General features: G+C 45.2%; 2 protein-coding genes across 2 annotated transcripts; both read right to left on the bottom strand.

The window, feature by feature from the left end:
• Positions 1 to 1,144: 1,144 nt before the first annotated feature.
• Positions 1,145 to 4,334, bottom strand: LOC143935660 (uncharacterized). Its single transcript, XM_077459691.1, has 4 exons — positions 4,058 to 4,334; positions 3,789 to 3,951; positions 3,561 to 3,702; positions 1,145 to 3,269 (listed from the first exon to the last, which is right to left on the bottom strand). The coding sequence occupies exons 1-4, from the start codon at positions 4,281 to 4,283 to the stop codon at positions 2,685 to 2,687; spliced, it is 1,116 nt and encodes a 371-aa protein (XP_077315817.1). The 5' UTR covers positions 4,284 to 4,334; the 3' UTR covers positions 1,145 to 2,684.
• Positions 4,335 to 25,680: 21,346 nt separating this feature from the next.
• On the bottom strand, positions 25,681 to 107,709 carry LOC143934801 (proton channel OTOP2-like). The gene is made up of 6 exons (XM_077458425.1): positions 107,517 to 107,709; positions 96,431 to 96,567; positions 74,517 to 74,575; positions 60,250 to 60,398; positions 32,412 to 33,271; positions 25,681 to 26,732 (listed from the first exon to the last, which is right to left on the bottom strand). The coding sequence occupies exons 1-6, from the start codon at positions 107,707 to 107,709 to the stop codon at positions 26,562 to 26,564; spliced, it is 1,569 nt and encodes a 522-aa protein (XP_077314551.1). The 3' UTR covers positions 25,681 to 26,561.
• Positions 107,710 to 144,179: the final 36,470 nt, after the last annotated feature.

The following is a 144,179-nucleotide window of genomic DNA, read 5'->3' as shown; positions in this document are numbered from 1 at the left end:
TATAGATGCTGATGTTTATTTGTTACCATGTAGAACTCCATATGTATATTGATTTTTTTTTAAATTTTATTTATTTTACTATATTTTATATTTTCTGAATTGTTATCAATTTTGTATTGCAGATACCTTGCCACTGGTGCCAGTTTCACCTCCCTCCATCATCAATTTCTGATGGGAATTTCCACCGTATCCACCATTGTGCATGATACCTGTTACGTCATCTGGGAAGAACTGAGAACATCAGTCATGCCGGAGCCAACATCCAGTCTGTGGGAGGAAATAGCGGAGGAATTTTCGGAGAAGACCAACTTCCCAAACTGCATTGGGGCATTAGATGGGAAACACATCCGGCTCATCAAGCCTCCAAAATCCGGTTCCCGCTTTTTCAATTATAAGAAATACTTTTCTATTGTGCTTCTGGGACTCAGCGATGCAAATATGAAGTTCATCGCTGTGGATGTTGGAGCGTATGGGAGTTCTGGAGATTCGAGAATTTTCAGAAATTCCATAATGGGGCGGCGTTTTCAACATGGCGAATTTCAGGTGCCACAGTCAAGGCCTCTCCCTGGTACTACTGGACCAGATCTTCCACTTGTAGTGCTGGGAGATGAGGCATTTGCCTTATCCACGCGCCTGCTAAGGCCCTATACCAGGCATGGTCTCACTGCCAGGAGGCGAATTTTTAACTATAGACTCAGCAGAGCTCGAAGAATGGTGGAGTGCGCATTTGGCATTTGCGCTGCCAAATGGCGTGTTTTGATGACAGCCATGCATCTGGAAGTTGAGCATGCCGTCAATGTGGTTCTAGCGAGTTGTGTTCTCCACAATTTTTTGAGGGGTAAGGAGATCGTGGCCACCGAAACCCCTGTTTATGAGGAACCCATAGGTCCTGTTACTGGCACTCGTCCAAGTAATCAGGCCCTACAAGTCCGTGAACATTTCACTGATTATTTTTTGAGTGAAGATGGACAGCTGCCATGGCAATTGGACTATGTATAAATTTTTAACCATTGTTGCATGTTTTTTTCATCACATATTTCAGGTTTTTGTGTCAGTTTTCACGTTTGCCTTAAATAAAGTAGTCGACAATTTTCAACAATTTAAATTGTTTTTATTTCTATCTTTTGCAATGCACAGGGCGTATTTAAAAAATTGAAAAACATTACAAAAACATTGAATGCTTGCAAGTATAGAAAAATGTTTTTTAATTACTTTGGAATATATATATATAAAATCTCCTTTTAGTTTCAAGTATTGAATTTCAAGTGCAACAGATAACGAGTACACAAAATATCCCCCACTACCCCCCAAAAAAAAAAAAAGGTTACAGTATTCCTGCACTGCACAGGGTGTATAAAAAAAATAGAACAACCTTACAAAAACATTGAATGCTTGCAAGTATAGAAAAATGTTTTTTAATTCCTTTGGAATATATATATATAAAATCTCCTTTTAGTTTCAAGTATTGAATTTCAAGTGCAACAGATAACGAGTCCACAAAATATCCCCCACTACCCCACAAAAAAAAAAAGGTTACAGTATTCCTGCACTGCACAGGGTGTATAAAAAAAATAGAACAACCTTACAAAAACATTGAATGCTTGCAAGTATAGAAAAATGTTTTTTAATTCCTTTGGAATATATATATATAAAATCTCCTTTTAGTTTAAAGTATTGAATTTCAAGTGCAACAGATAACGAGTCCACAAAATATCCCCCACTACCCCCCGTAAAAAAAAAAAAAAGGTTACAGTATTCCTGAAGTGCTGTCAGGCCCCTTTCACACAGGGCAGATCAGTAATGATCCGTCCCGTGAAGATCCGCTTGGTCGGCAGGGATTGTTCCATTGTCCCCACTGAGCCGGTGGCAGACAGGGCTGTCCCGGCACACTGTGCCCTGTGAGCTCTCTGTTCTCTTCTATGGGGATCGGAAGAGCACGTACCATCTGTCCGTGTAGATCCAATCCGCTCTGCAGATGGCTAGAAAAATTGGATTTCCCTCCGTCTACAGAATCGGACAATTGCGGTGGCACCCGATATCGTCCGCCTCCGCAACAGTCCGATTCTGCAGACGGAGTAAAAACCTATTCTATCCGTCTGCAGAGCCGATCGGATGGACACAGACAGACAGTCCGTGCTCGTCCGATCACCATAGAGGAGAGTGGAGAGCTGACAGGGCGGTCCCTGCACAGTGTGCGGAGACCGCCCTGTCCGCAGCCGGCTCAGCGGGGACAACGGAGCAATCCCGCTGAGCGAGCGGATCATCACGGGGCAGATCATTACTGATCCGCCCCGTGTGAAAGGGGCCAAAGATGGGCACTGAGTGCGGTAAACAGTTCTGAAATATTTGGCTAGATGGAGAAAGTGCAAAAGATGTCGCCATGTACACTCCACTGTGTAGATGGGGTAATCTCCCACTGGGCCAAGTCTCTCAACCTAAACAATGCTAGCACCCAATCAGAAAGTTCAGGTATTGTGAGAGCAAGTGGGGCCAAGTAGCAACATGTATAAGCTTGGGACAGTGGGAGATTCTTCTGTGCGTACAGTTCAGTGTACATGGAGGAATCTGGGGTTTGTTGTAAACATTAGTTCGTGTAGGTAAAACATTAAAGTAGTGTAGGTAAAACATTAAGTAACATTACACAACAAGAAAAATACAACTGTCATATCACTGCCATAGGAATACTATAAGTTTTCATATATTGAATAATTAGGGTTACGCAGGGAAGAATGGCTTGGTTCACTGCCAACATCTATGGGTGATCCTGAATGGGAAGATGAGGGTGAAGACACTGGGTGTGGCTGCACATGCATCCTTTGGTAACCAGGATTAGACGGGTAAGATGTATACAGTGGTGGGGGTCCTACATAAGGGTTAATGGCAGATGTTGTGTCATGGCACTGCTGACTGGGCATTGGTCTACTGAAAGACCCACTAGGTGAATTAAAACCCATAGCCCATGGCTGAAATTTAGGATATGGGCGTTGCTCTTTGCAAGCGGACACAATATACGTTAAATAGGCATGTATATCACCCCTGACCTCAGTGCGCTTATCTGCAGGAATCTCCCTGATTACACAAAGCAACATTCTTAAAAACATAACATCGGGGTCTGAGATGTTGAGGAATTCATCATCTTTTGCCTGGTTTTGTGATTGGTTTCTCATTTCTTCAATGATACGGTTGAAATATTCCTCAAAAGGTGTCTCTTGTTGAGTACGTGTTCGACGGGTGGTAGTAGTAGACCGGACTCTCCTATCTGGATTTGCCTGCAATATTATAATATATAGATTATGCATCTGATACTGAGGTCACACTGAACAGCATATGATGGCTTGCACAAATATTGCAGCACCTGTTTAGAATAGATCACACACAGGTACTTGTTTTGTTGCAAAAACCTGATCTCACTGAAGACCTCCAAAGCCAGAAGAACAAGTCACACCTTGCCCAAAAAACAAGTCGTTGTTGTTTCTACAACATTTGTGCCAACACCAGCTGCCTTTTCAAAATGTAACGTCTTTTGTGGACAGAAATTGTGACATTTTTAAAATACATACCGCAGGTTCTTGAGTGGATGGATGATATTCTTGGGATGACACTGTTTCTGTGGTTTCTTGACTGGTGTCAGCGTCTCCTGATGGTGATGGCGACGAACTTTCGCGCCTTGCGCTTGCTCTCACAGGGACACTTGACACAGTTCTAGGTAACAATAAAGATTACACGTTTAAAAAAAAAGTGAACATGAATATGCCAAATCGCTAAGTAAAATAAATGGATATACTTACGTGCGCATCTCAGTGGTGCGCCTCAAAAAAGACAAAGCCTCTGCATGGGGGTTAGGCCTGCGACGAGTTGAGGGTGCTCCGCTTCTCTCCGCAGCCTTCTCTTCGTTGACTTCTTTTTTGTAACGGTCGCGCAGGGACCTCCAACGTGTATAAACCTCCTTTCCTGCAATATATAAAAAAACATACAATGGCCTGGTCATTAGGGGGTAAAATCTTTACTAGGATGCATGTGTACCCTGCTGCATAGACACAACAAACCTTGCACTCACCTCGGTTATCCTGTTCAGTTGCAGACATCTCGTCCCAGTTCGGTGTGACATATTTGTAGACTTCTTCCCACTTTGCTCTCTTCAGCACTCGGTCTGCATATCCTGGGCATTCTGAGTCCCATAACTCTGGTCGGGCTTGCACCAGTGCGATGATGGCCTCGTGTGAGATGTCTCTTGCCGCCATGCTGTCTTCTCCCCTTTCATCCCTCTCAACTTCCTGTGTCATTTCCCAGGTACACCTGCTGTATAGGATGTGCTTCCGGGTTTTTTTTTTCTTCTTTCACGCTGCTGGCCGCAATTGACACAAAAGACTGCGATTACCTGCGGTTATGTGCTTATAGCTGCGCTACATCGCACCTGGACGCATACAATTCTATTTTTTCTATTCGCACCGAACCGCATGTAACGAAATCGCCGCTAAACGCTGTGTGTGAATGGGGCCATAGGAAAGCATTGTGTGCTTTTAGCTGCGGTAGAAATGAAGAAAATCCGCAGCTAAAAGCACCATTCTATCCGCCCGTGTGAAAGGGGCCTTAGGCAGAATTTATATGGCATTTTCATGCCTCATGCCCTAAAACGTTACCTTGTATTTTTTGGCAGTTGTGTTTTTGCACACACAGTGATGAGCAGCAGTTCAGACTCAGAGCAGCAGTGCTTTTGTGGATATGGCTCCACCTCCTTCTTGAAAACTATGTTACCTCCTCAGATATGTTTTACATTACAATTAAAGTAACACACCACATCAATACTGCTCAATCAGCACTCTCTACAGTAACACTATGTATTCAATCAATGATGATTACAATTACATAGTGTTATTGTATGTTGACCAGCATTTTTGTGGTGTTAAACAACAACACTTTAGGTCAAGAGGCATAATGCCATATAAATTCTGCCTAACACTGCAAAAGATGCATTCTGAAGGCATTATGTGTGGTTGAGTAGTAAGGTTAACATACAATGCCTTCAGAATGCATCTTTTGCAAAGTGTTAGGCAGAATATATTTAATTTATATGCCATTTTTTAATGCTTCTGGCTCTGAATTAATGGCAATGCCATTATTCATGCATGATGCTAAACTGTTGTTTACATTTTATTTTTGGCACTTTTTTATAGTGTAAAAACTTTACCACATTGAAGTACTTTTTGGAAAAAATTTAATAAAAGTTGAAATATTATATTTAGAAGTTGTACGTATCATTTTTTTTGTAATGTTATCCAAAGGATTATTATCTAATCACAAAAGGAACACACTAGATTCATTAAAAAAAAAAAAAAAAAAATAATCGGATAGTCGTTGACTAATCGAAAAAATAATCAATAGATTAGTCGACAGACAAATTAATCTTTAGTTGCAGCTCTAGTTAACACACACTATTTTACTGCTTAGCGATCACCCTGCGCCCATGTACTGCAGCAGGGCTTGATCTAACACTTCCAGGTTTAGCACTCACCGCCGGTGACCCAATCCGGCAGTCATTGGACACAGCGGTCATTCAATCATTCTGGAGAAAGGAAAAACAGTGGTCTACCTATGTAAACAAGGCAGACCGCCGTTCTGTGAGAGGGGAATGTACCGATCCTGTGTTCCTGCCATGCAGGAACACAGATTTTTACATTCCCCCACAGTTAGTAATCACTCCCAGGGAACACATTTAACCCTTTGATCGCCCCCGATGTTAACTCCTTCCCTGCCAGTGTCATTACAACAGTGACAGTGCATTTTTTTTTAGCACTGATCACTGTATTGGTGTCACTGGTCCCCAAATTTGTCCACCGTAATATTGCAGTCCCGCTATAAGTCACTGATCACCGCCATTACTAGTAAAAAAATAAATAAATGAATACAAAATTAAATTTAAATATACTATAGTTTGTAAACGCTATAACTTTTGCGCAAACCAATCAATATATCCTTATTGGGATTTTTTTTTTACCAAAAATATGTAACAGAATACATATTGGCCTAAATTGATGAAGAAATCCGTTTTTATTTTTTATATTGGGTATGTAGAAGAAGCAAAAAGTAAAAAATAGTTTGTTTGTTTTTTTGTTTTGTTTTTTAATTGGCACGCTTTTTTTTTTATAGCGAAAAAAATAAATACTGCAGAGGTAATCAAATCCCACCAAATAAAAGCTCTATTTATGGGGAAAAAAAAGAGCATCAATTTTATTTGGGTACAGCGTTGCACAACCGCGCAAATGTCATGTAAAGTAACGCAGTGCCGTTTATTGTTTATTTGACGTTTATTTGTTTAGTATGGCTATTTAAAGAGGAAGTAAACCCTGATGGGTTTACTTCCTCTTTTTTTCCCTGCAAAGGTAAAGCATAATGGACTACTATGCATCGCATAGTAGCTCATTATGTGTCACTTACCTGACACAGGAGCCAGCGAAGTCGCCGCTGTCCCCTGTAGTCCGCCGCATCCATCTTGCTGGTGGCGTCTCGCAGCTCCGACGAATGACAGCGGCGAAGCCGCGATGACGTCACTCCCGCGCATGCGCACGGGAGTCGCGTCTCGCAGCTCCGCCGCTGCCATTCGGCGAAGCCGCGATGACGTCACTCCCGCGCATGCGCACGGGAGTCGACAAATTAGGCAAATCCATTCTTGGACTTGCCGCATTTAGTGCGCCTGCGTGCCGCTGTCTACGGCGAATGCGCCGTAGACAGCGGTGCCCATTTTCGGGCAAATATCTCCTAAACCATATAGGTTTAGGAGATATTGCTTGGACCTACAGGTAAGCCTTAATCTAGGCTTACCTGTAGGTCAAAGTGGTTTGAAAGGGTTAACTTCCTCTTTAAATCAATCAATCTTTGGTTTACTAAGGTGTTATATGATTAAGCACAACATATGTTATAGCACTTTTTTGTATAAGCACTTTATTCCTCTAGCGCAGTTTTCTTCACTTTGTTATTCATTTATAAGGTTTATCACCTTTGCAAACAGCAGCTGCGGTCTTATATATTTTTACTCTTGTGAATATTTTTTCCTCAGCATGAGTTCTAATTTGTTTTTTAGTTTTGGGCTCCAGTTCACAAAAAGAATATCTGAGAACTGGGGGAAGTGCAGAGAAGAGGGCAACCAAACTGATAAGAGGCATGGAGGAGCTCAGCTATGAGGAAGATGGTCTGAACTGAATTTTATTCTCTTTTGTGATAAGGAGATTAAGGGGGGATATGATCAACATGTATAAATACATAAGCTGTCCATATAGTGAACTTGGTGTTGAGCTTTTCACTTTCAGGGCATCACAGACGAAAAAGGGGCACTCTTTATATCTGGAGGAAAAGAGATACTTCGAAAAAGTATTCGTACGTAAATGTATTTCATTGGGATTTTATGTTAAATCTAGTGGAACCAATTGCCTTCAGAAGTCACCTAATTAGTAAATAGAGTCCACCTTTGTGTAATTTATTCTTAGCATAAATACAGCTGTTCTGTAAAGCCCTCAGAGGTTTGTTAGAGAACAGGCCAAGGAACACACCGGAAATGTCAAAGTAGGGGATAAAGTTGTGGAGAAGTTGCAAGCAGGGTTAGGTTATATATAAAAATATCTTAAGCTTTGAACATCTCACGGAGCACTGTTCAATTCATCATCCGAAAATGGAAAGAGTATGGCACAACTGCAAACCTACCAAGACATGGCCTTCCACCTAAACTGACAGGCTGGACAAGGAGAGCATTAATCAGAGAAGCAGCCAAGAGGCCCATGGTAACTCTGGAGGAGCTGCAGAGATCCACAGCTCAGGTGGGAGAATCTGTCCACAGGACAACTATTAGTCGTGGACTCTACAAACCTGGCCTTTATGGAAGAGTTGCAAGAAGAAAGTCATTGTTGAAAGAAAACCATAAGAAGTCTAGTTTACAGTTTGCGAGAAGCCATGTGAGGGACACAGCAAACATGTCGAAGAAGGTTTGATAAGACCAAAATTGTACTTGTTGGTTTAAAAGCAATACTGCACAACACCCTGAACACACCATCCCCACTGTGAAACATGGTGGTGGCAGCATCATTTGTGAGGATGCTTTTCTTAAGCAGGGACAGGGAAGCTGGTCAGAGTTGATGGGAAGATGGATGGAGCCAAATACAGGGCAATCTTACAAGAAAGCCTGTTAGAGTCTGCAAAAGACTTGACTGGGGAGGAGGTTCACCTTCCAGCAGGACAACAACCCTAAACATAAAGCCAGAGCTATACTTGCATGGTTTAGATCAGGGATATGCAATTAGCGGACCTCCAGCTGTTGCAAAACTACAAGTCCCATCAGGCCTATGCCTCTGGGTGTCATGCTTGTGGCTGTCAGAGTCTTGCTATGCCTCATGGGACTTATAGTTCTGCAACAGCTGGAGGTCTGCTAATTGCATATTGCCCTGGTTTAGATCAAAGCATATTCAAGTGTTAGAATGGCCCAGTCACAGTCCAGACCTAAATCCAATTGGGAATCCGTGGCAAGTCCTGAAAATTGCTGTTCAAAGATGCTCTCCATCCAATCTGACAGAGCTTGAGCTATTTTAACAGAATAATGAACAAAAATGTAACTCTCTAGATGTGCAAAGCTGGTAGAGACATCCCCAAAAAGAAATAGGGGGTTATTTATTAAAGGAAAATCCACTTTGCACTGAAAGTGCACTTGAAAGTAAAGTCGCTGTAGATCCGAGGGGGACATTTAGGTTGCCTATGATTGGATAATAAAATCAGCAGAGCTTCCACTCATTTCAGATCCACCCCTCAGATTTAGAGCGACTGCACTTCCAAGTGCACTTGCAGTGCAAAGTGGGTTTTCCTTTCGTAAATAACCCCCATAGTGTATTAATAGTACTTGGAACAGATAAAGCATAAAGTCAGTATAGGCCAGGAACCGTAGTGAAGCGTAGGTGGAGGGCTTACATGATGGGGTCTGGACAGATAAGGCTGGAAAGAAGGGGTTAATTAAGACAGTAAGAGCAGGGGGAGGTCAGAAAGGTGGTGTGTTCTAAGGAAAAGGGTATTGGTGGAGGATAGGGTGTGGCAGGGTGGGGCAGGGTGGTCCCTAGTGGGTTGCTAGGTGGGGTGTGGGGAGCCCTGGAGCAGTTCAGTCAGGACAGCTATCCATTGACATTCTCAGCAATCAGGTAGTTATTTTCCTATGGAGGATTTGGAGGCTATGCTGTCCACTTTTAGGGCGGCTGCGGTCGCCAACGGGCCGCAGTGGCTGCGTACCCAATTAGCGGGTATTTTGCCGGGGTCAGGACAGGTGGCTACTACGTCTGCCCCTGTCAGACAACGTGCTAGGAGGTCACGGCCTTCTGAGCGTCTGAGCCCACAATTGACCACCAAGGGGTTGTCGCCGCGCTGGGAGCCCTGTACAGGACCCTTCAGCCTCCGCGCCTAAGAGAACGCCCTCGCAGGATGGGGGGCTGGGAGGAATCCCCATCTGAGGCGTACCCCTGGGGGGCGCTGTGGGTCTTTGGCCTGCTTGTGCCCCCCCTCTTCTGATACTCAGGACCATACGGCCTCTGCTGAATCAGTGCCCATCAGCAGAGGTGCCTAGCGGAGGAGAAGGAGGTCACCCAGCGCCGGCCTGCTGCCTGGGGCGGCCGGGACTGGCCTGCGGAGAAGCGGAGGTGTGGAGGGGACGAGAGCCAGCGAATCTACTGCTGCCCGGGACGTGCCTGCAGCTTCTGGCAGAGCGGAGATGCAGAGAGCGCAGCGGGGGGGGAGAGGAAGTGCCGTGGAGCGAGTGACGGCGGGGAGTGACGTCATCGGCCGGAGACGGTCACCGCGCGTGCGCCGTGTGCAGGGCACACTAGCTGACCCGGAGAGCCGGTCGGAGGGGGAGCTTTCATCCGATGAAGATGCCCAGCCCAGCAGTGAAGCGTGTCAGCCTGGCTCGGGATCTGCAGCTGCGGAGGAGGGGCAGCCTGGTGAGTGTTATGTGTCGTCTGTGTCTCTGTCTAATGTGCTGCCTGTTATGTCTGTGCAGGGGATGGGGGATCAGGTTGTGCAGGGCGGCTCTCCAGGCTGGATGTCAGCCGGGGGTCACCAGGGTGCGTGGGGTCCGAGGCCGGTTTACGGGGGGTTCCACAGCAGGCAATGCCGGTGGTGGCTGCTGCTGGTGGGGGAGTGACTGGTTTTTTGCAGGCTTTTTTGGCCGGTTTCAGCGAGGCGCTGGCCCGCTGTGAAGCGAATGCGGGTCCCGCAGGCGGGGTTTGCGCCGCGGGGGCCTGGGGGGTGGCGCCCACGGTAGCTACAAGTGGCAGGGGGGCTGCGAGTTTCGGCGCCCAGCCTGCTGCGGCTCTCGGGGAAGAGGAGTGTGTGTCCCCGCTTTCCCCGGGGGGATGGTACAGCAAGTGGTAGGTTGCGGGGTGCCTGGGGGTGCAGGTCAAGCCGCGGAAAAGGGTCAGGAGCCGGTTGCGAGAGGGAGCTGCGATGTGGAGGGGATGCGTTTGGCGGATGCGGCCAAATGCGAAGTATATGTATGCTTCGAGGGCCCGCTGGGAGCTCACCTGAAGCAGCACGTGAAGGAATGCATTTGGAGGGGTGAGTATGTGGAGATATTCTCCCTCTTGCCTTTGGAAAAGTTTAATCTGGATAAGATTAGACCGGATGAAAGCAAGAGGGACGAAGAGGAAAAGCGGCGGTACAGGCTTATTCCCCGGACGTTTGGGAATTGGCTACAAGCGTTTAATATATTGGCGAGTGTGATCGGCGAAAAGGCGCCGGAACAATGCTCGGCCCTTTTTTGCTACGCCGATGCGATTGGGAAGGCGCAGCGTGTTTATGGTGGGTTGTCGTGGTTGCGCTACGATGAGCAATTTTGGCAACGGAAGTCTGTGAGGCCTTCCATTCGGTGGGACCACAAGGATATTAGCTTGTGGATGCGTTTGATGACTCAGGCGCGGCCGTCCGGCCCACCCTTTTCAGGGGGGGCTGGTGGCGGTGCAGGAACCTCGTCGTCATCGGCTGGGAAGCAAAAAGGTTTCTGCTGGCTGTTCAATGAAGGGAACTGCAAATTCGGAGGAACCTGCCGTTTCCGGCATGAGTGCTCCGGCTGCGGGGGATCACATCTGTTCTCCAAGTGCTTTAGCAAACAGAAAGGAAAATCTGGTGAGCCTGGAAAGAGGGAGGACGCCAGTGAAAGTGGAAAGACTGGCTCCCTTCCTAAGTAGATATCCAGATAGGGTGGCGGCAAATCTTTTGTTGCGCGGTTTTTCTTTTGGTTTTGTCATTCCGAGTGCGTTGGCAACGGTCCCGTCTGTTCCTAGGAACTTGATTTCTGCGCGACAACACCCGGAGGTGGTGTCGACGAAGCTGGCTAAAGAAGTGGCTTTGGGTAGGATGGCTGGTCTGTTTGGGGAGCCCCCCCTGGTGGACCTGGTTGTTTCTCCGCTGGGGGTGGTTCCGAAGAAGGAACCTAATTCCTTCCGGTTGATTCACCATCTTTCCCATCCAAAAGGCTCGTCGGTCAATGATGGCATTGACCGGGAGTTCTGTGCGGTTTCGTACGCCTCTTTTGACAAGGCGGTGTCATGGGTCCGCAGGTTTGGAAAAGGGGCACTTCTGGTGAAAACCGACATTGAGTCGGCTTTCCGCCTTCTTCCGGTGCATCCCAGCAGCTGGAGGCTGCTGGGATGCAGGTGAAATGGCCAGTATTTTGTGGATTTATGTTTGCCAATGGGCTGTTCCGTTTCGTGCTCTTTCTTTGAGTCTTTTAGCTCATTCCTGGAATGGGTGGTGAAGGACGTGTCCGGGTTGCACTCCATAATTCATTATCTTGATGATTTTTTGGTGATCGGCCCTGCGGGGAGCAGGGTTTGTCAGACTCTATTGGCTTCCTTGCAGTGCATTTTTCGTTCTTTCGGAGTGCCGCTCGCACACGACAAAACGGAGGGCCCGGTAACGACGATCAAATTCCTGGGAATTGTTATTGACACGCTCCAGATGGAGTGCAGGTTGCCCCCGGATAAGGTGGATGATTTGCGGGCCTCTGTGGAGTCGGCTCTGAGGGGTCCCAAGATTCAATTGCGCGCCCTTCAGTCTCTGTTGGAAAAATTGAATTTCGCCTGCCGCATTATGCCCATGGGCAGGGTTTTTTGTAGGCGTCTGGCAGCGGCCACGTCCGGGGTTAAGGCGCCACATCATTTCGTGCGACTATCCAGGGAGCTCAGGGCCGACCTTCGGGTTTGGTTGTTGTTCCTGGAACAGTTTAATGGGCGGTCGGTGTGGATGGAGAAATGGGTCTCGGCTTGGGATTTGGAGCTTTTCACAGACGCTGCGGGGGCGGTGGGTTACGGGGCCATTATGGGTAGGCACTGGAGTGCTGCCAGTTGGCCTGATTCGTGGAGAGAAGCAGAACTGTTGGGTAACCTTGTGCTTTTAGAACTGTTCCCGATTGTTTTGGCGGTGGAGATTTGGCAACATGAATTCAGGAACAATCGGGTGCGTTTTCATTGCGACAATTTGGGGGTGGTTCAGGCGGTCAACAAAGTGTCGGCCTCGTCACCTCCGGTAGTCCGGTTGCTTAGGCATTTGGTGTTCCAGTGTTTGTGTTTTAATTGTTATGTTTGTGCTGTGCATGTGTCAGGTGTCCATAATACTGTGGCTGATGCGTTGTCTCGTCAACAGTGGGACAGATTTCGCGTGTTGGCACCGGAAGCGGAGCGGCACGGAATTCCTTGCCCGGCATTCTTGTGGGACATCGTTTTCGAACAGTAGCAGGTTTGCTGAAGAAGTCGGTATGCGCAGCCACTTTATCTGCATATGAGAAGGTTTGGGCGGAATGGAACGCTTTGGACTTAGAAAAAGGGGGTTGTTCTTCGGACGCTGAACGATTGTGCTGGTTGTTGGAGTTCATCGGCAAAAATGTGGAAGATGGGATTTCCCTAGCCAAATTGGGAAAGAAAATAGCGGGTTTGGCCTTTTTCTTTCAGGTGTCTGGGGTGGAGGACGTTACCAAGCGTGCCTTGGTGAAGAAGGTGTTGCGGGGATATCGCAGGGGCAGGGTGGTGCAGCACCGGCGCCGCCCTGTGTCCTTCCAGTTGTTGGGTACTGTTGCTAATGCCCTGGTAAGGGTTTGCTCTTCAGTTTACGAGACTGCTCTTTTTTGGACGGCATTTGTTTTGGCATTTTTCGGTGCGTTTCGCATCGGGGAATTGGTGTGTGCATCCAAAAAGTATTCCACGTTCCAAGACTGATCAGGCCGGGAAAGGTAAGTGGGTGGTTTTGGCTTCAGTCCCGGGCTCACCTTTGTGTCCGGTTCAAGTTCTGCGCCATTGGTTAGGCGTTAGAGGGTCGGGGCCAGGGCCGTTGCTGGTTTATCGGGATGGGTCGGCATTGTCTCGTTTCCAGTTCGGGGCGGTGTTTCATAAGTGCTTGCGATCTGCCGGTATGGATGTGCAGGACTACTCTTCACATTCATTCAGGATTGGCGCGGCCACGGAGGCGGTTCGCTGGGGGGCGGAGGAGGAGCTGGTTAAACGCAGAGGGCGTTGGGAGTCGCATCGTTTTCGGTCGTACGTACGGCCGCAGTTATTGTGAAGAGGGTGGTCATCATTGTCTCTGGTTGTTTCTAGATGGGTTTTTCTTGTGGTTTGTTCTTGTTTTTGTGTGTGTTTTAGCGTCTTGTGTTAGTGATGTTGTGGTCTGTTCGTGTCAGGGCCTTTCGGGGTTCTGGAATATCATTTTCTTTTGCAGGTGCTGAATGTTTGGTGTGGATCCTGGGCCACTCGTACGTGTTCTGGGGAGCCAAGAGGGCAGATGTTAGGCCGGAAGGGCGCCAGTTGGGTTTCCGGAGGGACCAGGTGAAGGTTCGCTGGATTGGGGTTCCTGGGATGCTATGGTCGCGGGTGCTCCCTGAGGTTCACCGCTATGCCAGGTTGGATAGGCCCCCTGATGTCCTGGTTCTGCATGTGGGGGGTAATGACCTTGGGCTGCAAGCATCCCGGGAGTTATGCAGGGACATTAAATTCGACTTCCTACGGTTGAGGACCATGTTCCCTGACACAGTCGTGGTGTGGTCTGACATGATGGCAAGAGCGACTTGGCGGCTGGCGGTGTCGGTGCAAGGGGTGAATAGGGCTCGCATAAAGGTCAACAAAGCAGTCGCCAAATTCTTTGTTCGCAATGGAGGTCTGGCCGTTAGGCACCGGGACTTGGAGAAGGAGCCTTGGCTGTTCTTGCGGGGAGATGGGGTACATTTGAATGCAGTGGGTATCGACATGTGGTTTTTGGGTTTGCAGGAAGGCATTCAGAGGGCCATAGCAGTGTGGCGGGCCGGCCGGGCGTAAGGTGTCACGCCAGCCGGCTTTGGCTGGAGTCGTAGGGTTTTTGAAGGCGGGGGATGGTAAAAAGGTATTTGGAGGAAGATGGGCTGGGCCCATCACAGAAACAAGTGGATCTGCCCTAAGGAGGGCAGAAGTAAGAGGTGGCTGTACCGGCTGGGTGAATTTTGCCAAATTATTGTCCCTGTGCTGGCGTAAGTCACGGCTAGGGGCCGGATACAGGGAATTAATGTCATTGGTGCCTTCAAAAACCCTTGGCAATATATGATTTCTGGTAATTGTGAGTTTTAATGTTTTAAAGTGTTTTCATGTTATGTTTGGTTAATAAAAGGCTGCTATGGCCATTTAAAACCCAAGTACAGGTGTCTGGTAGTATTATTTCAGAGGGGTCATGGGTAACGGGTTTTGGTTTAGGCCTAAAAATTGGACAATACCCCATACAAGTCAGCGCAAAATAATATATGTTCAAATAAAAATAGCACAGCTGCTGAACACTCAAGGTAAATATAACAAACTCTTCAGATACACATTATAAAAAAAAAATGGTGCAGCGCTGAAAAATCCTCATAAGATTAACTCAACGTATGAGAAAACAGAATAAAAGTCTTATAGGAAAGGTGAAACTTGGATAGCAGTGTTCAACAGTGATGGATTCCTCTGCGGTGATGAAAGCACACATAAATATCTTTAAGGTGTCAACAGATTCAGTGATTCCACCACCAGACAGCCCAACTGCTCACCTCAAATATTAGACCCCTGATTCAACAGATAGGTCATACACACATTCGCCACTTAAGTGGACCCACATCAAGATTCCAATGTTCCCGAACAAATGAAACTTGGCCTCCTGGGTGTCGTTATGATGTCATCTATGGTGATTCTTATTCCAAAGTGCAGTATTATAAAAATCAAAAAAATATATATAGTGCAGACCGTATGGATAAAAAACACTATATTTATAAAAAAAGACAGGTACTCACATACGGAGCACTAGAACCTAGTGCTGGTTTGTAAACACTGACAAAAGCATTCCATGAAGTAAAGTGCAATAAGGTGGGACTTCATCAGCGGATATAGAGGCCCACGCAACCTTTCACCAATTTATAGCCACCTACTATTTAGTAACACCTGCTAGACTGACCAATTAGCCAATCAAAAAACAAGCTCACACAGATCATATATCTCCTTCCTATCTAGCCAACCAACCAATCAGTAAGCAGGCTCGCACTAAAAATGTAACTTTTTCCTAACATACATTTAAATTCAAATATCGCCCCACATTGCTATATGTTAACTATCTCCCCAAAAGACAATAAAGCAGAAAAAACTGTGGGGATTAGGTATCAGATAATACTCTCATTTGCTGTGCTGTCATTTGATGTAATTAATAACGTCACTTACATTAATAGTAGTAATAGTAGTAAAATCACATGACCAGAATGGGGTCACCTGACGCGCCATCACCACGTGGCCGCGCTGTTCAGCTAATGGCAATTTCCCATGATGCATCGCCAGCATGTTAATGATGCTGGCGATGCATCATGGGAAATTGCCATTGGCTGAACAGCGTGGCCACGTGATGATGGCGGGTCAGGTGACCCCGTTCTGGTCATGTGATTTTTGTCACATGACATTGGGGAGTCTGCTATGTGAAGAATACAAGGATCTTTAATGGCATACTATTAATGTAAGTGACGTTATTAATTACATCAAATGACAGCACAGCAAATGAGAGTATTATCTGATACCTAATCGGTATCAGCAGTTGGGCTGTCTGGTGGTGGAATCACTGAATCTGTTGACACCTTAAAGATATTTATGTGTGCTTTCATCACCGCAGAGGAATCCATCACTGTTGAACGCTGCTATCCAAGTTTCACCTTTCCTATAAGACTTTTATTTTGTTTTCTCATATGTGGAGTTAATCTTATGAGGATTTTTCAGCGCTGCACCATTTTCTTTTATATTAATAGTACTTATTGTAGAAATATTGACTCAGGGGGCCTGAATACAAATGCAGGCCACACTTTTCAGATATTCATAAAAAAATTGGAAAACCTTCTTCCACTTGACAATTATGTGCCACTTTGTGTTGATCTATCACAAAATCCCAATAAAATAAATGTATTCTTTTGGTTGTAACATGACAAAATGTAAAAAATGTCTATACTTTTTCGAGGCACTGTATAAGCTCCACATACGGAAAGGCTTCTTCACAGTAAGTTGGGGGTTGCTATGAATAGATCTGGCGCTATACCTATATATGGAAGTATGTCTCCAGGGACTTAGTGGTGTAATAATTAGAAGTGTTACTTTAACCTAATTTGTAAGTGACAATGTGCAATGTGCTGTTCTAGTATGAAATATATATAAGTAAAAATTGGAAATTGTATAAATAAGAATATTTGCCACAATAGATATTTGCCAGCGTGCTGGCTATAAAATAGAAATATGTGCAATGTAAGACATAAATTAGTGATCACTTCTTAATATCTAAAAACATATAAGTACCCAAAACATGTACGGTGCTAGTGCTAGTTCTACTTAGTATTTTAGTGACAAATATGAAATGTAAACACAAAATTAACCAAACTTTAAAGTTTCAAGTGCACAAATGTGACGGTAAAATATATGCATGCAGTAATAAAATACACAGTAAATATGTGATAGATGTCAGTACATCTAGTGGAACGTGCCAAAAATTGGGGGTGAAAAAAGGGTAAGAATAAAAATATTGAATTTATCCAAAAATATATAAAAAAGTAAAAGAGATAAAAATATAAAAAAGAGCAAGAAGTCTTTGGTGCAGTGCAATTAATGGGGTTTTTCCGTGGATAAGAGGAGGGGATGTGATGGATCCAAATCTAATCTTCATGCATTGTGGACACTTCTAGGTTGTACTCTCACCAGAAAAATAACCCCATCCGGGGAGGATCAGCCTTCACAGTATAAGCTACTGTGTCGCTCTCTGGCTTGCTTCTGATGGACTGCTGGAGATCCCTCGTTATTTCCAGGTGGAGTGTGCCACAGTGTGTATATGTTAAAAGAGAGGACCATCCATAGTGTGATACCGTATAAATCAATTTATTAAACAAATACTTAAAACTACTCACAATTGTAGATATAGGTAATGGCATAAAAGGTTGCTGTATAAGAAGTAAGGAAGCTGCTGCGAGCGTTCCGTTCGGCTTCCACGCCATCTGTGTTGAAAGTGTGTGTTCGATAAGCCACGCCCTACGCGTTTCGTCACTGGGACGTCATCTGGAGCAGTAAGAGCTGTGAAAATGTGAAATAGACTCCCTCAAGAACAAGTTGTGGGCAGCTCAGTAAGAGCTGAATGCATTCCTAAAAGCACAATATATAATTGGATACTAACATTTACCGGTAATAACACCAGGGTTAGTTGATCCAGGCAATATTCAGTTGCCTTCTGGGGATCAGGAAGAAATTACAATTTTCCCTCACTGAAGCAAACTGGACCATGCTTAATGTTTTTTTTTCTTCCTCTGGATCAACTGTGGGTAACCATGGGTAAAGGATTCTGTATATGAAAGTCTTCTATGTATTCCATTTATGTTTTTTTTGTTCGGATGAAAAAAAAAAAACACAAGTCCACTAATGCTGTGTACACATGATCAAACAATTGGGTGGAAAAGTCCAGCAATGCTGGGACTGTGACATCATAATAGGCGGGGACATCATCCGGTGATGTCCCTATATAAGTCGCTGCGCCCCTAGTCCCCGTCATTGTGAGCAGAGAGAGCGTCGAGGCAACATCAGAAGAGAAGGCGGTGACAGAAGACCGGGCCACCGCCTGTAAAAGAGCTAGAAGAAGGCGCGGTGGCCCGGCAAGAAGAACCGAAGAGGGGGACAAGACCCCCGAAGTCGGAAGAAGAGGGCGGCGGCCAGGAAGAAAGCTGGGCTCCTCCGCTAGCAAAAGAGCTAGAAGAAGAGAGCGGAGGAGTCCGGCGAGAAGACCCCCGAAGACGGAAGACCCTCGGAGCTGTGCAATAAACAATTTTAACCCTTGTGTGTTGTGTTTTTTTTTTACTTTTTTTTTTACAGGTGAATGGGTAGGGGTACATTGTACCCCATACTCATTCACATAGGTTGGGGGGCCGGTATCCAGGGGCCCCCTTATTAAAGGGGGCTCCCGGATTCTGATAAGCCCCCTGCCCGCAGACCCCGACAACCAACGGCCAGGGTTGTCAGGAAGAGGCCCTTGTCCTCATCAACATGGGGACAAGGTGCTTTGGGGTGGGGGGGCCACGCGGCCCCCCCTTCCCCAAGGCACCCCCCCATGTTGAGGGCACGCGGCCTGGTACGGCTCTGGAGTGCTCGCTCGTGCCCCCCTTTCCTGGCCGGCTGGGTATCGTGCTCGGACAAGGGTCTGATGTGGACCTGGGGGGGCCCCCACGCCGATTTTTTTCAGCGTTGGGGTTCCCCTTTAAGTCCATACCAGGTGGCGGGGCCAGCGACGTCTCCTTCGCGGGCCCCGCCTACCTGGAGACACGCTCAAAATGAGCGGACTTTCCTCCGCGTGTGTGGGCGAGTCCGTTCATTTCAAAAGTACGGCGGATAGTCCGGCGGACTTAGTACGCCATATTAGTCCGCTGAAAAAGTGCCATGTGTGGGCAAGTAGTCCGTTCGGAAAGTCCGGCGGACAGTCCGGCGGGAAGTCCGCTACGTGTATACGCGGCATAAGTTGAACTATGTAACACTTGTGTTGTATTCATTTATGCAACACAGTCTTGTGATGGTTTGAATATTCCATGTGTACTACTTTTTAATTATTTTTTATTTGCATTCATTCACACACATCGCACATAGGGACTGTGTTGTGGCGATCTGGCATGCCCTGTGGCTCTTCCCTTGGTTTGGTGGGGGTTTCCCACCTCAACCACCAGGTCAGACATTTATTTCTCATTTAGAAGCTGGGCTTAGCTTGGGATTTGTAAGTAACTGATAAGCTGTCCTCTTTTTGAGAATTTCTTCCCTTTAGAGAGCATTATATACTAATAGATATTCCATCTACCTATTTTATATCCCAACCTTGTATCATACTCCTGATGAGTGACTGTAATGCCATGAAACCCATTAAGTCTTTAACCCAAAGGTGCCAAAGTCTGGTTCAATATCACACTTTTTATCATGTAATTGTCTATAACTGACATTTGATGTATGAATTAATTTAGCTTGCCAATTATGACTATTACCTATTTTTGCATTCATTGTACCAATAATTTTTTTGATTATATATCATAATATTATATTTGAAATGTTAGTCTCTTGATTAGATTACATTATCATTCATTGATCTAAGTTTTTTTTTTTTTTTTTTTTAAGATTACGGCCTAATGTGATCGTGTTAATTTTATGTACCTATTCTACGTATCATCATTTGTAATGACATGCCTCATCTAAAGTACCAATACCCTTTCTCTTTTTTTGTATAAATACAATAGGGATGGAGGCATGCCACTGTTGGTTGCAAGCAAGTGTAAATATTCACCAGCACACCATGGATCAACAATCACTGTCCAAAAGTTTGTTTATTGCAGAGATCACATCACAGAGACAAGTGCAATGTTTCAGAGCTGCGCAAGACCCCTTTGTCATCACATGCCTTGGACGGTGATTGTTGATTCATGGCATGCTGGCGAATATGTACACTTTCCAGTGGTTGAAGACACGTATGGCTGCCATGATGCTTCAAGAACGAATGTCCAGTATTGTAAAGGATTCACATGCCAAATTCCTCAAGGTTTGGAAACCATGGATCTCTTAAGAGTTCCCCTTACTCCAATCCACTTTTTGGTCCTGCCCAATTTCTCCATTTTAGTCTCCGGAGTCTGAGGTAACCCTTGCTCTCTCTCCACCCCTCTCTCTTATCTATGTCCCTCTTTTCCCATTTTTCTGTTTCCCTCGCCTAGTCCCTAGTTCCTACATGTTCCTGTTCACACTGTTGCCACCTATGGGGTGGGTTGTAGGAGAACAGCCTCCCCCCCACGGCGAAGGTAGATTTCGAGGACATGGCGTTTTTTAAGTTTATATTTCTCAGTATCATCCCCTAATTTCAGATTTATGTCACTTTGGTTAGCACAACTATGATGTTTAATTGTTCATTTGTTAGGTTTACCCATTTTTTGCCCATGTGTGGGCAATTTATAAGCTTGCTTTTGTAATCTCATGTTTTACTCTTAACCACTTGCCGACCGCCTAACGCCGATCTACGTCATCAGAATGGCACGGGCAGGCATAAGCACGTAGATGTACGTGTTTTGCCTCCCGCGGGTCGGGGGCCCGATCGGGCCCCCGCCCGGTGCCTGCGGCGGTCGGTTTTCGTTCGGGAGCGATCCCGGACGAGGGGACGGCCATTCATTCATGGCCACCCCCTCGCGATCGCTCCCGACGAATGGAAATCCCCGGTGACATCACTTCCTCTCCTGTAATGTAAACACAGGAGAGGAAGTGATGTATTCTCTCCTCCGTGTCGGTATTTTTCGTTCCGACACGGAGGAGAGCGGATCAGTGAGTTGCACCAACACATCCCACACACAGTAGAACATGCCAGGCACACTCACACCCCCCCTTTACCCCCCGATCACCCCCCCAATTACCCCTGCCCCCCAGTCACAGTGACACCAATGTCATTTTTTTTTTTTTTTTTTTTTTTTTTGCATTGGTGTCATTTGTGACTGTAATAACTGTTAGGGCAGTTAGGGTTAGCCCCCTTTAGTTCTAATGTACCCCCCTAACCCCCCCAATAAAGGTTTAACCCCGTGATCACCCCCCGTCGCCAGTGTCACTAAGGCTGGGTTCACATTGCAGCGGTTTATGAGAACGAATGTGATTCGCACCGCACTGCAGTGCAAATCACATCCGATCTCTGTGCGATTCGAGTTCAGCCATTCGCCGCACCCGCCGCACCCGCCACACCCGCCGCACCCGCCGCAAATTCGCACGGGACCCTTTTTTTGGCCCGCAGCAGAATCGGATCGCATGGGTGTTCACACCATGCGATCCGAGTTTGCAGATCGCACTGCGATATGCGAACTGATCTGGGGGTGTCAGTAACATTTCACTGACACTCCCAGCAGTTCGCATAGGGCAGTGTGAACTGCCGCCGGGAGGCATGCGATGCGGGAACCCGCCGCGGATTCGCGGCGTTTCCGCATCGCTCCAGTGTGAACCCAGCCTAATAAGCGATCATTTTTCTGATCGCCGTATTAGTGTCACAGGTGACGCTAGTTAGGCAGGTAGGTATTTAGGTTCGCCGCAGCTTTTTATAGCGCTAGGGACCCCCATATACTACCGCATAAAGCCCCCTGATTGCCCCCTAGTTAACCCTTTCACCAGTGATCACCATATAACTGTTACAGGTGACGCTGGTTGGTTAGTTATTTTTTTATAGTTTCAGGGCACCCGCCATTTATTACCTAATAAAGGTTTAACCCCCTGATCACCCGGCAGGTGTCATTTGTGACTAATAACTGTTAGGGCAGTTAGGGTTAGCCCCCTTTAGTTCTAAGGTACCCCCCTAACCCCCCCAATAAAGGTTTAACCCCGTGATCACCCCCCGTCGCCAGTGTCACTAAGGCTGGGTTCACATTGCAGCGGTTTATGAGAACGGATGTGATTCGCACCGCACTGCAGTGCAAATCACATCCGATCTCTGTGCGATTCGAGTTCAGCTATACAGATAGTATGGCTGAATTCGTGTCGCACCCGCCGCACCCGCCGCAAACTCGCACGGGACCCTTTTTTTGGTCCGCAGCAGAATCGGATCGCATGGGTGTTCACACCATGCGATCCAAGTTTGCAGATCGCACTGCGATATGCGAACTGATCTGGGGGTGTCATTAACATTTCACTGACACTCCCAGCAGTTCGCATAGGGCAGTGTGAACTGCCGCCGGGAGGCATGCGATGCGGGAACCCGCCGCGCATTCGTGGCGTTCCCGCATCGCTCCAGTGTGAACCCAGCCTAATAAGCGATCGTTTTTCTGATCGCTGTATTAGTGTCACAGGTGACGCTAGTTAGGCAGGTAGGTATTTAGGTTCGCCGCAGCTTTTTATAGCGCCAGGGACCCCCATATACTACCGCATAAAGCCCCCTGATTGCCCCCTAGTTAACCCTTTCACCAGTGATCACCATATAACTGTTACAGGTGACGCTGGTTGGTTAGTTATTTTTTTATAGTTTCAGGGCACCCGCCATTTATTACCTAGTCTCACTAGTGTACCCCTAAATTTAGGGGTGTCTACTTTCTAAAATGGGGTCATTTGGGGGGGGGGGTTTGTGCCATCTTGGCATTTTATGGCCTTCAAAACTGTAACGCCCTTAGAAAGCCTGAAGGCGGTGCTTGGTTTTTGGGGCCCCGTACGCGGCTAGGCTCCCAAAAAGTCCCACATATGTGGTATCCCCGTACTCAGGAGAAGCAGCAGAATTTATTTTGGGGTGTCATTTCACATATGCCCATGGCATGCGTGAGCAATATATCATTTAGTGACAACTTTGTGAAAAAAAAAAAAAGTTTGTAATTTTCCCGCAACTTGTGGCAAAATATAAAATATTCCATGGACTCAACATGCCTCTCAGCAAATAGCTTGGGGTGTCTACTTTCTAAAATGGGGTCATTTGTGGGGGTTTTGTGCCATCTTGGCATTTTATGGCCTTCAAAACTGTAATAGGTAGTGAGAAGTGAACTCAAAAAATTACGCCCTTAGAAAGCCTGAAGGCGGTGCTTGGTTTTCGGGGCCCCGTACGCGGCTAGGCTCCCAAAAAGTCCCACATATGTGGTATCCCCGTACTCAGGAGAAGCAGCAGAATTTATTTTGGGGTGTCATTTCACATATGCCCATGGCATGCATGAGCAATATATCATTTAGTGACAACTTTGTGAAAAAAAAAAAAAAAAAAAAAAAGTTTGTAATTTTCCCGCAACTTGTGGCAAAATATAAAATATTCCATGGACTCAACATGCCTCTCAGCAAATAGCTTGGGGTGTCTACTTTCTAAAATGGGGTCATTTGTGGGGGTTTTGTGCCATCTTGGCATTTTATGGCCTTCAAAACTGTAATAGGTAGTGAGGCGTGAAATCAAAAATTTACGCCCTTAGAAAGCCTGAAGGCGGTGCTTGGTTTTCGGGGCCCTGTACGCGGCTAGGCTCCCAAAAAGTCCCACATATGTGGTATCCCCGTACTCAGGAGAAGCAGCAGAATTTATTTTGGGGTGTCATTTCACATACGCCCATAGCATGTGTGAGCAATATATCATTTAGTGACAACTTTGTGTAAAAAAAAAAAAAAAATTTTTTTTTTGTCATTATTCAATCGCTTGAGGCAAAAAAATAAAATATTCAATGGGCTCAACATGCCTCTTATCAATTTCCTTAGGGGGTCTACTTTCCAAAATGGGGTCATTTGGGGGGGTTTTGTACTGCCCTGTCATTTTAGCACCTCAAGAAATGAGATAGGCAGTCGTAAACTAAAAGCTGCGTAAATTCCAGAAAACGTACCTTAGTTTGTAGATGTGACAACTTTTGCGCAAACCAATAAATATACAATTATTGACTTTTTTTTTACCAAAGACATGTGGCTGAATACATTTTGTCCTAAATGTATGACTAAAATTGAGTTTATTGGATTTTTCTAATAACAAAAAGTAGAAAATATCATTTTTTTTCAAAATTTGCGGTCTTTTTACGTTTATATCGCAAAAAATAAAAATCGCAGAGGCAATCAAATACCATCAAAAGAAAGCTCTATTTGTGGGAAGAAAAGGACGCAAATTTTGTTTGGGTACAACATTGCATGACCGCGCAATTACCAGTTAAAGCAGCGCAGTGCCAAAGTGTAAAAAGACCTCTGGTCATTTACCAGCAAAATGGTCCGGTCTGAAAGTGGTTAAAACAGAAAAATTGACAAGTCTTTACCAAGTCTTTATCTACAATATGTGGCACTGTTTTCAGTATTTGCTCAGGTATAGCGACCTGTGTTTTATTGAGCCTGCAAATAGGCAAGATTTTAAAACCCAACTCCGGGCAAAAAAAAAGTTTTCTTATGCAATGGGGCTGTGCCCCCACTGCATGGGTCAACTGCTGGTTTGTAAAGAGTGAATAGCAATCTGCGCAATCTTGTGAAATAATGTGGAGTAAAAAATTTTTGGGAATAAATTGGACTTGACTTCTTCAGTAGGGGTGACAATCTACTGAAGACGTCAATGCTTTGACGATACACGTCTAGGGGACGGAGCCTATGTATTGACGTTACCTCGAGGCCATCCTGAGACCTATTGTGTCTGAAATGTGTTTTCAGCTTGCACAGCTTACAGTGCCATCTTTGTGAGTTTTATACCGTACCTTTTTATATTAAACATTTTAAATGGAAAGCACTAGATTCTGCCTTCCTTTTTCTTTCTTTTTTTTGCATATCCATATCTGGGGAGATGATCAGGGTTTATATGCCATGGGAGTAAGTGATTATTATTGAGGTTTTTATATAGCACAGCACTGTATTGATCAACTGCTGGTTTGGTCTAGGGGTGGGGAAAAAGCTTAGTCACCCGATCCTTCGTTCCACTGGAAAATGGAACTCCTCCATGGTCCAGCGGTGGATTGTTCCTGGTCTGTGGAGCCTGCTCGTGGCTTGACAACAACAGGAACAGTCCACAATTCCAGACCTCTGGAGCACGGGGTCCTGGACCAGTCTTGTGCTGGGAGAATTAGGTAAGTAAATCTCCTTTCTTCTCTAGGCAAATATGAGAAGTTGACCCATGCAGTGCAGACACAGTCCCACTGCATTGGAACTTTCCCCAGAGCTGGTCTTTAACCTTCTCTGGAGGGTTATTAACTTAGCTGTCCAACACCACTTAATATTTGTAGTAAAATAAGGAATCTTGACAAATCTATTTTACTGAAAAGTTATGGTTCATTTAAAAGAGAAAAAAAAGTTTAAAATGCAGTTACAATGCCCATTGAATTTATATAAAATCCTCCCATTTTCTGTGCATTTAACTCATCTGCCAACATTCAATGTGCACTATGGTTGTTTTACATTGAAGTTACACAATGTCAAATTTATTACTACTACTTTTGAAAAGCTCAAATTAATTTTCTTACAAAGGCTAAATGCAACCTGTCCTCTTCTGAGCTATAATCTGCCTATAAAGGTTTCCTATTGAATGAATCAAGTCATCTTCCAGAATCACCAACAGTCACTAGCTCTCTGCTCAGGGAGCCCTGAGAACCAAGCCATCAGCAGTGTTTGATCACTTGGTTCTCTATCTTTTATCCAGTGGGGGGCCGATGCTGGCAAGTATGAAAAAAAAAAAAAGAAGAAGAAGATTCCATACTTCTCTTTTGAATAAAATTCTTTATTTCAAGGTGTTTTAGTACATATACTCAATAAAAAGGTAAACCATAACAGATAACTTTAAAAAGCAAGGACTGTTGTCTCAAAGACGTACATACTCTTACATAGTGCAATAATTGTTTTTGTAATAAATTAGTGAGGGTTAGAGGCCCTCTATTAAACTATATACAACTTATTACAATATATAAAACATAATGACTAATATTCTATATAAACCTTCAAATAAAAAAAAAATGACTATACTGTATAAAAACCATTTAATTTCAGTACACATTACTTTATAAAAACCTGAGTTGTGAGTTGCATAAAGTATGCAAAAAAAAATCTATTTTTTCCCCAATATTCCACCGTGTTAAACATTCTAGGCACTGAAATTGATGTTACATTTAACATTTGAGTAATTGTGGAAAATCAAACCTTCTTCTAACTATTAATCATTGATCCTATTGTTACATTACAACAAAGTCTCAATTTAGTAGGACTATTCTAAATATAGTCACAGTGTCTATGGGTAGTACAATACTGAGTAATTAGGCAAAACATTTGTAGAGTACTACACTTTAAAACACTCCTCTGCTTTTGACCAATCCCACTGAAAGAGCTCACTGGTAAGGCCTATTAGAAGAATAGCTAGTTGAGACTACCGTGTTGCCAAAAAAAAATAAAAAATTGCTCTAGATCCATGACAACTCAATCTGTGACTCTAAAATACTTCAAACAAGGACCATTTATTTTTCACAAGCCCTTTCCATCTGAACACGTTTTTGCTCCTTTGAAACCTCAGTAAAGTCTTTTGGACATGCTGGTTATTCAAGTTGTTTGTACGGAGAAGTTGTATTCCAACCAGCAGAAAATATTGCAGACCTTCTAGGCCATGCTATATAGTTCCAGCAGACTGGCGGCAGCGTGCATCCGGTAAAAAATTCCAAAAGGAAGGCAAATATTGGTAATTATAGCCCACATAGAAAATCCATAAAAATTCACCTCCAGTCCTGTGTCAAATCTGATCCGAGCTCCAAAGGCTGGCATAATCCAGAACTGTAGGAAAATAATAGGTATGTCAATAAATAACTCAGCTCTATAGGCAATGCCTGCTATAAAAAGTCATATGGCAACATCATGATGGCAAGTCTGCACGTTTGTTCTCAAAGAATATTAGCACTGTAACAAACTAGGTGAATGAAAAAATAAACTATTCCTAATTGATAATGAATATACCCTAATGTATTCTTATCTCATTAACACATTCCTCTCTTGAAGGGAATGGTCTTCCATCTTTTGAGATGGTGGTGGTGATAGTGGAGAAATTAGTAGGATTACGCAGGAAAACTTTCCTAGAATACTTTCATCAGTATTTTTCCTTCACTGTAATGTGGAGGTGTACTGGGGATATTTTCCCTTGTCCCCATCACTACCATTCAAGAAATAGGGGGCCCTAGGGCAAGAAGGCACAGACCGCAATAAAAACATTGTTAGAAGCTCTAATCCTTCCCCTAACAGCAGGGCCGTCTTTAATATTGATTGGACCCTGGGAAAAAGTTTTCTTAGGCCCCCCCCCCCATGCAATTTCACTCTCCACCTTCTCTGAGACATAAAATAAATAGCAGCTAGACTTAAAATCAGTTTACTGTATCAGATCAGGCAGATCAGGCAGCAATTGCAATTGGTTGCCAGAGGTTACATCATATCATTACTGCTTACTGACTGGTTGCTAGATGTTACAGCACTCCTTAAGGCTCACTGATTAGTTGCTAGAGGTTACAGCACATTTCTCCTTGTTGATTGCCTGCTAGAGATTACTGTACAGTAATACTGCTCACAGGTTGCAATAGGTTACAGCACATCTTCTCCTCACTGCAGGGGGGCATGAAATACCTATGAATGCTGCCTTTATTTACATATCAATGCCATTGGCCTTAGCTATTTACATATGCATGTGACTGATATTTACATATGAATGCCAGTATTTACATGTAAACACAGGTCTGCAGGTGAGTCATCTGTAAACAACAGATAAGTAAATAAGGCAGAGCTGGGCAGCATTAGTAGCAGCACAGGACTAAAACTTCAAGAGACAAGGGAATGTAAACTGGGATAGTTGGCAAGTATGAGGCAGCTGCTTTGGGCCCCTCAACAATGACAGGGCCCTGGGCAGCTGCCCCTTTTGCCCTGCCTTAAAGACGGCCCTGCCTAACAGTGTGTTTTTGGCACAGTTCTTATCAGAGAGGTTTTCTATTACCATGTGCCCCAATAGAAAATGAGGGGATCACTCTCCAATAGAGATACAGACAGTAAAGTCTTTAAATCAGAACTCCAGCCAAAAATAAGAAAAATGGATTAGGCTATAAAATAAAATACCAAATCCAGATTTGGTATGAAATCCAGGAATTCAGATTTAATCCAGGGATTTCCTAAACAGTGCTTTTCTTCTGTCACTAGATTTCCTGATGGCCAGCATCATTCAAGCCTCTCTTAACTTTAAGTCATCTGTCAGCAGGCTTCCCCACTGAGAGATGAATGTAAAGAAAATAATGCCAGCAATAGAAACATTTTTTTTAAATATGGCCACTCTGTTACATCACTTGGTGGCAGTGCCCACTTCTGACATCAGGTGATGTCATGTGATGTCAGAAGAGGTGGTGCCACCATGTGACATAACCAGGTGGCCCTGCCCCTTGCCTATATAAGAGCTGTCAAAGTGAGGGCAGACAGCAGGTGGCCTCCTAGGAGGCAAAGCGCTTTTTGGCATTTTTCGAGTCAGCGGGCATCGTAAAGGACATAGAGGGACACAATTTTTTATTCTAATAAAGCATTTATCAAAAACAGTTTCCTGTTTTTGACAGGATCTGGGGGCCCCCTTGTAAATGATGAGCCTCCACCCACAGACCTTGCTAACCATAGGCCAGGGTTGTCGGGAAGAGGCCCTTGTCTCCATCAACATGGGGGCAAATGCTTCAGGGTGGGGGGTGCAGCACCCACCCCCCCCCCCCCCCCAATGTTGAGAGCATGTGGTCTGGTATGGTTCAGGAGGGGCGGAAGCGTTCGCTCGTCCCCTTTCCTGACCTGCCAGGCTGCATGCTTGGATAGGGGTCTGGTGTGGATTTTATGGAGGACCCCACAGCGGTTTTTTCATTTTGTCATGAGGATCCCCTTAAAATCCATACCAGACCCGGAGGGCCTGGTAGGGACCCTACACCATTTTTTTAAACATTTTTCTATTACCGGGCAATTGCGGGAATTCTTTATGTATTCATCTCTCAGTGGGATGGTTGTTAAGGATGTAGGTGGCTGGCTTCCTGGCCCACTGCTTAACAACCAGCTATTTCTTCACACAGAATTCAAATTGGTCAATTATTTTTTGACTGATACGAATTCTAATTGTTCTGAAAAGTTGGAATTCGTTAGAAAATGTATAAATTAAACCAATTTTAATGACAACTCAATTTAATGAGAACTAAATTAAATTCTGAAACCAAACTAAATTAATTCCATAATGAAACAAAATGAAATTAGTAACAAAACAAATCTATCCAAAATTAAACAAATTTGTCCGTTCTGCAGATGTCTAATTACAACAGTTTTTTCTTTTGGGATAAAGGTTTTACTTTAATAAAAGCTAACATTTGTAAGCACCTCTATCAGTGGTAAATGGTTTGTCTGAACACTCACTGCTACATTTGCAGGAGAGTTTGTTCTGTTGAAAAACAATAGTCTAATTGGCAGGCTCACCAGGTGAAAATAAAGGAAAGAAGGCCTAAAAAAAGAAAACAAACAAAGGCAGCCATCACATCTAAGAATTGGTAAGCTGCAATACAATAAATGTTTGCTTTTGGGGTTAACACTACTTAAAAGTGGTTGTAAACACACACAAAAAAACAAAACAAACACAAAAGGCATAATGAGCATACTAGCTCATTATGAAATACTCACCTTCGATCGAAGCCCCTGCAGAGGTCCCGGCACACTGCTCTGCCTGGTGACATGTCTCCCAGAGTTATTTCCAGGTATCGTGGGCTTTGGTAAGAAAATTCCCAATAAAACGTATATTGATTGGTTTGTGCAAAAGTTATTGCGTCTGCAAACTATGGGATAGATGTATGGATTTATTTTTTATTTTTTTACACTATTAATGGCGGTGATCAGAGATTTTTAGTGGGACTGCAGTGGACAAATCTGACATTAAGTGACACTTTTTGGGTACCAGTGACACTAATATAGTGATCAGTGCTAAAAAAATGCACTGTCAATGTACAAATGATACTGGCAGGGAAGGGGTTAACATCAGGGGCGATCAAAAGCTTAAATGTGTTCCCTGGGAGTGCTTTGTAGCTGTGTTGGGGTTGCTCTGACTGGATGAAGACAGATTCATGTTCCTGCTTAACTGAAACTCAAGATCTCCATCTTCTCCCCTGTCACAAAGGCGATCTGCCTTGTTTATTTGCTCAGGAATGATGGGGGGGGGGGGGTCCAGCAGACATCGGGTCCACCATACCAAAGCATGCAGGTCAGGTGCATGCTTTGACCATTCATAGGACACCAATGCACTTCGACCCCGTAGTGCATTATGGGCCATTACGCGGCATTTGCCCCAAAATGTTCTAAATTCGGCGAACACCCCATGTTCTAGTCAAATTTATGTTTGACTAGAACATAAGGCTCCTCCCTACTCAAAATGGCCCCTTTTTGGAAAGTAGACCATCAAATGTATTTTGTAAGAGGCATGGGGAGTTTTTTGAAGTTGTATTTTCTTTTTACTTCTGCTACTACTGCTATAAAAACCTATCCGATAATGTTTAAAAATACATTTCTTCATGAATTTAGGCAAAAATGTATTCTGCTACAAATCCCAATAATCCCAATATTACTTGGTTTGCGTGAAAGTTATAATGTCTACAGACTATAGTGTATACACTGGAACATTTTTTTTTTTTATATTAGTGTAGCGCTGGTATTTTTAATACTGATGCTAGTATTTTTGTAAATTTAAGTTTGTCTGAAGCTGCAGTTTGGCTCAGACTAATTATGCTAAAGTTCTGGCTTCTGTACGAGTTTGGCTGGGTTGTGCTAATTTCCACTTGACCATGGTTGTCGCTGTCACCACCAGTAAGTGTTGGAAATGCAACAAGTAAATGTATTGGGTACTCCTTTTACTCAGAAACAGCCCGGTGGGAGTGGTCTACCCGCTGTGCATTCTGGGTAAGGGTACTTAAGGTACCAACGCCATTTTCTGGGGTTCATTTTTCCTGACCTCATGGCCCTCCTGGCCTGGAGTGTGTGCTGCTTTGATCAACGCCTCGGGGCCAGCTGGCCTGAGGCTCTGCAACTGAAGAGTAGGCCCAGAGGTTCTGGGGCCTACTGATCCAGAGATGATCCTGTGCTGTCTTGCCTGCGGGGAGAAGCCAAGCAACTGGAGGATCCAGGGGAGGACTTTTCTGAGGAGGACCGAGCAATAAGGCTGGTGCCTCATGGAGAAGCCTGGAGACTCAGTTGAAGGATGCATCCTGGGTTGTCTACCCCACAGTATCGTCGGGCCGGCTGAAAGAATCAGGTACTATGGGAAAACTCTTTAATTCTGCAACCAGAAGCCTATTGGGCCTTCCTGTGGCAGAGGATTGCATAACAAGATCGCTAAACTTATGAAGTCTGTGGCAGAAACTTTGTTTGAGCATCTCACCGACTGCTAGGTCAGTGAGAGGCCTATCCAGTGATTGCTAGATCCAGCTCTGTGTTGTTTACAGCTCTTTCATGAAAGATTGAGCCAATCAATGGGTCCCGGCGATCAATCATTGGCCGGGGACCCACTGATCGGCTTGTGCTGTGACAAATCACGGCACAGCCGGGGATAGCGGGCACGTGCCTTATCCAGAAGCAGCGATCATGTACCAGATACGTGATCCAGCGCACAGTGGCCTCCTTGCCACGGTAGATGTACATGGGGCGGTCCCTAAGCAGAGTGCGTGGGTAAATGGTTTCTTTCATGGCCTCTGTCCCCAGTGCGGTTTTGCAGCCATGGCATCTTTTTTAGTGTGATAATAAGACTAGCTAGGGAACTTGGGTAAGAGTTGTAGCAAGAGACATTTGGCCTGGGGGGTGCAGAAAGTATAAATCTAGTCTTTCCTAAAGGAATACAAAATGTTCACTTAGTAAAGTTGATACTGAAAACCCAATTATACAAGAAAAATGGCATTTTTGCATTGCACGTGATTGTCTAATGAAACTTCCTCTTAAAGTGGAGTTCCACCCAAAAATGGAACTTCCGCTTTAAGGGAGCTGACCCCCTTTTCAGAGGGTACCAGCTCCCACTTCCTCCCAGTGCACCGCGGCATCGGAAGGGAGATCACCTCTCCCCCCCCCCCCCCCCCCATCATCTGGGACACATCACAGGTTCCAGATGATTGCCCAGCCAGTCACGGCAGGCATTGCAGCTGGCGCATGCACAGTGGCTGCCCGGCTGTGAAACCACAGCTGGGTGCCCACAGTTACAATGCCAGCACCACAGAGAGGAGGGGGAGACAGATACAGGTAAATGTCCGATTATTAAAAGTCAGCAGCTGCAGTATTTGTAGCTGCTGACGTAATTTTTTTTTTTAAGCAACCTAACAAAGTGGAAGTTCTCAATTCCCTCAGTAAATCAGCAGGAAATAATTTCAAATCATGTTTCTATTACTGAAGGAAATTAGAGTTTATGGCTAGGATACAAAGACATAAATTACTTACTATAATATTACAGAGGAAGAGAAACAAGTAAAAGTCCTTCATAGTTTTCCTTTTCTTCAGATGGCTCTTAATGTTTCGTGCCAGAGTCTCCCTTCTCGACAGTCTTCGATTTCTTTGAAGGCTTGTTGGGGAAAATCTGTTTTCGTCCTCTTGCACGCTTCTACGTCTTATAGAATCATGTTGTTCCACAGGCATGGGGGAACTCTTTTTTGGATGATCTTTAAGTAAGTTGGTGGGGGGAAGACGATGCAGGCCTTCTATTATAAAAGCATTTTGAAGGGAGTGTTGAAGAATCATTAGTACAGAATAGGAAAATGTTAACCCACACATGAAGCCAAAGGGAACCGTGAATGCCATGGCTATAATAGAATAATAGGAAATTCCATATTGGCCTAATGTTGCCAACACAAGTAGAACAGTATCTAGGGTCCGACTTGGGTTCTTCTGATTGCACATGTTTCTCTTATCCAGCTTGAAAATGACAATTCCCACCATGTTGGCCAGACACATAAGAGAAAGACTGATCAAATGAAAAAAGTAGAAAGCAGTCAAAGATACCCAAAGTTTTTGAGCATTCTCTCTACCCACTTCATACAAGACAAACATTACTAGGCCTGTAATCAGAATGGCCAAACCAGAAAAAAGGCCCAGAAGCGGGATGTGTTTACGAACACCGGGCCCCAGTCCATGGTGGAATAAAGCATTTTCATCAATCTTGCGTCCAACATTCTTCCACATGATATAGATCATCGCTGCAGCAAAGAGGTTGTACTCGATATTAAAGGGGTACAGGTAAAGAAAAACTCTTTTGTTAATGCCACATTTATATGAGCATCCACAGCTGTTGTCTTCATCACCATCTGTTGAGAAAAGTAATATGGAATTATAAGACCATATAAGTCCATTTTCATATTGAAAACAGTTTAAGGGCAAAATTAACCCATAGAAAACTTACTTCCCTTCCTAACCCCATGACAGAAATGAATGAGTGGTTGTCTCTAGGACAGAAATAATCACTTACTACAGATTCTGATGTCAAACAATCACAAGTCCACAATAGCAAATATTAAATATTTAACCACTTCAGCTGCAGAAGGTTTTACCCCCTTCCTGACAAGGCCATTTTTTGCGATACTGCACTGTGTTGCTTTAGCTGACAGTTTTGCGTTCTTGCAACACGGTGTCCAAATAAAATTTTTCTTTTGGTGGTATTTGATCAACTCTGTGTTAAGATCAGAGGTCAGGCACAGGTATCAGAAACACTCATGGAACACTGTAGACCAAACAGCAATTAGCCAGTGCAGTAGCCCTGCTTAAATTGCCAGCTTGGCAACAACATAAGTGACAGGCACTTAAATGCACGTACGCACGCACGCATATGCACAACTGCTCGGTCGTTCCCCTCCAGCATGTGCACCTCAGAACTCCATTTGTAATATGATGAGCTCTTTCCTGACACTACCTATCATTTTTCTTAACCTCCCTGGCGGTATGATTCTGTCAGGAATTCTATTCCAAAAGCGGTACAATTCTTTTGCATGGAAATTTGGTGTTATGTATCATAGGCCTGCAATTCTTAGTAATTACTTTCTAAAACCTGACCAAACAAGGCTCTAGTAGACATCCCAGATGTGATAAAGTTTGAAACACAAAATCATGAATTATAATCTGATAAATAATATAATTTTATTCAATAATGTATTGCGAAATAATGAAATTTGTCAAACAAAGAAAATTCAATAAACATCCTGAGTGTGATAAATTTTGAAGCAAGGTACAGCACACAGTCCAACATCACAATCCGGACAATAGAACCGGCTTTCTTTTCTGACTTCTTTTCCCACTGCTATCTCTCTTTGAGCAGCAAACCACGCACATCCTGGTAGGTGCTGCCTTTTTTGCGGTTGGTGGTATGTAGTCCACAAAGTGACGACCTGTTAGGCGTTCTGGGTTGACAACGTCAACAGCATGTCGTCCAGGTCTGATCGCAGATCCTGATGGTGTCTGGTGTTCGAGGAAAATCTGCTCAGCCACCTTCCAGGTAAAATCGGCCTGAATAAGAGGCTTGCGACTCTGTGCTCTGTGTATAGGACATATGCGTTCCAAAAACATTGCTCCAGAAGATGCCGGAAAATCTTTTTATAATATTTTTTTGCTGCTTGCGCATATCCGGATAAAATGTCATTGCCTGATCGGCTCTGTCCACACCTCCCATAGTGCAATTATAGTCTATGACGACTTGCGGCTTCAGCACATCTTTCCCACGTTTGGTGTGGACCATGGCAGTGGAGGTATTGTACACCGTGCTCATGATACACACGTCCTTGTCTCGCCATCGCATTGCCATCAGCTTACCCTTCTGCCAGGCAACCATTTCTCCGGTTTTTAGATTTTTCCTGGAGAACAGAGATGGCATGTCACGTTGATTAGGCCTAACAGTACCATACGCATCGGTCTTGTTTTTTAGCAAAACCTCAAAAAGTTCCCGGAGACGTATAGAAGTTGTCCATGGTGACACAATATCCCTGGTTCAGCAATGGCTCCAGCAGTGTGAGGACTGATGTGGCCATCCCATAGCCGCTGTACCTGGGGTTGAACTTCGTGCCTTTACCGGTGTAAATGACCGAATTCCAGATGTACCCGGTGGATGACTCGCAGAGCATGTAGGACTTTATGCCAAATCTCGCTCTTTTGGATGCAATAAATTGTATCCAGCTCAGGCGTCCCTTGTAGGCTATCAAGCTTTCATCCACGCAGACGTCCCTTTCTGGCACGTAGGTCCGCTGGAAATTGCTCACAATAATTTGCGATACCTCCCAGATTTTTTTGAGTTTGGGTGCAGGATGCGTGGCCTCATCAAACTCTTCATTGTTCATGAAATGGAAATATTGCATGATGAGGGAAAAACTGTATTCGGACATCACGGTGCCAAAAAACGGAGTGGCCAGTAATTTATTGGTGGTCCAGTACCATTTCTGGAGCGGTTTCCCCACCACCCCCTGAAGAATAATAATGAGTCCCAGGAACTGCCAGATGTCCTCTTTGGTCACTGGTTCCCACTTTCTGCTTTGGGAAAACCTGGCAGGCAGCGTAGCGGATTGCTGTACCTGGTAGCGGTTTGTCTCTGTGACAATTTTTTCAATTACATCCTCAGTGAGAAATAATTGCAGGTATGCCAGAGGATTGTCACGTTCGACATCTACCTTCATCTTAGGTGATCCAGTGAAGGGGAATCTTGGCGGCGCTACCTGGTCTGTATCGCAGTCGATAGGGCACCAATTGCGCACATCGCTGAGGTCAGGTGCAGGATCATCATCGCTGTCACTTGTCAGATCCGTGTCAGTGTCAGATGACAAATCTCCCCACGACTCGCTATCGCTAATTTCTGCGAGCAACTCCGTGTCGCTACCGCTGTCACTCAGCTGGTCCAATGGCGATTTTGTAGCGAAGTGGTGCTTTTTTGATGCCATGTTATATTTTATTTTATTGGGGGCAAGGGGCTCTGTATAGTTTATCAGTCAGATAGAGATGATACAGTGTAATCCTCTCAGATTACAATGTATCACCTCTATTTATGTGTTTGTGTTGTGTTCACTTTTTGAAATTCCCGCCCAGTTCCGCTCCCGTGCGCCGCTGCTGCTCGCAGAGAATGGAACCAGGAATTTAGGATGGCGTGATCTCGCCGGCGATCGCGTCGGCGATCACAGGGGAGGACACGGAGGACAGCAGAGAACATCGCTGGAGCGCCGGGAGAAGGTAAGATCTCCGCTCGTCGCTCTGCAATGTTACCCCACGCGTGACTCGGGGTTACCGATAATACAAGAAAAAACCAAACCCGAGTCACGCTCGGGGATACTACCAGGGAGGTTAAGTCCCTAAAGTGCAAGCATGACCCCATTTTGGATAGCAAATACCCCATTTTTTTTTTCTCTGAAAGGCATAGTTTTCTAGTCTTTTGAAAATTTGATTTTTTTGCCACAAGTTTTTGGAAAATTCAAGAAAGAATATGAAAGTGTATATTTTTTACAAGTTGTAAATAGAGATGGGCTGAATAGTCTCTGGCTGGGGTCGCACCAGAACTCTAACATTACCAAGGTTCGGACCCGACCCCATTGAAGTCTATGGAATCTTACATAGTCAGGTTGAAAAAAAAAAAAAAAACAAGTCCTTCTAGTTCAACCAAATCATACAATCTCATATACACAATCCTTCACCCACAGTTGTTCCAGAGGAAGGCGAAAAACCCCAGCAAAGCCTGATCCAATATGCTACAGCAGGGGAAAAAAATCCTTCCTGATCCCCTGAGAGGCAATCGGATTTTCCCTGGATCAACTTTACCCATGAAGGTTACTACCCAGTTATATTATAAATTTGAAAAATCAAAAGTCCCCATTTTGAGGGCTTATATGCAAGTTATTGGCAATCAACAGGGTATGGGGGCCCGTGTAGTGTCCTGGGGGACATCATTTTTATAGGAGAAGTGATTTTAATGATGCTTAAAAATTGAATAAAAATGAAAAATTCCTCTAGACATAGTGCGGCTTTCTTTAGTCTGCCTGTAAAGTGGTGCATCTGCACCATGTATCGAACTTGCTGCAGCAAAACTGACATTTCTAAAAATAAAAAAAAGTTCCATTTAAATTGCTGGCAATAAAAAAATGCTGTGGGGTGCCCCCTAATCCATAACCCACAAATTTGCTTGTTCACGGAACGGGTGATGTTTGTTATGATTTATAGCTCGGCCCGAACTGTTCACCCAACAGTAGTTGTCAATAATATACTTCATAACACTCAGTATAGTCACTTACACCTCAAACCACATTCTGCTACTCCTCCCAAGTATCAGGATACCATATATGTGAGACTTTTCAACAGCCTGGCTACACAAAGAGGCTCAATATCCAAGGAGCACCTTGAAGCTTTCTTGGAATATTATTTAGGCATCTAATTTCTGAACAATCTTTCATATTTTTTGAGGCCCTGGCACACCAGGGCAGTAAAAACACCCACAAAATTACCACATTTGAGACTAGGGTATTTTTAAGAGGCGTCATGGGAAATCTTTTAAAGATTTCATTTTTAGCCATACATTTTTGGAAAACGTGGAAAGAAAATGGCAACACTGGGGACTGGTGATTGGGGATACTGGCTGCACTCGTCTGGTGACACTGTACTGCTGTGGCCAGAGGCAATGGTTGGCGGCACTGACATACAGGGATGTCAGAGCAGCCAGGCATTGTACATGATCATTGCCACAGCAGAACAATTTCACCACTGACACTACACTGCTCTGGTGACAGTATGTAAGAAAATATATATATATATATACGGTCTACATACTACTATATACTGCAATGGCTATTGATCACTCGCTGGTCATCTCTCCCCTCGACTACTGCAACTCCCTTCTCATTAGCTTACCTTTACATAGGCTAACCCCCCTTCAGTCCATCATGAATGCTGTTGCCAGACTCCTCCACCTTACCAATCTTTCCGTGACTGCTACCCCTTGTCTGTCAATCCCTCCACTGGCTTCCACTCACCCAACAAATAAATTGAAAATACTAACAACTTACAAAGCTATCTACAACTCTGCACCCAGCTACATCACTGACCTGGTTTCATAATACCAACCCAATCGTTCTCTTCATTCCTCCCAAGACCTCCTGCTCTTGCTCCTTTGTCACCTTCTTCCATACTTGCCTCCAGGACTTTTACAGAGCCTCTCACATCCCATGAAACTACCTACCCCAATCTTTCTGATTGTCTAAAAGCAAACAGAGTTTGAGATGATCTCTGAAAACCTTCCGCTCAGAGACGTCTATCCTGCCCACAGCTAACTGTACGTTGATTTGTACTTTTGAGGTGTCTGACTAAACCTTGTTTTTAATGTAAATTGTTAAACAGGTCAGTTCAGTTTTGCTGCAGGTTATCTGGTAAGAGAGCTGGGAATGTAGGTGTTTTTCTAACACAGTGCAGCAGCTTAGAGCAACCTGCTGTGGTCCTACACACTTCCTTTGTCTCTTGTGTGGTTGGAATGAAAAAGTTGGTCAGGGGGTATATCAGCTATTCAGAAAACCCCTTGTTTTTTATCACTGAAGACAAGGCATTCCCTAATTGGACAAGGTAAAGAGGTGGACAAACAACATCACGTTACCTACATGCTGCATAATGTGAGCAACTACCTCTTCAGGAGCCACTGGCAATAGGGATGAGCCAGGTGTTCGATTCGAACCCATGTTTGAATCGAACATCGGCCGTTCATCGAAACCAGAACTTTGTGGGCCGTTTGCATCAAATTCGTGTGATACGAACGGCCCACAATGCACTGCGCCAGTCAGAGTGCATTGCTGGCTGATGATTGGCCAAGCATGCACTGTGACCCCACATGCTTGGCCAATCAAAGCGCCAGGCAGCAAGGAGAGCCATAATTGGCCACAGGTTGGATGTTGCATGCATTGTGGTCCTGTCCCAACATCAGCTTTTGGGCATCATAACAGCTTCCCCCCCAATCCTGCCCTGGCAATCTTAAACCCAGGGATTGATCATTTTCCACCTCTATATCGTGCAGTAACCACACATTTTTTTTGATTGCAGCATGTACTATTATCATGAGTAGTGATGGACGAACTTCCGACGGGACGTTTCGCGAACGCGAAATGCGAACGGACCCAAACGTTCGCGAAACAGAACGTTCGCCGCGGGCCCCATTGACTTCAATGGGAGGCGAACTTTGCAAACCTTCATGTCGAATTTGCGGCCACGTGGTAATTATTAGGGGGTAAAACGTAGTCCCACCATCTGGACAATGACATAATACATGTATGAGGTGAATTTGGGATCGATAACTACAAGCATTTTTATTTTATTTGGGAAATTGTTCTAACAATTCAGGACTATGGAGCTAATGAAGGCAATGGAGGAGAGGGAAGGTCAGGGACCAGGGTAGGCAAAGAAGAGGGTGCAGGAGATGATCACCAGCAGCGTGACATACCGGAATGACACATGCACCGTGATAGAGGCATCTGACAGCAGCACCGTAATACAGAGCACTGACAGCAGCACCGTGACATACAGCGCTGACAGCAGCACCGTGACATACAGCGCTGACAGCAGCACCGTGACATACAGCGCTGACAGCAGCACCGTGACATACAGCGCTGACAGCAGCACCGTGACATACAGCGCTGACAGCAGCACCGTGACATACAGCGCTGACAGCAGCACCGTGACATACAGCGCTGACAGCAGCACCGTGACATACAGCGCTGACAGCAGCACCGTGACATACAGCGCTGACAGCAGCACCGTGACATACAGCGCTGACAGCAGCACCGTGACATACAGCGCTGACAGCAGCACCGTGACATACAGCACTGACAGCAGCACCGTAAGCAGCCCCAGGAGGAAGTCAGCACAGCACAGGGATGGTGTGATCCCCTCATAATAAGAACCCCCAGGAGGAAGTCAGCACAGCACAGGGATAGTGTGATCCCTTCATAATAAGAACCCCCAGGAGGAAGTCAGCACAGCACAGGGATATCATAAGCAGCCCCAGTAGAAATATGACACCGCTCAACCTCTTCAAAGAGGAGGGTAGGGGCATATAGTACGGTGTGCTTTTTTGGGTCAAGGAAGTGAGCCAAATGAATTAAGAAGGTCTGTGTGCTTGATTAAAAAAATAGTTTATAGACATATACATGGTCTACTGGTCACATGTGTTGAATTCCTCCGAGATCCATGCCTCATTCATTTTTAGAAATGTGAGGTAGTTAACACTGTGGTGAGCTAGGCGAGTACGCTTATCGGTCACAATCCCCCCTGCTGCGCTGAACGTCCTTTCGGACAGGACACTGGATGAGGGGCAAGCCAACAGTTCGATTGCAAATTGGGCAAGCTCTGGCCAGAGGTCAAGCCTGCCCACCCAGTAGTCTAGGGGTTCATCACTCCTCAGAGCGTCCACATCGGCCGTTAACCCAATGTAGTCGGACACCTGACGGTCTAGGCGTTCCCTGATGCTGGATCCGGATGACACCTGTCGATGGGTCGGCTGAAAGAATGACCTCATATCCGAAGTCACCAACACATCTTCAAACCGGCCTCTTCTTGCAGGCGCTGTTGGATTGGTACCCGCAAATCCTTCTCTGGGAGTGGGAATTGCTCCTCTGCCAGCGCACGCAAAAGCAGAATGCAGCATTTCTCGAAGCAAGGCCTGGAAGTGCTGCATTCTGACAGCCCTCTGCGACGGCGGTAACATTTCCGCCATTTTGTGTTTGTACCGGGGGTCTAAGTACGTTGCCACCCAGTACTGGTCCTTGACCCTCATGCTTTTTATACGGGGGTCCCTATTAAAACACTGGAGCATGAAGGCCCCCATTTGCACTAAAGTGGAAGCGGTGTGGTGGCCTGGCTCCTGCTCATCATCCAGGATAATGTCGTCCTCTTCATTCTCCTCTCCCCATCCACGCACAACAGGGATCCCAGAAAGGTTTAAAGCATGCTCTTCTTGCTCCTGCTCATCCGCCCCGGCACCATCCTCCTCTGACTCCTCATCAGACTCCTGTTGTTGACTTGTCTCAGATAGAGTAGCCCCCCCTGGGAATTCATCCAGCATTGCGACTTCCTCATCTTCCCGCTCCTGCTCCTCCACAGCCTGATCAATGACACGACGCAATGCACGCTCCAGAAAGAAGGCATAAGGTACCATGTCACTGATGGCGCCATGGCTGCGACTGACCAGTTTGGTGATCTCCTCAAATGGCCGCAGAAGTCTGCATGTGTCGCGCATGAGCAGCCACTGGCGCGGTGAAAAAAAACCCAGCTCCCCAGAACCGTTTCTTTCGCAGAGTTCATACAGGTAGACGTTAACTGCACGTTTCTGCTGGAGCAGCCTATCAAGCATATAGAAGGTTGAGTTCCATCGCGTCGGGCAATCGCAAATAAGACGTCTGACCGGCAGATGGTGTCGCCGCTGAATGTCAGCAAGGCGAGCCATGGCCGTGTAAGATCTTCTGAAATGGGCCGAGATTTTCCTTGCCTGCCGCAAGATGTCCTGGACCCCAGGGTATTTGACAAGGAATCGCTGCACGACCAAGTTTAAGACGTGTGCCATGCACGGCACGTGCGTGATTTTGCCCTGTTTCAATGCGCTAAGCAGATTGGCACCGTTGTCACACACCACTTTACCAACTGTCAAATTGAGCGGTGTTAGCCACTCATCTGCCTGTGAACGCAAAGCTGAAAGGAGTGCCGGGCCAGTGTGGCTCTTTGCTTCCAGGCACAACAGACGCAGCACGGCATGGCAACGTCTCACCTGGCATGTGGAATAGGTTCTGGGGAGCTTGGGCGGTGCAGTGGAAGAGACGCTAGCAGCGGAAAAGGAGGAGGCAGCTGAGGAGGAGAGGGAGGAGGATGGAGTAGGAGGAGGAGAAGAAGAGTCAGGCCTGCATGCAATCCGTGGCGGTAAAACCAAATCTACACGGGTGCCACGGGTTACATGCTTGACGGCCGTCAGAAGGTTCACCCAGTGGGCAGTAAAACTGATATACCTTCCCTGCCCGTGTTTGCTAGACCACGTGTCTGTGGTCAGATGTATCTTGGCACCGACACTGTGTGCCAGAGATACATTCACTTGCCGCTGAACATGGCCATATAGCTCTGGGATGCCCTTCTCTGAGAAATACTTCCTTCCTGGGACCTTCCATTGTGGTGTTCCAATGGCCACAAATTTGCGAAAGGCCTCCGAGTCCACCAGTTTATATGGCAGTAGTTGGCGGGCTATGAGTTCTGACAAGCCAGCCGCCAACCGTTGGGCAAGAGGGTTATCCGGCATCATCATTTTTTTACGCTCAAACATTAGGCCCACGGAAGCCTGCCTTTTTGCAGAAAAATGTGAGCTTGGCGTGATGGAAGGTGGAGTGGAGGACAATTGTGAGGAGAGAGGAGAAGGAGAAGTAGAAGACGAGGCTGGACGGTGAGAGCCTGCAGTGTGGCTTTGTGTGTTCCGTTGCTCCCACTGGGCTCGGTGATGGCTGCTCATGTGCCTTCTTAAGGCGGTCGTCCCTAGGTGAGTATTGGGCTTACCGCGACTAACGCGTTGACTGCAAAGATTGCAGATGGCAACGCTATTGTCAGCAGCGGACACGTTAAAAAAAGCCCACACTGCGGAGCCATGTGCCGGTGTCCTGGGAGCGCCAGATGTGACCGTACATGGTCGATGACTCGCTCCTGATACATTTGCAGTCTGCTTTGTCCCTGCTGTGCAATGTAAGTCATTGCTGCTTCTCCTCCCTATCTGCTGGTCCATATCTCCCTCTGAACTCCCCTCCTCTTCCTCTCTTGTGGGCACCCACGTGACATCACTAGACACGTCATCATCAACGTCACCTTCCCCACCGCTATAAGTAGAGATCTCGGAGTAGGCAGCAACACCGGGGACCAACCTCCTCCTTGGGCTGATCTGGGTACTGGCGTCAGACTGCTGAGTAGCGCTTGTTGCTACCTCCTCTTCCTGATCCAATACCAAGAGTGGCTGCGCATCAGAAATGTCCTCTTGATATGGATCGGAAAATAATTCCAGTGACTCAAGCGGAAGGTATGTGGTGGTGGTGGTGGTGGTCGTGTTGTTGGTGGTAGTGTCTTTGGGGGTGCACATAGCAGAGAGTGAAGAAGAGGGTGCAGATCGAGAGGATGAGGAGGGTGCAGAAGAGTAAGGCTGAGCGAGCCACTCAACCAAGTCTGGTGCATCCTTTAAAGTAATTGAACGCACCTTCTGCAACTTCCCACTTTGGCTCAAGCCTGTTGCTCCTGCCCTACCCCTACCACCCCTGCGGAAGGGCCTGCCTCTTCCTCTGCATGTCATTTTTTAAATGACCCTGTGACAAAACTCTTAGTCCCTATACCGCTGAAGGACTGCTGCAGTATAGGTGAGCGGTCAGCAGTGGTGCACGTCAACCCTATCTATTGTGGACCTATAGCGGTCCTTACAGAACAGCAGACTGTACCGCACTCAAGCCTATGTACCGTAGCACCCTATACCAAGTTACCAGTCCTTATAAGAACTTTTGTGGAACAAGCAGGTTGTGTGTTAGTGATTAGCAGACTGTACGTCAGTCCCTATACCGCTGAAGGACTGCTGCAGTATAGGGCAGCGGTCAGCAGTGGTGCACGTCAACCCTATCTATTGTGGACCGATAGCGGTCCTTACAGAACAGCAGACTGTACCGCACTCAAGCCTATGTACCGTAGCACCCTATACCAAGTTACCAGTCCTTATAAGAACTTTTGTGGACCAAGCAGGTTGTGTATTAGTGTTTAGCAGACTGTACGTCAGTCCCTATACCGCTGAAGGACTGCTGCAGTATAGGGCAGCGGTCAGCAGTGGTGCACGTCAACCCTATCTATTGTGGACCGATAGCGGTCCTTACAGAACAGCAGACTGTACCGCACTCAAGCCTATGTACCGTAGCACCCTATACCAAGTTACCAGTCCTTATAAGAACTTTTGTGGAACAAGCAGGTTGTGTGTTAGTGATTAGCAGACTGTACGTCAGTCCCTATACCGCTGAAGGACTGCTGCAGTATAGGGCAGCGGTCAGCAGTGGTGCACGTCAACCCTATCTATTGTGGACCGATAGCGGTCCTTACAGAACAGCAGACTGTACCGCACTCAAGCCTATGTACCGTAGCACCCTATACCAAGTTACCAGTCCTTATAAGAACTTTTGTGGAACAAGCAGGTTGTGTGTTAGTGATTAGCAGACTGTACGTCAGTCCCTATACCGCTGAAGGACTGCTGCAGTATAGGTGAGCGGTCAGCAGTGGTGCACGTCAACCCTATCTATTGTGGACCTATAGCGGTCCTTACAGAACAGCAGACTGTACCGCACTCAAGCCTATGTACCGTAGCACCCTATACCAAGTTACCAGTCCTTATAAGAACTTTTGTGGACCAAGCAGGTTGTGTATTAGTGTTTAGCAGACTGTACGTCAGTCCCTATACCGCTGAAGGACTGCTGCAGTATAGGGCAGCGGTCAGCAGTGGTGCACGTCAACCCTATCTATTGTGGACCGATAGCGGTCCTTACAGAACAGCAGACTGTACCGCACTCAAGCCTATGTACCGTAGCACCCTATACCAAGTTACCAGTCCTTATAAGAACTTTTGTGGAACAAGCAGGTTGTGTGTTAGTGATTAGCAGACTGTACGTCAGTCCCTATACCGCTGAAGGACTGCTGCAGTATAGGGCAGCGGTCAGCAGTGGTGCACGTCAACCCTATCTATTGTGGACCGATAGCGGTCCTTACAGAACAGCAGACTGTACCGCACTCAAGCCTATGTACCGTAGCACCCTATACCAAGTTACCAGTCCTTATAAGAACTTTTGTGGAACAAGCAGGTTGTGTGTTAGTGATTAGCAGACTGTACGTCAGTCCCTATACCGCTGAAGGACTGCTGCAGTATAGGTGAGCGGTCAGCAGTGGTGCACGTCAACCCTATCTATTGTGGACCGATAGCGGTCCTTACAGAACAGCAGACTGTACCGCACTCAAGCCTATGTACCGTAGCACCCTATACCAAGTTACCAGTCCTTATAAGAACTTTTGTGGACCAAGCAGGTTGTGTATTAGTGTTTAGCAGACTGTACGTCAGTCCCTATACCGCTGAAGGACTGCTGCAGTATAGGGCAGCGGTCAGCAGTGGTGCACGTCAACCCTATCTATTGTGGACCGATAGCGGTCCTTACAGAACAGCAGACTGTACCGCACTCAAGCCTATGTACCGTAGCACCCTATACCAAGTTACCAGTCCTTATAAGAACTTTTGTGGACCAAGCAGGTTGTGTATTAGTGTTTAGCAGACTGTACGTCAGTCCCTATACCGCTGAAGGACTGCTGCAGTATAGGGCAGCGGTCAGCAGTGGTGCACGTCAACCCTATCTATTGTGGACCGATAGCGGTCCTTACAGAACAGCAGACTGTACCGCACTCAAGCCTATGTACCGTAGCACCCTATACCAAGTTACCAGTCCTTATAAGAACTTTTGTGGAACAAGCAGGTTGTGTGTTAGTGATTAGCAGACTGTACGTCAGTCCCTATACCGCTGAAGGACTGCTGCAGTATAGGGCAGCGGTCAGCAGTGGTGCACGTCAACCCTATCTATTGTGGACCGATAGCGGTCCTTACAGAACAGCAGACTGTACCGCACTCAAGCCTATGTACCGTAGCACCCTATACCAAGTTACCAGTCCTTATAAGAACTTTTGTGGAACAAGTGAGTTGTGAATGTTTAGCAGACTGCAGCAGAAGGGCAGCAGTCAAGTATAATATCCTTTCTATATTTGGAAGAAAGAATATTATACATGTACAAGCCTATTACTGTACCACTGATACCAGTCCTGAAAAGAACCTTTGTGGAACTAATAATAACAGCAAGTCTTTAAAATTACCCTCACTGCCTGACAACACTGCTTCCTTCCTGTCCCTATACAAATTGGCAAAAAAAGAGAACGATTAGTGGTTACTGGAACAGCTCTTTTGTGGACCTTGATAGTAACAGCTAATGATGATGATGATGATGATGATGATGAAAGACTAATCTGGCTGTCCCTGTAGCATACACCGTCCTTTCCCTTTCTCTAAACTAACAAAAGACACTCAGGCTGCTGCAAGAATCAGCAGCACAGCAAACCTATCAACACCTAACACCTATACCAGTCCTGAAAAGAACTTTTGTGTACCAAATAGCTAGTGGTTTATCTCTCCCTACTCCACACAGGAACCTGTCCCTATCGTAACAGAAGAAAGAATGTAAAATGGCCACCGGATCGGGTGTATTTATAGGTTAGGGGGAATGTACAAGTGTCCATGTGCTGTCATGTCTCAATTGGCTGTCCTGTATCACATGATAAACGTGTCACCAAAGGTTAAAGTTCTTGTATACATTAAACACGTAAGTCCGCCGCGGCGAACGACGGAAAAAGGCGTTCGAACGTGCGGACCGCGAATGTCGGAAATTCGCCGCGAAACGACCGCCGGGCGAACCGTTCGGCCATCACTAATCATGAGGCATTAGAAAGAGAATATGGCACCTAACCCGTCTGAAGTACTTGCCCTAGTACATCACATCAATGAACATCTGGTCTCTCCGATATCTGAAAAACATGCTAGATTAGTTGCTTCATGGAAGATTTGGGTTGGCTGGTATAAGTGTTTAGGCATTTGCCAGTTTCTTTGGATTTGCTGTTATTTTGACATTTTGGTGTTCCATGTATATTGCTTTACTTTACTCTGGAAGAGACTTCTTATACTGTGTGATGTACTTCATATGTTCCATGTAACACCTTTTAGGTGCTTTTGTTCTCCCTTTTCTTATATTGATAATCAATAAAAATCTAGAGTAAAAAATTAGAGTTACGCTTACCGGTAACGTCTTTTCCAGTAGTCTTTCAGGACAGCCACTATGAGAGATAGACTCCTCCTCTTCCTCTGGAAACACTGCGCCAGCCCATAAATTCTTACTTCCCCCTGCCGGACCTCAGTTTATATCGAGAATACCTCCGGCCAGCTGGGGAGACACAAGAACACATTAATAACATATTTATCAAATACCATTATCTTGCTGCGCTCTGGTCTTTTGTAAGACTCCCCCCAATCTTCGGGTGGGAACTAGGGCTGTCCTGAAAGACTACTGGAAAAGACGTTACCGGTAAGCGTAACTCTAATTTTCCCTAATCGTCTTTCAGGACAGCCACTATGAGAGGATAAGCGAGCACTTACCAGTTAGGGTGGGACTACAGCTTGCAAAACCTTTCGCCCAAAGGTCTGCTCACCTGCCGACACCAGATCCACTCTGTAGTGTTTTACGAAAGTGGAATAGCTGGACCATGTTGCTGCTCTGCAAATCTGCTCTGGCGTTGCTCCCGCTCTTTCTGCCTGGGAGGCTGCCATAGCTCTAGTGGAGTGTGCTTTAATACCCACTGGGATTTCTTTCCCTGCAACTAAATAAGCCTGCTCGATGGCTACTCTGAGCCACCTAGCAATAGTGCGCCGGGACGCTTTACAACCTTTTCTAGCCCCGCAAAACAAAACAAATAAGGAATCTGACCTTCTGAATGTCTTGGTCAGTTCCAGATAGTGTAGGATACATCTCCTAACATCCAAATAATGAAATTTGAGTTCCTTCTCACCGGAGGGATTGGGACAAAAAGAGGGCAAAACAATTTCCTGGCTTCTATGAAAGCTGGATGCCACTTTCGGCAAAAAGGCTGGATCGGTCTTTAAAACTATCCGATCCGGAAAAATAACGCAAAAGGGAGCCCTGACTGATAAGGCCTCCATCTCACTGACCCTCCTGGCAGTTGTTACTGCTACCAGAAACACTGTCTTCAGAGTAAGCTCTCTCAGAAAACACCCCTTTAAAGGCTCAAAGGGGGGTCCAGTTAAGCTCTGCAAAACTAAAGATAAATCCCATCTGGGAAAGGACAGACCCTGGACCGGTCTCTGTCTGGACAGGGCCCTAAAGAACCTGACTACCCATGGGTTGGCAGCCAAATGATCTTCTAAATAAACACTGAGGGCTGATACTTGACCCCTAAGGGTACTAATGGATAAGCCCTTATCTGCCCCACATTGTAAAAATTCCAACACTGCGGAGGAGCTCTGTACTGGGAAAGAGCTCTCTGCGCACCACTTGTTGAAACGCAACCAGACCTTTTCATAGATCTGGTGAGTTTCCTTCTTCCTACTGTCCAGGAGGGTAGAAACTAGTCTCTCTGAAAATCCTTTAGATTTTAATAAACCCTCCTCAGTAGCCAGGCCGCTAACTTCCACTGGCGTACCTGTGGGCAGAGGACTGGCCCCTGAGAGAGAGGAAATCGTCCCGAGGGGGCAAGAGTAGGGGAGGTTCTACCGCCAACTGCTTTAGCATTGAGAACCATGCTCTCTTGGGCCAATGTGGAGCCACCAGAATCAGAGATGTGCTTTCCATCTGAAACTTTCTCAGAACTGCTGGCAACAACACTGGAGGTGGGAAGGCATAGCAAGTTCTGAAGTGCCAATTCTGGCTCAAAGCGTCCACCCCTAAGGCTCCCTCTCCCCCTTTTAGGGAGAAAAAACAGGGGGTTTTTGCATTGTTTTTGGACGCGAACAGGTCCACCTCTGGAGACCCCCATCTCTTTATTATGAGATTGAAGACCTCCTGGTTGAGAACCCAATCGCCCTCCCTCAGCCTCTTTCGGCTGAGAAAGTCTGCTACCACGTTTTTCTCTCCCCTCAGGAAAACTGCTGAGAGTGAAAGGGTGTAGGTTTCGGCCCAGGACAGGATCTCTGTCGCTAAAGACAACAGGGCTCCGCTTCTCGTGCCACCCTGTTTGTTTAAATAGGCCACTACGGAAGAGTTGTCCGACCGCACCTGAATGTGGTGACCCCGGAGCTCTTTTTTGAAGAATCTGAGGGCTAGTCCCACTGCCCTTAATTCCTTCCAGTTGGACGATCGAGTCAACTCGCCGTCCTCCCAAGTGCCCTGGGCTAGAAGGGAACCCAAATGTGCCCCCCAACCTTTTCCACTTGCATCTGTGGTTACTACCCGAGAAACCGGGATGAGCCACAGACGCCCTTGCGACAGATTTGTCATTTTCCTCCACCACCAGAGGGATCTCTTTACCTGGTGTGGAATATGTACTAGGGTGTCTAGAGCCTCCTGACTGTGGTCCCACACCCCTAGGATGAAGGTCTGTAGGGGACGAAAATGTAGCCCTGCCCACTGCACTGCTGGGAGGGTAGATGTAAGGAGACCCAGTACTGACATCAGAACCCTTATGGAAACCAGCTGGTTGCTCTGAAGAGAGGCCACCGCTCTGTCCAGTTTTTGTACCTTTTCTCTTGGTAGAAAAACTCTCAACAGTGTTGAGTCCAACAGAAAACCTAGATAGGAGATCTGTTGTGAGGGGATCAGGCTGGACTTTTCCAAGTTCAGAAGCCACCCCAGGTCTGTAAGGACCCCTTTGGTTAGATCGAGATCCTTGACCAACTGTGTTGGGGATGCTGCAAATAAAAGCAGGTTGTCCAGGTAGGCTATTATACATATCCCCTGGAGCCGAAGAAAGGCCATGGCTTCTGCCAGGATCTTGGTAAAAATGCGGGGTGCAGAGGATAGCCCGAATGGCAGGGCCTGAAACTGAAAGTGTCCTGTTTCTCCCCCTAAATCTATGGCAAGGCGTAGAAAACTCTGCGAGGCTTCCGCTATAGGGATGTGTAAATACGCGTCCCTTAGGTCCAGAGATACCATGAAACAGTTGCGGGGCAGAAGCGCCTTTACTGAAAAGATCAATTCCATGCGGAATCTCTTGTATGTCACTGAAGCATTCAGAGGCTTTAAGTTCAGAATCAACCTGAACTTCCCTGAGGGTTTTTTCACTACGAAGATGTGAGAATAAAACCACCTTCCCTCTTCTGCTTTTGGGACCCTGAGAATAACATCCTGATTCTCCCCGTTCTGCCCGACATGCGGACGGACTCAGCAGAGGCATCTGCTATGTAAGTGATCCCTCGCAGCATAGTAGGGAAGGATGACAGAATGGTTTCCTTATCTGTGCCTGCCTCAATATGTTGTTGGATCTGTGAGAGTCAGTGCTCTAAATTGCGAGCCACAACTGTAACTGCCATTTCAGGCTTTAAATTGCCGATAGCCGAGTCCCACGTCTTTTTAAGCAGAGAGTCAATCCTTTTGTCCATGACATCTGCCAAGGCCCCCATGTCTTCAAACGCCAAATCTGTGTGTCTAGAGACCTGGGAGAAAGCGGCATCCAATTTGGGATTTTTATTCCAAAGGCATGCCGGGTCCTCTGAAAATGGGAACCTTCTTTTGAGGGATCTAGATAAAAAGGGCTTTCTCTCCGGATCCTGCCACTCCTTTTTAACTGTTTCCATTAAAACTCTGTGCACTGGAAACACCCTTCTTTTTGGCTCCCCCAAACCTGAATACATTTGGTCATGCAGGGTTAGGGGCTTTTTATCCGTCTGGATACCGAGGGTTGCATAAATTGCCTTTAAGAGGTCCTCTACCTCATCAAGGGATAATTTATATCTGGAGGCTTTCCTGGACCCGTCCTGGTCCTCCCCCTCGGAACCCTCCTGGGAATCGGAAGAGGAACTGTCTGGAAGTTCCCTACCTGTCCCTGAAGGGCCTGCAACCTCTGTCCCCCCTGTACTAGCAGGTTGGACCGGAGCAGAACTCTGTGCTAGAGGTGGGGTTGTATCCTGGGGAGATGGACCCGTGGGAAGCTGAAATTTTTCAAAAAGGGACCTAAAAGAAGAGAAGGTGGACGAGAGCTCTTTGACTGAAGCTGCTAGTCCTGACTCCTGTTCAGATTCCCTTTCCCTAACGAGGGAGTCAATACAGCCTTTGCACAACACTTTGGTCCAAGATTCCCCTAAAATGTCCCTACAGGAGGCACACTTCTTTTTTAGAGCTATGCGTAGACCTAGTTTTTTCCGTAGCTTTCTAAAAAAAAAGGAAAAAAGAAAAAAACAGAAAAGGACAAAGTCAATCAAAAGCTCGGGATACAACCCTGGGAGTGCACTAGACCCTTTTTTAAAACAAAGGGATCTGAGCCTCCCCTCCCCCCTGGCCACCCAGGGGGTCTGCCCCCCCCCCCATGATAGAACCATACATTGGGGTGGGGGGATCCTAGATAGAGAGTACCCCTCCCCAGGGTGCTCTTACCTTAGGAATGCTGGAGATAGAGTCTGTCGTTTGAGCCTCAGCTTCCGACATGACTGCAGGTGGCTGCTTACTACAGAGTTCCACGCTGCCTGTGCACGTTCTGAACTCATCTCCAGCTTGTGCCCGGCCCTCCTATCAGCTCCACGACCCGGAACCGGAAGTCGTTCGTATTCGAGGTCAGGCCTTAGTTTCCGCCGGATACGACGTCGCCCGTCGTTCGGCCCGCTCGGTTCAAAGAAAAAAAGGGGCGGACTGTACCCTTGTACAGGGAAATCTTCCGAACAGCTTGCCAGCTGCGTCCCTGTAGACACGATAGGAGTCCCCCACGACCTGAAGCCGCGCTCGACTCGGAAGGGGTGGCAGTACCTGGTGAGGTAAGTAAACCGTTCGACCCGTCCGACACGCGGACGTTGGTTTCGAACGGTTTGAACCCAGCTTTCTCCAAACGAAGCCCCTGCTTCTTTCAACCGGGTTCTTTATCGACAAAACGGCCACAGCCTCCCCGACTGATTGGCCTGGTTCCTTGCACAGTGTCTCCCCGCCGGAGGAAACACTAATAACTGAGGTCCGGCAGGGGAAGTAAGAATTTATGGGCTGGCGCAGTGTTTCCAGAGGAAGAGGAGGAGTCTATCTCTCATAGTGGCTGTCCTGAAAGACGATTAGGGAAAACAAAAAATGAAAAAGAAAAAAACCCACCACAGAAGCATAGCAGGACCCCTTTGTCCTGTGCATTTCTATGTGCATTTAAAGTGACGCTAAAATCTTTTTTTTCTGTAAAAATAACAAACCTGTTATACTTACCTGCTCTATGCAGTTTGTTTTGCACAGAGCAAGCCAGATCCTCCTATTCTTGGGTCCCTTGCTGGCTCTCTTGGACCTTCCCTTCTGTCCCCTTGTTGGCTCTTTGCCCCCCCTCCTGTCGAGTGCCCTTACAGCAAGCATGTCCTTTCAGAAAAGACAAACTTGTAAAAGAAGGTAAAAAAGGATTTATCAATGAGAAAGAGGAAAAGTACCTCATTCCTGAAACTTGCAGGTTCCCCGTCATATACGCAATCCCTAAAATCCATAAGAATAGCACAAACCCACCAGGATGCCCAATCGTAAATGGAATTGATTCTCTGTCCTCAAGATTGGGACAGTACATAGATTGCCACCTCCAAACTCTGGTACAAAACACTAAGGCATACTTGAAGGACACAAAACACATATTGCAAATTATGAAGGATATCAGGGTTTTGTAAAAAAAAACTATTATGGCCACAACAAATATCTATAAAGGGGCCATAAAGGCAGCCAAATGGGCTTTGGTGAACAATGGAGACATGGATAGACAAAAAAAAGTTCATAGTGGACTGCCTTGTTTTTTGCTTAAAGCATAATTTTTGGTATCAGGATCAATACTACCTCCAAACCAAGGGGGTAGCCATGGGGGCTAGGTTTGCCCCAAACATAGCAAACTTATATATGGCCAAATGGGAAGAAGAAGAGGTATTGTATAACTCACCAAGCCAATTTATTTGGTACATATATGTAAGTAGCTATTTAATTTTAGAGTGTGGTAGGGTGATGTACACTATTAGGTTGCCATTTAATTAATGGTGGCCATGTGTATCACCTCGACACACACACAAAGATCATAACAATATAGCCAGGGGTAGTTAACAGACAAGAAAATGGCCACAGTTCAGTTTAATGTGGGCACAAGAAAAATGGAGACTTTCAATGCACCAAACATTAATTACCACTAGGGGTCGCTTGGAACTGTGGTTGAATAGGCTTAGACATGGGAACATAATAAACTGCTCACTAGATACCAAATGTTAGCATATATATATATTTTATATATTTTATATATATATTTTATTTAGATATAGAAGATATTTATCAGCAAGTTGCCGCAATTTAATCATAATTGTGGGCTATAAGAAACTAGCAGCATATATATTAGAGTGTGTCAACACAAGATATCCACCAAGAAAGTCGCCACAATTTAATTATAAGTATAAGCTATGAGAAAATGGCGGCGATCACCGCTATAAATAATATGGGAAGGACCCCAGCCAATCACAATTCCCAGAGTTGCATACATACGGTTGCACAGAGGAAGTCACGAGATTGATCGGCTAGTGTGGAAGTAAGCAAGAAGTCTCTTGCAGCACAGGCTCAGAACGGGGTTAATGCCGGGAACTGGGGCTGCAGATCAGGTCACAAATTAATGAAATCTAGTCAGGTACCACTGTCTCCCTCCAAGGCATCCCATATCATTCTGAATTGTCTGTGAGATCACCAATAAATAAAGGAAGTCAACTGGGTGTATTTAGTAATAGGGGTACCATTCTTGCTAGCCCCTGCCCGAATTGGGTGCCATTTACGACCCTGTCCGGATGCCCTCTGCCTAGACTATTGTGACCCATCTTGTACCATTTGTGCCCTGAGCTGCATCAAGAGAGATTAGTGTCTGTCAGGGACATGGTATGCGCAGACATGCATTAGCAGGTGCCCATCTTACACAAGTATAGGCAGACACGGTAGGTCTTTTCCTTCCCCACTCCTCTTTGTACACAAAGCTTTAGTGGCAATATGTATGCCAAAAAATGATATTATATATATGGCGTTATTTTTTTAATATGTTCTTTTTTGTGCAGTTTTTTTAAAAGCAGTGGTTTCCTGATGCAAAGGAACGAAACATGTTGAAACCACAACTGGTTACAATGGATGCATTAAGTTCTTGTTTGGCATCTGGTGTCTGCCTATGAACTAGTGCACCTTTGTTCATTGTCTATTACCATGGTTTTAAATGAGCACATATTTTGTATTCTTTGTAATAAGAGAGTTTTTTTATGGTAATTATTTGTTCGTGTTTAATGGCACCTTAAAAGGTCCCACCTGCGTTTATAGTTTGTAAATTTCAGTCCCCGAAATGTTATAACAAAATAATAATTACAGTGCTGATTTAATAATATAAATGAGTCATTATGAAAATTTATGCACAATAAATCATTCTAATAAATATTGTGATCAAATAAAGTCCTTCAAACAATACATGAAAATATTTTTAATCAAAATAAAAATTTCAAATGAAAGAAGTTCAGATATAACAATCCAACTTTGTAATGACTAAAAAGTTTCCATCACCAATATTATTCTTCTTATGGCAAAAAAAATAAATAAAAATAACTTTGATCCAAAGTGACCAAAACCACTAATAAAAGAAAATGCATGTACCAGAAGTGCATGCTTATCTCACTACAAAATTCGTAAAACACAGCTTGTATTCAAGGGTGGACACTCCATTAGGGGCGCTGTCCCCCTAATCTACATGCAGGGTACCATACGCATGGATTTCAATGGGGTGTTTTTTTTTGTTTGTTTTTTTTTTAGCCTGGGCTCCCATATGTGTGGGGCAAATTAAAGCTCAGGTTTCCCTGCGAAGAGAAAACTCAGTTGTTCAGCGTTTCATGTCAGTTTTCGATCAGTATCAGCTCAGGATTGCATCAGTATCAGCTCAGGATTGCATCAGTATTTTATCCTGTTCACAATGGAACACATCTGCGAATCAGATGTGTGCCCATGGAAGATAATGGGCCTGAATTTGCACCTGAGCTGGACTGCACTGCCTAGAAAACGCACACGTTTTTTGTGCAATGCGGAGTGCGAATGCACCGCAGATATGTGAACCAGCCTCATTAAAATGAATGTATTTTGAAAAGTCCTGCGAATTCGATTTGGTGTATGCTGCATCTTATTTGCATGGCTGTGGACAGGGCCTTAAAGCACATGATTAGAGCCTGAGTCACCAATTTGCTTGAGCACTGCACCCTGAGCCCACCCATTTGTGCAACAATAGCGCATTAATATTCGCCATTGTCTTTCTGCTTCTCCTACTGGCCAAGGGAAGAAGATGCGACTGTATTGGCCGCCGAGGAGGAGACGTAGGGGGAAGCTGCCTGCGACCTAGATGGGGTGGTGGGTGAGCGACAGCAGGTTGGGGGTTTTGACTGATGGGCCGAGCATGGGGAGGGGTGCTGGGTTTGACTGATAGACCAATCGAATGGGGGGGGGGTGAGTGGCAGGTGGTTTGTTTGTCGCCCCCCCCCCCAAAAAAAAAATGGAGCACAAGCCACCACTGCTTGTAATATTCTCAAAGATATTCCAAACAGGTGCATTTTACTTTAAGGCTTCATCTTGACTGCTGTCCTTTTCGCATTCAGTGACCAGCATAAAAATGTTTTATCATCCCATCTAGTCTGTGACAACCAGGAATCTGCTTTGAGCTGGATTTACTTATTCTCATCTGCTGAGTCCATTTTCTGTATGTTGTATATTACTAGAATACATCCACAAGGAAGGCAATTTAGTGGTCAGCATTGATGGGCACCGGTAAGCCAGGCAGCAATCAGCAAGTGAGCTTACCCCCTGTCACACAACCTCACCGCCCAGCCAAAAAAAGCTGCGCCGCAGCCCATTCCATGTTAACCCCACTGATTAAAGTGGAGTTGAACCTGAATGAGAGAGTGAAGGAGAGTGTTCCCTGGAATCAGCTGTAGTGAAGCCACCAGCGTGTACACATGGTTGGAAATTCCGATGGAAAAAGTCCAATCAGATTATGTTGTCGAAAAATCCGATCGCGTGGGCTCCATCTGACTTTTTCTGTCGGATTTTCCGACGCACAAAGTTTAAGAGTAGGATCTAAAATTTTTTCCGATAACAAAATCCGATCACATAAATTTCAATCGTGTGTAGCCAATTCCGACGGACAAAGTGCCACACATGCTCAGAATAAACTAAGACGAAAGCTACTGGCCCGTTTATAGTCCCGACGTACGTGTTTGATGTCACCTCGTACAGAACGATCGGATTTTCTGACAACTTTGTGCAACCGTATGTATGCAACACAAGTTTCGGACAAAATCCGATGGATTTTGTGGTCGTAATGTCCGACCGTGTGTACAAGGCATAAGGCGCATAAGATTCTTACCACCAATAAGCCGAGAAGTAGGAAAGAATGAGGAGAATTTGAATGCAAGAACTTTTCTATGAGTTTTTAACGCCTCCTTGAGGTGAGTGAGCATTTTGGCTAGTGATGGTGTGCACATAGCATTATATTCACTATTATTTTTATTTCTTTTTTCTTTTTCTAATATTTTTTGAGCAGTCACACAACTAGACTAGTGTGTGCGACAATCACTATTAATAAGCATTGTACACTTTATATATTTGTATGTATATTTTAGAGTTTATTTCATAGCGCTGCACTATTTAACAATTATAACACGTTAAAATTGCTTATGGAAAATATAGGGTACTAAGGTTTGTGGCCACTAACAGATTTTTGCATTCACAGAATTTTTTTTACTGTGTCACAAAATCAGGTTCAACAGCTTTTTTCATCCCTAGCTGCTGATAATTTTACTTCATCTAAAACTGAAACTTTCTTTCGTTTTGGATCAAGAAGGGAATGGTAAAAAAAAAAAAAAAAATTATTTGTTTCTGTCTGTATTCCAATGCAGATTTTTCTTCAATTCTTGCCCAATTCTTGCCCCATAGAAAGAGGAAGTGAAAAGGAAATTGCTGAATATTGAGAGAATTTCTCTCTAAAGCTGGCCATACACTATACAATGTTCTCATTAAATTTCCTTTAGATTTACTTTCAACTGTGTAGTACAAGGGCCTGCCTCATTGCACACAAATTAAAAGTGTTTAGATTTGACCTCATATTATACGGTTTTGACAAATCTAAAGGAAATCTATAGAAGAAAAAAATTGTATAATGTATGGCCAGCCTTAGACCCCATACACACCATTAGATTTTCTGCAGATTTTTGTCTTCAGATTTACCAAAACCGTGTAGTGCAAGGGCCTGCCTGATTACATACAAATTTAAACTCTTAAGGTTTGACCTCATATTATATGGTTTTGGTAAATCTGAAGACAAAAATCTGCAGAAAATCTAATAGTGTGTATGGGGCTTTCTTGCTTACTTTTTCCTGCTCTGGCAATTTAAATAGTAGATTTTACCCCATTAGGAGAAATGGAAAGGTTGAATTTCCCCATTGGGGTGTAAAAAAAACAAAAAAAACAAAACAAAACACACACACACAAAACCCACCAGGGGTTATAATCCTTCCTTTTTTTGTTGTCATTATGTCAGGGGCATCTAACGCTTTGTCCACAAGGTGATAGATATGGCCAAACTCTGGGTGGAGACCAAACCTGTTATAAGCCAGCTAAGCTTGCAGTCTCATGCTTGTGATAGAGTGTGCAATAGACATGTGCAGAGTAAAACATTTTGTTTACTTTTCGTCCGAAAAATTTATTTATTTAGTTACTCCCGAAATTCGTTTTTATTTATTTCGCTTTTCGTTCAAAAATTGCATTCGTCCGAAAATCCACATGAATTGCGGTCAAATCTGTCTTTGAAGGCTTATGGTGTCTGTCGAATGTATAAAGAAGATTCGACGGAGCTAGTATATAGCATACTTCGTGTGAACTTTAGATCCCTATTAAAGTCTATGGGACTCCAACATTAAAAATCGAAAGTGCTAATTTTAAAGGCTAATATGCAAGTTACTGTCCTAAAAAGTGTTTGGGGACCTGGGTCCTGCCCCAGGGGACATGTATCAATGCAAAAAAAAGTTTTAAAAACGTCAGTTTTTTCGGGAGCAGTAATTTTAATAATGATTAAAGTGAAACAATAAAAGTATAATATTCCTTTAAATTTCGTGCGGGGGGAGGGGGTTGTCTATAGTATGCCTGTGAAGGGGCGTATGTTTCTGGTGCTTAGAACTGTCCCTGCACAAAGTGTCATTTATGCAGGAAAAAAAGTCCTTTAAAATCACTCGCAGCTATTATGAATTGTCGGCTCCGTAATACAGAGAACACTCATTGAAAGTCATTGATAAAAAAAATAAATAAATAAATAAAAAAGCATGGGGGTCCCCCAAATTCAATTACCAGGCCCTTCAGGTCTGGTATGGATATTAAGGGGAACCCCGCGTCAAATTAAAAATAAAATTGACGTGGGGTCCCCCTAAAAATCAATACCAGACCCTTTATCCGAGCACCTGACAGGCCACAGGAAAAGAGGGGGGGACGAGAGCGCCCCCCCCTCCCTCCTGAACCGTACCAGGCCACATGCCCTCAACATTGGGAGGATGCTTTGGGGGTCTGTGACCCCTCAAAGCACCTTGTCCCCATGTTGATGAGGACAAGGGCCTCATCCTCACAACCCTGGCCGATCATCTCTCCGTTTGTTATATGCGGAGGGCGGGGCCACCCGTCACCTGACCCCACCCCCCTCTGACGCAAATGGAAACCCGGGCTTCCCCATTACGTATGGGTGACCCCGTCCCCTTTGATGTAACGGAAACCTGCCTGTGTTACATCAGAGGGGTGCGGGGTCACCCATACGTCACAGGGAAGCCCGGGTTTCCCCTTGCGTCAGAGGAGGGCGGGGTCTGGTGACGGGTGGCCCCACCATCCGCATATAACAAACGTCAGGCTGCCGGAATCCCCGCAGTGTCTCCTCCGTGGAGACGAAAGATGGATGGATTTGCTGCGCTGATTCAGATCAGCCATCGCTGGACCCCGGAGAGATGACCATCCGTCGCTGGATAGCAAGAGTGGATTACCACCGCTGGAATCTTTTTTTTATTTTTTTTATTTTTAATAAAGGAATTTTTTAAAAGTGTGTTTGTCTTATTTAACAAATTTTTACACTTTCTTTGTGAAATGGTAGGGGTACTTTTGTACCCCCTTACCATTTCAAACAGGGGGGGCGGGATCTGGGGGTCCCCTTGTTAAAGGGGAGTTCCAGATTCTGATAAGCCCCCCGCCCACAGATCCCCACAACCACCGGCCAGGATTGTGGGGATGAGGCCCTTCTCCGCATCAACATGGGGACAAGGTGCTTTGAGGGGGTCACAGACCGCCAAAGCATCCTCCCAATGTTGAGGGCATGTGGCCTGGTACGGTTCAGGAGGGAGGGAGGCCGCTCTCTCGTCCCCCCCTCTCTTCCTGTGGCCTGCCAGGTTGCGTGCTCGGATAAAGGGTCTGGTATGGATTTTTAGGGGGACCCCCACGTCAATTTTTTTTTACATTTGACACGGGGTTCCCCTTAATATCCATACCAGACCTGAAGGGCCTGGTAATTGAATTTGGGGGACCTCCACGCCATTTTATTTATTTATTTATTTATTTTATCAATGACTTTCAATGAGTGTTCTCTGTGTTACGGAGCCGAAAATTCATAATAGCTGCGAGTGATTTTAAAGGACTTTTTTTCCTGCATAAATGACACTTTGTGCAGGGACAGTTCTAAGCACCAGAAACATGTGCCCCTTCACAGGCATACTATAGACACCCCCTCCCCCGTACGAAATTTAAAGGAATATTACACTTTTATTGTTTCACTTTAATCATTATTAAAATCACTGCTCCCGAAAAAACTGCAGTTTTTAAAACTTTTTTTTGCATTGATACATGTCCCCTGGGGTCAACTATATCGAACTGTTGTAACAACGAAAACGAAAACAAAGCATTTATTTATGTCGGATCTTGGATCTTTCGTTTTTTGGATTCTGTGCTTTCGTTATCGTTTGTCAAAACGAAAACGAAAATAGCTGAAATTCGGACGAAAACGAATGCACATGTCTAGTGTGCAATACCTGATCAAGCTACCCATTTATCTGCCCTACTCTTCTAGATTGGATTACCTCTTTGACGACCTCGGAATGGATATCAATTATTCCCTGAACTCTTCCTGCCTTTTGACTTTGGCCATTGAACCTGTCTATTCTGAACCTAGTCTTCCTGCCAACAGCAAGTACCCGTTTGCTTTGCTCAGTTTGTGCATACACCCCGTGTGGTGGCTAGGCACTATCGCATTGTGTATAAGACCCGGGGGCAACCGAATACTGGTAAGCCTACTTGCCTTATGGCTGCTATAGGTGAAAAACACAGTAGCCAGCTATAGTGTCTGACCACCTGCGTTAGGGGTAAGCAAGACACCCTAGCTTAGATTCAGGAAAACCTTTAGGTGTTAACATTGTTGAAACTCAGGAGCAAGTACTCGTGTAAATAAAATTATGTATGCTACATGAAAAACCTTGTACCTTCATCATGATCATTTTTAGTGCTATTCATTTCTGAAGCCTTTCTGCTAAAGAACAACTTTAATTCAGTTGTGTGATGTCTGGATTCTTCGGTAACCGTGATAATCCAGATAGTCAGATTTACCATCAACAGCATCATCAGAAAGCACCTGAGAAGATAAATAGTACAATGATATAGAGGGACATTTCTAAATATTATAAAGCTCACATACAGTTTTATAGACACAACTACAATACCATTCTTGCCCGTGCAAGTTCCTGATCGACATGTGCACTGACAAAAAATGTGTTTGTTTTCATTTCACTAGTTTTTTCAGAAATTCAGAAATTTGAAAATCCGAATTTTAGAAAATTAAAATAAATAAATAAAATAAAGAATGAAAAAACGTAAAATTCAAATAACCAACTATTAAATTATAGGTATTGCATTTTCCTTTGAAAATTTGGTTTGTAAATATAACAAATTCAAACTTATCTGAAGTTATGAATTATGCGAAATAACGAATGCCGCATCTAAAAAATGGAATGGACCAAATTAATAATAAAAAGGTTTTATTATTATTTATTATTAGATCATTACGTTCCATTTGTTTAGATACGGCATTTATTAAATCAGTTCATTCGTAACTTCGGATAAATTCATACTCGTTACGTTCACTAACAGCCAAATCTGAAATGAAATTCCAATACTTATAATTTAATATTATTTTAGATTTTCAAATTTCCGAAATTTCGAATTTCCAAAGTTCCAAATGAATGAATTTGTAAAAAAAAAAAAAAAAAAAAAAACGTATTCGGAACTAAACGAATTGCACATGTCTAGTACCTGATGTTGAAGGTAGTTCTATGATGTAGTAGAACACCTACTGTGTACAATATGCAAGAATAAAAATTCTCTTTTACAGATTTTTCAGATTTGTGAATATAAATTTGATATTATAGGTTTACATTTTCATACGAAGAGAAGAAAAAGTATCTCAGCTACTGCACAGTATGCAAGCTCTGTTCCATCAGAATCGCCGACCCATCAGATTAGGTAACGGAAGTGACGTTCCGTCAGCTGCGCATGCGTTCAACTGCTACCAGGTATGCTGATCTGACAGAACACTTGCAGTCAGAAGGCGGCAGCGGACATCTTACTAAACCCACCTATTTCTTGAATTTCAGAGTAATTTTAGCAATAAAGGGAGTGTATATAAATATAGTATATGGACATCTGTGATGTTTTGATGTTACATTTTGAAAGAAGCTGAACGTCAGCAATAGGAAGGTGGCGGAGGCCATGATGGTACACCCCGCATTACTCAAAGCTAAACCTTTAGGCTTTCAAAAGTAAACATCCAAACAGCATCAGGATATCAATATTACTCTGAAATTCAAGACGTAGCTGGGTGTACCAAGATGTCCGCTGCCTTCTTCTGATTGTAGATGTTCTGTCAGATGAGCAAACCTGGTAGCAGTAGACGCATGTGCAGCTGACGGAAAGTCGCTTCCGTTACCTAATCCATTGTTTCTCAGCTCCAGTCCTCAAGGTGCCCCAACAAGTCATGTTTTCAGGATTTCCCTCAGATGAAACAGCTGTGGTAATTACTAAGGCAGTGAAACTGATCAAATCACATGTGCAAAATAATGGAAAATTTGAAAACATGGCCTGTTGGGGAGCCTTGAGGATTGGAGTCGAGAAACACTGACCTAATCTGATGGGTCACCGATTCTGACAGAACAATGGCATGTCGTAACAGTCTCAACCTAAGGCCCCATTCACACCAGAGCATAGCGTTTTCAGGCAGAAAATCGCACAATTTTACCATGATTTTTTGATGATTTTTACATCATTTTTTACTGCATTTTGCTGCGATTTTGTGCAGGGCAAAAGGTCACCAATGTAAAAAGAAGAAAAATGCCCAAATCTGCCCGATTCAAGCGACAAAATAGGGTCAAGAACTTGTTTGAGCTTCAGGCGTTCGGCTTCAAATTTGAAAAAACGAAATTTACTATAATAAATATCCCCCCCCCCCCAAAAAAAAAAAAAAATCAAAAAAAAATAAATAAATAAAATCGCAATAACGGTATATTGATTGGTTTGCACAAAAGTTATAGAGTCTACAAAATAGGGGATAGATTTATGGCGTTTTTATTTTATTTGTAATGGTGGCAAACTGCAATTTTTATCAGGACTGCAACATTATGGCGGACATATCGGACAATTTTGACACATTTTTGGGACCATTGTCATTTATAGAGGGATTAGTGCTATAAAAATGCATTGATTACTGTAAAAATGTCACTGACAGTGGAGGGGTTAACACTAGGGGGGGCGATCAAGGGGTTAACTGTGGAACTGTTCCAGATGAGCTTCCCTGAGATGAGTTCTGACAGTTTGTGCAGAAATTCTTTGACTATGCAAACCGATTGTTGCAGCAGCTGTGTGGGTGCCCGGTCTCAGGTTGGATGTACTGCCAAATTCTCTGAAATGCCTTTGGAGATGGCTTATGGTAGAGAAATTAACATTCAATTCAAGGGCAACAGCTCTGCACGCTCCCTCAAAACTTGCGACATCTGTGGCATTGTGCTGTGTGACAAAACTGCACATTATTGAGTGGCCTTTTATTGTGGCCAGCCTAAGGCACACCTGTGCAATAATCATGCTGTCTAATCAGCATCTTGATATGCCATACCTGTGAGATGGATGGATTATAGGAGAAGTGCTCACGTAGGCCCCTTTCACACTGGGGTGGTTTGTAGCACCTGAAAAAACCGGCCCCTTTCACTCCAGTGTGAAAGCCGGAGGCCTTTCACACTGGACTGGTGCGCTAGCAGGGCGGTGAAAAAAGTCCTGTTAGCTGCATCTTTGAAATCAATGGGGCAGCCCCGGCTATACCGCTGGCAAAGCGCCACTGCATCTGCGCTTTTAACCCTTTTTCGGCCGCTAGCGGGGTTAAAACCACCCCGCTATCGGCCGCAGACCGTCGATAAGACGGTAAAGCGCCACTAAAAATAGCGGCGCTTTACTGCCGACGCCCGCACCGCCCCAGTGTGAAAGGGACCTAACACAGATTTAGACAGATTTCTGAAAAATATTTGAGAGAAATGTGCCTTTGGGTATAAAGAATAAGTTGCAGATCTTTAAGTTCAGCTCATGATAAATAGGGGCAAAAACAAAAACGTGTTGCGTTTATAATTTTTTTCAATGTAGATCTAGTTAATGTTTATCACCTTTATCTTGGGACTGTGTGAAGGATTGCCATTTGGATTAATCATCCACATATAACACACTTATTTAAATAGCTTAAACACTGATATGTTTCAGGTTGTGGTGCTCTACACGAGTCACTTTATTGTTACAATTTGGACACATTGCTAGTAAGAATTATTAGAAACAGTTGCTTTAGTGCAGCATCTTACTTCTCATCTTTTCATTTTTTTTTTTAGGTCACTTTTTTAGATTTATGGTTGAAACATTAGTTTGGTTTGCAATAGTGACTTTATTTCATTAATTAGCTACATAATTAGCAAGCGCGCTTAGTCACAGAATATTTTTCAGTGCAATTTTTATTCACTCATCACAATATCACAGGTTAAACAGCAGCTGCCCGTTCACAATTATTCATAGATACGTAGGAAAAGGCATGGGTGTTATATGTGGCTCAGCATATAACATTTATTTTCAGTGAGCTCATGACTTTCAGTCACCGCCTCTGTGTTCTGCCCCTCCAGCACTCACTGGAGTGCCAGGTTGTGGAGGGGACGGCAGTGGCTGGTTAAGTCTCTCAGCTGCATGCCGACAACCTGAGCCAGCTGCTGGCCAGGCATATGGGTGGATCCCAACATTAAAAAGTCAGGATCAATCTCGAGCCTGTACCGGCTGAGGGATGTCAGCTGAGAGTTCAATTTAGCCTGCTGTCTGCTGAATATGGGTCACAGGTGTAGCCCCTGGAGTTTAGGCCGGGATGCTCCTCCCAAAATTTACTTGCCAGGATTAGTTATACTGGTTGATTGTTAGAAATCCATTGATTTCTCCTCAAGTTTGGCCTTGTTGCACTTTTCTAACACTAGGTGGCTGGGTACTTGGTAGTATTAGATATGAGAAGGGCAACTCAAGGTCAGGTTATGGGTATATGGGGTATCTCAGCCAATGGGCAGGGGTTTTCTTGAATCCCTTAGCCTGCTGGGAAAACATATATTCAGGTGGAGTCATGTGATCGAGGTTCTGTACCACCTGGACAGCTGACTGGGTGGACATGTGTCGTGTGCCCTGGGCTGCTAGGCTAGAGATTGGGGCTAGCCCGGGGTGTCTGGCTGCCAGGTTGTTTGTTTGAGGGCGTATCCAGAAGCAAGAGGGTTGGGATTGCGGCTTGCAGTCCAACCAAAAGTGATGGTTCTGCCAACTGGAGAACCTGTTATTGGTCGCCACTAAAAAGGGACCAACCACCTTATTACCAGGGATCCCACAGCCCCATTGAGTAGCTGAAGCAAGTACCGGAGCAGTATTCTCACCGAACGGGAGAATCGGGAAACTTCAGGTGGTGATCAAGCCAGGGACCCAGTCAGTGGAGGTGATGCTTGCAGAGCAGCCTTGTGCATCAAGCCAGAGACCGAGCAGGCCAGTGGGGTGAAGCATTGGGAGTGCCAATCTAGGGACCCAGCAGAGAAGCAGGAGCGACGCTTGAGAAAGATACCACTGTGTAGATTGGAGGAGCTCAAGGGATTCAGTGACAGTGAATCAGTGGGTCTAGTTAGAGACTGGGAGCACAGTGTACTGAAGAACCAACCGGAGAAGTTGTATTGAAGGTGAAAGAACTGTTACGCTTTGTGTTAGGAACTGTTAAAGACTGTTGCCATAGGAGACAGTATCCCTGCAGATGTGGCTTCTTGCTGGAGGCCTTTTCCTGCTCGGCTGTCCTCCTATTGAAGTTAAACCTGCAACTACCCAAGGATGTCCAGGCCCTAACCCTCTTTAGGCCAAAAAAAGTTTGAGAAATAAAAGTCTAATTTGCATTCAAGAAGTGTCTGGCACCCAATGACTATCCACCTTGCACCCACTATGCCTCACAACCCACCACATACAGAAGGATGTCAGCCATCTCTGGCCCTGGGGGTTCTCAGACTGAAGGAGGCCAGAGACCTTGCTACATTTGGCTCCCAACATGGGGCTAAGGCGTTGGCCTTGCAGCAGTCACCCATAGCAACAGTTTCCGCTCCATCAGGACTCTGTATAGCTCCGTGGGAAAGTAACCTTTACCCTTCTTATAGACTGTGTTGTCATGTGTACTATCAATGTGGGGAAGAACCAACAAGTCTCATTGCTAAGGGGAAAGGATCGTCCTGGTCTTTTGACACTTCCTGCCAGCGCTGTGAGGGTTAATACAGACTCCATTACAGTTTTGGTGTGCCACAACAAGCAGGCACCACAGTTCCCAGAGAACATTTGCACCAGGGGGAGGAGTCCCCGATCTGCTGAGGAAGAGCTGCCACCTGCGTCTGATTTGGGGTTTAGAGAAGGAGACGGTGCAGTTTGGAAGCATGATGGCGGATTGGCGGATGAAAGTTCCGGATACCAGATTTGGCCCAAGTGAATCCGAAGGCATGGCGACGGACACCGGAGTGCGGTAAGCTACAAGGGGAAAGATTGCCCTGTATACCGCTGAAGGCTATAAGGCTCTAGGACTGATCTGTGAACGATGTTACGGCCTGACAATGCAGTTGAGGCCTTGGATTGTCTGTGGATGTTATGGGGAACAGTTGTTTGAGGTTATCGTCCCAACCCAACCTCCATGGATACTGCAGGCAGATTGGAGAAAATGTTGCTGTCCCGGCTGGGAGCGATATCAGGAGCCCACCTGCCATCAGAGTCGTGGGGGAAGCTGCCCCTCCGGTCTAAAAGGCTGTTCCAGGACCCAGCATTCCGGTTACTTCCCAAAGCCACGGACGGGCTCATTTGCTCTCCTTGATGTTGGGGCCTCTACCGGGGAAGAGGACATCGGAGTCGGGTAAGCCAGCCAAGATTGAAGTCAGTGTGCCAGTGGGAGAGGCAATACCAGTGGCCAGTAAGGGAGAGCAAGTTGTGAGACCAGTTCGCTCCAAGCACAACTATTTTTCAGAAATAAAAAAATGATAATTGGCATGTGCGTGTGTATTCACCCCCTTTGTTATGAAGCCCATAAAAAGCTCTGGTGCAACCAATTACGTTCAGAAGTCACATAATTAGTGAAATGTCCACCTGTGTGCAATCTAAGTGTCACATGATCTGTCATTACATATACACATGCCTTTTTGAAAGGCCCCAGAGGCTGTAACACCTAAGCAAGAGGCACCACTAACCAAACACTGCCATGAGGACCAAGGAACTCTCCAAACACGTAAGGGACAAGGTTGTTGAGAAGTAAATTTCAGGGTTAGGTTATAAATATATAAAATTATAAATATCCAAATCTTTGATGATCCCTAGGAGCACCATCAAATCTACCATAACCAAATGGAAAGAACATGACACGACACAACAGCTAAAACTCACAGATGGGCAAGGAGGACATTAATCAGAGAGGGAGCACAAAGAGACCTAAGGTAACCCTGGGGCTGCAGAGTTCCACAGAAGAGACTGGAGTATCTGTACATAGGACGAACAATAAGCCGTACACGCCATAGAGTTGGGCTTTATAGCAGAGTGGCCAGAAGAAAGCCATTACTTTCAGCAAAAAACAAAATGGCAAGTTTTGCATTTGCGAAAAGGCATGTGGGAGACTCCCAAAATGTATGGAGGAAGGTGCTTTGGTCTGATGAGACTAAAATTGAACTTTTTGTCCAAAGAAAACGCTATGTCTGACGCAAAGCCAACACATCACATAAAGAACACCATCTCCACAGTGAAATATGGTGTTGGCAGCATCATGCTGTGGGGATGTTTTTCAGCAGTCGGGACTGGGAAACTGGTGAGAGTTGAGGGAAGGATGGATGGTGATAAATACAGGGATATTCTTGAGCAAAACCTGTACCACTCTGATTTGAGGCTAGGCTGGAGGTTCACTTTCCAGCAGGACAATCACCCTAAACATCCTGCTAAAGCAACACTTGAGTGGTTTAAGGGGAAACATATAAATGTATTGGAATGGCCTAGTCAAAGCCCAGACCTCAATCCAATAGAAAATCTGAGGTCAGACTTAAGATTGCTTTTCACCAGCGCAAACCATCCAACCTGAAGAAGCTGGAGCAGTTTTGCAAGGAAGAATGGGCAAAACCCCAGTGGTAAGATGTGGCAAGCTCAAAGAGACTTATCCAACGTGACTTGGGAGCTGTGATAGCTGCAAAAGGTGGCTCTACAAAGTATTGACTTCAGAGGGGTGAATAGTTATACACATGACGTTTTCTGTTATTCTGTTCTATTTCTTGTTTGCTTCACAATAAAAAAAAATCATCTTCAAAAGTTGTGGGCTTGTTCTGTAAATTAGATGATGAAATCTTCAAACAATCCATGTTAATTCCAGGTTGTGATGCAGCAAAACAAAAAACGCCAAGGGGGTGAACACTTTTGCAAGGCACTGTACTTCCATACATCCCAGCTAGCCTGGAAGAGGAGATTGCGGATCGATGAAGCTGTACGCAGTTTACTACACATCCCTCTGGCGATAGATCTACCCAAGTTGTCACCAAAGATTTTTATGAATACTAATATAAAGAGAAAATAATAAAATCATAAAGTGCACTCACAAAAGGGAAGGACTTGTCTTTGCTGGAAAGGTTTCACACACACAAAGTAGCAAAGCATTCATAGGGTTCTTGTTTTTTTGGACCCTACGTGTAAACATTTAGGGCGTCATATCACTATCCACAGTCCCATTTTACAGTGTGATGTTAGCCCACAACAGTCTGCTTTTTATGACCCATTCATAAAATTCAGTCTGCAGTGTGCAGTCTGATCTGTCAGAGTCCTCTAGGTATAATTAGAGAAATCCATAACTGGAGAGAGGCTGGCCCACTACTTTGACCGGTCACATGACTGGGCTTTTTATTTGCACTCCATTTATTATTAGAGCTCTGCTAACTAAGCATAGAATACTAAGCACAATGAGGTCACCTGGGGAACCCCGACTCTTAGGGTGCCCACACGTCCCGGATTGCCCCCCGTAATTCATTTATGTCCTGGGCACCTTCATTCCGGGACAATACAGTGCCCTGGAATGAAAAAAATAAATAAAAAACACACACACACCCCACCACCCTGATAAACATTGTCAAACTGGTTTCTAGGGCTGCCCAACCTCGTGTCTGGCAACCAGTGATGTCGGCTGAGCGAGGCTTACCCAGAGCTGCCCTGTGCTGAGCAGCGCTCTGAGTCCACCCACCTCCTCTCCTTCTCCGCCCCCAGCTGTAGCAACAGAAAGAGAGCATCTTCTGTTATCTCCTCCTCCTGAGTCCTGATTCCAGTCCATTCTGCAGTGCTGGTAGTGGCACTGCTGGTAAGCCAGGGTCTACAGCCTGTGCCCAGTGCCAGTCCTGGGGCCGACTACTCCCTCTGCCTGCAGCGCATTGCCGCTGCCAGCAGCCCGACTTCTCTTCTCCCGAGCCTCCTCCCGCCCATTAGGGCCGCCCGACTGAGTGCCTGAGCCCTGAGGGGGCCCCCCAGCCAATTTTCCAGGTTTGTATTCTATGAGAACATGCATGCTTGCAATTGCAATGCAATCATGTATTGCTTTTAACAATGTTGCTTCTAGATACTGTATTTTCATTACAATAACATTTCCTTTTTTTTTTTTTTTTTAACGTATGTATTTCTGTATGGCACCTACAAAGTTTGGCTATCTATAACAAAGTTCTACTGAGCTGAAAATACAAAAAAAGTAGCTTTCATTGACACCCCACAGGAGGAGCCTCTTGCTTGGTGATTTAGGAAATGCTCCAATATATACATCACACAACAAAGTTTGTAATTCTTGGTAACACATGGAAAGAAAGCTCTTCAAGGTACAATTCTTTGCTGGTGCCCCCAAATGGCAGTTTGGATGTCAGGTCACCTGAGACCAGGTGACAGATGCACTCCGTAGGGGAGCTGGAGCATAGATTCCCCAGGGCGCGGAGTCTAAGAGCCAGCGGGTGTTTGCCAGAGCCCCCAGTGGTGAGGGTGGACTTCGCTGAAGTCTGGCTCCAGGTTGCGACCCCTAGGGTCTCACAGCTCACACTCACAGTAGACTACAGAAGGAACCAGCAGGCTGGAATGACAAGGATAGTAAGGGGATACGGCAGAGGTCAGGGCAACTAGCAGACAGGAACAACAGAGTACACGCCAAAGGTTCAGGGTCACAGGCAGACACGGATGGTCGGAGACATACAAAAGGTCAAGGTTGCAAGCAGACAGGAATAGTCGAGAACACGCCAAGGTCGGTAACAGAGTCAAACGTAGAGCACACAGCAAGCAGGAAACAGGAAGCTAAACACACAATGGTACACAATGTTTGATCAGCACCGCTGGCTTGCAGTGCACAGGTTAATATAGGGTTCCCTGATAGGGCCTGGGGTGGAGCCATGCTTAGAGGAGAGGTTATAAAAACCACCAGGTGGAAGTGGCTGGCCTCTTAGTAAGAATACATGAGGGGAGGTAAGCAACCAGAGGAAGATCACTTCATAACCATGACAGTACCCTCCCTCTTATGAAGCCTCCCCCTCCCGGGTCCAGGCTTAAAGGGAAACTCCAGATGGAACCTCCTCAACAGACGAGGAGCAAAGACCTCAGATGCAGTGATCCAAGACCTCTCCTCAGGGCCAAACCCTTTCCAATATACAAGGTACTGAAGAATGCCTTTACGAAGCCGGGAATCCAAAACTTGACTAACCTTGTATTTTAGATTATCCTCAGAGACCGGAACCGAGGTAGGGAGAAGACGAGAGGACTTGAGAACTAAAGGCTTTTTAGGAATGGGTAAGGACATGAGAAAATCAGGAGTCTGAGCAGGGTCCCCCAGACCCTTAAAGATGAGCTGAACATCCAGCACAGGACCACCAGACTGGGCAGAGGTCAGTGGATCCCTGAGGTCAGGTTGGTTAGAAGGTGACATATCACAAGAGTCAAGCTGGATTGCTGAAACACAAACAGAATGCAGAGAGCCCTGAGAAAAAGATTGAAAACCCCACCTGGCCGAATGAGGCAGTCTATCCAAAGGATGGATTGAGCCTCTTAAATGAGTTTGAACGGACATAGGAGCAGTAGGGTGAGGCCAGGTTACAGAAGGTCCTGAACAAGAAGCTCATTGGGCATGTGCTGGACTGGCATAACTGGTGCAGAGGCCGACTGAATAGTATTGTCAGGTGTAGCGACCATCTCAATCGCATCACAGGGCATAGTGACTGTGGAACTTGCAGACAAGTTGGTCTGGCTGTGCGTCCAAGGGAGATTAGGGACAGGCAAAGGTAAATGGCCATGCAAACTGGAGTGAATGATCGACTCAGGTTGACAGGTGGGCCCCTCATCCAGAGTACCACATGACCCAAAGAGTGCACCAGTCCGACTATTGCAGGAGACATCCCAGAGATCGCTATATACAGCAGGAAGAGCAGAAGATACTGGGATGGTGGCAACAGGAAGTTTCTCTTTTGGGATACCCTTGAGTAGGCATGAAGAGGAACAGGAAGAACCCCAAGCCAGGATCTGTCCAGCAGACCAGTCAACGTGTGGAGAATGGAGCCGTAACCAAGGAAGACCTAATATGATAGGAGATGAAGCCTTAGGTAAGACAAGGAAGGATATCCACTCCTGGTGGAGTGTCCCTACTGACATCTTAACAGGAAGGGTCTGGAAGCGGATAGGGCCCCCTGGGAGAACAGTGGCATCAATCGCCAAGACCACCAATGGTGTTGTAAGGGGCAAAAGGTTAAGTCTCATGGAGGATGCAGTTTCCCAATCCATGAAACCAGAATCCAGATGTGCTGAGACTGAACGAGAGGAAGCACCGACATGAAGCAACACAGAAAGGAGAAGACGATAAGGTAAAGGTGATATTTCAGGGTCTAATACTCCACCTTCCAGATGCATTAGCCCTGAGCATTTTTCTGGACGAAGAGAACAAGTATCACGGAAATGACCTTTGGCCCCACAGTAGAGGCATAGGCCCAGAGTTCTGCGCCTAGCGCGTTCTTCGGGAGATGACTTTGTCCGGCCCAACTGCATAGGTTCCTCAGCAGGCAGGGGGTGCTCCTCAGATCGAAGAGAAGGTACTGGGAGCTCAGGCTGCCTAAAGAACGGGGAGTGCTGGCGTCTTTTCCAGGGCCCTCTCCTGAAAGCGAATATCGATCTGGTTACACAAGGTGATGACACTGTCCAGATCAGCAGGAATCTTCCTGCTAATTCATCCTTCACTCTATCAGAGAGGCCATGTAAAAAGGTTGCAACTAGGGCCTCATTATTGCAGCTAAATTCAGCTGTGAGGATACGGAACTGAAGAGCATACTGTCTCACAGAAGCGGACTCTTGGCGGAGACGTAAAAGAGCGCTAGCCGCTGAGGAGACACGACCCAGTTCCTCGAAGATATTCCGAAAAAGTTTCAAGAAGTCAGACAGGCTAGAAACCACTGGATCATTCAGTTCCCACAGAGGGGCAGCCCAAGCTAGTGCCTCGCCGGACAGGAGGGATATAATATATGCTACTTTCGCCTGATCGGACAGGAAGTTTTGGGGCTGAAGTTCAAAATGAATTGTGCACTGGCTAAGGAACCCCCTGCAAGCCTTGGAGTCCTCAGAGAAATGGGCCGGAGCTGGTAGTTGTAATGAATGTGTGGCTGCTACTGATGCGATAGGTGCAGCAGAAGATAGCGGTGGAGGGTGTTGAACCAGGGGTCCTAATGAGGCCTGAACCTGTTCAACACGGGATGCCAAATCCTGAAGGAATCGCATCATCTGGGTCTGATGCGATTCTTGGGTCTCCAGTCTGCGAACTAAGCCCTGCAATGGATCATCTGCAGGTAGCGGCACATCAGCTGGGTCCATGGCTGATCAAACTGTCAGGTCACCTGAGACCAGGTGACAGATGCACTCCGTAGGAGTCGGAAGTGCATCGCTAGGTAGTGGACCTTAGGACTGACTGCTGCGGATTGTACCCAGGGAGATTCAGGATACAGGTCTACAGGATCACTAACACAGATCCCAATGGGAGCTGGAGCATACATTCCCCAGGGCACGGAGTCTAAGAGCCAGCAGGTGTTCGCCAGAGCCTCCAGTGGTGAGGATGGACTTCGCTGCAGTCTGGCTCCAGGTCACGACCCCTAGGGTTACACAGCTCACGCTCACAGTAGCCTACAGAAGGAAGCAGCAGGCTGGAACAACAAGGATAGTAAGGGGATATGGAAGAGGTCAGGGCAACTAGCAGACAGGAACAGAGTACACGCCAAAGGTTCAGGGTCACAGGCAGACAGGGATGGTCGGAGACATACAAAAGGTCAAGGTCGCAAGCAGACAGGAATAGTCAAGAACATGCCAAGGTCAGTAACAGAGTCAAACGTAGAGCAAGCAGGAAGCTAAACACACAATGGTTGATCAGCACCGCTGGCTTGCAGTGCACAGGTTAATATAGGGTTCCTTGATTGGGCCTGGGGTGGAGCCATGCTTAGAGGAGAGGTTATAAAAACCACCAGGTGGAAGTGGCTGGCCTCTTAGTCAGAACACATGAGGGAAGGTAAGCAACCAGAGGAAGATCACTGCATAACCATGACATTGGAAAAGTGATCACCCTACCGACCCTCTGTATGAGTGTCCTGTCATCCACTGGACCCATCATTTGGTGGGAATGAAGTACTTCGGCTGCAATTATTTCAGAGATTATAGGGCTCGGTGTAATGAAAGTCAATATTGGAAGAAGGCAGAGACTTAAGGAAGGGTAAGTGCACCTTTGTTCATTTTTTTTTTTAGGTCCCCCTATTATGTACCAATATAGCATTAATGTACTTTTGCAAAAATATCAAAGCTTTCAATTAAATGCTACTTACACTTACCTCACTGTCTTCATGGATGTTTCCAAACACGCATTCCATTATTTTTGCCTTACTTACTAGACAGACTATAGGTCATGACACAGGAAGCCGTTGACCAGCTGATCTCATTAGCACACACCCTGCATCATCCACCCTCCTACCTACCGACCTGTTTCCAGGTGCATTTTTTTTAAATCAGTGATCACCCTTCGCACTAAATACATAGGCATCAATTTATTTTTCTACCTTAAGTTCAATCTTGCACAGATATTTCATTTGGCATTTTGGAGTGTGCAGGAGATGAGATCAGATAACAGCCTATGTGGATAGCGCTTTAGTACTAAAATCAGGAGACATGTGCCCTGGGTTCTGTAAAGCTCAACATACAGTATACCAGGGGTCCCAAACTGGCGGCCCTTTAGCTGTTGTCAAAATATAAGTCCCACCATGCCTCTGCCTGTGGGAGTCATTCTTGTAACTGTCAGTCTTGCAATGTCTCATGGGACTTGTAGTTTTGCAACAGTTGGAGGGCCGCCAGTTTGGGACCCGTGCACTATACAATCTGATTGTACAACCTACATCTACCAACAACTCTGTAGTGCAAGGGCCTGTCTGATTGGATACAGAGCGAATGGATAGATGGGACACATCACATCTCCCCATAGCGAGAACTCACATTCCATTTTTTTAATTTTTGCAAAGGCAGTTTGAGCATTTGCCTTCATCACACATAAGGTAGCCCATCCACCTGAATGGGCTGCCCTACACAAAACAAAAACGACCCCCAAAAGTAGATTCAGAATTTTTTTTTTTTTTAGAGTGGAGCTTGGTACATTTTTACTGTGATTTTTGGTGCAGCGCATTTCTGAAATGCAAGGAAACGCACAGATGTGAATGGAGCCTCATTGTTCTTGTGTTACCCCACCAATTTCACTTCCAGGGCCCATTCAAATCTAGCATTGTGGCAGCACAAATTTTGTGAGGTCAGCTGGTAGGGTCTGCTGGATAAACTCCTTCTCATGTCATGACCTATAGTCTGTCCTGGAAGTAAGGCAGAAGTAATGGATGTGTTTGGAAACATCCATGAATACAGTGAGGTAAGGGTGTGTAGAATAAATGGAAAGCTTTGATATTTTTGCAAAAGTAGTACTTTAATGCTATATTGGTACAAAAAAAATTAGAAGGAAGGTGAACAAAAGGTGAACTTACCCTTTAAGTTATCCTGTGACCCTAGAATTGAAGAATTTGCCTTGAAAGGGATCAAAAGACTTGTCACACATTTCATTCGACAAATGACACATTTTGGACTTGCTTACCTGGTAGTAATTAAATGGATCTGGACACAATGTTTGCAAGAGACCCAAAGAAAACATGTCTACAAGGAAAAAAAAAAAAAAAAAAACACACACACATTTGAAGGAATCATTAGTAAAAAAGTTTTACAAAATTAAAAGAATGATAAAAGAATGAAATCGTTTCCCCTAAAGGATAAGTGTACTTTCACAGAACACAAATCCTTTTTTTCCCCTCTCTCCTGACCCATCTACCCTTTTTCTCCCACCCACCGATTCATACTTTTCTATATCCTGCAGTCATGGCCTCCTCCACAACGTTTATACCCTTTGAGGGATGCCATCTATGACTGCTCAATAGTTTACCATAGCCTTCTATTGGAAGCCTGCGGTCAGGAGATGATCTGGGAAGATGGCCTTGTAAAATCTATGGGAAGGAACACAGGGGCGTGACCGGATGTGCAAGATGGAGTGAGTGAGAGATGTGAGACGCCATGTGTGACTCTCTCCCAGACCCCCTTGATGAGAGCGTGGAGCGCTTAGTGCCACGGTCGGACGTAGCGTGCGGTGGGCTGGAGCTGTACATTGAAGCTGGACGGGAGGAGGAGTGACAGCGCATTACTGTACGATCGTGCCGAGCCCTCGGAGATCCACGCTTACTTCCGGGTCTTGAACCCCAGCGAGCACGGCCAAAGAAGCACGAGTACCCCCGACCAAGCCGAACGCTTTTGAACCCTGCCGAAGAGACGCCGCACACTGTGGACACCAAGAGGCCCTCCCGCTCTCCAGTAAGCCGCGATAGGAGGAAGGAGGTAAGCGGCAGGATTGCGGGGGGGGGGGAAGAAGTCGGAGGTGTGAGGGGCATAGCAGGTGGAGGTCTGGCAGAGCAAGTTGTGGACATAGCGATGCCTGAGAACTGGTAACAAGTAAACAAGAGGGCGCCGGCCGGGGGTGAGAAGGACCTATAGCTCTTGTTCCCTGGAACTCATTGCTTCGTTTTGTGCTCTAAGACGAACGAATGATAACCCAGGCAGTATAAGCAAAGAAGTACCTGCTGTAAAAACGAACGTCTGTAAGCAGCGAACCAGGAAGTCTGTGATATGTGAATGGAGTGCTTGTGGACTGACTGACTATAAGATAAGATCAGTATCGCATTAATTGATTAACTGAGGGATGGTGGCTGCTCTAAAAATCAATTGGTTGAACGGTATCTGAACTAAGTGCGTGCAAATAAATGTCTGCTGTGAAGCATTAAAACAGGAAGTTTTGGTGATACATGAAGTGAATACTGGAGAACTGGTTATAAGATACGGCTAATATTGCACTAAGCGATCAACTGAGCGAGGGGCGGCTGGGTTAAAAAGTTAAAAATATATTAAAATACGATATATCCAGGACTGTTCTGTGGAAGGGGGCGAGAAAAGGAAATTAAGATGCAGCACTTGCGCTCTGCAAAGGAAAGAGGGGAAAAAAGCTCGCAACAGTCTACCACAGCAGCTAAATTAGAACAATATGCTCATAACCCTGCACAGTCATCACAGACCTCTCCAAAAAAAGGGCAGACAAAGGGGCAGCATGGAGAAATATCTGAAAGGAAAAGCATGGGTCAATCGAACATTAACATTAATACGCAGGCCGGAGCAGTGGCCAAATGCTCAGTTAATAAAAAAGCGGGTGCAGGGGAACAGAATATGGAGATCACAACGGGTGACTCTCCTCCGTTAGAAAAAGAGCCAACAATTAAGGACGTGTTATTGGCCGTAAATGCATGTAACATCTCACTGAAAGAACTCTGTAATCAAATGAAGGGAGTGAAGGAAGATCTAATGCTGGTAAGGCAAGACCTACAGAAAGTGGTGGAAAGGACGACAGAACTTGAGTTAAGGACTAGCAGATTGGAAGACGATACAACATTCCTAATTAAAGAAATAGAAAGCCTGAAGGAGCAGTTCGGCGGATATAGAACAAGAATGGACGAAATGGAAAATAGGCTCAGGAGGGACAATGTGCGAGTAGTGGGACTTCCGGAAAAAAGTGAGGGTGTAAACCCTGCTGAATTTATGGAGCATCTTCTGGTTGAACTGTTTGGGAGGGATGTTTTTTCAACAGCGTTCTCAATAGAGAGGGCGCATAGGGTACCCTTTAGAGCACCATTGGAGGGGGGCCGTCCTAGGCCATTATTAATGAAGTTATTGAACTATAAAGATAAAGTGGTATTATTACGGAAGGCAAGGGAAATGGGGAATGTATTGTATAAGGGTGTTAGAATTTCATTATATTCTGATTTTTCCCCAGAACTTCAGAGAAAAAGGGTAGAGTTCCTCCAGGTGAAACGCAGGTTACAGAAGCTCAGGGTGCCGTATGCTCTGCTTTATCCTGCAAAGTTACGGATTAATGCACTAGGGCATACTCAGGTTTTTAGTTCCCCGATAGAAGTGGAAAAATGGATAGAAGAAAATAAAGAAAAGTTGTAGTTGCTGGGGTTTCTAGTACTGAGTGGGATGGGAAGATAGAAGGAGAGGGGGGGATGAAGTATGTGTGTTTTTGGGGTTTCTTTTTTTTTTTTTTTCTGGGTGTGTGCTGTCTGTGTCTGTATGGGAGGGGGGTGGGAGGGAGGTAATACACGGCGAGCGCACTAGGTGAGGGTGGTAAATAGGTTGTGAAGAGAGTGGTATAAGGTCACTAATAGCCCCTAGGGTAACACCTAGGAAGGTGGGGGAGGGGCGGGAGGGAGGTAGAAAGGAGGGAGAGGGGGTGGGTGTAGTAGGGAAAATAGGGGGGAGGTCGAAGGGGGAAAAAAAATATAAGTATGCACTAATAAATGGAGTACAGGAAATAATTCAAAGCAAAAAAGGACACAAACTGTGGGGTGGTAAAACTTGGGGTGGTAAAAAACAAGGAAAATTTATTGGTCACAAGGGGGAAAATGGTAATAAACAATCATATAGTATAATGTATATTCAAAGACACATAACATACGAGTTAATGGTGACGCCTAATAAATTTGTTATCATACAAGGGAGTAATATATGGGGAGTGTGGTATAAGGTAATAAAAGAAGTTAGAGGGGAGTTGGTGGGTACTGGGAGACAAATGGTTCTCAATAGTGTCATCAGTAGACTGGTTATTTCGCTCTCTTTCTTTACTACCTTAGGTTTTTCTTTTTTTTTCTTTTTCTCCTCTTTATTTGTTTATGGCTATGCAGGATGGTAAAATTAAGATAGGCTCCTGGAATGTGAGGGGTCTGGGGACGCGGCTGAAACAAAAAGCTGTGCTATCCTTGTTGGAGGGATGTGGAGTAGAGTTGCTCTGCATACAGGAGACCCATTTAAATAGAGATACAATATACCGGCTGCAGAGCAGAAAATATCAATTTCAATATCACTCTGTTTATTCGACATATAGCAGAGGGGTGAGTGTCTTGGTAAAAACGGGGGTGAATTTTGTATGCAAACGGGTTAGCCTGGATGAAAAAGGCAGATACATTTTCTTACAGTGCCTAATTGAAAATAGAGAATGTATGCTGGCAAACATCTACATCCCTCCACCATTTAAAATGGAAGTGCTTTTTAAATTACAGGAATTTTTAGTGGGGATAGATGGTGTCCCTATAATAATAGTAGGGGATTTCAACACGGTATTGGATATTAAAATTGATAGATTCCCAGAAAAAACACTGGCGGAACCAGCTTGGCAGGGGAGGTTGGGACAGTACCTGGAAGAAGTAGGATTACGGGATTTATGGAGAACTGGGAACCCGGGAGTTCGGCAGTATAGTTGCTACTCGTCCACACATACTACGTTATCCAGGATTGATATGATACTGGGGAATGACCTGGCCTTACAAATGGTGGAAAAGGTTGAATATCAGCCCAGGGGGATTTAAGATCATTCCCCAGTGACAGCAGTATTAAAAATGAGAGAACGTAAGGTACAGAGGTTGTGGAAAGTGAACCCGCTCTGGTTAGAACTGATAAAAAAAGAGACAGAAGAATGCCCTGAGAGAATTCAGTGGGAATTAAAAGAATTTCTAAAAAATAACCGGGGTACAGTAACATCGGGGATCCTGTGGGATACTCTGAAAGCTTTCTTAAGGGGCCTTATGATCCAATCAATAGCAAAAATAAACAGAAAATCTAGGGAACAGGAGGTACAAATAGGGAGAGAAGTGTTAGAGGCTGAAAGAGATTTTATTAGTGACCCCATGCAGGGCAAAGAAAAAATCTGGTTAGATAAACAAGAAGAACTTAGGTTATTAACCCTAAAGAAAGCAGAGATTCAGCATATGTTCCAACGCCAAGCCTCCTTCGCGGAAGGGGAAAGCGTGGGAAAAATGTTGGCACAACTGGTGAAGAATAACTCGGGTCCTTCCTCAATCTCGGCGATTAGGATATCTGAGGGAAAGGTTATAACAGAAACGGGGAGTATTTGCCAAGCATTTGAAGGATATTATAAAAACCTATATACTGCACAAAAAGTGGGGATGGATGAGCAAATGGAAGCATTTTTAGGTCAATTAGAGGTACCATGTTTGAAACAAGAAGAAAGAGAGGAACTGGAAGCCCCAATAACTTTGAAAGAACTTCAGGAAGCAGTTGCGAGTATGCCAAATCAGAAATCGCCTGGGCCTGATGGACTACCGATTGAAGTCTATAAAAACTTTGGCGAGATACTGATTCCTGAACTCCTGGAGATGTTAAGAGGAGCATATGGGGAGGGTAAATTTCCTCCATCAATGATGGAGGCGGTTATAACCCTGTTGTACAAAGAAGGGAAGGACGCCTTAGATGTTGCAGCATATAGGCCAATCTCTCTCCTGTGTACCGATACAAAGATACTGGCCAAGGTATTAGCGACTAGGCTTAATCGAGTCATAGCAAGATTGGTCCATATGGACCAAACAGGGTTTATAGCCAACAGGTCAACGAGTATAAATATTAGAAGAGCCTTTTTGAATTTGCAGGTCCCAATGGATAACGATACTCCGGGTGCAGTGGTGGCATTGGATGTAAGGAAAGCATTTGATAGCGTAGAATGGGGATATATATGGAAAGTTTTGGAGAAATTTGGCCTGGGTCCTTCCTTTATAGGATGGATTAGGATGCTATATGACAAACCTAGTGCGAGACTAAAAATTAATAATGAATTATCCGGGAAAATAGAGTTGGGGAGAGGGACGAGGCAGGGGTGCCCATTATCACCCCTGCTCTTTGCATTGGCCATAGAGCCCCTGGCATGTGCAATTAGAGCAAACCGGGATATTGTCGGTTTTGTAAGAAAAACTGGAGAGGAAAAAATCTCACTTTATGCAGACGATATCCTATTGTTCTTAGGGGATATGAGATACTCACTACCAAGGGCAATGGGACTGGTGCAAGGGTTTGGAGGCTTCACTGGGCTGGAGATAAATTGGGAAAAATCGGAATGTCTCCCGTTGGACCCAATTGGTCAGCAAACGGCCCTGGGAACCCCCCAAATGCCAATAGTGGATAAGTTGAAATATCTGGGAGTAACCTTGTCAAGGGATCCTAAGCAATATATAAGTCATAACTTAGTCCCATTATTGGCTAAGTTTAAACAAAAAATTGCTATATGGAAACGAATGCCTCTCTCGGTCGCTGGCAGATGCAATCTGATAAAAATGATATGGATGCCCCAACTTTTATACATATTACACAATGCCCCAATATGGATTAACAAAAGCTGGTTTGATAAAATCGAGATGCTGTTTAGGGAGCTAATATGGAGGGGAGGACAGGCTAGATTGAGATTGCGGATGCTTCAGCTACCGGGAGAGGAAGGAGGATTCGCGGTCCCTTATCCGGAGTGCTATTTTTGGGCGTCCCAATTACAACAGCTAGGGGGGATCGATGAGAAGAACGGAGGAACCCCAAATGGGAGATTAGTATTAACAGGCTCCCCACATAGTACCCTGATTGAGACCCTGGAAGCGGACTCATTCCAGTGTAGATGCCCTACAGTAAAAATGATGTTAAAGCTATGGGGTACAGTTAAAAAAAAAATGGGATATAGTGAAATAACAAAGTATACGCCTCTATGGAACAATAAGAAGCTACAGGAAATATGGCGGGTTGGAAAAATTGCAGATTGGGAAAAATGTGGCATTGTAAGGCTAAGCCATCTATATGGCGGCAGGGGTATTAAATCCTTCGACCAGCTGCAAAGAGAATTTAAGATATCACAAAATTCATTCTATGCCTATATACAAGTGAGGCATGCTTTAAGGACCCAGTTTGGAAACCTGTTATTAACATGGGAGGAAATGCCCTTGCTATACCCAGTAGCACAAGCAGGACCCACTAAAGGATTAATATCTAAATTCTATGCCCAGCTGGGTGAACAGATTAATAGTGAGAGGAAAGGGAGGGTTGAGAAAGGGAAATGGGAGCAAGACCTAGGTAATATAACACGAGTACAGTGGAAAAATATCCTAGCGGCATGCCCAAAGGTCTCGGTCTCTCCTCCTCAGAGGATTTCCCATTTAATGGTAATTAATAGAGCATACTATACTCCCCAGAAATTATTTAAATTTGGTAAGAGAACAGATGACTTTTGCCCCAGGTGTGGGGGGTCAGGGAATTTAATGCACATGCTTTGGAAATGTCCCAAATTATTTAGATACTGGGAAGGAGTGGTAAAGATAATAAGTAGGGTCTTTGGGACGGTAATAGAGTTAAATCCCATAGTGTGCATTTTAGGTTACAGAGAGGAGGAAGTAGAAAGGAAGGGAACAACAACGGCAATCCTAAGATGTTTATTTCAAGCTAGAAGGATGATAGCTAGGAGATGGCAATCAAAGCTACCCCCTACAGTAGAGGATTGGACAAGGGCGGTAAATGACTATCTATGTAAGGAGAGGGCAGTATATGCAAAACGAAATAACCTAAAGGAGTTTAATAGGAACTGGCGAGAGTGGATAGAAGTGATGCATACCCCAGTTTAAACCATGATAGGAAAGGGAAGAGGGGAGGGGGAGGGGGGATGGGTAATGGGAAGGAGTAGGGTAGGGTACATTAAAGGTTCGGGAATCATTATAACACAATTATGCTATACTGTAGGATAAAAGCACCAATATATATATAAGAGGGGAGGGGAGGGGGGGCGGGGTTGATAGAAAGGATGGGAGGGAGGGGTGGGGTTATAACAATAGGAAAAACGTAGGAATTGCAAAAATAGTGATGGTAGGAGAAGGGGGGATATGGTACTGTTTAGATAATGTGCTTTTTTTTTTTTTTTGCTAATTATATGTGATGTATGGATGTATCTTCATGTCCCCCTTCCCTTCCTAGAACTCTAAAACTCAGATCTCGGAAGGGAAGAAAGAGGTATTTGAACCCTGGTAATGTTATTTTAAAATGTGGTCTGTATAAATGTGAAAATTTAATAAAGATAAAAAAAAAAAAAAAAAAAAAATCTATGGGAAGGTGCAGTGCAATGAGGATGTAAACATTGCAGGAAGCCATGGTCATAGGATGCAGGTATGCATGCATCTGTGGAGGGTAAGAAGCACAAAAGGATAAGTGATCTTTATTTCAAAGTGCAATTATCCTTTAACCACTTTCAGACTGAACCATTTTGTGGCTTAAGACCAGACCACTTTTTGCGGTTCGGCACTGCGTCGCTTTAACTGACAATTGCGCGGTCGTGCGATGTGGCTCCCAAACAAAATTGACATCCTTTTTTTCCCACAAATAGGGCTTTCTTTTGGGGGTATTTGATTACCCCTGCGGTTTTTATTTTTTGCGCTATAAACAAAAATAGAGCGACAATTTTTCAAAAAAATTCATTATTTTTTACTTTTTTATATAATAAATATCCCCCAAAAAATATTTAAAAAAAACATATTTTTCCCTCAGTTTAGGCAGATATGTATTCTTCTACATATTTTTGGTGAGAAAAAAAAAAAAATAAATAAAAAAAAAAATAAATAAAAAATAAAAAAAATCGCAATAAGCCATTGATTGGTTTGCGCAAAAGTTATAGTATTTACAAAATAGGGGATAGTTTTATGGCATTTTTATTAATATTTTTTTTTTTTTACTAGTAATGGCGGCAATCAGCTATTTTTATTGTGACTGCGACATTATGGCGGACCCATCGGACATTTTTGACACATTTTTGGGACCATTGTCATTTATACTGCAATCAATGCTATACTAATGCAGTGATTCCTGTGTAAATGACACTGGCAGTGAAGGGGTTAACCAGGGGGTGGCAGTGTAGGGGTTAAGTGTTCCTAGGGGCGGCGTGTTACTAACTGTGGGGGGCTGGACTTTGTGTTAGTGAACACTGATCTCTGCTCCAAACACATGGAGCAGAGATCAGCGTCACTTGTTGCTAGGCAGAACGGGGAGATGCTGTTTACAACGTAATCGCTCTGTTCAGCCGCCCATTGAGACGATCGCAGGTATCCCCTCGAGTCCGCGGGACCCGCGACCGGACTCACGGGGGTCCCGACCGGCACGCGAGCGTGCCGCCGCTGGCGCGCACGCGATGACAGGGCGGCATATTAACCACTTAAGGACCGCCGTATTGCCATTGTACGTCATCACAATAGCACAGGCAGACACAAGCACGTACATGTACGTGCCTGCCTTCCAGCGGGTGGGGGGTCCGAACGGACCCCCTCCCGCTGGATACGGCGGTCCGTTTCGCTCCAGGAGCGATTCGTGATGAGGGGATGGCCGTTGGTTTCTGGCCACCCCCTCTGGATCGCTCCTGGCCAATGACAAGCTTCCTCCCACTGTGTATTGTTTACACAGGAAGGAGGAAGTGATGTCATTCTCCTCGGGGCGGTCTTTTTGACCGGACTACGAGGAGAAGACTAAAAGTAAGTGACACATAGGTACACACAGGCACACATATAGCATCAGGGCACCCACCATTTATTACCCAATAAAGGTTTAACCCCCTGATCACCTGGTGGGTGATATCAATTAGGTTTTAGGGTCAGGGTCTGCGTCGCCCCAGGCAGCGCTAGGTTAGTGCCAGTACTGCTAACACCCACACGCAAAGCATAAACCTCCTGTAGTGGTATAGAATCTGAACAGATCAATATCTGATCAGATCTATACTAGCGTCCCCAGCAGTTCAGGGTTCCAAAAAAACGCCTTGTTAGCGGGATCAGCCCAGATACCTGCTAGCACCTGCGTTTTGCCCCTCTGCCCAGCCCACCCAAGTGCAGTATCGATCGATCACTGTCACTTACAAAACACTAAAAACATAACTGCAGCGATCGCAGAGTCAGTCCTGATCCCTGCGATCGCTAACAGTTTTTTTGGTAGCATTTTATATTTAAATCCGGAAGGCAGTGCTTGGTTTTCGGGGTCCCGTACGTGGCTAGGCTCCCAAAAAGTCCCCCACATGCGGTATCCCCGTACTCGGGAGAAGCAGCAGAATTTATTTTGGGATGTAATTTGACTTATGCCCATAGCATGTGTGAGCAATATATCATTTAGTGACAACTTTTTGTAAAAAAAAATTTATTTTTTATTTTTTGTCATTATTCAATCCCTTGGGACAAAAAAAAAAAAAAAAAATATTCAATGGTCTCAACATGGCCCTCAGCAAATAGCTTGGGGTGTCTACTTTCCAAAATGGGGTCATTTGGGGGGGTTTTGTGCCATCTTGGCATTTTATGGCCTTCAAAACTGTGATAGGTAGTGATAGGTAGTGAGGAGTAAAATAAAAAATGTATGCCCTTAGAAATCCTGAAGGCGGTGCTTGGATTTCGGGGTCCCGTACGCGGCTAGGCTCCCAAAAAGTCCCACACATGTGGTATCCCTGTACTCAGGAGAAGCAGCAGAATGTATTTTGGGGTGTCATTTCACATATGCCCATAGCATGTGTGAGCAATATATCATTTAGTGACAACTTTGCGCAAAAAAAAAAAAGTTTGTAATATTCCCGCAACTTGTGGCAAAATATAAAATATTCCATGGACTTAACATGCCTCTCAGTAAATAGCTTGGGGTGTCTACTTTCCAAAATGGGGTCATTTTGGGGGGGTTTTGTGCTATTTTGGCATTTTATGGCCTTCGAAACTGTGATAGGTAGTGAGGAGTCAAATCCAAAATTTGCACCCTTAGAAATCCTGAAGGTGGTGATTGGTTTTCGGGGTGCCGTGCGCGACTAGACTCCCAAAAAGTCCCACACATGGGGTATCCCCATACTCGGGAGAAGTAGCGGAATATATTTTGGGGTGCAATTCCACATATAACCATGGCATGTGTGAGCAATATATCATTTAGTGACAGATAGATTAGAGATTTTTTTTGTCATTATTCAATCCCTTAGGACAAAAAAAAAAAATATTCAATGGGCTCAACATACCCATCAGCAATTTCCTTGGGGTGTCTACTTTCCAAAATGGGGTCATTTGGGGGGGGGGTTTGTACTGCCCTGCCATTTTAGCACCTCAAGAAATGAGATAGGCAGTCAGATTAAAAGCTGTGTAAATTCCAGAAAATGTACTCTAGTTTGTAGACGCTATAACTTTTGCGCAAACCAAAAAATATACGCTCATTGACATTTTTTTTACTAAAGACATGTGACTGAATACATTTTGCCCTCAATGTATGACTAAAATTTAGTTTATTCGATTTTTCTTATAACAAAAAGAGGAAAATATCTTTTTTTTTTCAAAATTTTCGCTCTTTTTTCCATTTATAATCGCAAAAAATAAAAATCGCAGAGGCAATCAAATACCATCAAAAGAAAGCTCTATTTGTGGGAAGAAAAGGACGCAAATTTCGTTTGGGTGCAATATTGCATGACCGCGCAATTACCAGTTAAAGCAGCGCAGTGCAAAATTGGAAAAAGACCTCTGGTCCTTAAGGTGTTTATTGGTCCGGGGCTGTAGTGGTTAAAATGGACGTACCTGTACACCAATATGCCTGCCCGTGCCATTCTGCCGAAGTAAATGGGCGTGCGCCGGTCGGGAAGTGGTTAAAGCTTTTCACCAGAAACTAATATCTGATAATATGAATGAATAATCCTAAAATGATACTAACTCAATGAAAACTAGCAAAACTTACCTGTCAGTTAAAACCCTCTAGCAGTGCTGGAGTCTCAAGAGTAGTCCTAGTTTCAGGGCACAGTACACCCCTGCATAAAACCTAAAACAGCATGAAGAAATCCCCAGCGACATCTTTCTGCGCTAATGAGAACCACAATTGTGTCCAGATATGGCCATCCTACCTTGTTCTCTTTCAATATATGAATGTTAAAAATTGCATCTAAACATTGTACAATAAACTTTACATTTTTTTACTATACCCCTGCCTCCATCATGTTGCCGCTATAGTCCGCCACTGTAGGTACTGAAAACGTGGTTTCCAGATATTCTCCTATTGTTTTTCTGTGTTCTCTTAGATGAGGCAAAAGTTCTCATCTCTAGCATACTACAGTAAAACTGCACGGACACATGGCCCTACCTTAAAATTTTTCAGTTATTCAGAGTTTCAGATACATCCAAAACCTTGAAATAGAAACAAATTTCATTTAAATTTGTTTAGTTTGTTTTCTAATGAATGCCAAACATTTTTGAATGATTCAAACTCAGATTGGTCAAAAAATGATAAATTTTAAATCTGTGTGAAAAATAGCTGGTTGTTTAGGAGTGGGCTGAGAAGACGGCTGCCGTGTTCTTAAATCGATTGCATTTCAGCTCTCAGCAGGGTGTTGAAAAAAGAATGATGGCAAAATCCATACCAGACCCTTATCCAAGCATGCAGGCCAGGAAAGGATGGGGATGACCAAGTCCCCCCCCCCTGAACCATACCAGGCCACATACCCTCAACATGAGGGGGGTTGCTTTGGGGCAGGGGGGCACCTAGCCCCTACCCCAAAGCACCTTGTCACCATGTTGATGGGGCTAAGGGCCTCTTCCCCACAACCCTCGGCAGTGGTTATGGGGGTCTGTGGGCAGTGCTTATTGGAATCTGGAAGACCCCTTTAACAAGGTCCCCCATGTGAATGAGTATAGGGTACATACCTAACCATTCACCAAAAAGTGAAGACACAAGTTTCCTCTATTACCAAGTATTTATTTAGTAGGTCAATCACGATGCCCATCGCCACCACAGGACCTGATAAAATAGGCATGCTGGGTTGACGTCACGTGGGGATGGGGGTCATTCGCTGATGTCATTGGGTGACTCTGCCCCTTAGCTATTTAAGCAATGTCAGACAGCAGAGCAGGCAGTCAGTGGGAGCGTTCGATGGGGCTGGAGGAATTTTTTTTGCGATTAATACGATGTTATACACACCTATAAAATCATATAAATCAAGAATCAAGAATGCTAATTGCAAATAAAAACAAAAACTCAAAATATAACTAGTTAACCTGATGACCGCATAGGTTAACTAGTTATATTTTGAGTTTTTGTTTTTATTTGCAATTAGCATGAAATTTATGGTATCCTGTGGCTGCTATGTCGGCATGTTAATGATGCCGATATGCGGTCATTAGGTTATTTTGGTGTGTTTTGATTTTTATCTTTGCCCTCAAACAGTATGAAGCTTTTGGTATTCTGTGGCCGCTATGTTGGTATGATGCACTTCCGGGTTTCCGGGACCTCCGACATGCGGCCATTGAATTAATCTAGTAAGTTTTGATTGGTATTCTTGCCCTCATCCAACATGGAGCCTGTGTTGCCATATGGCTGCCATGTTGGTATGACGCACTTCCGGTTTTTGATATTTCCGTTTTTTTTCATTAGCTATTTTACCTTTGCTCTCATCTAACGTGGAGCCTGTGGTATCATGTGGCGGCCATGTTAGTATGACGCACTTCCGGTTTCCGTTATTTCCGGTTTTCTCCCCTCAGCTCAGAATGAGGTTTGGTTTTATTTTATGTATATAAAACTTGATGCGTCAGTGCGTTGCCCATGCCCCAGACGCCATATATGGTGAAACGTACGTAGGGTGGTCTCGACGTGCTTGACGCAAATCACGTGACATTTGGGCGTTCGCTTTGCCGGCCGGCTTTTTTAACGCTGATTTAACCTTTATGTTTGTGAGTATGTTTTTTATAATTGAATAAAAGATTTTGTTTACAGATTTACGCTATGGGAGTTTCTACTTGCCTTTTATGAATGGTTCAACCGTGTGGAAAAACGAGTTGGTGCTCCGGTGTGATGACCCCTTGAGATTTCTGATAATATATGCTTATTTGATTTGAGATTTGGTAAGCGAGGTGACAGGTGCACACCGTAGGGATCCGGAGTGCACCGAAAGGTTGTGGACCCTACGGCTGACTGCTGCAGACGAGGGACAGATCCCACTGGGGATAGAGCGTGAGATTCCCTGGGGCGCGGAGTCTAAGAGCCAGCAGGTGTTCACCAGAGCCTCCAGTGGTGAGGATGGACTTGGCTGCAACTGGCTCCAGGTCGCGACCCCCAGTGTCCCCCAGCTCACACCCACAGTAGGCAACAGGAGGATAGGGATGGTGAGGGACAAAGCCAAGGTCGGGGCCAAACACAGGAAGATCACTGCATAACCATGACAGTACCCTCCCTCTTACGAGGCCTCCCCCTTCCCTGCCTGGGTCCAGGCTTAAAGGGGAACTCCAGATGGAACCTCCTTAACAGACAGGGAGCAAAGACCTCAGATGCAGTGATCCAAGACCTCTCCTCAGGACCCAACCCTTTCCAAAGTACGAGGTATTGAAGAATGCCTTTACGGAGCCGGGAATCCAAAACTTGACTAACCTCGTATTTTAGATTATCCTCAGAGACCGAAACAGAGGTAGGGAGAGGAAGAGGGGACTTGAGGACTAAAGGCTTTTTAGGAATGGGTAGGGGCATGATAAGATCAGGAGTCTGAGCAGGGTCCCCCAGACCCTTAAAGATGAGTTGGGCATCCATAACCGGACCACCAGACTGGGCAGAGGTCAGTGGATCCCTGAGGTCAGGTTGGTTAGAAAGTGACATGTCACAAGAGTCAAGCTGGGTAGCTGAAACAGAAACAGAATGCAGAGAACCCTAAAAAAAGATTGAAAACCCCTCCTGGCCGAATGAGGTATTCTATTCAAAGGATGGATTGAGCCTCTTAAATGGGTTTGAACGGACATAGTAGCAGTAGGGTGAGGCTGGATCACAGAAGGTCCTGAACAAGAAGCAGGAAGCTCATTGGGCATGGGCTGGGCTGGCATAAGTGGTGCAGAGGCCGACTGAATAGTATAGTCAGATGTAGCGACCATCTCAATCGCATCACAAGGCATAGCGACTCTGGAACTTGCAGACAAGTTAGCCTGGCTGTGTGTCCAAGGGAGATTAGTGACAGGCAAAGGTAAATGGTTATGCGAACTGGAGTGAATGATCGACTCAGGTTCAAAGGTGGGCTCCTCATCCAGAGTACCACATGACCCAGAGACTGCACCAGTCCGACTATTGCAGGACGTATCGCAGGGATCGCTATATATAGCAGGAAAAGCAGAAGATACTGGGATGGTGGAAACAGGAAGTCTCTCCTTTGGGGTAACCTTGAGTAGGCAGGAAGAGGAACAGGAGGAACCCCAAGCCAGGATCTGTCCAGCAGACCAGTCAACGTGTGGAGAATGGAGCCGAAACCAAGGAAGACCTAATATGATAGGAGATGAAGCCTTAGGTAAGACAAGGAAGGATATCCACTCCTGATGGAGTGTCCCTACTGACATCTTAACAGGAATAGTCTGGAAGCGGATAGGGCCCTCTGGGAGAACCGTGCCATCAAATCGCCAAGACCACCAATGGTGTTGTAAGGGGCAAAAGGGTAAGTCTCATGGAGGATGCAGTTTCCCAATCCATGAAATTGGCAGCGGCTCCGGAATCCAGATGTGCTGAGACCGAACGAGAGGAAGCACCGACATGAAGCAACACAGAAAGGAGAAGACGAGAAGGTGAAGGTGATATTTCAGGGTCTAATACTCCACCTTCCAGATGTATTAGCCCTGAGCGTTTTTCCGGACGAAGAGAACAAGTGTCACGGAAATGACCTTTGGACCCACAATAGAGGCATAGGCCCAGAGTTCTGCGCCTAGCGCGTTCTTCGGGAGATAACTTAGTCCAGCCCAACTGCATAGGTTCCTCGGTAGGCAGGGGGTGCTCCTCGGATCGAGGAGAAGGGACTGGGAACTCAGGCTGCCTAGAGAACGGGGAGTGCTGGCGTCTTTTTTCCAGGGCCCTCTCCTGAAAGCGAATATCGATCTGGTTACACAAGGTGAAGACACTGTCCAGATCAGCAGGAAGGGATCTTCCTGCTAATTCATCCTTCACTCTATCAGAGAGGCCATGTAAAAAGGTTGCAACTAGGGCCTCATTATTCCAGCTCAATTCAGCTGAGAGGATACAGAACTGAAGAGCATACTGTCCCACAGACGTGGACTCTTGACGGAGACGTAAAAGAGCGCTAGCTGCTGAGGAGACACGACCCGGTTCCTCGAAGATATTTTCCGAAAAAGTTTCAAGAAATCAGACAGGCTAGAAACCACTGGATCATTCAGTTCCCACAGAGGAGCGGCCCAGGCTAACGCCTCACCGGACAGGAGGGATATGATATATGTGACTTTTGCCCGATCGGACAGGAAGTTTTGGGGCAGAAGTTCAAAATGAATTGTGCACTGACTAAGGAACCCCCTGCAAGCCTTGGAGTCCCCAGAGAAACGGACCGGAGCTGGTTTTTGTAATGAATGTGTGGCTGTGACTGATGTGATAGGTGCAGCGGCAGATATCGGTTGAGGTTGTTGAACCGGGGGTCCTAATGAGGCCTGAACTTGTTCAAAACGGAATGCCAAATCCTGAAGGAATTGCATCACCTGGGTCTGATGCGATTCTTGGGTCTCAAGTCGCCGAACTTAGCTCTGCAATGGATCATCTGCAGGAAGCGGCACATCAGCCGGGTCCATGGCTGATCAAACTGTCAGGTCACCTTGAGGCGAGGCGACAGGTGCACACCGTAGGGATCCGGAGTGCACCGCAAGGTTGTGGACCCTACGGCTGACTGCTGCAGACGGGGGACAGATCCCACTGGGGATAGAGCGTGAGATTCCCTGGGGCGCGGAGTCTAAGAGCCAGCAGGTGTTCACCAGAGCCTCCAGTGGTGAGGATGGACTTGGCTGCAACTGGCTCCAGGTTGCGACCCCCAGGGTCCCCCAGCTCACACCCACAGTAGGCAACAGGAGGATAGGGATGGTGAGGGACAAAGCCAAGGTCGGGGCCACAAGCAGACAAGGAGAGTCGGGTACACGCCGAAAGGTCAGGGTCACAGGCAAGCAGGGATAGTCAAGACACGCCAAAGTCGGTAACGGAAAACAGTAGCAGCGCACACGGCAGGAAACAGGAAGCTAATACACAAAGAATACACAATGGTTGATCAGCACTGAGGCCTGCAGTGCACAGGTTTATATAGGGCTCCCTGATGGGGCCTGGGGTGGAGCCATGCTTAGAGGAGAGGTTATAAAAACCACCAGGTGGAAGTAGCTGGCTTCTTAGTCTGAAGACATGAGGGAAGGTAAGAAAACACAGGAAGATCACTGCATAACCATGACACGCACATTCTTACTATTTATCAGCATGGTGTTGGTGAAGGAAACTTTTTTATTGCACCTGCACAGGATTTCTTTTGAAGAAACATTTCCGTCTATTGGACTGTCATGCTCATGATTACATCTTTATGAGAAACTGTTTATACACATGTTTTTGAGCACCCTGTTTGTTATTTACAGTATCTGTGATTGTTTATACAAATTTTGTGCACTTTATTATTGCATGAATCCATAATTTTTTAACATATTTCCCATTCATTCACTTATTTGTTTATATTGTGTATTTTGTCACTAGATTGTGATTATTTATGGTGTATACACAGCATTTCTGTTTATATGTTTTTTTATATAATTTTTAGGTGTTAATTTTTTGTATTAGGATCTAATATTTTACAGTTGGGTCTTAAGTGTGCCCCTTAGAAAATGTTGAATAAGTTTGACGTCTATATGGATAACTATAAATATATACGAAAAATTGGTATGAAAAAATATTTCTTAAATGCTAACCCAAGGGTTGAGAAACAGGCAAACCCAAGCTGTAATATAATGGGTATAGATAGCGGTTTGAAGAATCGCTCATCGTGTAATCCCATAAACACCGCCAATCAACACGTGGAGGTGTTTAAAAACCTAGTTTTGAGAGACTTGGAGTCTGTAGTACCAAGGAATTTAGTAAATCCCTATTATATACAGGATGGCATTAGACTACTAGAAGAAAGAAAGGAGATTATAATTAGGCCAGCTGATAGGAGGTGGGGTGGTTATTTTGGATAAAGTTTTTTACGAACCTCAGTTAAGCGATATATTGTCCGATAAAGATACATATGTGAAGCTGACCAAAGACCCCACCAATGGGATCTTGAAATAAGAATAAGAAGGAAACTAGATTTCTGGTACCTAGCTATTGCAGAATACCAACTATTTATACATTGTCAAAAGGTACGCAAAAACCCAATAATCCCCCCAGAGCGCCCAATAGTGAATAGCATTGGTTCGGTAACTGCAAGATTGGGAAAATATTTGGACACGTTCTTGCAGGCTAGTGTCCTAAGAATGAAGGCGTATTTAAAAGACACAAAAAATCTGTTGCAGATAATTAGCCAGATAGATCTAACAGATAACAGGAGGTCTATCTGGTAATTGCCGATGTGTCATCACTGTAAAGTATACTACAGCATGATGACGCACTGTTGGCACTAAATTGGGCATTATGCCAAAGAGATGACATACCCTATGAGCAGAACGTTTTTCTGAGACAGGCTTTGGATTTTTGCCTGTCTCACAACTACTTTTGGTATAATCATCAGTTCTATTCACAAAAACGGGGTGTTGCTATGGGGGCTAAATTTGCCCCCAGTCTAGCAAGTTTGTTTATGGTTGAGTGGGAGGACAAATCTGTTTTTGCACAACAGAGGAAGTCGTTATTGTTTTACAGGAGGTATATTGATGACCTCCTGTTTATATGGGAGGGTACTGAGGACTCTTTGCAGGAGTTCATGGCGCAATTAAATTCTAATAAAAATAACATTGTACTGGATTAGGAGTATAGTAAGAACCAGATTCATTTTTGGATGTGAACATTGTCAGACAGGTTTGATTACGAAGGTGTATTTAAAACCCACCGATAATGGTTATCTCCCCCTGACCAGTGGACATCATCCACACTGGTTAAAGTATATCCCGAAAAGGTCAAGTCATGCGGATTAGAAGGAACTGTATGTTAGATAAGGATTTTCAATCCCAATCTGAGGTCATCAAAAAGCGCTTCATTGAAAAAGGCTATAATGAAGAGGTGTTAAATAATATTATGTCAGTAGGAAGTACTCTGAGAGAAAAATGGCTGGGTGATAGACCACGGGAGGTGAAATCTAACCATGAATGGGGATTTATTTCTAACTTCCATGTACAGTATAGGGAAGTAGAGAATATTTTCAAACAGCATTGGCATATATTATGTATGGATAAAGTTCTGGGCCAATCGCTTCCAAAAAATCCATCCTTCATATACAGGAAGGCTCCCAGCTTTGGTGATATGGTGGTCAAAAAAGTATTGTATCCACCAAAAAAGCCAATGACTTTTTGGGACCAAGGGGGTTTTTTTGCATGCAGAAGGTGCAAACATGTGCAAAAGTTAATCAACCCATTCGGGGTCTGACTGAGTTTGTCTCAACCAGTAATAATAATAGGTTTAAAATTAAAGAGTTTATCACCTCTAATTCTACGCATGTAGTTTACGTCCTATAATGTCCGTGCAATTTAATGTATGTGGGCCGGACTAAAAAAAAAACGTATTTTGGAATATATCCACAATATAGAAGTGGGTTTTAAGGACCACGGAGTTTCATTACATTTCAAAAAATATCATGATCAAGACCCTCTTCTCAAATTTTGGGGTATTGACAGGATTCCCCCAAATTGGCGACGTTCGAATATGGTACGCGAGATATCTAAAAGAGAATCTCGCTGGATATATCTAATGAATACTCTGGCCCCACCCTCAGATAATGTCAGAATGACAAAACGCGACAAGTGTAACCACGTCAGTATCTTCAGAAAGGCAGTCGGGTCCTCCGTTGGTTACCGCCAGAGCTACAGTGAGCCACAGTGAGTGGTAGGAGAGACTGCACATATCCGATACTGCAATTTTAAATATGAACCAACGCTTTGTGAAGCTTGTTCTTTTGTGTGTGCATATTATAATGGTTTTTAAGAATAATATAAAAAATTCGTTTTAAAAACAGGAGTACACTATATCCGCTGTTTTTGTTTATTTCTACTGAGACACTGAGGGGATAAAAGAGCAGTGGTGGATAAAGTAGTGAAGACCTTTACCACAGTGGACGTGTTGATATGCCTGAATGAACCTATTGGTCTCGGTAAGAGTAATTCCAAAAGGGGGGGGATTTTTTCCACACACCCCCCTGGTTTACCTGTGAACACGTGGAGGTGATATCTATTGGTGTCAGTAAGGATGAGCCGAATACCCCCCTGTTCGGTTCGCACCAGAACCTGCGAACAGACCTAAACTTTGTGTGAACTTTAGAACACTATTAAAGTCTATGGGACTCGAACGTTCAAAATCTAAAGTGCTAATTTTAAAGGCTAATATGCAAGTTACTGTCCTAAAAAGTGTTTGGGGACCTGGGTCCTGCCCCAGGGGACATGGATCAATGCAAAAAAAAAAGTTTTAAAACGGCCGTTTTTTCCAGGAGCAGTGATTTTAATAATGATTAAAGTGAAACAATAAAAGTATAATATTCCTTTAAATTTCGTACCTGGGGGGGTGTCTATAGTATGCCTGTGAAGGGGCGCATGTTTCCCGTGCTTAGAACTGCCCATGCACAAAGTGTCATTTCGCAAGGAAAAAAAGTATTTTAAAATCACTTTGAATTGTCGGCTCCCTTAATACAGAGAACACTCAATGAGTGTTCTCTGTATTACGGAGCCGACAATTCATTCATTGATAAAAAAAAGCGTGGGGTTCCCCTAAATTCAATTACCAGGCCCTTCAGGTCTGGTATGGATATTAAGGGGAGCCCTGACATCAATTTAAAAAAAAAATTGACATGGGGTCCCCCTAAAAATCCATACCAGACCCTTTATCCAAGCACACAACCTGGCAGGCCGCAGGAAAAAAGAGGATGAGAGAGCGCCCCCCTCCTGAACCATACCAGGCCACATGCCCTCAACATTGGGAGGATGCTTTGGGGGTCTGTGACCCCTCAAAGCACCATGTCCCCGTGTTGATGGGGACAAGGGCCTCATCCCCACAACCCTGGCCGGTGGTTGTGGGGGTCTGCGGGCGGGGGCTTATCAGAATCTGGAAGCCCCCTTTAACAAGGGGACCCCCAGATCCCACCCCCCCTGCTTGAAATGGTAAGGGGGTACAAAAGTACCCCTACCATTTCACAAAGTGTAAAAAATGGTTAAATAAGACAAACACACTTTTGAAAAATTCCTTTATTAAAAATAAAAAATAAATAAAATAAAAAAGATCCCAGCGGTGCTAATCCACTCTTGCTATCCAGCGATGGATGATCATCTCCCTGGGGTCCAGCGATGGCTGATCTGATCCAGCGACGGGTGATTTTCAGTCCAGCGCAGTCCATGCACGTATCCGTCTTCTGTCTCCACTGCAGACACTGAGACAGAAGACGGATACGTGCATTCCTTGCGAAATGACACTTTGTGCAGGGACAATTCTAAGCACGGGAAACATGCGCCCATTCACAGGCATACTATAGACACCCCCCAGGTATGAAATTTAAAGGAATATTACACTTTTATTGTTTCACTTTAATCATTATTAAAATCACTGCTCCTGAAAAAACTGCAGTTTTAAAAACTTTTTTTTGCATTGATCCATGTCCCCTGGGGCAGGACCCAGGTCCCCAAACACTTTTTTGGACAGTGACTTGCATATTGGCCTTTAAAATTAGCACTTTAGATTTCTCCCATAGACTTTTACAGGGTGTTCCGGCTTTTCGAATTTGCCCGCGAACAGCCCAAATTGTTCACTGTTCGCTGAACAGGCGAACAGGCAGTGTTCGAGTCAAACATGAGTTTGACCCGAACTCGAAGCTCATCCCTAGGTGTCAGCATCTTACTACTGCTTTTCCTACAACATACTCTGTCTTATAGTGTCCCTAATACAGTATAAATGGACTATATGTATTGAACTTTATTGATTGCACAAAGGAGATTAATATCAATGTGAAAATAATTGATCAGCGCTGCTAAAATAAGCATTTATAGATATTTTTGTTTTATATGTCTTGCACTATTTCTGTCTGAATGTGCCTGTAAGTAGCAGCTGAAATCATTGTGTGTTTAATGAAAGTCTATTTTTATCCTTTATTTCGTCCCATGTTTAGCGCTTGTGTTTATAAGGAATATGGCTGGTGTTCTCTTCTAAATATTTTTGTAGTTATTTTGGTCAACCTAATTTTGCCAAATGACTGCTTATTTTAACTTTTTGGTGAAATGCACTGCAATCAACAGGAGGGCTAATTTGGTGAAATTTCACTGCTCATCCAAAATTCCATTGTCACTTATCTGGTGACAACTGTCTATGGAGGAAGATTTCTCACATTTTGAAGAACTTTCCAAACATGGCCTTCTATGTTCTCAAGATAGGAGCTGAATAAAAATTGGATACAGACAGCAAAAAAAAATTAAAAAATATATAAATGTAAACACGGATTGTTACTACTCCCTACTTTACCCTACTTTTGCCAAAAAAAGAGTGGACGATAGATTACTTTATAATGCCTTTATGTATGAATTTTTGATCGTTTAAATCATTCTGGGCAATGAAACTACATTAGTCATGCTTTTGTAAATTGAACTGATTCAGCAAAGTGAAAACTGTTTTTTTATGCATTTCTCATACCTGAACAATGACGAAGAGTGCTTGTACGACAGGTTGAGTAATTTTCATGGACGTTATGCAATCCGTGTACTCAGCTGTGTATGCAATCTTTAAAGAGGTCGTAATAAGTGAACCGATGCCAAAGAGAATGATTCCGGCTGCAAGCAGAATAAAATCTTTAATAAACAAACATTTTATGTGCAAAGAAAAATTTACTTACATCTCACACACACACACTATATATTTCATACACACACACTAGAGATGAGCCGAACACCCCCCTGTTCGGTTTGCACCAGAAACTGCGAACAGACCTAAACTTTGTGTGAACTTTAGAACCCTATTAAAGTCTATGGGACTCGAAGGTTCACAATCTAAAGTGCTCATTTTAAAGGGTAATATGCAAGTTACTGTCCTAAAAAGTGTTTGGGGACCTGGGTCCTGCCCCAGGGGACATGGATCAATGCAAAAAAAAAGTTTTAAAAACGGACAGTTTTTCAGGAGCAGTGATTTTAATAATGATTAAAGTGAAACAATAAAAGTGTAATATTTCTTTAAATTTCATAGCTGGGGGGTATCTATAGTATGCCTGTGAAGGGGCGCATGTTTCTGGTGCTTAGAACTGTCCCTGCACAAAGTGTCATTTGTGCAGGAAAAAAAGTCTTTTAAAATCACTTGCGGCTATTGTCGGCTCCCCGTAATACAGAGAACACTCAATGAGTGTTCTCTGTATTAGCCGACAATTCATTCATTCATTGATAAAAAAAAAAAAAAAAAAAGCGTGGGGGTTCCCCTAAATTCAATTACCAGGCCCTTCAGGTCTGACATGGATATTAAGGGGAACCCTGTGTCAAATTTTTAAAAAAAATTGACGCGGGGTCCCCCTAAATATCCATACCAGACCCTTTATCCGAGCACGCAACCTGGCAGGCCGCAGGAAAAGAGGGGGGGACGAGAGAGCGCCCCCCCTCCCTCCTGAACCGTACCAGGCCACATATCCTCAACATTGGGAGGATGCTTTGGGGTTCTGTGACCCCTCAAAGTACCTTGTCCCCATGTTGATGAGGACAAGGGCCTCATCCTCACAACCCTGGCCGGTGGTTGTGAGGGTCTGCGGGGGGCTTATCAGAATCTGGAAGCCCCCTTTAACAAGGGGACCCCCAGATCCCGCCCCCCCTGTTTGAAATGGTAAGGGGGTACAAAAGTACCCCTACCATTTCACAAAGAAAGTGTAAAAATGGTTAAATGAGACAAACACACTTTTGAAAAATTCCTTTATTAAAAATAAAAAAAGATTCCAGCGGTGCTAATCCACTCTTGTTATCCAGCGACGAATCTCCGGGGTCCAGCGATGGATGATCATATCCAGCAACGGGGGATCTCTCAGTCCAGCGATGTCCATACATCCGTCTTCTGTCTCCACTGCGGAGACACTGCAGAGATCCCAGCGCTGACGTTTCTTATATTAGGAGGGCGGGGCCATCCGTCACCTGACCCCACCCCCTCTGACGCTGGTGAAGGGAGCCAGGGGTTCCCCAGTGACGTATGGGGGACCCCGCCCCCTCTGATGTAACGCAGGTTTCCGTTACATCAGAGGGGGCGGGGTCACCCATACGTCCCTGGGGAACCCCTGGCTTCCCTCTCCAACGTCAGAGGGGCGGGGTCAGGTGACGGGTGGCCCCGCCCTCCTAATATAAGAAACGTCAGCGCTGGGATCTCTGCAGTGTCTCCGCAGTGGAGACAGAAGACGGATGTATGGACAGCGCTGGACTGAGAGATCCCCTGTCGCTGGATATGATCATCCATCGCTGGACCCCGGAGATGAGTGGATTAGCACCGCTGGAATCTTTTTTTTATTTTTTTTTAATTTTTAATAAAGGAATTTTTCAAAAGTGTGTTTGTCTTATTTAACCATTTTTACACTTTCTTTGTGAAATGGTAGGGGTACTTTTGTACCCCCTTACCATTTCAAACAGGGGGGGCGGGATCTGGGGGTCCCCTTGTTAAAGGGGGCTTCCAGATTCTGATAAGCCCCCCGCCCGCAGACCCTCACAACCACCGGCCAGGGTTGTGAGGGTGAGGCCCTTGTCCTCATCAACATGGGGACAAAGTGCTTTGAGGGGTCACAGACCCCCAAAGCATCCTCCCAATGTTGAGGGTATGTGGCCTGGTACGGTTCAGGAGGGAGGGGGGGCCGCTCTCTCGCCCCCCCCCCTCTTTTCCTGCGGCCTGCCAGGTTGCGTGCTCGGATAAAGGGTCTGATATGGATTTTTAGGGGGACCCCCACGTCAATTTTTTTTTTTAATTTGACACGGGGCTCCCCTTAATATCAATGTCAGACCTGAAGGGCCTGGTAATTGAATTTAGGGGAACCCCCACGCTTTTTTTTTTTTTAATCAGTGAATGAATGAATTGTCGGCTAATACAGAGAACACTCATTGAGTGTTCTCTGTATTACGGGATCGACAATATACTGCCGCAAGTGATTTTAAAATACTTTTTTCCTGCACAAATGACACTTTGTGCAGGGACAGTTCTAAGCACCAGAAACATGCGCCCCTTCACAGGCATACTATAGATACCCCCCAGCTACGAAATTTAAAAGGAATATTACACTTTTATTGTTTCACTTTAATCATTATTAAAATCACTGATCCTGAAAAAATGGACGTTTTTAAAACTTTTTTTTGCATTGATCCATGTCCCCTGGGGCAGGACCCGGGTCCCCAAACACTTTTTAGGACAGTAACCTGCATATTACCCTTTAAAATTAGCACTTTAGATTGTGAACGTTCGAGTTCCATAGACTTTAATAGGGTTCTAAAGTTCACACAAAGTTTAGGTCTGTTCGCAGGTTCTGCCACACATGATAAAAATATTTTTAGACCCAAAGATTGCATAAAGCACCCCAAAATGATATACCTTCTAAAAGCAGACACCCTAGAGTATATCATAAAATAGTGGTAGTTGCAATTTTTTATCTTGCACAAATATATATATATATATATATATTAAACTCAAAAAGGTTAGTAAAAAGAAAATCCACTCAAGTTAATTTTAGAGGTTCCGTCAAACCTTATAACTGCTTGCACCCATAAAATTGGGGAAAAACTTAATTACGGTATATTTTCTAATGCTTAATGGGCACTTAAACCCCCTTCCTGCCCAAGCCAATTTTCAGCGCTGTACCCATATGAAATTTTTATAATTTTTTTCATATAAATGGAGCTCTCTTTTGGTGGCATTAATTCACCACTGGGTTTTTCATTTATTTTTTGGGGGGAAAAAGGAGGTTTCATAGTTTGTTATAAAATTTTGCAAACAGGTTATTTTTCTCCTTCATTGATGTGCACTCATAAGGTGGCACTGGTGGGCACTGCTTAGCAGCAATGGGTGTCCGGGTGCGGGACAAAAGTCCCTTTTGACAGAAGCCAGTAATCTGCTTTTTCTTCTCCTCATGCTGTCAGCATGAGGGAAAAAAAAAAAAAGGTGATTATGATCTTCTGTTTACATTACCTGATCAGCTGTCATTGGCTGACAACTGATTACATGGCAAGGGGCCGGAATTCGGCTTTTTGTCTTTTGGCTATAGTACAGGCGTGAGGAGGTTAAAAAAAAAAACTACAGGTCAGCACTTTAGAGTTACCCAGAAGCTTTGGTGCTAGAAATACTGCTCTTAATCTGGCATGCGTAGCAATATGTAATGAATGTTTTCATGTGTAACTACCCCTGACATGTCATTCATACATGCATGTACAGTGGGGGGGCCCTCAAAGATTTTTTGGGGGTCAGGCCAAGTCCTTGGATGTAACTTTTAGACCCCTTTCGCCCTGGGCATCAGCGGTAAAGCGGCACTATTTTTAGTGCTGCTTAACTGTCGTTTTAGCGGCGCTAGTCGGCCACTAGCAGTGACGTTTAACCCCCTCGCTAGTGGCCAAAAAGGGGTTAAACCAGCCCGCAAAATGCTTTGCCGGCGCTGCTCCATTGTTTTCAATGGGCAGAAGCGGTGAAGGAGCGGTGGAGGAGCAGTTTATTCACTGCTCCTACAGCGCTGCAGAGAAGCTGCTGGCAGGACTTTTTGTGATGCCCTACCAGCGCAGCTCCCCAGTGTGAAAGCACTCGGGCTTTCACACTGGGTTTGCAGCTGAGGCTTTTTTCAGGCGCTATTTTTAGCGCTGTAGCGCCTGAAAAACACCTCTAGTATGAAAGGGGTCTAAGGCCAATTTAACACTGAGGCATTTTTCGGACATTTTAGTGCTAAAAATAGTGCATTCCACCCATGTGAAAGCCCCTGCTTGCGGAACAGGGGAAAAAGAAAAAAAAGGGGAGTCCTACAAACAGTATCTTTGGGGATGTTTGGGAGCGCTGTATACACCACTTCTAAACTGCCCCTGTTCATTGGATTGCATGGGCAGCGCTTCCGAAGCACCTTAAAAGCACTTTAGAAGCACCATAACATAGTCGGATGTAACCGTTTCTTCGACCACTAGTGGGGGTTAAAAGTGCCCTGCTGGCGACTGAAAAGCACCACTAAAACAATGGTAAAGTGCCGCTAAAACTAGCGCTGATTTACCACCAACGGTGTGAAAATGCCCTCTTCTTTTTTTTACATAACTTTTTGCCATCACATATGGGACAAAAGCAGTGGGGGGCATTAAAGGGGGTGTTTGGAAGCACTGCTCAGCTGCCGGGTTGATTTCCACCTGACAGTAAACTTGTCAGACACACTCCTGGTGGCTGCAACTGCTGGGAGTGTGTGTAAAACCCTGAGTGTCACCAATATACACTCACCGGCCACTTTATTAAAGCGGGATTCCACCCTAAAGTGGAACCTCCGCTGATCGGATCCCTCCCCCCCTCCGGTGTCACAATTGACATCTTTCAGGGGGGAGGGGGGTGGAGATACCTGTCGAAGACAGGTATTTACACCCACTTCCGGGCATAGACTCCGGTGGGAGTCTAAGCCATTTCCTGCCCTGCCGCGCTGTCTGCTGGGACACACACACGGGTCCCAGTGACAGCGCGGAGATTTCCTAATGCGCGGCGTGACTCGCGCATGCGCAGTAGGGACCTGGGAAGTGAAGCCGATTCGCTTCCCGATTCCCTCACCTAGAATGGTGGCGGCAGCAGCCGAGAGATCGATCGGCCTCGGCGTCGCTGGAACCCGGGACAGGTGAGTGTCCATTTATTAAAAGTCAGCAGCTGTAGTATTTATAGCTGCTGGCTTTTAATATTATTTTTTTTGGTGGAATCCCTCTTTAATTACACCTTGCTTGTAGGGGTTGGACTCCCTTTTGCCTCCAGAACGACCTCAATTCATAAATTCTACTTTGAAAACTTTCCTCTGAGATTTTGGTCCATAGTGACATGATGGCATCACGCAATTGCTGCAGATTTGTCAGCTGCACATCCATGATGCCAATTTCCTGTTCCACCACATCCCAACAGTTCTCTATTGGATGAGATCTGGTGAATGTGTGGAGACCATTGGAGTACAGTGACCTCATTGTCATGTTCAAGAAACCAGTGGTGAGATGATTTGAGCTTTGTGACATGGTGCATTATCCTGCTGGAAGTATCCATCAGAAGAGGAGTATACTGTAGTCATAAAGGGATGGACATGGTCAGCAACAATACTCAGGTAGGCCGTGGTGTTTAAACAATGCTCAATTGGTACCAAGGGGGCCCAAAAGTGTGCCAAGAAAATATCCTCCACACCATTACACCACGACCAGCCTGAACCATCGATACAAGGCAGTATCCATGCTTTCATGTTTACTCCAAATTCTGACCCTACTATCTGAATGTTGCAGTTGAAATCGAGACTCATCAGATCAGGCAACATTTTTCCAATCTTCTACTGTCCAATTTTGGTGAACCTGTGTAAAGTGTAGCTTCCTTTTCCTGTTATTAGCTGACAAGAGTGACACCTGGTATGGTCATCTGCGGCTGTAGCCCATCTGCTTCAAGGTTCGATGTGTTGTGCATTCAGAGATGGTATTCTGCATACCTTGGTTGTAACGAGTGTTTATTTGAGTTATTGTTGCCTTTCTATCATCTCAATCTCCTCTGACATCAACAAGGAATTTTCATCTACACAACTTCCGCTCACTGTATATTTTCTCTTTTTTGGACCATTCTCTGTAAACCCCACAGATGGCTGTGTGTGAAAATCCCAGTAGATCAGCAGTTTTTGAAATACTCAGACCAGCCCGTCTGGCACCAACAACCATGCCATGTTCAAAGTCACTTAAATCCCCTTTCTTCCCAATTTTGATGCTCGGTTTGAACTTCATCAAGTCATCTTCACCTAAATGCATGCTGCCATAAGATTGGCTGATTAGCAATTTGTGATACCAAGCAATTGAACAGGTGTATCCAATAAAGTGGCCGGTGAGTGTATATCAGTGGCAGCAAAGGTGTTAAAAGTGCAAAAATGTTATAACTATGAAACCTTTTTTTTTAGCAAAAAAAAAAAGGCTCCGTTTGTGGGGAAGAGTATAAAAATTTAATTTGGGTACAGTGTTGCATGACTACACAATTTTCAAAGAGTGAGAATGCTGAAAGCTGAGATGAGAATATCATTTGGGTACAGTGCTGAAAATTGGCCTGGGCAGGAAGGGGGATTAAGTGCCCCATAAGCAAGTGGTTGATTTACAGCATTTTTCACACCTGTCTAAAACTTTTGCACAATAATGTATATACAAACACAGTTTATATTGTAAAAGTATTAAATCAGTAAATATAATCCATCATATAAATTGTGATTATTACACAATATAAAGTGCAATTAATCCTCAGAAAAATGTTCGTTCAGGGGTCATCCATATTTTACACATGTAATGAACTGTAGCCCATTAGGCAAGCTTGGTTTATAGGATTCTCTCCCATACAGGGAACAGGATACTGTAACAGGACTTCAAGTTGTATGGGATTTACTAAGGATTACATTGACCCAGTGACCCAATTCTGTGATGAATTGTGACTCATTAGGTGTGCAGCTGTATAAACCTGATTAACCTGAGTTTTTCCGATATCACATAGACAGTCTACTAAAACAATTGCATTCGAGCCAATCACTCGGGATTACAGTAATCCACATTCAGTGGACCATTTCTGGCTAAATCCATCTTTAAGACCATGTTACACCCATATTTAAGGCGTAACGTGGTGCAAAGAAGACCTCCACCTGACCTTTGACTAGGTTCTTCTCCCCCGCAGCAGCTGTCAGATTTGAAATTGATGAGCCTGTGCAGGACTTTGCATGCACAGCCACGTCATTTCATTCATTCAGAGATCTGTGAATGAACAAACTAGCATAGCTCCCAACTGTCCCTGATTTTGAGGGACTGTCCCTGATTTGGAGCAATGTCCCTCTGTCCCTCTTTCTGGTCTGATCTATATAGTTGTATATAAAATTCACCTTTTATCTATCAAAAAGTGTTTTCCAGCGCTAAACCTTTTATCTGATTTCTAAATTGCTACATTTGTACATTCCAAATGCCAATATAAAGGAATAGTAGTGGTAAAAAAAACACTTGTGGGTTTAACCAATCTTGTTTTTTTGTACAATTCTCCTTTAAGGGGGTGTGGTCAGGGGTGTGTCATATGCCTGCATACTTTTGCTGATAGGTGTCCCTCATTCCCATCTCAGAAAATTTAAAGGTACTGCAGATGGACTTGTAGTACTCTACACAAGTGCAGTAATTCATTGTCTATTGACACTTCCTCCAGCTCTGTAAGGGCCGGTTCACACTGCGGGCGATGCGAGGCGACACGACTTGCCTCGCCGCGATCTGACAAGTCGCCCCCGTTCTGTACAATGGAACCGTTCTGAGAGGAGCGACTCGAGTCGCTCCGACTCAGAAAAAAGGTTCCTGTACTACTTTTGGGCGACCTCGGGGCGACTTGCATTGACTTCTATACAGAAGTCATTTGCAAATCGCCGCTCAGGTCGCGGCGAGGCAAGTCAGTGTCGCCTCGCATCGCCCGCAGTGTGAACCGGCCCTAAGAGAAAGCCTGTATTTTGATACAAACATAGATCTGGAGAAAGAGTCTGCAAGAGTCTGGCATTGCACCCATGGTCCTCTGATCACAGCTGCAATCCTAGGAGGCTCATTTGCAAAAAATAAAAAAATGTGCACATTTTTTATTTTTTAGGTGGACTTAGCCTTTAATTCACACAGCCAATCAGCCAGAACTTTAGGACTACCCACCTAACATTAAGCAGAGTCACCCTTTTGCTACCAAAATGGCCCTGAACTGTCGAGGTATGGACCCCACTAGGCCTCTGAAAGTATGCTGTGATATTTGGATTCAAGTTGTCAATAGCAAGGCCTGTAAGTTGCAAGGTGGGGCCTCCATGGATCTCAATTGGATTGACATCTGGAGAATTCTAAGGCTGGCATACATTATACAATTTGCTTGTACAATTTTCCTTTGGATTTACTAAAACCATATAACATGAGGTCAAACCTAAACACTTTCAATTTGTATGCAAGCAGGCCCTTATACTACATAGTTCATAGCTCCCACATTTTTGAGATGGGAATGAGGGACACCTATCAGCAAAAGTATGCAAGCAAAGGACACACCCCTTGCCACACCCCCTTAAAGAATTGTACCAATAAAAAAAAAAGAAGATTGGTTAAACCCACAAGTGCGTTTTTTTTGCCACTACTATTCCTGTATATTGGCTTTTGGAATTTACAAATGCACCAATTTAGGAATCAGATGAAAGGTTTAGGGCTGGAAAACACTTTGATAGATAAAAAGTGCATTTTATATACAGCAGACCAAAATGAGGGACAAATGAGGAGGAATGAGAGACGGAGGGACATTGCTCCAAATCAGGGACAGTCCCTCCCAATCAGGGACAGTTGGGAGCTATGCATAGTTAAATGTAAATCTAAAGGAAATCGAAGAAAATTGTATAATATATGGCCAGCTTTATGCCAAATCAACACCTTAAAAATGCACTGATGGTGTGGTCCACCTCCCCCCCACCCCCATAGCGACGCAGCCGCTACTGAGACCACACACCTTGCCAATTCCAGGAGGGGGGCACTCGAGCACCGACGCCCCCCCCCCCCCCTCTTGTCCCACTGTGCGAATGCCCATGCGTGGAACAGAATTGATAAATATCCCCCACTGTCTAAATTGTTATTTCCCCCCCCATCTGGGGAGGAGTTTTTGGATTTGGTCCAAACCCAACATTGCTTGTACAAGCATGTTTCTGAAGAACAAACTTTTAGCCCATTCATTAGGAGCTGAAGGTCAAAAATAGTGGCTGTTCTACTGCTACTAAATATGACTGCTTTCTCTGTAAATGGTAGGGATGGGCCGAAAACCTCCTGGTTTGGTTCGCACTAGAACATCTCAAAGAGGGAAAAGGTTCTACCGAACATGCAAACTCAATCAAGGTCTATGGAACACGAACATTAAAAATCAAAAGTCCTCATTTTAAAGGCTTATATGCAATTTTTGAAAAATAAGCAGTGATTTTAATGATGCTTAAAGTGAAACAAAAATGAATTATTCCTTTAAATATCATGCTTGGGGGGTCCCCTTATGCCGCCGCGTACACACGATCAAACAATCGGGTGGAAAAGTTTGGCAAACTCAAGTCCGCCAGACAATCCCCCCCGTGTGTAGCCTCCGGCATACTTTTTTGACCCGAAAGTACGGCGGACTTAGAAAGTAGTTTTGCACTCCAATCTTCCCGCCGGACTTGCATTTCGGCCGTGCGTATGCCAGTGCGCCGTACTTTTGAAATGAGCAGACTTTTCCCGCCCGGAGAAAAGTCCGCTCATTTCGAGCGGGTCTCCAGGAAGGCGGGGCCTGCGAAGGAGACGTCGCTGTCCCCGCCACCTGGTATGGACTTAAAGGGGACAGGAAAGGGGGGGACAAGCAAGCGCCCCCCCTCCTGAGCCGTACCAGGCCGCGTGCCCTCAACATGGGGGGTGCCTTGGGGAAGGGGGGGCTGCGCGGCCCCCCCACCCCAAAGCACCTTGTCCCCATGTTGATGAGGACAAGGGCCTCTTCCCGACAACCCTGGCCGTTGGTTGTCGGGGTCTGTGGGCGAGGGGCTTATCGGAATCCGGGAGCCCCCTTTAATAAGGGGGCCCCCGGATCCAGGCCCCCCCACCCTATGTGAATAAGTATGGGGTACAATGTACCCCATACCCATTCACCTGTGAAAAAAAGTAAAAAAAAAAAAAAAAAAAAAAAACCACAACACAGGGTAAATATAGTTTATTGCACAGCTCCGGGGGTCTTCCGTGTTCGGGGGTCTTCTCGCCGGACTCCTCCGCTATCTTCTTGTAGCTCTTGTGTCTGCGATGTAAATCCACAATCACCCCGCCCGACAGACCCAAAAAAATAGCAGAATGCTCTTTTTACTTTGATAGCTCTTATATAGGCAAGGGCAGGGCCACCCGGGAACGGAAATGGGTGACACCCCCCCTTTACACACAGAGGCAGGGTCACACGGTTACGTTAACGGGCGTACTTCCTACAGAATGGGGGTCTGTTTGTTTACATTGACAGATCCCCCATTCTGGCACTCTGTGGGGCGATCGCAGGTGGCTGGCAGACATTTAGCCAGCTACCTGCTAAATAGTGATAGTCTATTGCTAGTGATCAGAAACATTGATCTCCCTCTACTCCCAGTCAGTCCCCTCCAGTTAGAAACACTCCCAGGAAACACATTTAACCCCTTGATCACCAGTAGCGTTAACCCCTTCCCTGCCAGTGTCATTTATACAGTGCACTTTTATAGCTCCGATCGTTGTATAAATGTCACTAGTCCCAAAAAAGCAGTAGATCGCCTCCATTACTAGTGAAAAAAATAAAAAAAATAAAAGCCATGAATATTTCCCCTATTTTCTAGACCCTAAAACTTTTGTGCAAACCAATCAAATGCTTTTTGCATTTTTTTTTTTTACCAAAAATATGTAAAAATACATATTGGCCCCTAACCGATGAAGAAATTCTTATTTTTAACTGATTCCAGCACCACCTCTTCAGGCACTGCCAGCCCACCTGGCTGCAGCTGCCCCTTTCACTAGCTCTCCTGGCTAATTTTCCATAGTCCTCCCAAACTGACTCTCCAACCATCTCAGACTGCCAGTCCTCAGCACTCTCAGGCTGACCTTGTGCTCCTGTACTGCCTTACTCACAAACCTCCCAGCTGTCTTCTCCCTAGGGATCTCCTGGATGTGCTCCCTGGCTCCCACTGTCCTCACACCTGCTCCTGTGCCACTGGACAGGACTCCTTGTGTTGTCAGATGATCCCTCATGCACCCGAGCTCCAGGCCTGAGGTCACCCCCCCCAGACTAGGATGCCACTCTTAAGGTCCTCCGACAGCCTCCTCAGCACTCCATCTCCAGCTTCTACCTGAACTCCACTGCCCCTGCTGGCCTAACCATGAGCCTTTAAGAGGTCCCTCCCCCTGCCAGCCCATTAGGCCGGGATTGGTTGGGGCCCTCATCAGTACAGGCAGCTCCTCCTAACCTCCCTCTCATTCTTCTGGAAGTTTCTCAAAAGTTCCAGCAAGTAATGGGAGGCAACAGAGATGCTGCCTGATATGAGTCATTCCAGCCTGACTGTGTCACTCAATCACTGACTCAGAATAAAGCCAATTTTACCTACACTACACTAAACAACTATGTACAAATCCCATTCTAGCACACTCTTGAGGGTGCTACACATGAAAACATAGAAACTGGAGTGCAGAAAAAAAAAATATGGCAGCAGATGCTCGAAACTGATGAGTCAAACTTTTTTTTTTTTTGCAAAAAGGGCTGGTGAGCAGTACAATAATGAATGTCTGCAGGCAACAGTGAAGCATGGTGGAGGTTCCTTGCAAAGTTGGGGCTGCATTTCTGCAAATGGAGTTGGAGATTTGGTTAGGATCAATGGTGTCCTCAATGATGAGAAATACCGGAAGATACTTATCCATTATACCATACCACCCCAAATTTATTCTGCAGCAGGACAATGAGCTCAAACATGCAGCTAATGTCATTAAGAACTATGTTCAGCATAATGAACAAGTAAAGGTTTGGCCCCCACAGAGTCCTGATCTCAACATTGCATCTATCTGGGATTACATGAAGAAACAAAAAGGATTTGAGGCAGCCTACATCCACAGAGGATCTGTGCCTTGTTCACCAAGATGTTTGAAACAACCTACCCGTCAGTTCCTTCAAAAACTGCGTGCAAGTGTACCAAGAAGAATTGATGCTGTTCTAAAGGGTGGTTACACCAAATAATTTCATTTGGTTCTTTTCTGTTTATTTACTTTCCATTTTGTCAATTGATAAAAAAATAAATAAACCATTAACACTCCAATTTCTGAAAGAGTTCTTAACCACTTGCAGACCGGACCATTTTGCTGCTCAAAGACCAGACCACTTTTTGCGATTCGGCACTGCGTCGCTTTAACTGACAATTGCGCGGTCATGCGACGTGGCTCCCAAACAAAAATAACGTCCTTTTTTTCCCACAAATAGAGCTTTCTTTTGGTGGTATTTGATCACCCCTGCGGTTTTTATTTTTTGCGCTATAAACAAAAATAGAGCGACAATTTTGAAAAAAAAACGCATTATTTTTTACTTTTTGTTATAATAAATATCCCCCAAATATATATAAAAAAACGTTTTCCCTCAGTTTGGGCCGATACGTATTCTTCTACATATTTTTGTTAAAAAAAAATAAAAAAAAAAAAAAAAATCGCAATAAGCGATTGATTGGTTTGCGCAAAAGTTATAGCGTTTACAAAATAGGGATAGTTTTATAGCATTTTTATTAATTTTTTATTATTTTTTTTTACTAGTAATGGCAGCGATCAGCGATTTTTATTGTGACTGCGACATTGTGGGGGACCCATCGGACATTTTTGACACATTTTTGGGACCATTGTCATTTATACAGTAATCATTGCTATATAAATGCAGTGATTCCTGTGTAAATGACACTGGCAGTGAAGCGGTTAACCAGTGGGTGGCAGTGTAGGGGTTAAGTGTTCCTAGCGGTGTGTTACTAACTGTGGGGGGGTTGGGCTTTCATTTAGTGAACACTGATCTCTGCTCCAATCACATGGAGCAGAGATCAGCGTCAATAGTTGCTAGGCAGAATGGAAAAATCCTGTTTACACGGCATTTCCTCCATTCGGCCGCTCCGTGAGACGATCGCGGGAAAGCCCGCGGCGATCGAGTCCGCGGGTCCCGCGACCGGACTCACGGGGGTCCCGACCAGCGTGGGAGCGCGCCGATGGCAGGGCGGCATTGAATATTGGAACGTACCTGTACGCCAATATGCCTGCCCGTGCCATTCTGTCAACGTACATGGTTGTGCGCTGGTCGGGAAGTGGTTAACCTCCTCCCGCCTGTGCTATAGCCGAATGAGAACTACAGCGTGGGCCTTAATTTCTGGGAGGGCGTCAATAGACATCGTCCCATGCATGAGCTGCCTTTACGCTCCCTGCGGGGAGTGCTCTGTAATCACCAAGTCAATGAGACTCGGCTGACCACAGATCAGAGTAACGGGCCAATCCTGGCCCCTTACCACGTGATCAGCTGTCAGCCAATGACAGCTGATCACGTGATATAAACAGAAGATCGATAATCAGCTTTTTTTTTCCCCCTCACGCTAACAGGGCGAGGAGGAAAAAAAGCTGATCACTGGTTTCTGATAGCGGGACATCGGTCCCAAACAGGGAGAGGCACTGCTGCTATGCAGTGCCCACCAGTTCCACCTGTCAATGACCACCAGTAGGGATGAGCCGAACACCCTCCGGTTCGGATCGCACCAGAACTTTCGAGCGGACCGAAAATTCATACGAACCTTAGAACCCCATTGAAGTCTATGGGACTCGAATGTTCAAAATAAAAAGTGCCAATTTTAATGGCTAATATGCAAGATATTGTCCTAAAAAGGGTTTGGGGACCTGGCTCCTGTCCCAGGGGACATGGGTCAATGTATAAAAGGCTTTTAAAAACGGCAATTTTTTCGGGAGCACTGATTTTAATGACGATTAAAGTGAAAAAAATAAAAGTGAAATATTCCTTTAAATATCGTGCCTGGGGGTGTCTATAGTATGCCTGTGAAGTGCCACGTGTTTCCCGTGTTTAGAACAGTCCCTGCACAAAATGACATTTAAAGCGGAGGTCCACCCTAAAGTGGACCTTCCGCTCATCGGAACCCTCCCCCCCTCCGGCACCTTTCAGGGGGGAGGGGGGTGCAGTTACCTGGATAATCCAGGTAACTGCACCCACTTCCGGGACAGCTCTCTGCGGAAAGGGGCGTAACTTACGCCCCTTTCCGCAAGTGCCCGCCCCTTCCCGCAAGTGCCCCGCTGCCTGCTGGGAAACACACAGCTCCCAGAGGCAGCGGGGAGCGTCCTTATTGCGCAGCGCAATTCGCGCATGCGCAGTAGGGAACCGGGAAATGAAGCCGAAAGGCTCCATTTCCTGATTCCCATACCCAAGATGGCGGCGGCAGGACCCGACAGACGACCTAGCGATCGGCTTTGGGTGCCGACATCGCGGGCGCGCTGGACAGGCAAGTGTCACTATTTTAAAAGTCAGCAGCTGCAGTATTTGTAGCTGCTGGCTTTAAAAAAAAAAAAAAAAAAAACGCGGAGTCCCGGTGGACTCCCGCTTTAACTGAAAAAAAGTAATTTAAAACTGCTTGCGGTTTTAATGTAATATCTGGTTCCAGCAATATGGATGAAAATCATTGAGAAAAATGGCATGGGTAGCCCCCCTGCCCATTACCAGACCCTTTGGGTCTTGTATGGATATTAAGGGGAACCCCGTACCCATATTAAAAAAAAGGAAATACGTGTGGCCTCCAGGCCCTATATACTCAGAAAAGCAGTATACAGGCGGTGCAAACAAGACAGTGACCGTTTTGTTTTCTTGTGTTAAGTAGAACCTGTTTGTAATTTTGAACTGGTACATTTTTAAAGTGTAGCTCCAGTCAAAAAATCTATTTTTAAGCTTTTTGGAAAACACCACCTGAATAATTTGTTTTGCCGTCCGTCTTTTTTCATCTCACTTCCTGTTGTCTCCTTCCATTTGCAAGTAGGAGTTTGTAAGTTGGATGTTTGAAAGTAGGGGCCTGCCCTATATGCTCTGCAGAAATTTGCGCCTAAGGTGTTGGTGTTGCCACAACACTGTAAGCCCTCAAAGTGACTCTTGGTAGGCGCTGGAGCGCCCTGCTGTGAACAATTATATCAAGAATTGTAATTACATGCCATTGTTGAACAGTGGTAGAAAAATAGGGCCTTTGGTGGTTGTGGTGGTGGTGGTAGTGGTGCTGGTGCCACAAACACTGTAAATCCTCAGTTACTTTCGGTGGGCGCAGGAATGGGCACTGCTGTGAAATATTATATCAAGAATTGTAATTACATGCCCCTGTTAAACAGGAGCTGAAAAATTGGGCCTTGGGCACTGCTTGCTGGTGCCACAACACTGCAATCTCTCCCAGATACTCTAGTTGTAGTGCAGGAATGAGCCCTGCTGCAAAGCATTGCATAGCTATTAATATTCCCCCCTGCACATGCCCCCCTCCATGACTTTTCCAACAAAATCAACAATGAAACCATCAGGCCCTCCCCTCACGCCAGGGTACTAGGTGTAACCCTAGACTCTGACCTGTCATTTCAGCCCCAAGTCCAATCGGTGTCAAAAGTTTGTAGATTTCACCTCCGTAACATCTCTAAAATTCGCCCCTTTTTAACAAATGAAACCACCAAGCTCCTCAATCACTCCCTTGTTATATGTCGCCTTGACTATTGCAGCTCCCTTCTCATTGGCCTGCCTCTCCATAGGCTATCTCCTCTTCAGTCTATCATGAATGCTGCTGCCAGACTTATCCACCTTACCAACCCTCTCCTCCAATCCCTACATTGGCTCCCAATCACCAAGCAAATTAAATTCAAAATACTAACCACAACATACAAAGCCATTCACAACTCTGCCCCGAACTACATCACCAATCTTGTCTCCAAATATCACCCAAATTGTCCCCTCCATTCTTCTCAAGACCTCCTACTCTCAAGCTCTCTCATCTCCTCCTCCCATGCTAGTCTCCAAGGATTTCTCCGGAGCCTCTCCAATCCTCTGGAACTCGCTACCTCCACTGTTCCGACTATCCCCTATTCTTGCTACCTTCAGGCGATCCCTGAAATCTCATCTATTCAGGGAAGTCTATCACGTCTCAAACTAATCTCCTACCACTTCCATCAGCTCATTCCCGACAGTTATAACCTTTTTTTACCACCTGCCCCATCCTATTAGATTGTAAGCGAATGAATGAATTAATGAAATACTTGTATAGCGCACAATGCGAACTGAAATCGCCTCTAGGCGCTGTGGCGAGCTTTGATCATCTGCCAAAAGAGGAAGGTCTTGAGTTTTTTCCTAAAAGCCAGGTGATTTTCTTCCAGGCGGATGTTGATTGGTAGAGCATTCCATAGCCGAGGCCCTTGGACAGCGAATCTCTGATCCCCCTTGGATTTATAGCGGGCTTTGGGCATGAGGAGGAGGTTTTTGTTGGCTGATCGAAGACTGCGGTTTGGTGTGTAATGATTTATTTTCTCCATTAGGTATTGCGGAGCTTCTCTATGCACGCATTTGTGGGTGAGGCAAAGGGTCTTGAATGTGATCCGATTTTTTACGGTTAGCCAATGTAAGCTCCTCAGCGAAGGAGAGATGGATTCCCAGGGTTTTTTTCCTGTTATCAGCCTGCCCGCCGTGTTTTGGATCAGTTGATATTGTGGTAATCCTATGTACAGCGAATTTGCGTAGTCCTGTCGTGAATTAATGATTGTTCCAACTACCACTGCTTTGTCATTCTTTGGGATAAAAGGGATGAGTCTGCGAAGCATGCGTAGCAGATGGTGAGATCCACTGACTACAGATCCTATTTGCGCATCCATTGACATTTGTGCATCTAAAATAACCCAGAGACTCTTCGCTTTGGTCCTTGGGGAGATAGTCTGCCCAAAGACGGTTGGTGGAGACCAGGAGGTTTTGGTTACGGAATTATGATTTGGGTGTAAGATAAGAAGCTCTGTCTTTGATTCGTTCAGCTGGAGGGAGTTAGTGGTCATCCAGTCCTCTATTGATTTGAGGCAGTTTTCAAGTTGTTGTTGGTGATATTTTTTTCCATTGATCCGTAAATAAAGTTGCGTGTCGTCAGCGTTAGAGGGGAAGCAGAGATCTGAGCATCTGATGATTTGAAAGAGTGGGCGAATGTAAATGTTGAAGAGAACGGGTGACAAAAGAGAGCCTTGAGGGACTCCGCAGGTGACTGCCCGAGTTTCGGAGAGGAATTTTCCTAGTTTCACTGTCTGTGACCGATTTCCTAGGAAGGACGCGAACCATTGGAGATCTATGTCTTGGACTCCGGCTACTTCTGTGAGGCGGACGAGTAGAGTATTGTGATCTACTGTATCAAACGCTGCACTTAGGTCTAGCAGTATGAGGAGACACTGCTCTCCGTCATCTGCTGCTTTGAGGGCGTCATCCCAAATCTTGAGGAGAGCTGTTTCTGTTCCATGACCCGGGCAGAAGCCTGATTGCAGTGGGTCCAGGAGTTTGTGAGTATCCAGGTGAAGTTGTAGCTGATGTACTACAGCTTTCTCCATGATCTTAGAAATGGTGTTGAGGCTTGTAATTGGCCTATGGTTGTTTGGATCCTGAGGGTCCAGGTTTGGTTTCTTGAGTAGAGGTTTGACGATGCCTTGTTTGAGGATGCTGGGAACAATCCCTTTGTGAAATGATCTGTTTATGAGGTGGGTTATGGTTGGAGCCATAATGTCGGAGCATTCTTTCAGTAGTTTTGTGGGGATGATGTCTCTTCTGAGCAGGGCCCTCTTAATCCTCTTGTATTGTATTGTAAATGCATTGTCTCCTTTTTATATTGTAAAGCGCTACGTAAATTGCTGGCGCTATATAAATCCTGAATAATAATCAAAAATTGTAATTACATGCCCCTGTTAAACAGAGGCTGGAAAATTGGGCCTTAGGCACTGGTGCCACGACACTGCAACCTCTCCCATATACTCTAGCTGTAGTGCAGGAATGAGCCCTGCTGCAAAGCATTGCATCAAAAATTGTAATTACACGCCCCTGTTAAACAGGGGCTGAAAAATTGGGCTGGTGGCATCACCCAGAACCAAAAAAGTGTTCTCCCAAGATATCAGCGGAGGAGGAAGAGGATAGACAATCAACATAACAGGACAGTCACTCAGCATCAATGTAGGCAGTCTTGAAGAGATGTGATATTTCAAAAAAAATATTTGGTTACATCAGCTTCAGGTGGTTGGTAGCTGGTGGTGATCCAAGACTGATTCATCTTTTTGAAGGTAAGTCGATGAACCGAGTCGGTGGACAGGCGCACCCTGTGATTGGTTACAAAGCCACCAGCAGCACTGAAGGTGCGTTCCGAAAGAACGCTGGATGCAGGACAGGCCAGTAGCTCAATTGCATACTGTGCAAGCTCTGGCCAGTGATCCGTTCTCAAGACCCAGTAAGCCAGAGGACTTTCGGTGGGAAAGGTGTCCAAGTCTTACCTTGCCCCTAGGTATTCCGGCACCATGTAATTCAGACGCTGGTGATGGTTGCTGGAACCGATCATACCTTGGGGCTGCGGACTAAAAAATTGTCTGAACGCATCGGTCAGATGGCCACCTTCTCCACCGCTCCTTCTGACCGATGCCTCAGCAACACATTGTCCAGGACCAGGAGTTTGTAACCTCCCAGTCTCTGGGAACGCATTGCACAGACCTTTCTGCAAGGCCTCCCGGAGATGTGTCATCTTCTGCTCCCTCTGCAACGGCAAAATAAGGTCGGCAACCTTACCCTTGTACCGTTAATCAAGGAGAGTGGCCAGCCAGTAATGGTCCCTCTCCTTGATCCGAAGAATACGAGGATCCTTCCGCAGGCTTTCCAGGATTAGGGAGGCCATGCAGCGTAGGTTAGCTGAGGCATTCGGTCCGGAGTCCTCTGGGTCACTAAGGACAACATGATCCGCAGCTACCTCCTCCCATTACACTTTTGAAGGCCCTGGAGTACCAGGACAATGGAATTTCCCATAAAATGACCCCATTTTGGAAAGCAAACACCCGACCTATAATCTGTGAGGCATAATGAGTCTTTTGAACGGTTCATTTTTTTCCAGAAGTTTTTGGAATATGTGGAAAAAAATGAAAACGCATTTTTTGTTTTACACAAAGTTGTGAATTTATAAGATATTTCTAACACATAGCATGTGTATAGCAAAAATTACACCCCAAACCACATTCTGCTACTCCTCCCGAACATGGCGATACCACATGTGTAGGACTTTTACACAGCTTGGTCACATAGAGAGGCGGAACATTGAAGTAGTACGTTCAGACGTTCTAGGAGCATAAATGACACATCTCATTTCATTCCTACTCATCACACTTTTGAAGGTCCTGGAGCACCAGGACAATGGAATTACCCACAAAATTACCCATTTTGGAAAGAAAACACCCCAACATATATTCTATGAGTATAAGTGTGGTAGTGCTGTGCCGTATAAGGGTATGGGGGATGGGAGGGAGGGGGAGGGTAGGTGGGGGGGAATTATGCAAATAATTAATAAATGTGAAAAAAGTAAATTAATGATAAGTGCTGGAGGGTAAGTTACCATTAAATAAATAATAATAATCCACTATATAAAACGTGCTCAGTTCAATTAAAATGATAACACAAAGTAATAGCCAAATATTAGTAATACTTCACAACATATATATGAAATCAAAGTGCACATGTGCTGAAAATGCAGATCCACTATAAGATAAAGTGCCAAGTGCTAAAATTTAGTAGTGCAAAAAACATGGATCAATAAAGTGACTAGTGCAACTGAAGCCCCGTACACACTATCAGATTGTCTGCTGAGTTTTTCCTTCAGATTTACCAAAACCATATAATATGAGGTCAAACCTTAGGAGTTTCAATGTGTATGCAATCAGGCAGGCCCTTCTAATACATGGTTTTGGTAAATCTGAAGGAAAAACTCAGCAGACAATCTGATGAGTAGTGATGGCCGAACGGTTCGCCCGGCGGTCGTTTCGCGGCGAATTTCCGACTTTCGCCGTCCGCGGGTTCGAACGCCTTTTTCCGTCGTTCGCCCCGGCGGACTTACGTGTTTAATGTATACAAGAACTTTAACCTTTCGTGACACGTTTATCATGTGTTACAGGACAACCAATTGAGACATGACAGCTCATGGACACTTGGACATTCCCCCTAACCTATAAATACACCCGATCCGGTGGCCATTTTACATTCTTTCTTCTGTCACTGTAGGGAAAGGATCCTGTGTGGAGTAGGGACAGAGAAAACGCTAGCTATTTGGTACACAAAAGTTCTTTTCAGGACTGGTATAGGTGTTAGGTCAGCAGCCTGAGTTTCTTTTGTCAGTTTAGATAAAGGGACAGAGCGCTGTATGCTGCTATTTTAGGGACAGCTCAGCCAGATTAGTCTTTCTTCATCATCATCATCATCATCATCATTAGCTGTTACTATCAGGTCCACAAAAGAGCTGTTCCAGCTAATCGTTCCAGCCTACTCTTTTTTGCCAATTTGTATAGGGACAGGCAGGAAGCAGTGTGTCAGGCAGTGAGGATAATTTTAAAGACTTGCTGTTACTATTAGTTCCACAAAGGTTCTTTTCAGGACTGGTATCAGTGGTACGGTAATAGGCTTGTACACGTATAATATTCTTTCTTCCAAATATAGAAAGAATATTATACTTGACTGCTGCCCTTCTGCTGCAGTCTGCTAATCATTCACAACTCACTTGTTCCACAAAGCTCTTTATCAGGACTGGTAACTTGGTCTGTCTAGGGTGCTACGGTACATAGGCTTGGGTGCGGTACAGTCTGCTGTTCTGTAAGGACCGCTATCGGTCCACAATACATAGGGTTGCCGTGCACTACTGCTGACCGCTGCCCTATACTGCAGCAGTCCTTCATTGGTATAGGGACTGACGTACAGTCTGCTAATCACTAACACACAACCTGCTTGGTCCACAAAAGTTCTTATAAGGACTGGTAACTTGGTATAGGGTGCTACGGTACATAGGCCTGAGTGCGTTACAGTCTGCTGTTCTGTAAGGACCGCTATCGGTCCACAATACATAGGGTTGCCGTGCACTACTGCTGACCGCTGCCCTATACTGCAGCAGTCCTTCAGCGGTATAGGGACTGACGCACAGTCTGCTAAACACTAACACACAACCTGCTTGGTCCACAAAAGTTTTTATAAGGACTGGTAACTTGGTATAGGGTGCTACGGTACATAGGCCTGAGTGCAGTACAGTCTGCTGTTCTGTAAGGACCGCTATCGGTCCACAATACATAGGGTTGCCGTGCACTACTGCTGACCGCTGCCCTATACTGCAGCAGTCCTTCATTGGTATAGGGACTGACGTACAGTCTGCTAATCACTAACACACAACCTGCTTGGTCCACAAAAGTTCTTATAAGGACTGGTAACTTGGTATAGGGTGCTACGGTACATAGGCCTGAGTGCGTTACAGTCTGCTGTTCTGTAAGGACCGCTATCGGTCCACAATACATAGGGTTGCCGTGCACTACTGCTGACCGCTGCCCTATACTGCAGCAGTCCTTCATTGGTATAGGGACTGACGTACAGTCTGCTAATCACTAACACACAACCTGCTTGTTCCACAAAAGTTCTTATAAGGACTGGTAACTTGGTATAGGGTGCTACGGTACATAGGCCTGAGTGCGTTACAGTCTGCTGTTCTGTAAGGACCGCTATCGGTCCACAATACATAGGGTTGCCGTGCACTACTGCTGACCGCTGCCCTATACTGCAGCAGTCCTTCATTGGTATAGGGACTGACGTACAGTCTGCTAATCACTAACACACAACCTGCTTGGTCCACAAAAGTTCTTATAAGGACTGGTAACTTGGTATAGGGTGCTACGGTACATAGGCCTGAGTGCGTTACAGTCTGCTGTTCTGTAAGGACCGCTATCGGTCCACAATACATAGGGTTGCCGTGCACTACTGCTGACCGCTGCCCTATACTGCAGCAGTCCTTCAGCGGTATAGGGACTGACGCACAGTCTGCTAAACACTAACACACAACCTGCTTGGTCCACAAAAGTTTTTATAAGGACTGGTAACTTGGTATAGGGTGCTACGGTACATAGGCCTGAGTGCGTTACAGTCTGCTGTTCTGTAAGGACCGCTATCGGTCCACAATACATAGGGTTGCCGTGCACTACTGCTGACCGCTGCCCTATACTGCAGCAGTCCTTCATTGGTATAGGGACTGACGTACAGTCTGCTAATCACTAACACACAACCTGCTTGGTCCACAAAAGTTCTTATAAGGACTGGTAACTTGGTATAGGGTGCTACGGTACATAGGCCTGAGTGCGTTACAGTCTGCTGTTCTGTAAGGACCGCTATCGGTCCACAATACATAGGGTTGCCGTGCACTACTGCTGACCGCTGCCCTATACTGCAGCAGTCCTTCAGCGGTATAGGGACTGACGCACAGTCTGCTAAACACTAACACACAACCTGCTTGGTCCACAAAAGTTCTTATAAGGACTGGTAACTTGGTATAGGGTGCTACGGTACATAGGCCTGAGTGCAGTACAGTCTGCTGTTCTGTAAGGACCGCTATCGGTCCACAATACATAGGGTTGCCGTGCACTACTGCTGACCGCTGCCCTATACTGCAGCAGTCCTTCATTGGTATAGGGACTGACGTACAGTCTGCTAATCACTAACACACAACCTGCTTGGTCCACAAAAGTTCTTATAAGGACTGGTAACTTGGTATAGGGTGCTACGGTACATAGGCCTGAGTGCGTTACAGTCTGCTGTTCTGTAAGGACCGCTATCGGTCCACAATACATAGGGTTGCCGTGCACTACTGCTGACCGCTGCCCTATACTGCAGCAGTCCTTCATTGGTATAGGGACTGACGTACAGTCTGCTAATCACTAACACACAACCTGCTTGTTCCACAAAAGTTCTTATAAGGACTGGTAACTTGGTATAGGGTGCTACGGTACATAGGCCTGAGTGCGTTACAGTCTGCTGTTCTGTAAGGACCGCTATCGGTCCACAATACATAGGGTTGCCGTGCACTACTGCTGACCGCTGCCCTATACTGCAGCAGTCCTTCATTGGTATAGGGACTGACGTACAGTCTGCTAATCACTAACACACAACCTGCTTGTTCCACAAAAGTTCTTATAAGGACTGGTAACTTGGTATAGGGTGCTACGGTACATAGGCTTGAGTGCGGTACAGTCTGCTGTTCTGTAAGGACCGCTATCGGTCCACAATAGATAGGGTTGACGTGCACCACTGCTGACCGCTGCCCTATACTGCAGCAGTCCTTCAGCGGTATAGGGACTGACGTACAGTCTGCTAAACACTAATACACAACCTGCTTGGTCCACAAAAGTTCTTATAAGGACTGGTAACTTGGTATAGGGTGCTACGGTACATAGGCTTGAGTGCGGTACAGTCTGCTGTTCTGTAAGGACCGCTATCGGTCCACAATAGATAGGGTTGACGTGCACCACTGCTGACCGCTGCCCTATACTGCAGCAGTCCTTCAGCGGTATAGGGACTGACGCACAGTCTGCTAAACACTAACACACAACCTGCTTGGTCCACAAAAGTTTTTATAAGGACTGGTAACTTGGTATAGGGTGCTACGGTACATAGGCCTGAGTGCGTTACAGTCTGCTGTTCTGTAAGGACCGCTATCGGTCCACAATACATAGGGTTGCCGTGCACTACTGCTGACCGCTGCCCTATACTGCAGCAGTCCTTCATTGGTATAGGGACTGACGTACAGTCTGCTAATCACTAACACACAACCTGCTTGGTCCACAAAAGTTCTTATAAGGACTGGTAACTTGGTATAGGGTGCTACGGTACATAGGCCTGAGTGCGTTACAGTCTGCTGTTCTGTAAGGACCGCTATCGGTCCACAATACATAGGGTTGCCGTGCACTACTGCTGACCGCTGCCCTATACTGCAGCAGTCCTTCAGCGGTATAGGGACTGACGCACAGTCTGCTAAACACTAACACACAACCTGCTTGGTCCACAAAAGTTTTTATAAGGACTGGTAACTTGGTATAGGGTGCTACGGTACATAGGCCTGAGTGCAGTACAGTCTGCTGTTCTGTAAGGACCGCTATCGGTCCACAATACATAGGGTTGCCGTGCACTACTGCTGACCGCTGCCCTATACTGCAGCAGTCCTTCATTGGTATAGGGACTGACGTACAGTCTGCTAATCACTAACACACAACCTGCTTGTTCCACAAAAGTTCTTATAAGGACTGGTAACTTGGTATAGGGTGCTACGGTACATAGGCTTGAGTGCGGTACAGTCTGCTGTTCTGTAAGGACCGCTATCGGTCCACAATAGATAGGGTTGACGTGCACCACTGCTGACCGCTGCCCTATACTGCAGCAGTCCTTCAGCGGTATAGGGACTGACGTACAGTCTGCTAAACACTAATACACAACCTGCTTGGTCCACAAAAGTTCTTATAAGGACTGGTAACTTGGTATAGGGTGCTACGGTACATAGGCTTGAGTGCGGTACAGTCTGCTGTTCTGTAAGGACCGCTATCGGTCCACAATAGATAGGGTTGACGTGCACCACTGCTGACCGCTGCCCTATACTGCAGCAGTCCTTCAGCGGTATAGGGACTGACGCACAGTCTGCTAAACACTAACACACAACCTGCTTGGTCCACAAAAGTTTTTATAAGGACTGGTAACTTGGTATAGGGTGCTACGGTACATAGGCCTGAGTGCGTTACAGTCTGCTGTTCTGTAAGGACCGCTATCGGTCCACAATACATAGGGTTGCCGTGCACTACTGCTGACCGCTGCCCTATACTGCAGCAGTCCTTCATTGGTATAGGGACTGACGTACAGTCTGCTAATCACTAACACACAACCTGCTTGGTCCACAAAAGTTCTTATAAGGACTGGTAACTTGGTATAGGGTGCTACGGTACATAGGCCTGAGTGCGTTACAGTCTGCTGTTCTGTAAGGACCGCTATCGGTCCACAATACATAGGGTTGCCGTGCACTACTGCTGACCGCTGCCCTATACTGCAGCAGTCCTTCAGCGGTATAGGGACTGACGCACAGTCTGCTAAACACTAACACACAACCTGCTTGGTCCACAAAAGTTCTTATAAGGACTGGTAACTTGGTATAGGGTGCTACGGTACATAGGCTTGAGTGCGGTACAGTCTGCTGTTCTGTAAGGACCGCTATCGGTCCACAATAGATAGGGTTGACGTGCACCACTGCTGACCGCTGCCCTATACTGCAGCAGTCCTTCAGCGGTATAGGGACTGACGTACAGTCTGCTAAACACTAATACACAACCTGCTTGGTCCACAAAAGTTCTTATAAGGACTGGTAACTTGGTATAGGGTGCTACGGTACATAGGCTTGAGTGCGGTACAGTCTGCTGTTCTGTAAGGACCGCTATAGGTCCACAATAGATAGGGTTGACGTGCACCACTGCTGACCGCTCACCTATACTGCAGCAGTCCTTCAGCGGTATAGGGACTAAGAGTTTTGTCACAGGGTCATTTAAAAAATGACATGCAGAGGAAGAGGCAGGCCCTTCCGCAGGGGTGGTAGGGGTAGGGCAGGAGCAACAGGCTTGAGCCAAAGTGGGAAGTTGCAGAAGGTGCGTTCAATTACTTTAAAGGATGCACCAGACTTGGTTGAGTGGCTCGCTCAGCCTTACTCTTCTGCACCCTCCTCATCCTCTCGATCTGCACCCTCTTCTTCACTCTCTGCTATGTGCACCCCCAAAGACACTACCACCAACAACACGACCACCACCACCACCACCACATACCTTCCGCTTGAGTCACTGGAATTATTTTCCGATCCATATCAAGAGGACATTTCTGATGCGCAGCCACTCTTGGTATTGGATCAGGAAGAGGAGGTAGCAACAAGCGCTACTCAGCAGTCTGACGCCAGTACCCAGATCAGCCCAAGGAGGAGGTTGGTCCCCGGTGTTGCTGCCTACTCTACTTATAGCGGTGGGGAAGGTGACGTTGATGATGACGTGTCTAGTGATGTCACGTGGGTGCCCACAAGAGAGGAAGAGGAGGGGAGTTCAGAGGGAGATATGGACCAGCAGATAGGGAGGAGAAGCAGCAATGACTTACATTGCACAGCAGGGACAAAGCAGACTGCAAATGTATCAGGAGCGAGTCATCGACCATGTACGGTCACATCTGGCGCTCCCAGGACACCGGCACATGGCTCCGCAGTGTGGGCTTTTTTTAACGTGTCCGCTGCTGACAATAGCGTTGCCATCTGCAATCTTTGCAGTCAACGCGTTAGTCGCGGTAAGCCCAATACTCACCTAGGGACGACCGCCTTAAGAAGGCACATGAGCAGCCATCACCGAGCCCAGTGGGAGCAACGGAACACACAAAGCCACACTGCAGGCTCTCACCGTCCAGCCTCGTCTTCTACTTCTCCTTCTCCTCTCTCCTCACAATTGTCCTCCACTCCACCTTCCATCACGCCAAGCTCACATTTTTCTGCAAAAAGGCAGGCTTCCGTGGGCCTAATGTTTGAGCGTAAAAAAATGATGACGCCGGATAACCCTCTTGCCCAACGGTTGGCGGCTGGCTTGTCAGAACTCATAGCCCGCCAACTACTGCCATATAAACTGGTGGACTCGGAGGCCTTTCGCAAATTTGTGGCCATTGGAACACCACAATGGAAGGTCCCAGGAAGGAAGTATTTCTCAGAGAAGGGCATCCCAGAGCTATATGGCCATGTTCAGCGGCAAGTGAATGTATCTCTGGCACACAGTGTCGGTGCCAAGATACATCTGACCACAGACACGTGGTCTAGCAAACACGGGCAGGGAAGGTATATCAGTTTTACTGCCCACTGGGTGAACCTTCTGACGGCCGTCAAGCATGTAACCCGTGGCACCCGTGTAGATTTGGTTTTACCGCCACGGATTGCATGCAGGCCTGACTCTTCTTCTCCTCCTCCTACTCCATCCTCCTCCCTCTCCTCCTCAGCTGCCTCCTCCTTTTCCGCTGCTAGCGTCTCTTCCACTGCACCGCCCAAGCTCCCCAGAACCTATTCCACATGCCAGGTGAGACGTTGCCATGCCGTGCTGCGTCTGTTGTGCCTGGAAGCAAAGAGCCACACTGGCCCGGCACTCCTTTCAGCTTTGCGTTCACAGGCAGATGAGTGGCTAACACCGCTCAATTTGACAGTTGGTAAAGTGGTGTGTGACAACGGTGCCAATCTGCTTAGCGCATTGAAACAGGGCAAAATCACGCACGTGCCGTGCATGGCACACGTCTTAAACTTGGTCGTGCAGCGATTCCTTGTCAAATACCCTGGGGTCCAGGACATCTTGCGGCAGGCAAGGAAAATCTCGGCCCATTTCAGAAGATCTTACACGGCCATGGCTCGCCTTGCTGACATTCAGCGGCGACACCATCTGCCGGTCAGACGTCTTATTTGCGATTGCCCGACGCGATGGAACTCAACCTTCTATATGCTTGATAGGCTGCTCCAGCAGAAACGTGCAGTTAACGTCTACCTGTATGAACTCTGCGAAAGAAACGGTTCTGGGGAGCTGGGTTTTTTTTCACCGCGCCAGTGGCTGCTCATGCGCGACACATGCAGACTTCTGCGGCCATTTGAGGAGATCACCAAACTGGTCAGTCGCAGCCATGGCGCCATCAGTGACATGGTACCTTATGCCTTCTTTCTGGAGCGTGCATTGCGTCGTGTCATTGATCAGGCTGTGGAGGAGCAGGAGCGGGAAGATGAGGAAGTCGCAATGCTGGATGAATTCCCAGGGGGGGCTACTCTATCTGAGACAAGTCAACAACAGGAGTCTGATGAGGAGTCAGAGGAGGATGGTGCCGGGGCGGATGAGCAGGAGCAAGAAGAGCATGCTTTAAACCTTTCTGGGATCCCTGTTGTGCGAGGATGGGGAGAGGAGAATGAAGAGGACGACATTATCCTGGATGATGAGCAGGAGCCAGGCCACCACACCGCTTCCACTTTAGTGCAAATGGGGGCCTTCATGCTCCAGTGTTTTAATAGGGACCCCCGTATAAAAAGCATGAGGGTCAAGGACCAGTACTGGGTGGCAACGTACTTAGACCCCCGGTACAAACACAAAATGGCGGAAATGTTACCGCCGTCGCAGAGGGCTGTCAGAATGCAGCACTTCCAGGCCTTGCTTCGAGAAATGCTGCATTCTGCTTTTGCGTGCGCTGGCAGAGGAGCAATTCCCACTCCCAGAGAAGGATTTGCGGGTACCAATCCAACAGCGCCTGCAAGAAGAGGCCGGTTTGAAGATGTGTTGGTGACTTCGGATATGAGGTCATTCTTTCAGCCGACCCATCGACAGGTGTCATCCGGATCCAGCATCAGGGAACGCCTAGACCGTCAGGTGTCCGACTACATTGGGTTAACGGCCGATGTGGACGCTCTGAGGAGTGATGAACCCCTAGACTACTGGGTGGGCAGGCTTGACCTCTGGCCAGAGCTTGCCCAATTTGCAATCGAACTGTTGGCTTGCCCCTCATCCAGTGTCCTGTCCGAAAGGACGTTCAGCGCAGCAGGGGGGATTGTGACCGATAAGCGTACTCGCCTAGCTCACCACAGTGTTAACTACCTCACATTTCTAAAAATGAATGAGGCATGGATCTCGGAGGAATTCAACACATGTGATCAGTAGACCATGTATATGTCTATAAACAATTTTTGGAATCAAGCACACAGACCTTCTTAATTCATTTGGCTCACTTCCCTGACCCAAAAAAGCACACCGTACTATATGCCCCTACCCTCCTCTTTGAAGAGGTTGAGCGGTGTCATATTTCTACTGGGGCTGCTTATTATGAGGGGTTCCCACCATCCCTGTGCTGTGCTGACTTCCTCCTGGGTGTTCTTATTATGAGGGGCTCCCACCATCCCTGTGCTGTGCTGACTTCCTCCTGGGGGTTCTTATTATGAGGGGATCACACCATCCCTGTGCTGTGCTGACTTCCTCCTGGGGCTGCTTACGGTGCTGCTGTCAGCGCTGTATGTCACGGAGCTGCTGTCAGCGCTGTATGTCACGGAGCTGCTGTCAGCGCTGTATGTCACGGAGCTGCTGTCAGCGCTGTATGTCACGGAGCTGCTGTCAGCGCTGTATGTCACGGAGCTGCTGTCAGCGCTGTATGTCACGGAGCTGCTGTCAGCGCTGTATGTCACGGAGCTGCTGTCAGCGCTGTATGTCACGGAGCTGCTGTCAGCGCTGTATGTCACGGAGCTGCTGTCAGCGCTGTATGTCACGGAGCTGCTGTCAGCGCTGTATGTCACGGTGCTGCTGTCAGCGCTGTATGTCACGGAGCTGCTGTCAGCGCTGTATGTCACGGAGCTGCTGTCAGTGCTGTATGTCACGGAGCTGCTGTCAGCGCTGTATGTCACGGAGCTGCTGTCAGCGCTGTATGTCACGGAGCTGCTGTCAGCGCTGTATGTCACGGTGCTGCTGTCAGCGCTGTATGTCACGGAGCTGCTGTCAGCGCTGTATGTCACGGAGCTGCTGTCAGCGCTGTATGTCACGGAGCTGCTGTCAGCGCTGTATGTCACGGAGCTGCTGTCAGCGCTGTATGTCACGGAGCTGCTGTCAGCGCTGTATGTCACGGTGCTGATGTCAGTGCTCTGTATTACGGTGCTGCTGTCAGTGCTCTGTATCTCCTGCACCCTCTTGTTTGCCTACCCTGGTCCCTGACCTTCCCTCTCCTCCATTGCCTTCATTAGCTCCATAGTCCTGAATTGTCAGAACAATTTCCCAAATAAAAAAAAAATGCTTGTAGTTATCGATCCCAAATTCACCTCATACATGTATTATGCTATTGTCCAGGTGGTGGGACTACGTGCTACCCCCTAATAATTACCCCGTGGCCGCAAATTCGACCTAAAGGTTTGCGAAATTCGCCTCCCATTGAAGTCAATGGAGCCCGCGGCGAACGGTCGTTTTCGCGAACGTTTGTGTCCGTTCGCGTTTCGCGTTCGCGAAACGTCCCGTCGGAAGTTCGTCCATCACTACTGATGAGTGTGTACGGGGCTTTACTGATCGTGGATAATGCATTAAAAACCAACAACACAATTCACGATGCAGGGATGTTGACTTCTTCAGGAAGGTGTATGAAACATATTCAGAGATGTCCTTCCTGTCCCCTCATGGCTTCATTTGAAATGTGTGTTGTGCTATTCTATGAGACATGGGCTGCAAATAGGTACTCGGGTACTCTGATGGGCTGCAGATAAGTACTCTGGCACTCTGATGGCCTGGTGACAGGTACTTGAGTACTCTGATGGCCTGGTGACAGGTACTCGGGTACTCTGATGGCCTGGTGACAGGTACTCGGATACTCTGATGGCCTGGTGACAGGTACTTGGGTACTCTGATGGCCTGGTGACAGGTTCTCTGATGGCCTGGTGACTGGTATTTGGGTACTCATATGGACTGTGACAAGTACTCGGGTACTCAGATAAACTGTGACAGGTACTCAAATGAAGTGTAACAGGTACTCAGATGAAGTGTAACAGGTACTCGGGTACTCAAATGGACTGGGACAGGTACTCGGGTACTCAGATGGACTGTGACAGGTACTCGGGTACTCAGATGAACTGTTACAGGTACTCAGATGAAGTGTAACAGGTACTCGGGTACTCAGATGGACTGGGACAGGTACTCGGGTACTCAGATGGACTGTGACAGGTACTCGGGTACTCAGATGGACTGTGACAGGTACTCGGGTACTCAGATGAACCGTGACAGGTACTCGGGTACTCAGATGGGCTGTGACAGGTACTCGGGTACTCTGATGGGCCGTGACAGGTACTCGGGTACTCAGATGAACCGTGACAGGTACTCGGGTACTCTGATGGACTGTGACAGGTACTCGGGTACTCTGCTGGACCGTGACAGGTACTCGGGTACTCGGATGAACCGTGACAGGTACTTCGGTACTCTGATGGGCTGTGACAGGTACTTGGGTACTCTGATGGACTGTGACAGGTACTCGGGTACTCTGCTGGACCATGACAGGTACTCGGGTACTCGGATGAACCATGACAGGTACTTCGGTACTCTGATGGGCTGTGACAGGTACTCGGATGTACTGTGACAGGTACTCGGGTATTCTGATGGACCGTGACAGGTACTTGGGTACTCTGATGTGCCGTGACAGGTACTCGGGTACTCTGATGGACTGTGACAGGTACTCGGGTACTCTGATGGGCTGTGACAGGTACTCGGGTACTCTGATGGACTGTGACAGGTACTCTGATGGACTGTGAGTGACAGGTACTATGAGGGGTGGTGACAGGTCCTCTTTATTGGGGGGGCAATCAGTATGATTGGTGTACACTGTAGGCGGTAACAAGATGTTACCGCAATCTCCTCCTCACACACGATCGGTGTGTGAGGAAGAGAACCCGGTAACATCTTGTTACAGCGATTTGTTTACATTTTAGTGATCAGCTGTGAAAGGATCACAGCCGATCACGTGGGTAAACAGCCAGCCAATGGCTGTTTACCAGCGTCGGTGATGAGCAGTGTTCCCGGGGAACACGCCGCCACCAACGTGCAGGCGCAGCGCGCACGTGATCGCGCGCATGCGCCGTGCACAGTGGGGGTGTGACCATCTGTGATCGGCCGTGACTTCATCACGGCCGATCACGTGGTAAACAGCCATAACCAATGGCTGTTCACCCCCTTGGTGGCAAGCGGTGTCTCCGTGACACGCCGCCACCAAAGAAACAGGGATGCGCACACACGATCGTGCACATTCTCTGTTTAAACGTGAGGCTGTCATATGACGGCCTCCCGCCACAATAGGTGCGCCGCCTGGCCGTCATTTGACGGCCGGCGGTCAGGAAGTAGTTAAATATATATACATACAGTATGTACACATACCTCCCAAGCGTCCCTGATTCACGAATCAGGGCTGAGTCCTGGATTGCTGGCGGCGTGTGTGTCACCCTGCTGTCAACCTAATTTCCTTTAATAGGGGGTCCCCTGTGACTGGAGGAAGGGGGGGGAAGTCATTGGGGAGTGTAAAGAGTAAAGGGCGAAAGATTGTGGGGGGTGTAAGAGTAAATGGGGGTAGACTGGGGGTGGGGATTTGTGCTAGGAGGGGGTAGGGGGATTTTGGTTAAGAAGAGGAATGGGGGAATTTGACTCCTATACCCTGCCCTATTGACCCCCAGTCCTCTGTCCTGCTGACCCCTGTACCTTGCTCTACTTACCCCCAGTCCTCCATCCTGGCCCCTATACCCTGCCCTACTGACCCCTGGTCCTCCAATCTGCTTACCCCTGGTCCTCCAATCTGCTTACCCCAGGTCCTCCATTCTGCTGACACCTGGTCCTCTGTCCTGCTGACCCCTGGTCCTCTGTCCTGCTGACCCCTGTATCCTGCCATACTGACCCCTGGTCCCATGTCCTGCTGACTCCTGTACCATGCTCTACTGCCCCTCGGCTTCTGTCCTGCTGATTAGACGTCGACCAATATTGTTTTTTCTCTGGCCGATGCCGCTATTTAGAAAGCTGATATATGATGGCGATTTTTTTGGGCCGATACGTTAGGCCAATTTTTTTTCCCCCTTCATCTCATAAAATCTAACAGTTAGACACCTTTCACACTGAGGCATTTTTCAGGAGCTTTTGGGCTAAAAATAGCACCTGTAAAGTGCCTGCAAAACAGCCCCCCTGCAGTCTGTGTGGAAGCCCGAGTGCTTTCACACTGAGTCGATGCACTGGCAGGACGTTAAAAAAAAGTCCTGCCAGCAGCATCTTTGGAGTGGTGTATACCGCTCCTCCACCACTCATGCCCATTGAAATGAATGGGCACCGCTGCCCCATTTAACCCCTTCCTCAGCCGCTAGTTGGATTATAAGTGCCCCACTAGCAGCCGAATAGTGCCACTAAAATTACGGTAAAGCGCTGCTAAAACTAGCAGCGTTTTACCCTCAACGCCTGCCCGCTCCAGTGTGAAAGCAGCCTTAAAGGGGTTGTAAAGAGAATTTTTTTTTTTTTTTTAAATAACAAACATGTTATACTTACCTCCACTGTGCAGCTCGTTTTGCACAGAGTGGCCCCGAACCTGCTCTTCTGGGGTCCCTCAGCGGCTGTCTCTACTTCCCCCTGCAAGTATTTCTCACGTTCATGCAAGCTCCCTCACATGGTGAAAAGCACTTGCAAGCATGCTCCTTTGATATAGCTGGCTATAGCTGCTCACTGTATCACTCGGCCCCGCCCCCCGACACACCACGTCATTGGATGTGATTGACAGCAGTGCGAGCCAATGGCTGTGCTGATTTCAATCCATCCACTCCAGCCAATCAACGGCCAGGCTGAGCAGCGAAGAGGACGTCGGGGGCGAGTGCAGGACATTCGAGGAGTCAGGTAAGTAAAACAGGGGGGCTAGGGGGGGCAGCACTGTCAGATGTTTTTTCACCTTAATGCATGGAATGCATTGAAGTGGTTGTAAACCCTTACAACACACTTTGACCTACAGGTAAGCCTAGATTAAGGCTTATCTGTAGGTCCAAGAAATATCTCCTAAACCTACACGGTTTAGGAAATATTTGCCGAAAGACACGCACCGCTGTCTACGGCGCATGCACCGTAGACAGTGGCGCGCAGGCGCACTGAGCGCGCTGTAGACAGTGGCACGCAGGCGCACTGAGCGAGCCGCTGTCAACGTCGATATGCCGCGCGTGGTGGCTCCCGTGCTAATGCGCGGGAGTGACGTCATCGTGGCTTCGCCGAGTGACAGCGGCAGAGCAGCGAGACCCACCGAGAAGATGGATGCGCCGGACTACAGGGGACAGCGGTAATTTCACTGGCTCCTGTGTCAGGTAAGTGACACATAATGGGCTACTATGCGATGCATAGTAGTACATTATGCTTTACCTTTGCAGGGAATGAAAGAGGAAGTAAACTCATCAGGGTTTACTTCCTCTTTAAGGTGAAAAAATGTTTACCTTTATAACCCCTTTAAGTAATAAGTGATACAGAAAATTGCTTACATTTAAACATTTATTAAACAAAACAAACCTCCAATTAGTTCACTTGTATGTATAATTTAGATTAAAAAAAAAAACAATATATTAACTATTAAATACACAAAAACAGGTAATGAAAGCTTTTGGACGAAAAAAATGGGCCAACTTTACTGCTTTTTTTTTTTTTTTTTTTTTTAATCGTTAGTGTATTTTTTCCACAAAAATTGTGTTTGAAAGACCGCAAATATCGTGTCACATAAAATATTGCAACAACCGCTATTTTATTCCCTAGGGTCTCTGCTAAAAAAAAATATATAATTTTTGGGGGTTCTAAGTGATTTTCTAGCAGAAAAGTGTCAGAAAAGATTTAGTCTTTAAATGGTTAAACTGAGAACAGCTACACACAGAGTTCAGTTCATTTATAATTATAAACATTGTATCTCTTTGCTCTTTTCCTGGCAGACTGCCCAGAGAGGAGGCAAGTTGTTCCACTCAAGTCTTCAGGCAACTTGCATTAACTTCTATTACAGAAGTCATTTGCAAGTCGCTCTGAAGATATAATCGGCCTTTTTTAACAGCACAATCAGCCGATGCCCATTAATTAAAAAACGGCAAATATCGGCCGATATATCGGTCAACCTCTACTGCTGATCCCTGTATCCTACCCTACTGACCCCTGATCCTCTGTCCTTCTGACCTTCTTACCCCTGTATCTTGCCCTAATGACCCCTGGTCCCATGTCCTGCTGACCCCTGTACCCAGCCCAACTGATCCCTTTTCCTCCATCCTGCTCATCCCTGTACCCTGCTCTATTGACCCCCAGTCCTCCATCCTGCTGACCCCTGTACCCTACTCTATTGATCCCCTGTCTTCCATCCTGCTGACCCCTGTACCCTGCTATACTGACCCCCTGTCTTCTGTCCTGCTGACCCTCTACCCTGCCCTACTAACTCCCTGTCTTCTGTCCTGCTGACCCTTGTACCTTGCCCTACTGACTCCCCCTGTCTTCCACCCTACTGACTCCCTGTTTTCCATCCTGCTGACCCCTTTAACCTGCTCTATTGAACCCCTGTGTTCCATTCTGCTGACTCCTTTACACTACCCTACTGACCCCCTATCCTCTGTCCTCTGCTCTTGTGATGACTCTGCTGGTCCCTGTACACTGCCCTGCAGACCATTCTCCTCTGCCATTCCTGTCCACCACATTCCTTAAACCCCTACTACTGTTAAGAGTTTTGCCAAACCCACATAAGTGTGTCGCAAATTACTCTCTCCTTCGGTATCCCCATTCCAAAGTTCAAAAGTTTGGAGGTATGTATACACCCAGAAGCTATGGGCAACAATTGTAAACTATTAACTACAGTAACACTTGCCTAATAATCCCTGCTTCTAGCCTGGATTCAGCAGCAGCCTTTTCATAAAAGGATACATGTTAGACTCTCCCTTTTTACTTCCCTTTGGGGTTTCTGACCCAAACACACATACAGTACATAAATTACTCTGTGACATTAACAAGCAACAGCTATTTTACAAATACAGACATTAGGGGGCAGCAGATCCCTACACAATAAAAAGGTCAATATGTATTTTCTCTAAGGGCTCATTCACATGGGATGGGCAGGCAGGGGAGGGGGTAAAAATAAGAACAACACTTATATTAACCCCTTCCGGTCCTTTAAGGGCTCTAAAAGCCAGGGGGCAGAGACAGGCATTCGGTCATGTGATCACTGTGAATTACTGTCACTGAGATTACCTGATCAGAAAGCTTATGATCGCTAGTTTGCACCAGGAGCTTTCCAATACATGCTGGCTAACATTCCAGGAGCATACAGGGAGTGCACGCTCAGCACAGCAAGAGGTATTAATAGGGCCACAAATATGTGGCTGCTCAGCATTAAGGCCCACCTGCCGAGCAGCCATATATATGTGTGCAGTCAGCGTCCAGGGGTTAAAAAGTTGTATGCAAGCACTAACATGTGCAGCTTAGGTTCGATTGATGGGGCAATCACTGAACCCATCAAAAAGTTCAAAAATAGCATCTAAATTCAGTGGCAGTTGGTGCTAAATATTTTGGAGGGGTGGAAAACCAATGCCAGCACCCCCCCCCCAGACACATGATCACTGCAAACTAACCCCCCCATGGGGGATGAAGGGTGGAAGGGGGAAGGTGGCGATTGCCACAAGCACCAGACACCCCCCTCCTGGCGGTGGCACAGACTAACCTTAAGGGGCAGGGAGAATGAACAGCTGGCCCATTCTCTTCTCCGTTCTCCTCCAGGTTGAACAGGGACTGTCCTTGGCCAGTGTGTCCTGAGGCACGATAGGGAGTCCTACGACTCCCTGGCCAATCGGGTCTCAGGAGCTGCTTCCTGATTGGTCGGGAGGAGAATAAGAAAGACAATAGCGAATATTCATTCGCTATTGTCACACAAGTGTGCTCACTGCTCCCCAAGCCTACCCTTTTTTGAAGCCTATTAGAACCTCTGGCTCTAATCACACGGTTCTAAAAAACTAAAAACCTCATTAGAATCTATGCGTCCAGCATCCCGTATGTAGATTAGGGGGCCAGACACATGGATTACAGGCTGGTACTGTCTGAATCCCAATGATGTCTATGGTGAGTTCTGGCCAATTTCAGGGCTAATAGGCAAGGAATTGTCTGACAAAAGACATCATGAGGAGCTTGGAACTGGCATAGGGTATTTGAACCTATGCAAAATAAATAAAAAACATACCGTGGGGAGAGGGCCCTCCTTTTTTTTTTTTTTCACTTTAGGCCTCATGCACACTGGACATTTTTACAGCTGCTGTTTTTGGCTACAGACCTTTTTTTCTGCAGCCAAAAAAGTCCCCAGCATGTCAATGCACACATAGGGGGTGATTTACAAAAGCCGTGCACCATCAGTAGAGGCACACGGCGAGGCGCACACACAATTTTATATTTACAAAATGGTGCGCCGGGAGCAGAGAGCAAATCCCCCATTTACTATAGCGATCTTGGCGCACAGGAGAATGCAATCTGTGTGCCACTATGGACATGGCACATGCGGGGCTGGTGCAAGGATTTTTGACACCCTAGGCGAAACCTCATTTTGCCGCCTCCCCTTAGCTCCACCCCTGACTCCATCCTTGACTGCACCCCCTTTTCCCTGCCCATGTAACCCCCACCTTTTTGAATGAAGCGCCCATCAAATGCGGCCTCACCAGCGCCCATCAAATGCGGCCTCACCAGCGCCCATCAATGCAGCCTACCAGCGCCCATCAATGCAGCCTACCAGTGCCCATAAAATGCAGCCTCACCAGTGCCCATCAATGCAGCCTACCAGCTCCCATAAAATTCAGCCTCACCAGAGCACCTCAATGCAGTCTCACCAGCACCCATTAATGCAGCCTATCAATGAATGTTTGCTTGCTTCCATTCATTCAGGAGTTGGGACACAGATACAGTCCTCCGCTGCTACTGTACCTCTGACAATATGTGCGAACGGAGCAGCGGTAGTCTGCTGATACTGAGAATTAGTTGCTTGCTGCAGAGAGAAGAGAGTATGAACACCAGTGCCCGGGCGCCCTAGGCAGCAGGGCACCCTAGGCAGCATGGCGCCCTAGGCGGCTGCCTAGTTTGCCTAGTGGTAGCACCGGCCCTGGGCACATGGCATCTCCAATTCAATATTAACAGAAGATGGAGGTGCCAATATTATGGAGTGATGTGAGGAAGTTTAGTAACAACTTCCCAATGCCCTGGCTAATGCCCTTATTTAATATGTTCTTAAAGCAAGCCCATCTCTCCTCTGTGTTCTTTGTTCCTAAGATTTTATCCCAATTCATGGCTTCTAACAAGGTTCGTCGTTTAGGGAAGTTGGCTCTTTTGAAATTCAGTGTCTTTGTATTCCCCTTATGGTTCCTATTTGTGTCATTTATACGGAAGACAATTAACTTGTGATCACTGTTTCCTAAAATGCCCCGTATTTCCACATCCGTGATCAGGTCTGTATTGTTGGTAATCAGTAGATCCAGTAACGCCTTATTTCTAGTTGGTGCATCTACCATCTGAACCATGAAATTGCCCTTCAAGACATTTAGGAACTGACGAGCCTTAGCCCTTGTACACACGGTCGGAGACTCAGACGGAATGTGTCCGATCGGACCGCATTGTCGGATAATCCGACTGTGTGTGGTCTCCATCGGACTGTTTGTCGGAATATCCAATGGACCAAGTTTTCCAACTTGTCTATAAAATTTTCCGAAAACATGCTCCGATCGGACATACTCCGATCATGTGTAGCCTACTCCGATGGACAAAGTGCCACGCATGCTCAGATTAAATTCCTAGACCAAAGCTATTGGCTACTAGCCTGAACGTAGTCCCGTCATAACGAAATAACGTTATGTACAATCGGATTTTCTGACAACTTTGTCCGACCGTGTGTATGCAACAGTTTCAGACAAAATCCGTTGGACAATATCCATCGGACAAAATCCAATGGATTTGGTTGTCAGAATGTCCGACCGTGTGTACAAGGGCTCAGACTAATGTGTGGTTCGCTCCGCCTAGTCTATGTCTGGATAATTAAAATATCCCATTATGATAACACTTCCCATCCTTGCTGCTAATCCAACTTGTGATAGGAGATCTGTCTCCCCCTCCTCCCTCAGATTAGGGGGCCTATAGTATACTCCCAGTAATATTTTCCCCTTAGCTTCATCCCTTTGGAACTCTACCCATAAGGATTCCACCTCCTCCCTAGCTCCCTTAGTGATGTCAGCTCTCACATTCACTTGTACATTATTCTTTATATATAGGCATATCCCCCCCCCTTTTTTACCCTCTCTAGCCCTGCGATAAAGGGTATACCCTTGAATGGTTGCTATCATGAGAGAGCTGTTGAACCAGGTCTCTGAAATTCCCACAAAATCCAAATCCTCCTCGTACAACAGTATCTCTAGTTCACCCATTTTGTCTGCCAGGCTCCTGGCATTGGTGAACATGCCACGTAGTTTAGACCGGTCACATACTATCTTCTTATTGGATGTTCTAAGATTGCAACTAGGACTTGATACTATCTTTAGCTTGGGTTTATGTGCTTTAGTCAACCTACCACTAATGCCCCCAATCCTACCCTCTGGAATATGTCCCACGCTGATTATCTCTGCCTCTGGACCCTCCACCCCATCACCTAGTTTAAATACCCCTCTAACTGTTTAGCCATCTTTACTCCCAGCTGATCTTCACCCTCATTTAGGTGCAGTCTGTCCCCTCTATAGTACTGGTGGTCAACTGAGAAGTCAGCCCAGTCCTCCAAGAACCCAAACCCCTCCTTACTACACCAGCTCTTGAGCCACTTGTTTACTTCCCTAATCTCCCTCTGCCTTTTTGGTGTGGCTCGATGTACCGGTAGTATTCCTGAGAACAACTTGGAGGTCCTTTTCCTCAATTTAGCTCCCAGGTCCCTAAAATCATTCTTTAGGACACTCCTTCTGCCTCTGACTTTGTCATTGGTGCCCCTCCTAGTAATCTGTCCATCAGGTCCGTGATGTGCCAAACCTGCGGTGCTTTTTGGGTGCTTTTAAAGCTTTCGTTGGCCACTAGCGGGGATTAAAATCTCTCTGCTAACGGCCGAAAAGTGCCACTATAACAGCGGTAAAGCACTGCTAAAACTAGCAGCACTTTACAGTTAATACCCCCGCCACAGTGTGAAAGTAGCTTAAGGCCATTTTCACACCGAGGCACTGGCCGCGATGACGGTAAAGCACCGCTAGTTTTAGACATCATTTTAGCAACGTTTTTCAGCCGCTAGCGGGGCACTTTTAACCCCAGTGGGAGGTTTAAAAGTGCCGCTGCCGAAGCTCTTTGCAGGCACTTCGGCAGAGCTTGCCATTGATGTCAATAGCAGGGGTGGTTTAGAAGCAGGGCTGGACTGGGACAAAAATTTGGCCCTGGACTTCATCCAGACCGGCCCACTTTCATTTTGCAGACACACACAAAAACAGTATATAAACTATACGCAATGATGCGAAAAAAAAAAAAAAGTTAAATCATTTCACTGTAAGTATAAACAGGTTTTTTTTTATTATTTAGAGAAAAATATGCATTCTAACATAACAGACGCCTTTAGCATTAAATGTGTAAGTTACACACCGTTCAATGGCAGGTGTCATAAATAAGGAAAACAGTTATACCAGTGGTCAGTCATTAATGCATCAGTGACCAGTGGCAGTACATTCATTTATCATCAGTGATCACGACCAGCAGAGAAAGTACATTAATTCATCAGTGACCATGACTACCAGTGGCAGTACATTCATTCATCAGTGACCATGACCAGTGGCCATAAATTCATTCATCAGTGAGCATGACCAGCAGTGGCACTAGCAAATTCATTTATCAGTGACTGTGACCAGTGGCATTAAATTATTGATCAGTTACTGTGGCCAGTGGCATTAAATTATTCATCAGTTACCGTGATCAGTGGAATTAAATTATTAATCAGTTACCATGGCCAGTGGCATTCAATTATTCATCAGTTACTGTGGCCAGTGGCATTAAATCATTCATCGGTTACCGTGGCCAGTGGCATTAAATTATTATTCAGTTACCGTGACCAGTGGCATTAATTTATTAATCAGTTATCGTGGCCAGTGGCATTCAATTATTCATCAGTTACCGTGGCCAGTGGCATTAAATCATTCATCAGTTACCGTGGCCAGTGGCATTAAATTATTCATCAGTTACCGTGACCAGTGGCATTCAATTATTCACCAGTTACCGTGGCCAGTGGCATTAAATTATTCATCAGTTACCGTGACCAGTGGCATTAAATTATTCATCAGTTACTGTGGCCAGTGGCATTAAATTATTCATCAGTTACCGTGACCAGTGGAATTAAATTATTAATCAGTTACCGTGGCCAGTGGCATTCAATTATTCATCAGTTACTGTGGCCAGTGGCATTAAATCATTCATCAGTTACCGTGGCCAGTGGCATTAAATTATTAATCAGTTACCGTGACCAGTGGCATTAATTTATTAATCAGTTATCGTGGCCAGTGGCATTCAATTATTCATCAGTTACCGTGGCCAGTGGCATTAAATCATTCATCAGTTACCGTGGCCAGTGGCATTAAATTATTCATCAGTTACCGTGACCAGTGCCATTCAATTATTCACCAGTTACCGTGGCCAGTGGCATTAAATTATTCATCAGTTACCGTGACCAGTGGCATTCAATTATTCATCAGTTATCATGACCAGTGGCATTCAATTATTCATCAGTTACCGTGGCCAGTGGCATTCAATTATTCACCAGTTACCGTGGCCAGTGGCATTAAATCATTCATCAGTTACCGTGGCCAGTGGCATTAAATTATTAATCAGTTACCGTGACCAGTGGCATTAATTTATTAATCAGTTATCGTGGCCAGTGGCATTCAATTATTCATCAGTTACCGTGGCCAGTGGCATTAAATCATTCATCAGTTACCGTGGCCAGTGGCATTAAATTATTCATCAGTTACCGTGACCAGTGGCATTCAATTATTCACCAGTTACCGTGGCCAGTGGCATTAAATTATTCATCAGTTACCGTGACCAGTGGCATTCAATTATTCATCAGTTATCATGACCAGTGGCATTCAATTATTCACCAGTTACCGTGGCCAGTGGCATTAAATCATTCATCAGTTACCGTGGCCAGTGGCATTCAATTATTCATCAGTTACCGTGGCATTCAATTATTCATCAGTTACCGTGGCCAGTGGCATTAAATCATTCATCAGTTACCGTGGCCAGTGGCATTCAATTATTCATCATTTACCGTGGCATTCAATTATTCATCAGTTACGGTGACCAGTGGCATTAAATTATTAATCAGTTACTCTGACCAGTGGCATTCAATTATTCATCAGTTACCATGACCAGTGGCATTCAATTATTCATCAGTTACCATGACCAGTGGCATTCAATTATTCATCAGTTACCATGACCAGTGGCATTCAATTATTCATCAGTTACCGTGGCCAGTGGCATTCAATTATTCACCAGTTACCATGGCCAGTGGCATTAAATCATTCATCAGTTACCGTGGCCAGTGGCATTCAATTATTCATTAGTTACCGTGACCAGTGGCATTAAATTATTAATCGGTTACTGTGGCCAGTGGCATTCAATTATTCATTAGTTACCATGACCAGTGGCATTCAATTATTCATCAGTTACCATGGCCAGTGGCATTCAATTATTCACCAGTTACCGTGGCCAGTGGCATTAAATCATTCATCAGTTACCGTGACCAGTGGCATTAAATTAATATTAATGCCACTGGTCACGCTAACTGATTAATAATTTAATGCCTCTGGTCAATTATTAATTTAATACCACTGGTCACAGTAACTGCTTAATAATCAGTTACCATGACCAGTGGCAGTACATTTACCCCTACCCCCCATGCTGCATATTACAGAAATCAGACAATGACAGTAATAGACTGAGCTTATTATTAATCATGCAGCCTGCATCCCGTATAGCATCTGATGCGGTCTGGACTTGCTGCAAGGAATTTTCGGGTTCCTCCTCCTCAGCAGCGCTGGCTCCTCTTGGTTGCAGTCTTGCAGGGAGCTGAGCTTGGGCAGCCGCTCGCTACGCTCCTCCTATATCTCCGGGCCGCCTCCCCCTCCCCGGCCGTGAGTGACGTCACGGCGCCAGGACAAGGAGGCCGTAATGTTAGGGGGAGTTACAAATCAGTGGCAGCATCACGATGATGGTGCTTGTGTGCCGCTGCCGCTGCCGGGTGCAGGAGCGGAGCCAGCCAAAGTTATTGTAACACAATGCAGACACAGAGAGAGAAGTAGTGTAGTGAGTCAGTGACACACTGACAACCGGCCCACTGAGCCAATCGGCCCCCACCGGGAAACTCCCGGTAGTCCCGATTGCCAGTACAGGCCTGTTTAGGAGCGCTGTATTCACCACTCCCGCACCGCCCTAAAAAAGCTGCTTGTAGAACTTTTCTTCCTGTCCTGAAAGCACTCGGCTTTCACACTAGGGCTGCAGAAGAGTCGCTTTTCAGGCACTTTTCAGGTGTCATTTGTTGCACAAAAATGTGAAAGTGGCCCAATTAGACAAAACCTCACCAAATTCCCGACAGGGTTGATTAAAAAAATGTTAAAACATAGTAAACACAAAATTGTAAAAAAATTTAATTATAAAAATTTATAAAAAGTAAAATAAAAATGACTGACACTGTCCACACCGTTTCCCCCCCCCCCCCCCCAAAAAATGTGAAAAAAGCATTGTCAAGAAAATAGAAAAAAAATAATAATTGTAACAAATAATTAAAAATAAGATAAAAGTAAAAAAATACTGACACTCTCCATTGCCCTACTGAAATGATGCACTGCCCTAGCCTCCTCCCCAAAGAGCATTGTGAAAAAATTACCAATTAAATTGGTAAATTAAATTATAAAAAATAGTGACACTGTCCTTTACTCTACTGACTCTGTTGACTGCCCTATTGACACTGTCCACTACCCGCTTCCAGAAGCACTGTGAAAAAAACAGAAATAATATATATATATATATTGTGAGGGGTTAGCTCGGCAGCGGGTGTGTGTGACCCCCTGGATGGGTTCACAACACAAAATCAGGCACAGCAGACAGCGTTGTAAGTGGAAAAAACAAAAGGTGCGGTTTATTCATGCTACATGCAGTAAAAAATATAACAGCCAAAACAAAAGAAAAACATGAAAATAAATCCTGGTCAGCTTGACCTCTAATTACACACTTAGTTTCCCTGTCTAACAACTGAGTGCAGCCTTGTGCTGCACCAGTCCCTGTCTCTGTTGTAGAGGTTTGCCACACAGGCGTTAACTCACCGCCCAGAACAGGTATCACTCCCCAGTCTATACACACAAAACTGGTTCCAGAATGGAGCATCTCCCTAAGCATGCTGGGGTTTTTTGTAGAGGTCTTAATGAGCCCACTTACTTCAGCTGGGCTCATTAACTCTTCCCCTCTAGTTGTACAAGTCTGCATAAAGCCTGAATCTAGGGCACACATATTTCCCATCCTGGATACAACCAGGTGACTTTACCTGCGTGCTGCCACAATATATATATATATATATATTAAAATGCTGACATTGCTCACACTTCAAAGAAAGGGATGTGAAAAAAAATGATTTAGAACACTGTAAAATTGTGTAATTGTAATAACAGAATAAAATTGAAAAAAATATTTTACAAAAAACTACTGACACCATCCAATCCCTCCCAAAAATTGTGAAAAAAATATAAAAAAATAAAATTATAAAAAATAAAATAAAAATAAAAAACTACAGACAACATCCATTGCTCCACTGAAACTGTTCACTGCCCAACTTACATGATCAACTGCCCCCCAGAAGCACAGTGAAAGTATTTAAAAAAATAAATTCAAGAAACAAAAATAAAATAGTAAAAAAATTAACTCAAAAACAGCTGACACCATTAACTGCTCCACTGACACTGTTTACTGTCCTACTATGACCATCCACTGCCCCCTCACAGAGGCACTGTGAAAAAAAATATTAGAACTTTTCTTTTAAAAAGATACATTTTTTTTTTAAATATATTAGAAAATGAAATAATAAAAACAAAAACTCTACTGACACTGTCCACTGCCCTACTGACCCAATCCATTGCCCCCCCCCCCAAAAAAAATCCACTGTCCCCCCCCAAAATAGAAAAATACTATTAAAGAGAAAATACTATTAAAAAAATGCATTTAAAAAAATAAACACAAATTAAAATAATACTGACACTATTGTTTTCTCTACTGACACCATCCACTACCCGCTTACAGAAGCACTGTGAAAAAAATTAAATAAATAATATTAAAAACGCTGACATTTTTCACTCCCCAAAAAAAAGGAATGTGAAAAAAATATTAAAAATATTAAAAATATTTTTAAAAAATTGTAAAAAAATTTAATTAAATTAAAATAAAAACTACTGGCACCTTCCAATCCCCCAAAAAAGCATTGTGAAAAAAATATATAAAAAATAAAATAGTAAAAAATACAATAAAAATGACTGACAACGTTCACTGCCCTAACAACAAAATATAAAATTGAATTGTAAAATAATACATTTGTAAAAATAAAAATAAAAAAATAAAAACAAAACAAAAAAAAACTACTGAAACCATGAACGCCTTCTTGACACAATCCTATGTCCTCCCTAAAGCACTGTAAAAAAGCATATTTAAAAATAAATTAAAAGATAATAAAAAATAAAACTGTTAAAAATAATTGAAATACAATAGAAAAGAAAAAAATTGGCATACATACAAATATGTAGAAAAAATGTAATAAAAAAAAACATTAACTGCTCTACTAACAATGCTCACTGCCCTAATGAGACCATCCACTGTGCCCCTCCCAGATGCACTGTGAAAAAAAAAAAAAAATATTAATATATATATATATATATATATATATATATAAAATTAGAAAAAATATTAGAAAAAAAATGAATAATTCTACTGACATTGTCCACTGCCCTACCCTACTGACACCATAAACTTCTATAAATAATAAATAATAATAATAATAATAATAATAATAATAAAAAACATAATTGTAAAATATATATATTAAAAAATCTGTCTACTGTCCCACTGATGCCATTCACTTCCTGCCCCCTCCATAGCATTGTGATACAAAATAATACAAATAAATGAATACAAAAATTAAAACTAAACTAAATATAGATAATAAAATAATACAATTCTTCAACTGTCCATTGCTCTACTGACACCATCCACTGCCCTAATGAAATCATTCACTGGCACCCCATAAGCATTTAAAAAAAAATGTAATTGTAAAAAAACTAATGATAAAAAAAAATTGTAGAAAAAAAAAACAATAAAAATAAACAACTATTGAAAATGCAGATTTCCCTTCCAACCTGATCCACAGCCCTAATAAAAGATAACTATATAAAATTACAAAAACTACTGATGCCATTCATTGTTTCACTGAAACTGTTCACTGCCCAGCTTACATGATCCACTGCCCCCCAGAAGCACTGTGAAAAAAATCTTTAAAAAAATAAGTTAAAGAAATAAAACAAAAAAAATACATTTGTAGAAAAGATTTAATCAAAAACTAGTTATACCATTAACTGCTCTACTGACACCGTTCACTGTCCTACTATGACCATCCACTGCCCCTCCCGGAGGCACTGTGAAAAAAAATTATTAAAACATTTTTTTTAAAAAAGATGAAAAATAAAACTGTAAAACATATTAGAAAATGAAACTACCCACTGCTCCATCGACTCAATCCACTGCCCCCCCCCCCCCCAAAAAAACCCAAAATTGATAAAAAAAATGATATAAAAAAATAAATTGCAAAAAAAAAAATAAAAAATAATAATAATAAAAAACATAATTGTAAAATATATATATAAAAAAATCTGTCTACTGTCCCACTGATGCCATTCACTTCCTGCCCCCTCCATAGCATTGTGATACAAAATAATACAAATAAATGAATACAAAAATTAAAACTAAATATAGATAATAAAATAATACAATTCTTCAACTGTCCATTGCTCTACTGACACCATCCACTGCCCTAATGAAATCATTCACTGGCACCCCATAAGCATTTAAAAAAAAAAATGTAATTGTAAAAAACTAATGATAAAAAAATTGTAGAAAAAAAAAACAATAAAAATAAACAACTATTGAAAATGCAGATTTCCCTTCCAACCTGATCCACAGCCCTAATAAAAGATAACTATATAAAATTACAAAAACTACTGATGCCATTCATTGTTCCACTGAAACTGTTCACTGCCCTGCTTACATGATCCACTGCCCCCCAGAAGCACTGTGAAAAAAATCTTAAAAAAAATAAGTTAAAGAAATAAAACAAAAAAAATACATTTGTAGAAAAGATTTAATCAAAAACTAGTTATACCATTAACTGCTCTACTGACACCGTTCACTGTCCTACTATGACCATCCACTGCCCCTCCCGGAGGCACTGTGAAAAAAATTATTAAAACATTTTTTTTTAAAAAAGATGACAAATAAAACTGTAAAACATATTAGAAAATGAAACTACCCACTGCCCCATCGACTCAATCCACTGCCCCCCCCCCAAAAAAAACAAAATTGATAAAAAAAATTATATAAAAAAATAAATTGCAAAAAAAAATTAAACATTTAAAATTGTAAACAATTAAAAAAAATGAAATAATAACATCAGGAGCTGATCCACACTGACAGATCATAAACGGTCCTTAGAAAAAGCATGCAAGCAGGCACAATCTACCCTACAGGAACTTGAGCATACTCGCTCCCTCCTTTCTAGAGGAACTTTAAATGAACACATAGCTGTTAAGCACTCAATCAGAGAATATTTTATGAACACAGCGAGTAGGAAGCTGCTGGCTTCCACACTTCTCAAGCCCCTCATACCATCCACCACCTTTGTGATAGTGTAGGCAACGTTCTTAATAAGAATGATAATATAGCCAAGCAGTTCAAGCTCTATTACAAGAAACTCTATAACCTTAATTCCATTTCTTTCATTTCTAGATGACTATTGCCCATCTGCTATCTCTGCCCAGATAGCACAG

The sequence above is a fragment of the Lithobates pipiens genome, unplaced genomic scaffold, assembly GCF_037356315.1.
Source record: "Lithobates pipiens isolate NorthernLeopardFrog02 unplaced genomic scaffold, aLitPip1_a1.2 Scaffold_28, whole genome shotgun sequence".
Taxonomy (NCBI): domain Eukaryota; kingdom Metazoa; phylum Chordata; class Amphibia; order Anura; family Ranidae; genus Lithobates; species Lithobates pipiens.
This window is presented reverse-complemented; position numbering and strand designations above follow the sequence as displayed.

Coding starts and splice junctions, on each gene's coding strand:
- LOC143935660 (XM_077459691.1), bottom strand. CDS start 4,283: ATGACACAGGAAGTTGAGAGGGATGAAAGGGGAGAAGACAGCATGGCG. Junction 3,952..4,057: donor AACTGAACAGGATAACCGAG/GTGAGTGCAAGG, acceptor TATATATTGCAG/GAAAGGAGGTTTATACACGT. Junction 3,703..3,788: donor CGCACCACTGAGATGCGCAC/GTAAGTATATCC, acceptor ATTGTTACCTAG/AACTGTGTCAAGTGTCCCTG.
- LOC143934801 (XM_077458425.1), bottom strand. CDS start 107,709: ATGAGGGATCATCTGACAACACAAGGAGTCCTGTCCAGTGGCACAGGA. Junction 74,576..96,430: donor CACTCTTCGTCATTGTTCAG/GTATGAGAAATG, acceptor TTTTCCTTGTAG/ACATGTTTTCTTTGGGTCTC. Junction 26,733..32,411: donor TCTTCCTCTGTAATATTATA/GTAAGTAATTTA, acceptor ATTTTCCTACAG/TTCTGGATTATGCCAGCCTT.